This window comes from Thalassophryne amazonica, chromosome 4, assembly GCF_902500255.1.
Source record: "Thalassophryne amazonica chromosome 4, fThaAma1.1, whole genome shotgun sequence".
In the NCBI taxonomy this organism is placed as follows: Eukaryota; Metazoa; Chordata; class Actinopteri; order Batrachoidiformes; family Batrachoididae; genus Thalassophryne; species Thalassophryne amazonica.
In genome coordinates this window covers 109318991-109463169 of record NC_047106.1, presented here as the reverse complement: position 1 = coordinate 109463169, position 144179 = coordinate 109318991, and the positions used below count along the sequence as shown (strand labels likewise).

The window sequence follows — 144179 nt, the reverse complement described above, 5'->3', positions numbered from 1 at the left end:
TCATTAATAAAATCTCCTTTAACAGTGGAATGTCCGGATAAACTGCTGATACCGACCTCTTCTGAAAGTTCTCTGTTCTGTCACGACGTCCTGGGTGAACAGAGGCTTAATTTTGGAATCTTTCAGCTCGAAACAGGCAGACAGCGGCGGCTCAGGGCGCATCGCGACGTCCCGCTCCGTGGGCAGTCCTTAAAGCGACAGCAACAGTCCATAATCTCTCATCAGCCGTTAAAATTTTCACAGAAAACCAGCTGAATTTCTCGAATGGTGTCCACTTCGATGTGCCTCACAGGTTCTGAAAAAATTTTGATCAAGCAAAGCGCCAGTCTCTCAGGAAGAAGTCAGACAAAGGAATTCCGACGGGAGGGGTGGACCACTCCTCACTCAAAGCCAGCCCACAGGCGAATGACATAACCGACAGGCGTGAAAAAACTCACGCATGCGCACGAGGGTTCAAGGTTGTCTGATGTAATCGCACGTGATTCAAATCCATATAGTTTTTGAAAAAAATACAAAGGTACGTTAGTTTTATCACAGACCTCGTACTTTTCAGAAGTTTGATATTTCTGTATTATAAATTTATATTTTATTTATCTGAAGTTTACAAAGATATACCTTACTGAATTTTCACGTATGCATGCCTAGAATATATAACACTCTCCCTTTTTGAAATCACTCCCAAGAAAATGTAACTTTTACAATATTCTACTTTTTTGAGGTGTACAAACAACCTCCAAAAATGTGACTTACTGTATATGAGTTAATAAAACCACAACTACATAAATATCTAAATAAATAAATAAATAGTCTTTAATTTTCCCAGGAAGGTTTCAAGAATGAATCTGATGTTAGATATTTTAAGTGCTTTGTGAAAAAAGAAAAGTGCAGAATTTTCTGGCAAGATTTACTGTGTTGCATTCATGTACTCTGATTAAGAATAAAAAATGTAACTGGTTTGTAAGAAGGTTTGTTGATTGCCTGTTGTTGCCTTCCAAGACGTTTGAAGAATAACATTGATTTTCACAGCATATAAAAAATATTACTCAACCCAATGTGACACAGAAATGTTTTAAACGTAAGGGGGAGGTGATGGTCTAGCCGTTAAAGCGTTGGGCTTGAGACCAGAGGTTCAAATCCCAGCCTGATCGAAAACCACTAAGGCCCTTGGGCAAGGTCCTTAATCCCCTAGTTGCTCCCAGTGTGTAGTGAGCGCCTTGCATGGCAGCACCCTGACATCAGAGTGAATGTGAGGCGCTTTGAGCGTCTGATGCAGATTGAAAAGTGCTATATAAATGCAGTCCATTTAAGATGTATTGTCACACTGACATTGTAGGAAAATTGGCCTTTTAGTATGGCCTTTTACAGTGATGGGCAATCAAAAGCCCACCCCTCCAACCACTAGACCAGCTAACTGTGGATGTTGGGTTCAAACATCAAACTCGCCAATATTGTCCTTTGAAGAAAATATGGGCAATCACCATCAGTATTTTCAAAAAGGAAACTTCAAAAGACAAAAGTCTTGTGTTCTTTACAAGCTATGTAACTGTGCAGACCCTGCTGTAATTGGCAGCAAAAACTAATGTATTAATTTTCAGTAGGACCATTTGGATGCTGTAACAGCACCATAACAGGAAGCTTTTAAGCATTATTAATGCCATGATGTTTACAAATTTTCATTTGTGGTTAAACTGCAACATGATCTTTCCTCTTGAAAAGTCCATTTCTGTGTATAAAAACCTTCTCTGTGGCTGGGACTTTAGAATCTTTCAAATGAGACAGTGAAGAACCCTGATGTCATTTTTCCACATAATGCACCTAATAAAGATGAGACAAGAAAATATTCCTTTCCAATACACTGCATACATGTTTTATCATATACAGCTGTGGTCAAAAGTTTACATACCCTGGCAGAATTTTTGCTTTTTTTGGCCATTTTTAAGAGAATATGAATGACAACACAAAAACGTTTATTTTCACTCATGGTTCGTGGTTGGGTGAAGCCATTTATTGTCAAACAACCGTTTCCTCTTTTTAAATCAAAATGACAAGAGAACTACCCAAATGACCCTGATCCAAAGTTATTGTTTTTTTTTTTTTTTGCACTGTGCATAATTTCTCCAATCACAGCCACATAAGCCTTTAACTTCCTCTGGGTTGTCTGGGTGTCTTGGTGGCTTTCCTCACTCTTCTACTTCTTGCACAGTCACTCAGTTTTTGAGAACTGTCTACTCCATGCAGATTTACCATAGAGTGCCATATTGTTTGTATTTCAGACAGTATTAAGAATAGGGGTATGTAAACTTTGGATCAGGGTTCATTTGGGTAGTTCTCTTGTCATTTTGATTTAAAAAGATGAAACACAGTTGTTTGACAAAAAATGGCTTCACCCAACCACTAACCATGAGTGAAAAAAAAGTTTTTGTGTTGTCATTCATATTCTCTGAAAAAATGGCCAAAAAAGCAAACATTCTGCCAGGGTATGTAAACCTTTGAGCACAACTATAGTTCTTATTTGCTTAAAATATTCAAATATATTCCATTACTTAGGGCCCCTTCACACATAGTATGAATGTGGTCAAATTGCGCATGAATTGCGCATGAAACAGGAATCATATGCAACACGTGTAAAATCATAGCTGCCTCCAACGCCTCGTACACCTGTTGCTACAACTATTTATGCACACCAGCAGCTGAAAGACAGAGTGTGTGCTGTGAGAGCCCATGGAACCCTCTCGCAGCAGGTGTTGGCCAAATTCCAGCTGAAAAACACGAACATCAAACACCGCTCACTTGGCATTTAGAAAATGTGTGGCCATTCGCACCATTAGCACAAAAAACAGTCAGGAGATGATCTCTGTCGAGCTGGATGTGGAAATTGTCTAAGTGCACCCACGAGTGTGGCTTTGCAAACAGACACAGTGACACGTTGGTGTATGCGCTGAACTGACAGGGGGGTGTGTCCACCCACAGGAGCGGCTGTGAGATCTGTGGTTCTGGATGTGGGAACACGTACCGTGTTTGGATGGACATGAACTAACAACTGTCCACTGTGATGCACATGTGTCCTGCTTGCTGTCATCACGTGGACATACATAAAAACATATCGCTGTTGCAATGGGCTGCAGCAAGTGCGCGCATGCCGTGCACATTCACAGGCTACCCCAGGTGATCTGGACCATCAGATCATAACATGCTGCGGTGATCTGAATGTCATGTGACCCATGTGAGCTCTGTTCAATATGATGCGGTGTCTGTCCTGCAGCGCACCGTCCACAAGACATGCGTCGGGCAGGACACGCACGCCATGCTGCCAGCAAATGTGGACATGATAAGAGCGCCCTGCTTCACCATTCATGTCATTTAATGACTGCACATCTGTGACCATGGGTCATCTACAGAGGAACAGACGGCTCATACTTGTATGCCCGCTTAATGAGAGGATTTTCAATAAAATGCAGTGTTTTGTATATGGTGTGTGGTTTTATTTTTTTTCTTAAAAACATATATGTCCTTCTTGATATCAGGCATTTTCATGCACCTTTCACAGGACAGTGATGTTCACTCAGTGGGAAAGATTCTGGCTGACAATCAGAGCTTTTGCAATGTGCAGGTTTGAATCCTATAGGTGGCATGTATTTGTTTTTTTTTTATTTTCACAGTAGCTTCGCAATGTGGTTACACATGCTGCAGCTGCTTGCACTGTGTTCCAGCATGCACAAAACCGTTGCAACATGTTTTTTTTTTTTTATTCATGTTTTTTTTTTCCACAGCAGCTCGGTTAGAAACGTATACCCTATTAGGGCTATGTAGAGCATGAAGTTGAGGTAATGGATTTGACTATACCCAAGTGAGGTTTTCTTATTTTTAACCCTTGTGCGGTTTTAACATTCTGTATACTCCCCTTGTCCTATGGGTCAAAGATGACTCGCCTTCACCAAAGCCCTAAAATAAAGCAGCTTAATTAAATTTTAAATCCAATATCTATTTTGTATGTTGAAACATCCTGTTATTTATCAAATCAACTCAGTTTTTTCAATTTTCGCATATTTTTTCGAACAGCAAACAAAAAGACATTCACCAGTGAACATGATTATTATTAATTTTCTTTCTTTCTTTTTATTTTATCACAACCCAACTGTCATAATAGTTTTCTTTATACAGTAAAGGTTTAATATTACTATTATATCAATCTGAAGAAATTACTGTTGAATTAATTTTATTGAAAGGAAAAATAACACTTTATTCTTTGTTAATATTCTTTAGGAAGTGAATTATCAAATACATCTCTCTTCTCAAAGCAGCAAATTGTTGCTTGACAGAATAATCCACTAGATCAACGCTACTTAGCACAATTGCGACAGTATGTGCAAATGTGAGCAGGGCTTTGCAGATGTATTTCTCACACGTGCAGCAAACAACTTTCGTCTTGCAGTCCTTCTTCCAGGGGCAGAAATTGCATCTTTATCTCTTGCCTGACCCAGCTGCAGCTTCAGGTGGCTCAGGACAAGATTCAGCTCCCTGAGCAACTCTCACACGTGCTGCAGAGGCTTCTGTGCAGGGCAGGCTCTCCCTTCTTTCGATTGCATGGGGTGACAAGAGCCTTTCCCAACTGCTCCAGAAAAATCCTCCTCCTGTTTTTCCTCTCAGCCATATCACAAAGGCATTGTATGATGAGACATCAAGGATGTTGTGGAAGATGACCAGGGGCCAGCGTGCAGTCATCCTTCTACAGCTGTACGTTCCAATAACCTTGTCAAAGTTGTCCATGCCCCCTTTAGTGCGGTTGTAGTCCAGGATGATGGTTGGCTTCCTGTCTTCACGATCAGTGATTCAGCTGCCTTGTGCAGTGTACTCATTTCAGGACCACGTTCTTGTTCTTTTTGGGGAGGTAATAGCAACAAGAGTAGCAGTGGGGGTGAAGGCAAACTTTGTCAAGAAGACTACTCTCCCTCTTGTTGCGAGGAGTGCAGGGGGGAGTTCAGACTTGTTTTTCCGAACAGTGCCAACCATGGTCATTTTCCTTTTCGGGAACTGCTGGCCAAGTTCATAGGAGGTGAAAAAGTTGTCACAGGTGGCATTGTGCCCCCTCAGTCCAACTATCAAATCAAGTAAAACACACATCACCCTGGTTCTTCTCTGGTGGGTCCACTGGGCACCTTCCCGGTGTAGACTTGCATATTCCATGCATAGCTGGATTTTGCATCACAGGCCACCCATATTTTGATGCCATATTTTGCTGGCTTGCTTGGGATATACAGGAAGGAGAGAAACCTTTTAAAAAAGAAAGATTACAATCAGTAATAAGTGTGTCACAGAAAAAAATCAAATGAATCAACAAAGTAAAAATATAAATTTCAGTTAAGTAACACTACATATATGAAAATAAAAATTTAACCTTTGAATGGAACCAACTGCTCATCTACTGTGACTTCAGGTCCAGGGTTGTAAAGGTATGGCAGATGCTCAATCCACTTGTCCCAGACCTCTTTGATGGCTGCCAGTTTGTCCATCACATGCCTTGCTGGTCTTGACTCATGGTTATCAAATCTTAGCATTCTTTAAAAAGTGTGGAAGACTTTCAGCGGTATTGTGGCATGAAAAATTGTCCTTCCACTCTCTGCATCCCACAAGACCTATAGACACCTGCTAAGATCAAAAGCCCTATGTAACCACGCAGGTCAGTCTGATCCATATTTTTCCAGTTGTTTCCATATTTACGGGAACCCTCCACATTTGTCATTTCCAGTATGATCTTTTCAATGGCTGGTGTGATGAACAGGAGGAAAGAGGAGGAGATGTCCTTGGCATGGACAGCTGAATATCTTGTTGGCCCTGGGGTCATCCTAATGATGTTTTGTGCTTCAGCTCTTCCCGGGGTGCCATCTGTGTTTGATGAGGACCATGCTATTTTACTGTTCTTGATAAAAATGTCTCTCTGTCAGCTTGGGTCATTTCTTCTTCTTCTGAAGAGGTGTCATGGTCTGTGTTGTATTCCTCCTCATCTTCTTCTTCAGACCTCTTCTTCCACATCATAGTTTTCTTGCTCATCCTGAACCGCTGAAAAAAATCTGGTCCAGGACCTGCTGGACAGTGAACGTCCACTCATGGCTTCAGCAAGGAACCACTGGGGGTTCTTTGAGCCTAAAAATTGGTCCGCCTTTTGCGTCTGTGCATGTGTCATTTCGGACCACAGCAGTGCATTCTGAGACAGACTCTCTTCCTCAAAGCAATCAAATGGATTAATGGGATTATTCGCCATCAGATGCTAAAGGTCAAACCTCTTAAATCATTCTAAACTCAGTTTTAAGCAGAAACAAGGCCGTTTTAAGCAGAGACTCTGTGATATTCCGTGATGCTTTGAAATGACCATGCGCAGTGAACACATCAGCTAGCAGCTCATTTAGCCGTGGCATTCTGATTGCTTCTGCCGCCTTTTATGATGAAATAATGCTGAATTAGTGGAAATGATTGTTCTACAAAAGTTTCAGATATCTGTCGGTGAGCTAGATGATGACTAGAGTGCAGTTTTAAGCAGAAATGATGTTTGAATCTGTGAACTGCGGCTAATGACACATGCGCAGATGCAAAAGGCGGATCGATTTTTAGGGGAACCGTTGGTCGGATTACCCGGGTATCTTTATATCCTCTCCACTGAATTTGTTTTACATTATGTTTTTTGTTTTGTTTGTTTTGTCTAGGATCTTGTGTGATGTGAGGGATTAGCTGCAGGTCAGAGGTGCAAGTGCACGTAAAGTCATTCATGTTGTCAGATCCCGCTTTATATATATATAAACCAGCTCTCCGTCTCTGGGGTCCCGACCTTCGTTTCTCCGCGGGTATTACCCGGCAGGGCTGCACAAAGGCTGTTTAAGCTGGTGGCGAGGAGATTCATCTAGCCGCTCACCGCCTCCATCCGGACATCCAACCCGCTGACGCTGATCTCGCACCCCAGTCGATAGCCTTCCTTCTGGAACCAGATATACGAGCCAGCCACGCCCGTTAACGGCAAGCTCTCCTATTATGATCAGGGCTCTTGGAATGTTGCTAGATTTTAAATTCAGTGACTCGTACAGCGAGTCCCCAGGATGCGTTAATTTCATTTAAAAACCAGGACTAACCTTTTTAGAGCACTTTTTGATGTTATACACCCAAAAAACTTTAACTTTTACACCTTAAGAAGAATCATAAATCCAATGTCCGAGCCGTAACACTTTAACTGCATCTTGGAAATTTATTGCAGGTTTGCAAGTGCTGACAACATAATCAAAATCGGTCATATGATGATAATTTCACAACAATAATTCAAATATAATCAGAATAATAATTGGCAGAGATTTTGTTTCTGATTCAATATGCTGTCTGATCTTACATTGGCTGGACTGGATAACTTCTTAACAATTTTTCTAGGAGTGAGGGAAGGAGGTTTTTTGATGTTAAAATCCCCAGTTCGATGAACTTGATTTCCTCTTCATCAGCTATTAGTTGTTAGCTGACCATGATCCTTGTGTGATGTTGTTATCCTTCAGGAAATAAATCCACATAAGAGTTTATTCCTTCTTCAATCAACCAAAAGTTGATCTAATCCACTCTGTATGATGTGATGATCCTTGAGCGAGAAAACGTTGAAATTTCCCCACTCGACTTAAGGCCCGTGATTATTCTCCAATGCTCTGCTACTCCGTGATATTCTGGACGGCCTGAGTGGGAGTTGAAAACTCTCTCAAATACTCTCTTATGTCTCCAATCCTCTTGCTCCTCGAGTCCAATTGCAGCTCACAAGATGGTCAAGTCTTGTGCTCCTCGTAGCAGCGGAGAAGTGCACACAGCACCCTTCCCCCTGGAAGAATAACCCCGTTTCCTGTTGTTGCTCCAGTTTTTATATGAAACTCTGTTTGTTGTTGAGTTGATCTTGGTAACCATGGGGATGATGGTGACTCAAGACCTTCCCCCTTACTCCTTCCTTTTACTGGAAGCCATCTGGAGAACTCATGTCCTGGCTGCCGATAACTGATGTCCCGGCTTGCCAGTAACTAAGGTGACCCCAGTTTCCTGTTTCTCTTCTTAACACAGCCTTTCCGAGAATACATTCCTTTAAATCATGTCTTTTTTTTCTTTTTTTTAGAATCACATCAATCATATTCAATCATTTCATTACAACTCTTTTTCACATAACAATTCATATGATCATATACAAACATTTTCATTCATTATTATTCATTTCATATGCTATCATGTCTTAATTATTTTCAGTTGTTTTTATCATCAGCTCTTCTGGCCTTGTTTGCGACATCACTAACTTCTTTTTTCTCTGCCTCTACACTAAAAACAACTTCTTCCTCTTTTTTGTCTAACTGCACCCTTTATGAAAAACAACTCTTTCCTCTGACTGCAATGAAAAAAAAACAACTCATATAATCATTCTTTTCACTTATTTGTAACATATTTTTTTCTAATCAATTCTTACTTTTATTACTCAATAGTCATTAATCATACTTGTTATGTTGGAATCATTCTTAGATATTACTTTTAACACATTAATACTTCATTTGTCATACTTTGTCATTTTAAAAATCAGCTTAGACATATTCCATCGTCTCTTCACCCACTGAGTCATTCCATGGGCCTCCCCATCTGCAATAGAAAGTCCGGTATGACCTCACTTACTCCAGGAAAGTACCAAACACTGTTCAGTTTTATTCCCAACCGTGTGTTATTAATCCAATGGCATGTATATATTCCAAGATGAAAACAAGCTGAAAGCAAGCTTAAAGTCATCTTTCTTGACAATGTAAAAAAAAAAAAGTCATTCACGTCAGTTCATTACTCCTTGTTTACATCCAAGGCTATGGTTCATGTACATAAAGGAACAGGAGGAAGATAATTCGGTGTATTGTCACCCTCTTTATAACAGAAATTACATATTAACATTGCTTCCCCCCCTTTTTGTGTGTGTGCTGTGTGTTTGTACAGTGAGAACAGAATCATTACCCATAACCATGATTGTCTTACATTTAAACAGTACATTCATTGCTTCTCTAATGTTCTGTGCTCTCTTATATTTTGTCCTTAACATTTTTGTCGATTTATGTACATTTGTTCACATGGTAAGTGCTGCTGTGTGAGCGTGATGCTTTATCACCTCTCATGTGGTCACACTATGTTCATGCATGTGCACACGAGCATGGCCAAAACCATCGCCACGGGTCGTTCATACCCATCCAACTACACTCAACAAAAATATAAACGCAACACTTTTGGTTTTGCTCCATTTTGTATGAGATGAACTCAAAGAGTCTCAACTTTTTCCACATACACAATATCACCATTTCCCTCAATTTGTTCACAAACCAGTCTAAATCTGTGAGATGAGCACTCTCCTTTGCTGAGATAAGCCATCCCACCTCACAGGGTGTGCCATATCCAGATGCTGATTAGACACCATGATTAGTGCACAGGTGTGCCTTAGACTGTCCACAATAAAAGGCCACTCTGAAAGGTGCAGTTTTGTTTTATTGGGGGGGATACCAGTCAGTATCTGGTGTGACCACCATTTGCCTCATGCAGTGCAACACATCTCCTTCTCATAGAGTTGATCAGGTCGTCAATTGTGGCCTGTGGAATGTTGGTCCACTCCTCTTCAATGGCTGTGCGAAGTTGCTGGATATTGGCAGGAACTGGTACACGCTGTCGTATACGCCGATCCAGAGCATCCCAAACATGCTCAATGGGTGACATGTCCGGTGAGTATGCCGGCCATGCAAGAACTGGGACATTTTCAGCTTCCAAGAATTGTGTACAGATCCTTGCAACATGGGGCCGTGCATTATCCTGCTGCAACATGAGGTGATGTTCTTGGATGTATGGCACAACAATGGGCCTCAGGATCTTGTCACGGTATCTCTGTGCATTCAAAATGCCATCAATAAAATGCACCTGTGTTCTTCATCCATAACGGACGCCTGCCCATACCATAACCCCACCGCCACCATGGGCCAATCAATCCACAACATTGACATCAGAAAACCGCTCACCCACATGACGCCACACACGCTGTCTGCCATCTGCCCTGGACAGTGTGAACCGGGATTCATCCGTGAAGAGAACACCTCTCCAATGTGCCAAACGCCAGCGAATGTGAGCATTTGCCCACTCAAGTCGGTTACGACGATGAACTGGAGTCAGGTCGAGACCCCGATGAGGACAACAAGCATGCAGATGAGCGTCCCTGAGACGGTTTCTGACAGTTTGTGCAGAAATTCTTTGGTTATGCAAACCGATTGTTTCAGCAGCTGTCCGAGTGGCTGGTCTCAGATGATCTTGGAGGTGAACATGCTGGATGTGGAGGTCCTGGGCTGGTGTGGTTACACGTGGTCTGCGGTTGTGAGGCTGGTTGGATGTACTGCCAAATTCTCTGAAACGCCTTTGGAGACGGCTTATGGTAGAGATTTGAACATTCAATACACGAGCAACAGCTCTGGTTGACATTCCTGCTGTCAGCATGCCAATTGCACGCTCCCTCAAATCTTGCGACATCTGTGGCATTGTGCTGTGTGATAAAACTGCACCTTTCAGAGTGGCCTTTTATTGTGGGCAGTCTAAGGCACACCTGTGCACTAATCATGGTGTCTAATCAGCATCTTGATATGGCACACCTGTGAGGTGGGATGGATTATCTCAGCAAAGGAGAAGTGCTCATTATCACAGATTTAGACTGGTTTGTGAACAATATTTGAGGGAAATGGTGATATTGTGTATGTGGAAAAAGTTTGAGATCTTTGAGTTCATCTCATACAAAATGGGAGCAAAACCAAAGTGTTGCGTTTATATTTTTGTTGAGTGTATATGTGCCTTCCAACAGCAGCTGGAATTTTTCACAGTTCACCAAATAATTTTTTTTTCTTCACCCTTTTTCAGCCAGTTTCTACTTCTTTGCCCAACTTCGTGTTATGTGTGAAGGGGCCCTCAAAGATGGTCTCGTCTAGATATGAGGAAATTCTCATTTACCATTAGAGTATTAACAACACTGTAATCAGTTTTAAAAATAGATTAGATAAACACTGGAAAAATAATGATTGTCAATATATTATCGACAGCATTTGATAAATCAATAAAATACACTGTTATTCAAATTCTGAGTTGTCTTCCTTTAGATCTGGACAAAATGTGTCTTGCACCTGTATCCAGTAACTTAAGAGGTTGATTTGGTTTAATTCAGTTTTGCACCTACGGTCATGGCAAATTCATCTTTAATGTGTTGTAAAACACACTGGGAGACAGCTGTTCATCCATACACCATTTCCACCCAGACACACAAACAAATAAATAAATAACAATGGTGATGTGGCAGTGACCACTGTACATGTGATATTCTGTTCATTCACAATGAAATTCACACAAAGCACACACTTATCGAGCCTAAAATGTGTTAATTAATGATGGATGCGAACTCTTTGAGTCATACAGCATGATCCCCACAACAGGATTCTCCTTCCACAAAGGCCACACACCAAACTGAGCCATGACCTTCAAAATACCAGTGGAAAGCACTTTTATCCATCCGTTTGATATGAAAGGACTAATAAAACCTTTACTCCTCCACAAAGAAAGTTTTCCATGTCACAACAAAATGCACATCGAAAATGTATTGATCATTAAAAATTTGTTCACAGTGGAAATGATGCACTGAAACTATTTCATGTGAGGGGAACGCTTTACATGCAGTTATACTCCAATTTAGTACTGATGTGGAAGAAAGAAAAGAGGTATCTTAGCAACTGTGCATGCTCCCACTATAGCCAGCTAAAGGCTGATGTAAATATCTTAATGGATGTTTCTCCCAGAGCTCCAGTAATTATCCTGTAAGCATGGGGTGGAATCAACTCATTTATGAGATGTTGAGGTGTGTTTAGCCATTTACACACTTCTGAGTTCATATTAATTAACTATAAACAGTTGCTTTATTGTAAAAGTACAAAATGCAGAAAAACACTTTCCAAATACAGAACAGTTTGAAAACAGAAATCCATGTAAATCCCTCAAGGCTATACATTTCAGCTTTCTTTCATAGACAATCTGTAGGCTGTTAAAAAGCAAAATAACTGTATGCAAATCTTTTATATGTCATCCAGTAACACAAAATTAAATGGAAAAATAACATGAAGAGAAACTGGGCAGATATTGTGAATATAGATCGAAGGGATCAAAAAGCAGCTTAAAAAAAACGGCTGTGCCGAAAACCTTTTAAAGCTAAGTGAAAATGGCTAATTATCTAATATGTATGTCACAGAAATGAATGTGTGAAGCTCTTCAGCATCTCACCATGTCATTTATGTCCTTCAGACTTTTTTGAGCAAATGAGATGATAGATGAGATGAGATTTATTTATTGTCATTGTCATTACAGGAGTGCAACAACAACAAAATTACGTTTACACTCCAGTTACATCAGACAAGATACAACTATTTATCCACAATTATTACTTGTTTACCGTAATAATGGCACACATCAGAATTAAAGACAACACATATGCACTAAACTTGAATCATTCCATCATCTGAATTGAGGTAAAGTGGGTGAAGGCTGCAGCAGGAGGGGCCTGCACCACTCAGCTTGGGGAGTTGAAGGCTGCAGCAGTAAAAACCGTGCTGCCTTTGAGGTGGCAGGGAGGAAGCCAGGGTGAGGGGAGTGGAGAGACACAGGGGCGGGGTAATAGGGATGAAGACATGTGTCGTGTGCAGATGAGTTAAGGTTCTGTCAGTTTCTGTCCGTGTGTGTAAAGTCTGACGTTGCTAGGTAACAGCAGGCTGGGGGGGGGGGGGTAGAGAGATAAGACGGGGGAGCCAAATTCCTTCACCAAGGCCATAGATCCTTCTGGTGGAAGAGCAGGGAATTTGGCCTTCAGGAGCCGATAAGGCTGCCATGTCAATGTTAGACGGAGAGATACAGAATTCCATTTACTGCACCTCTGACCATCTAGAGTCCAAATTTATGAAGAATATTCTCCAGTCCTCAGCAGCACTTTCTTTTGCAATACAGCCATATGCTCTGAGATGGTCTCCATTTTGCATTTGAGTTCAAGAGTTCACACAGTCTGAGATTGCACAGCATTGCCCAACTCATTAATCATGACGGACTGATGAGGGGATGAAATTCTGGAAGCAGCCGTCTTGCTAATATTCCTGTGGGTCAGGGCAGTGCACAAACCAATTAGCACCAAGCCTCCCACCATAAAAGCAAATAGAAATAAATCCTCAACATCATCCACAGAGAGTGGAGCCACATGTCACACTCCATTCTCTCAGGTGTCGAGTGCATAGCCCACTGAGTAAGTTTTTGGAACTGTCAGAGTGTTCCTGATGCATATCACAAAATGGCCAATGCACGCCCAAAGTACCAAAATGGCCAACACACATCCATATGTCCTTGTATTTGGTGCCACTATCTGATCCTAACCTGGCTGCATTTTATAGCTGTCTAATTGACAAAACAAAAGAATTTGCATGTATTTGGAACAGAATGGGAACAGCATGATGGAACACACTGATTTGTTACTTGGCACGCCGGCATACAAATACACCATAAAATTTTTACATACCACGTGAAATGCAACGTGAGCAGAACACCCGCTTACCAGCCTACTTCACTTTGCAGCCAATCACATAACCACTGATTCACAACAGTCTAAGGACCACCCACATGAGGGCTGGCCTTGACTCAGGAATAAAAGTTAGCGCAGGGAGAAATCAGGGCTCTTTGTTCAAACAGTGCATGTGACATTTGTTCAAAGACCCCAGCGCTGCTTTAGATAACTCTGTTTTCAGTGTAGGCACCTTTCAATACAACATCTAAACTCTGAAGTCTGTTTCATGTCCAAATCTTTTTGAGATCACTGACCACATAACAAATCGGTGTTTCCTCCCAGTTGTGGCTTAAAGTGATATTCAGTGAAATCCATGCCCTTTTTACCACTTTGGGACAGCTGATTCTTCGTCACTGAATTTCATAGCCACATTTGAAGGTAAGCAGAAAACCTTTTCTAAGTTTCTGCTGGGCTACGGCTTGTACATTGTTGTTCAGTGTGAGATGAATCTGCAGTCGTGATTCTGGTATGATAAATTGATGGACTGATGTTGAATGAATATTGCTGATCAGAGTTTTTTCACTGAAAGGATAGTCATCATTTATATCCTGCCAGCGAGCCGGGGGTTATAAGTCCTTGGAGGTATCGGCGTATATGCTCCTAAAATTTAAAGGTTTGAGGCCTTGAGTAAGGGGAGTTTCCTTTTCAGAAAAGGGGATTCCCGCTCTCTCTAAATTCTGGGTTTAAGTCCCTGGATGGTTACCGGCATGTACCCTCTAAACGTTGGGGTTTGGCACCCCTGCAGATGGTGTTTCTGCTAAATGCCAACATGTGTTAGATTTATTGTTGTGTGTATTTTGAGTTTAATTCCCTGGGTGGTTACTGGCGCATACTCCGTAAACATTGGGGTTTGGCGCCCTTGCAGATGGTGTTTCTGCTAGATACCAACATGTGTTTGATTTATTGCTGAGTGTACTCCTTGTCTGCCCATTGAATGAGTGTGGAACCGTCAAGTGAATAGAAAAACATGGTTGCTTTGTTCGTCGAGTGAGTGAGTGGGACCACGTGGTCTATCCTTTGTTCGTCCATGTGCATGAAGGTATTTTGGTAGCTAAGCAGTGGGGGAGGGGAAAACTGAGTTAACAGAGCTCTGCTGCTCAGTTGACAAACTGTCAAACTCCTCATTTTTCTGATTATTTGTTTTGAGGGACATTCTGTGCCGGGAGTTGATACGGTGGTTTTTAGATGATAAATTCTGCTTTATTTGTCGTGGAATGTTACAGTGATTTGGTCTTTGTTCGGTTGGAATGCAACATTGATTGACAACCAGTGAAATGCGCTTTGCAAGCACGTGCCATTAGCCAAGCCACGGTAACCTTACGGTAGCTGCTAATTGGCTAACTGATCTTAAATAACTAATGCAGATTACATCCGACGGTATAAATTCACGTCGATCACACGGAAAGCCTCTAGCGGATGGAAACAACATGTCCATTTGATGATTTTCAAATTAAGAATACATTAAACAATTAGATTTGGTACAATAATGGTTGGGCTAATGCTACTTTAGCTTAACTTTTGCTAACACTTGCTTACACTGTCACTGATTATCCATTGTTTTTGTTGAGGTGTCCGCTGGGAGTGTGAGTAAGAGCGCCAGTGATTAAAGAGCATGTCTCACCAAAATCATAACAGTTTAGATTTAGGCTGTTAGTGATCTTCCACTGATCCACTGGGATTACATTGTGCACTTCCGTGACTGGTTTCAAAGTATACAGCATCGCATACAGTTATGGAGACGTCCAAAAACAAAGTACTCGTGAGTACTCAGGTGTTTCCGACAAGTGACATCCCTACTAGAAGTGCCTCAGCGTGTGCTTCAATGGAATATAGCTTCTAATGTTAAGAACTGAGGCACAGATTAATTCCAGAGTTGACATAAGTGTGATGTCGTGTTATGATGACTCGTTTTTAAGGCAATAACTGTTCATTTTGATGTAGTCATGGTAAAAGTTATGGCTCCAAGAAGGTTGATGTGCACCTGCAGCCACGAATCATAAATGCAGCCTGTCAGTAACAATCTCTACTGCAGAATCAGTTTTGTGCATGATTAATTATGAGTGTTGTTTTCAATAAAATCTAAAAAAATACATGTGCTGCCAGGGGAAGCAAGTGTCTCGTCAGTTGCACATCATGCACGCGCGCACACAGACACACACACACACACACACACACACACACACACACACACACACACACAAACAGCAAGCTGCAGCACACATACATATACATTCCAGCTCCAGCTCCAATTCACTGTCTTAAAGTTAAAAAAAAAGAAATCTAGCCACAAAACAAAAGGGGTAAAATCCTGAACATTGCAGACTCACAGGCGTGTGATGGATTGATTTCCAAATGTAAACTCCACACGATCAAAGGCATGTGCACATGCCGGCACGCAAAATCTGAATCAATTGTGGGACGTACCATCCATTAATTCCTGGAAATAATATATTCTGACTTTTTCCAATGTAATGAATCCATCTCTGTGTCCAGGCAGTCTGTTAAAAAGTGTCAGATGTCACACGTCCACATCAGCTTCAGTAAACCAGCATTCACAGAAACAGTGCGTCACCACACTATAGGATCCAAAATCGACACTCTGAAAAAGTTAAGAGTTTAAGGGTGAAGCGTGTTGTCTCCTGTCTGTAAATCCAAGCCATCACTTTCGAACAGCGGCTCAGAAGCTTTGTTGGTGGACAGAGCAGGTTCATTTCCCTGTCTGTCAGTCATTGGGATGTTTCTGTTTTGCTAATAAGTACATCACACACTTAAAAATGGTGAGGATTGCAGAGCGAGACGTTTTCCAGAAATGCACCTGCTAACACTCAGAGAGAAAGGAATAAAATACATCAGAGATCACTAATTTTAAGCACATGTGTGCGGAGATACTTAAAATCATGAGTACTTTTATGTTGTCTTGCTAACTGGGATGTTAAAAAACGTGAGACATGTCCTGTAAGCAACATTAGTCCATACGATTCGAAAACGGTTAACAGTTTTTTCATGTTTATTCTTTTTGTTAGGATGTTAGTCATCATTGGGGGCTTAGACAGGAAACTACGTAAGACATCGTTCTTGTCTTGTTAATTCTTTGAGCTTTGCGTGAGATGCTGCCATCTGTCAATGGTATATAGTACCACAGGTTGTTGCTGCCATCTGCTGCAGGTAAGTAAGGACACAAGTTATTTGATTTGAGAGAAAAAAAAAGGCAAGAGTTACACTTGTAGCATATCTTTCTTGGTTTTCTTTTACATTCTATCCTAGATTATATTCCTATAAAAATTGGGTGCTAAAAATTTGAATTGATAAATGTAATCAATTAAAATAACAATAATAATAATAATAATAATAATAATAAAAATATGGCATTGGAAAAAAAGGGGAGTGATCAGTATGAGGACCTAATTAACCGGAGGTTGAAACAATGGCGTGGGCCGCAGGAGGGGAGTACAGGGTGGATGATGATGAAAGTGGCCCACACGCTGACTGAGACAGCACAAGCAAAAGAAGTGGACCCTATCATTGAGGACATTAATATGCATATGTCGTGGACATGAATGAGCGAAGCTCGTCAGCATCTCACCATGTCATTTAGGTTCTCCAGACTTTATTTTGATTAAATGCTTCAGGGGAGCATTAGCATGGCAAAAACTTTCAGCTTCAGGGGGGCCCTGCCCCCCTGGACCCCACGCCTTTTTAAGCATTTTTCTTTATTTGCCTCTCATACGAGGTCTATTAGACAATAACCGACCCTTTAATTTTTTTTAACTATATGGATTTGCATGACGTGCGATTCCACCAATCATGCTTGAACCCTCGTGCGCATGCGTGAGTTTTTTCACGCGTGTCGGTGACGTCATTTCCCTGTGGGCAGGCCTTGAGTGAGATGTGGTCCAGCCCTCTCGGCTGAATTCCTTTGTTTCACACGCTGCTCGAGACGGCGCGCGTTGCTTTATCAAAATTTTTTCTGGACCTGTGAGGAATATCCGAGTGGATACTATTTGAGAAATTAAGCTGGGTCTGTCTACTTTTCATCTCTGACTATCCCAAAACGGTTTCGCCAACCTCTTTCTCCTTATGCTTTCCTGGACCTCTTCATTCCACCACCAAGTCTCCTTGTCTTCCTTCCACTGTCCAGATGTCATACCCAGTACTGTCCTAGCTGTCTCCCTCACCACATCTGCAAAATTGCTTCCCCTACAACCAGTGCTTTTCTCACCTGCTCGCTAAATTTCACACAACAGTCTCCTTCAGCTTCCACCATCTGATCCTTTGTTGAGCTCTCACTCTCTTCTTCTTCTTTACCTCTAAATTCATCCTACAAACAACCATCCTATGCTGTCTAACGACACTCTCTCCTGCCACCACCTTGATTCTTTTAGCTTGCATCTCCTATAAAGAATGTAGTCCACCTGTGTGCACCTTCTTACTCTTATATGTTACCCTGTGCTCTCTTTTCTTAAAGTAGGTGTTCACCACAGCCATTTCCATCCTTTTTGCAAAATCAACTACCATCTGTCCTTCCCCATTCCTATCTTGACACCATATCTACCCATTACTTCCTCGTCACCTCTGTTCCCTTCACCAACATGCCCATTGAAGTCCGCTCCTGTCACCACTCTTTCATGCTTGGGCACACTCTCCACCACCTCATCTAACACACTCCAGAAATCTTCTTTCTCCTTCATCTCACAACCTACCTGTGGGGCATATGCACTGGTGATATTCATCATCACCCTTCAATTTCCAACTTCACACTCATCATCCTGTCAGACACTCGTTTAACCTCCAACACACTTTTAACATACGAGGTCTATTAGATAATAAACCGACCCTCTTATTTTTTTTTAACTATATGGATTTGAATGACGTGCGATTACAAATCATGCTTGAACCCTCGTGCGCATGCGTGAGTTTTTTCACGCGTGTCGGTGGCGTCATTTCCCTGTGGGCAGGCCTTGAGTGAGATGTGGTCCCGCCCCTCTCGGCTGAATTCCTTTGTTTCACACGCTGCTCGAGACGGCGCGCGTTGCTTTATCAAAATTTTTTCTGGACCTGTGAGGAATATCCGAGTGGACACTATTTGAGAAATTAAGCTGGTTTTCGGTGAAAAGTTTAACAGCTGATGAGAGATTATGGGGTGTTTCTGTCGCTGAGGACTTCCCACGCAGCGGGACGTCGTGCAGCGCTTCCAGGCGCCGTCGTCGGCCTGTTCGACCTGAAAACATCCTAATTTAAGGCTTATTCCCCAGGACGTCGTGAGAGAACAGAGAAGATTCAGAAGAGGCCAGCATGAGGACTTTATGCGGACATTCCACTGTTTAAGGACATTTTGTAATGAAAGACGTGCGCGCAAATTCGCCGAGTCATTTCCGTGACGACTCGGCAATCTGTGTGCGCTGCGACAGGAAAACACCTCTGTGTTGAAAACCATTTGTAAAATTCAGGCGGCTTTTGATGGCTTTCAACAAGTGAGTAACTGAGAAATTGTTTAACAGCTTGGGCTGTTCCAACTTGCCCGTTAAGGTTTCCCCCCGCGGTCGAGTCCAGCCCGACATGCGACTCTGCCCGCACGTTCTTTCAATACAAAATGTCCGTTAACAATGGAATGTCCGAATAAACTCTCATGCCGACTTCTTCTGAAAGTTCTCTGTTCTCTGACGACTTCCTGGGTCACAGAGCCTGAAATGTGGAAGTTTTCAACTTGAAATGGCGAGACGCTGCCGCCTTGAAGCGCAGATCGCCATCAGCGCCGTGGGCCGTCCTTACGGCGACACTACCAGACCAAAATCTCTCATCAGCCGTTAAAATTTTACCGAAAACCAGCTGAATTTATCAAATGGTGTCCATCAGTTGTGCCTTACAGTTTTGAAAAAATTTGATCAAACAAAGCAGCAGTCTCTGAGCCATTCCTAAACAATGAAAAAATCGACAAGAGGGTGGGCCACTCCTCACTCAAAGACTGCCCACAGGCGAATAACATAACCGACAGGCTTGAAAAAACTCTCACATGCCCACGAAGGTTCAAGCATGTCTGATGTAATCACACGTGATTCAAATCCATATGGTTTTGAAAAAAATAATAAGGTCTGATACTTTTCTAATAGACCTCGTATCTTCCTTTAAAATGACCCCAACACCATTTCTTCCTGTCCTCACCATGGTACACTGCTGCTGCTTCTTACTTCCCTTCCACTTGGTCTCTTGCACACACAATATGTCTACCTTTCTCCTCTCCATATACAGCCAGCTCTCTCCATTTACCAGTCACACTACCAACATTCAAAGTCCGCACTCTCATTTTCCACCCTTCTAGTCCTCTCCCGCTGTTTGTGGAAACGTTCTCCTCCTCTTCTTCATCACTTTGCCCAGCAGTAGCCCAGTTTCCACTGGCATCCTGTTGGGCAACAGCACCAGTGGCGGCGTTGTTAACCCGGGCCACGACCGATCCGGTATGGAAATTTGATTTTCGTCTGCATATTTTTATTTATTTTTTTTTTTTATTTATTTTCCTTTATATGGCACCAAATCACAACAGAGTTGCCTCAAGGCGCTTCACACAGGTAAGGTCTAACCTTACAAACCCGCAGGGGTGACCGTCTACTTGGGCCATGCTACAAACATAAATTACAAATACAATTCACAGAACAATTCACAGACGAATATACAAGAATTGCTGTTGGTGTACAGGACAGGAGGGTCGCCAACACAAGTACAACTCCCATCTCTGGCTGGAGCTGCACCTTAAACAGAGAAAAAACAGAATCAGGCATCACAAAGACAAAAAATACTGTATAATTTGCCGGCATTAATCAACAAGAAAAACAGAAGAAATACTAAGGTGATCGCCGGTCGCTAGCCCTAAACTTCACTAAAAGACCCAGAATTTAGGTAAAGCTGAGGCCGTGGCCCGCTCCAATTACTAATAACATGAATTAAAAGAGTAAAAAGCATAAAACAAAACTGTACCAGTATGCTAGCCATATGAAAGGGAAAAGAAGTGTGTCTTAAGTCTGGACTTGAAAGTCTCCACAGAATCTGATTGTTTTATTGATGCAGGGAGATAATTCCACAGAACAGGGGCACGATAAGAGAAAGCTCTGTGACCCGCATAGTTGGGTTGGCTTGTTTTACGCCGGATGCCCTTCCTGATGCGACCCTCCTCATTTATCCGGGCTTGGGACCGGCACTCAGATTGTACTGGCTGCACACCCCATGTGGCTGAGTTATATAATACAACATTACTATGAATTGAAATGAACAGAGCATGAACATGAGGACAGAAAGAAAAGAAAGACTAGGACAAAACTAAGCTAGAGCAGACTCAGTAATTAACAAAACCCAACACTAAAGCACAATAGATAATATAACGAATGAGAACAAATAAACAAGTGATAAACAATGACAACATGAAGTGGCTGAACAAACAAGAACAGAACAGAACAATGGCTAAAGCAGGGGTGGCCAAGTTCAGTCCTCGAGAGCCACCTTCCTGACACTCTTAGTTGTCTCCCTGCTCCAACACACCTGAATCCAATGAAAGACTCGTTAGCAGACTTTTAATGAGACTTTAATGAGGCTCCGTCGCAGACATGCGAATTCCTCCGCATGTGTTTCATTACAAAATCTCCTGTAACAGTGGAATGTGCCATAAAAGTGCTGATGTACACCTCTTCTGCAATTTCTCTGGTAGTCAGACGACGTCCCGGATCAACACAGCCTTCACTTTGGAAATTATCTGGTCGTTTCAGCCTGTCGATGGCTGCTTGGAGCGCGGCGCGCCCTGCCCTGCTGTGGGCCATCTTTAATCCGGTTGTAATGATCCTTAATCTGTGACACCCAGAGTATCTTCACTGAAAGCCGTCTGAATCTTCCGAATGGTTTCCACCTGGCTGTCTCTCACAGTTTCTGGAAAAATTTGATTCATGGCTGCTCCAATCACTCATCCGACGAGAGGGGGTAGACCAATGCTCACTCAAAGCCTGCCCACAGGCGAATGACGCAACCGACAGGCATGAAAAAACTCACGCATTGCGCACGAAGGTTCAAGCTTGGCTGATGCAAGCGCACATGATTCAAATCCATATAGTTTTTAAAAAAATAAAAAGGTCGGATAGTTTTCTAACAGACCTCGTATAAGATATTTTTAGCTGAATAATTCCCCTTTCAACCTAACCGGTTGTTTCGAAACCTTTGCAGCAATTTTTTACGCATTTTTATTTTGAGAGCAGCGTGACTTTGTGAGCGATAATTGGGCCAGCTACAAAATGTAAGGCTCAGTAAATTATTCAGATTCACTGATCGAAACCTTTAACCTTATTTTGTGATGATTGATATCGTCGATTCCCCAGAAATCAGAGTCTATAATACCTGTTAACTAATTTCTGGCTGCAGAGAAAAAGACCGGAACTGAAGAACCCAAACTCCTCTCACGCATGCGCGGCACAAACCCGAAATCAGGAGTTGGCGTTCCATCTCTCTACTTCTATGGATTTTGTGTTGTTCATGACAGAGGTGATTAACTGTTCAGTAATTTGTGCAAATAGGGCCCCAACAAAGTCTTGAGTGCACAAATGAACATACGAGGTCTGTTAGAAAAGTATCGGGCCTTTTTATTTTTTTCAAAAACTACATGGATTTGAATCACGTGCGATTACATCAGACAAGCTTGAACCCTCGTGGGCATGCAAGAGTTTTTTCACGCCTGTCGGTTACATCATTCGCCTGTGGGCAGGCTTTGAGTGAGGAGTGGTCCACCCCTCCCGTTGGAATTCCTTTGTCTGAGAACTTCCTGAGAGACTGGTGCTTTGCTTGATCAAAATTTTTTCAAAAACTGTGAGGCAGATCGAAGTGGACACCATTCGAGAAATTCAGCTAGTTTTCTGTGAAAATTTTAACGGCTGATGAGAGATTATGGACTGTTGCTGTCGCTTTAAGGACTGCGCACGGAGCGGGACGTCGCGACGTGCCCTGAGCCGCCGCTGTCTGCCTGTTTCGAGCTGAAAGCTTCCAAATTTAAGCCTCTGTTGACCCAGGACATCGTGAAAGAACAGAGAACTTTCAGAAGAGGTTGGGATCAGCAGTTTATCTGGACATTCCACTGTTAAAGGAGATTTTGTAATGAAAAAGTGCGGATGGGTCCGCGCGTCGGCAGGCAGCCGGTGCTGCACATCGCCACAGGAAAAACACCTCCGTTGGAAGCCTTAAGGACAAGTTGGAACATGTCCAGCTGTTAAACAATTTCTCAGATACTCACTTAACTGAAAGCCATCAAAAGCCGCCTGGTTTTACAAATGGTTATCAACACGGAGGTGTTTTTCCTGTGCTGCCTCACCACGCCGGCTGCGTCCCGACGTGCGGACCCGTCCGCATGTCTTTCATTAATAAAATCTCCTTAACAGTGGAATGTCCGGATAAACTGCTGATACCGACCTCTTCTGAAAGTTCTCTGTTCTGTCACGACGTCCTGGGTGAACAGAGGCTTAATTTTGGAATCTTTCAGCTCGAAACAGGCAGACAGCGGCGGCTCAGGGCGCATCGCGACGTCCCGCTCCGTGGGCAGTCCTTAAAGCGACAGCAACAGTCCATAATCTCTCATCAGCCGTTAAAATTTTCACAGAAAACCAGCTGAATTTCTCGAATGGTGTCCACTTCGATGTGCCTCACAGGTTCTGAAAAAATTTTGATCAAGCAAAGCGCCAGTCTCTCAGGAAGAAGTCAGACAAAGGAATTCCGACGGGAGGGGTGGACCACTCCTCACTCAAAGCCAGCCCACAGGCGAATGACATAACCGACAGGCGTGAAAAAACTCACGCATGCGCACGAGGGTTCAAGGTTGTCTGATGTAATCGCACGTGATTCAAATCCATATAGTTTTTGAAAAAAATACAAAGGTACGTTAGTTTTTCACAGACCTCGTACTTTTCAGAAGTTTGATATTTCTGTATTATAAATTTATATTTTATTTATCTGAAGTTTACAAAGATATACCTTACTGAATTTTCACGTATGCATGCCTAGAATATTAACACTCTCCCTTTTTGAAATCACTCCCAAGAAATGTAACTTTTACAATATTCTACTTTTTTGAGGTGTACAAACAACCTCCAAAAATGTGACTTACTGTATATGAGTTAATAAAACCACAACTACATAAATATCTAAATAAATAAATAAATAGTCTTTAATTTTCCCAGGAAGGTTTCAAGAATGAATCTGATGTTAGATATTTTAAGTGCTTTGTGAAAAAAGAAAGTGCAGAATTTTCTGGCAAGATTTACTGTGTTGCATTCATGTACTCTGATTAAGAATAAAAAATGTAACTGGTTTGTAAGAAGGTTTGTTGATTGCCTGTTGTTGCCTTCCAAGACGTTTGAAGAATAACATTGATTTTCACAGCATATAAAAAATATTACTCAACCCAATGTGACACAGAAAATGTTTTAAACGTAAGGGGGAGGTGATGGTCTAGCCGTTAAAGCGTTGGGCTTGAGACCAGAGGTTCAAATCCCAGCCTGATCGAAAACCACTAAGGCCCTTGGGCAAGGTCCTTAATCCCCTAGTTGCTCCCAGTGTGTAGTGAGCGCCTTGCATGGCAGCACCCTGACATCAGAGTGAATGTGAGGCGCTTTGAGCGTCTGATGCAGATTGAAAAGTGCTATATAAATGCAGTCCATTTAAGATGTATTGTCACACTGACAATTGTAGGAAAATTGGCCTTTTAGTATGGCCTTTTACAGTGATGGGCAATCAAAAGCCCAACCCCTCCAACCACTAGACCAGCTAACTGTGGATGTTGGGTTCAAACATCAAACTCGCCAATATTGTCCTTTGAAGAAAATATGGGCAATCACCATCAGTATTTTCAAAAAGGAAACTTCAAAAGACAAAAGTCTTGTGTTCTTTACAAGCTATGTAACTGTGCAGACCCTGCTGTAATTGGCAGCAAAAACTAATGTATTAATTTTCAGTAGGACCATTTGGATGCTGTAACAGCACCATAACAGGAAGCTTTTAAGCATTATTAATGCCATGATGTTTACAAATTTTCATTTGTGGTTAAACTGCAACATGATCTTTCCTCTTGAAAAGTCCATTTCTGTGTATAAAAACCTTCTCTGTGGCTGGGACTTTAGAATCTTTCAAATGAGACAGTGAAGAACCCTGATGTCATTTTTCCACATAATGCACCTAATAAAGATGAGACAAGAAAAATATTCCTTTCCAATACACTGCATACATGTTTTATCATATACAGCTGTGGTCAAAAGTTTACATACCCTGGCAGAATTTTTGCTTTTTTTGGCCATTTTTAAGAGAATATGAATGACAACACAAAAACGTTTATTTTCACTCATGGTTCGTGGTTGGGTGAAGCCATTTATTGTCAAACAACCGTTTCCTCTTTTTAAATCAAAATGACAAGAGAACTACCCAAATGACCCTGATCCAAAGTTATTGTTTTTTTTTTTTTTTGCACTGTGCATAATTTCTCCAATCACAGCCACATAAGCCTTTAACTTCCTCTGGGTTGTCTGGGTGTCTTGGTGGCTTTCCTCACTCTTCTACTTCTTGCACAGTCACTCAGTTTTTGAGAACTGTCTACTCCATGCAGATTTACCATAGAGTGCCATATTGTTTGTATTTCAGACAGTATTAAGAATAGGGGTATGTAAACTTTGGATCAGGGTCATTTGGGTAGTTCTCTTGTCATTTTGATTTAAAAAGATGAAACACAGTTGTTTGACAAAAAATGGCTTCACCCAACCACTAACCATGAGTGAAAAAAAAGTTTTTGTGTTGTCATTCATATTCTCTGAAAAAATGGCCAAAAAAGCAAACATTCTGCCAGGGTATGTAAACCTTTGAGCACAACTATAGTTCTTATTTGCTTAAAATATTCAAATATATTCCATTACTTAGGGCCCCTTCACACATAGTATGAATGTGGTCAAATTGCGCATGAATTGCGCATGAAACAGGAATCATATGCAACACGTGTAAAATCATAGCTGCCTCCAACGCCTCGTACACCTGTTGCTACAACTATTTATGCACACCAGCAGCTGAAAGACAGAGTGTGTGCTGTGAGAGCCCATGGAACCCTCTCGCAGCAGGTGTTGGCCAAATTCCAGCTGAAAAACACGAACATCAAACACCGCTCACTTGGCATTTAGAAAATGTGTGGCCATTCGCACCATTAGCACAAAAACAGTCAGGAGATGATCTCTGTCGAGCTGGATGTGGAAATTGTCTAAGTGCACCCACGAGTGTGGCTTTGCAAACAGACACAGTGACACGTTGGTGTATGCGCTGAACTGACAGGGGGTGTGTCCACCCACAGGAGCGGCTGTGGAGATCTGTGGTTCTGGATGTGGGAACACGTACCGTGTTTGGATGGACATGAACTAACAACTGTCCACTGTGATGCACATGTGTCTGCTTGCTGTCATCACGTGGACATACATAAAAACATATCGCTGTTGCAATGGGCTGCAGCAAGTGCGCGCATGCCGTGCACATTCACAGGCTACCCCAGGTGATCTGGACCATCAGATCATAACATGCTGCGGTGATCTGAATGTCATGTGACCCATGTGAGCTCTGTTCAATATGATGCGGTGTCTGTCCTGCAGCGCACCGTCCACAAGACATGCGTCGGGCAGGACACGCACGCCATGCTGCCAGCAAATGTGGACATGATAAGAGCGCCCTGCTTCACCATTCATGTCATTTAATGACTGCACATCTGTGACCATGGGTCATCTACAGAGGAACAGACGGCTCATACTTGTATTGCCCGCTTAATGAGAGGATTTTCAATAAAATGCAGTGTTTGTATATGGTGTGTGGTTTTATTTTTTTCTTAAAAACATATATGTCCTTCTTGATATCAGGCATTTTCATGCACCTTTCACAGGACAGTGATGTTCACTCAGTGGGAAAGATTCTGGCTGACAATCAGAGCTTTTGCAATGTGCAGGTTTGAATCCTATAGGTGGCATGTATTTGTTTTTTTTTTATTTTCACAGTAGCTTCGCAATGTGGTTACACATGCTGCAGCTGCTTGCACTGTGTTCCAGCATGCACAAAACCGTTGCAACATGTTTTTTTTTTTTATTCATGTTTTTTTTTTCCACAGCAGCTCGGTTAGAAACGTATACCCTATTAGGGCTATGTAGAGCATGAAGTTGAGGTAATGGATTTGACTATACCCAAGTGAGGTTTTCTTATTTTTAACCCTTGTGCGGTTTTAACATTCTGTATACTCCCCTTGTCCTATGGGTCAAAGATGACTCGCCTTCACCAAAGCCCTAAAATAAAGCAGCTTAATTAAATTTTAAATCCAATATCTATTTTGTATGTTGAAACATCCTGTTATTTATCAAATCAACTCAGTTTTTTCAATTTTCGCATATTTTTTCGAACAGCAAAAAAAAGACATTCACCAGTGAACATGATTATTATTAATTTTCTTTCTTTCTTTTTTATTTTATCACAACCCAACTGTCATAATAGTTTTCTTTTATACAGTAAAGGTTTAATATTACTATTATATCAATCTGAAGAAATTACTGTTGAATTAATTTTATTGAAAGGAAAAATAACACTTTATTCTTTGTTAATATTCTTTAGGAAGTGAATTATCAAATACATCTCTCTTCTCAAAGCAGCAAAATTGTTGCTTGACAGAATAATCCACTAGATCAACGCTACTTAGCACAATTGCGACAGTATGTGCAAATGTGAGCATGGGCTTTGCAGATGTATTTCTCACACGTGCAGCAAACAACTTTCGTCTTGCAGTCCTTCTTCCAGGGGCAGAAATTGCATCTTTATCTCTTGCCTGACCCAGCTGCAGCTTCAGGTGGCTCAGGACAAGATTCAGCTCCCTGAGCAACTCTCACAAGTGCTGCAGAGGCTTCTGTGCAGGGCAGGCTCTCCCTTCTTTCGATGCATGGGGTGACAAGAGCCTTTCCCAACTGCTCCAGAAAAATCCTCCTCCTGTTTTTCCTCTCAGCCATATCACAAAGGCATTGTATGATGAGACATCAAGGATGTTGTGGAAGATGACCAGGGGCCAGCGTGCAGTCATCCTTCTACAGCTGTACGTTCCAATAACCTTGTCAAAGTTGTCCATGCCCCCTTTAGTGCGGTTGTAGTCCAGGATGATGGTTGGCTTCCTGTCTTCACGATCAGTGATTTCAGCTGCCTTGTGCAGTGTACTCATCAGGACCACGTTCTTGTTCTTTTTGGGGAGGTAAGAAACAAGAGTAGCAGTGGGGGTGAAGGCAAACTTTGTCAAGAAGACTACTCTCCCTCTTGTTGCGAGGAGTGCAGGGGGGAGTTCAGACTTGTTTTTCCGAACAGTGCCAACCATGGTCATTTTCCTTTTCGGGAACTGCTGGCCAAGTTCATAGGAGGTGAAAAAGTTGTCACAGGTGGCATTGTGCCCCCTCAGTCCAACTATCAAATCAAGTAAAACACACATCCCCTGGTTCTTCTCTGGTGGTCCACTGGGCACCTTCCCGGTGTAGACTTGCATATTCCATGCATAGCTGGATTTTGCATCACAGGCCACCCATATTTTGATGCCATATTTTGCTGGCTTGCTTGGGATATACAGGAAGGAGAGAAACCTTTTAAAAAAAAGATTTACAATCAGTAATAAGTGTGTCACAGAAAAAAATCAAATGAATCAACAAAGTAAAAATATAAATTTCAGTTAAGTAACTACATATATGAAAATAAAAATTTAACCTTTGAATGGAACCAACTGCTCATCTACTGTGACTTCAGGTCCAGGGTTGTAAAGGTATGGCAGATGCTCAATCCACTTGTCCCAGACCTCTTTGATGGCTGCCAGTTTGTCCATCACATGCCTTGCTGGTCTTGACTCATGGTTATCAAATCTTAGCATTCTTTAAAAAGTGTGGAAGACTTTCAGCGGTATTGTGGCATGAAAAATTGTCCTTCCACTCTCTGCATCCCACAAGACCTATAGACACCTGCTAAGATCAAAAGCCCTATGTAACCACGCAGGTCAGTCTGATCCATATTTTTCCAGTTGTTTCCATATTTACGGGAACCCTCCACATTTGTCATTTCCAGTATGATCTTTTCAATGGCTGGTGTGATGAACAGGAGGAAAGAGGAGGAGATGTCCTTGGCATGGACAGCTGAATATCTTGTTGGCCCTGGGGTCATCCTAATGATGTTTTGTGCTTCAGCTCTTCCCGGGGTGCCATCTGTGTTTGATGAGGACCATGCTATTTTACTGTTCTTGGATAAAAATGTCTCTCTGTCAGCTTGGGTCATTTCTTCTTCTTCTGAAGAGGTGTCATGGTCTGTGTTGTATTCCTCCTCATCTTCTTCTTCAGACCTCTTCTTCCACATCATAGTTTTCTTGCTCATCCTGAACCGCTGAAAAAAATCTGGTCCAGGACCTGCTGGACAGTGAAACGTCCACTCATGGCTTCAGCAAGGAACCAACTGGGGGTTCTTTGAGCCTAAAAATTGGTCCGCCTTTTGCGTCTGTGCATGTGTCATTTCGGACCACAGCAGTGCATCTGAGACAGACTCTCTTCACTCAAAGCAATCAAATGGATTAATGGGATTATTCGCCATCAGATGCTAAAGGTCAAACCTCTTAAATCATTCTAAACTCAGTTTTAAGCAGAAACAAGGCCGTTTTAAGCAGAGACTCTGTGATATTCCGTGATGCTTTGAAATGACCATGCGCAGTGAACACATCAGCTAGCAGCTCATTTAGCCGTGGCATTCTGATTGCTTCTGCCGCCTTTTATGATGAAATAATGCTGAATTATGTGGAAATGATTGTTCTACAAAAGTTTCAGATATCTGTCGGTGAGCTAGATGATGACTAGAGTGCAGTTTTAAGCAGAAATGATGTTTGAATCTGTGAACTGCGGCTAATGACACATGCGCAGATGCAAAAGGCGGATCGATTTTTAGGGGAACCGTTGGTCGGTTACACCGGGGTATCTTTATATCCTCTCCACTGAATTTGTTTTACATTATGTTTTTTGTTTTGTTTTGTTTTGTCTAGGATCTTGTGTGATGTGAGGGATTAGCTGCAGGTCAGAGGTGCAAGTGCACGTAAAGTCATTCATGTTGTCAGATCCCGCTTTATATATATATAAACCAGCTCTCCGTCTCTGGGGTCCGACCTTCGTTTCTCCGCGGGTATTACCCGGCAGGGCTGCACAAAGGCTGTTTAAGCTGGTGGCGAGGAGATTCATCTAGCCGCTCACCGCCTCCATCCGGACATCCACCCCGCTGACGCTGATCTCGCACCCCAGTCGAATAGCCTTCTTCTGGAACCAGGATACGAGCCAGCCACGCCCGTTAACGGCAGCTCTCCTCTTATGGATCAGGGCTCTTGGAATGTTGCTAGATTTTAAATTCAGTGACTCGTACAGCGAGTCCCCAGGATGCGTTAATTTCATTAAAAACCAGACTAACCTTTTAGAGCACTTTTTGATGTTATACACCCAAAAAAACTTTAACTTTTACACCTTAAGAAGATCAAAAATCCAATGTCCGAGGCGTAACACTTTAACTGCATGCTTGGAAATTTATTGCAGGTTTGCAAGTGCTGACAACATAATCAAAATCGGTCATATGATGATAATTTCACAACAATAATTCAAATATAATCAGAATAATAATTGGCAGAGATTTTTGTTTCTGATTCAATAATGCTGTCTGATCTTACATTGGCTGGACTGGATTAACTTCTTAACAATTTTTCTAGGAGTGAGGGAAGGAGGTTTTTTGATGTTAAAATCCCCAGTTCGATGAACTTGATTTCCTCTTCATCAGCTATTAGTTGTTAGCTGACCATGATCCTTGTGTGATGTTGTTATCCTTCAGGAAATAAATCCACATAAGAGTTTATTCCTTCTTCAATCAACCAAAAGTTGATCTAATCCACTCTGGTATGATGTGATGATCCTTGAGAGAGAAAACGTTGAAATTTCCCCACTCAGACTTAAGGCCCGTGATTATTCTCCAATGCTCTGCTACTCCGTGACTGGACGGCCTGAGTGGGAGTTGAAAACTCTCTCAAATAATCTCTTATGTCTCCAATCCTCTTGCTCCTCGATTCCAATTGCAGCTCACAAGATGGTCAAGTCTTGTGATCTCCTCGTAGCAGCGGAGAAGTGCCAACAGCACCTCTCCCTGGAAGAATAACCCCGTTTCCTGTTTGTGTCCAGTTTTATATGAAACTCTTGTTGTTGTTGAAGTTGATCTTGGAACCAGGGATGATGGTGACTCAAGACCTCATCCCCTTACTCCTCCTTTTACTGGAAGCCATCTGGAGAACTCATGTCCTGGCTGCCGATAACTGATTGTCCCGGCTTGCCAGAACTAAGGTGACCCAGTTCCTGTTTTCTTCTTAACACAGCCTTTCCGAGAATACATTCCTTTTAAATCATGTCTTTTTTTTCTTTTTTTTAGAATCACATCAATCATATTCAATCATTTCATTACAACTCTTTTTCACATAACAATTCATATGATCATATACAAACATTTTCATTCATTATTATTCATTTCATATGCTATCATGTCTTAATTATTTTCAGTTGTTTTTATCATCAGCTCTTCTGGCCTTGTTTGCGACATCACTAACTTCTTTTTTTCTCTGCCTCTACACTAAAAACAACTTCTTCCTCTTTTTTTTTGTCTAACTGCACCCTTTATGAAAAACAACTCTTTCCTCTGACTGCAATGAAAAAAAACAACTCATATATCATTCTTTTCACTTATTTGTAACATATTTTTTCTAATCAATTCTTACTTTTATTACATCAATAGTTCATTTAATCATACTTGTTATGTTGGAATCATTCTTAGATATTACTTTTAACACATTAATACTTCATTTGATCATACTTTGTCATTTTAAAATCATCTTAGACATATTCCATCGTCTTCACCACTGAGTTCATTCCATGGGCCTCCCCATCTGCAATAGAAAAGTCCGGTATGACCTCACTTACTCCAGGAAAGTACCAAACACTGTTCAGTTTATTCCAACAACGTGTGTATTAATCCAATGGCATGTATTATATTCCAAGATGAAAACAAGCTGAAAAGCAAGCTTAAAGTCATCTTTCTTGACAATGTAAAAAAAAAAAAGTCATTCACGTCAGTTCATTACTTCCTTGTTTACATCCACGGCTATGGTTCATGTACATAAAGGAACAGGAGGAAGATAATTCGTGTATTGTCACCTCTTTATAACAGAAATTACATATTAAACATTGCTTCCCCCCCTTTTTGTGTGTGTGTGTGTGTTTTTACAGTGAGAACAGAATCATTACCAATAACATGATTGTCTTACATTTAAACAGTACATTCATTGATCTTCTAATGTTCTGTGCTCTCTTATTATTTTGTCCTTACACATTTTTGTCGATTTATGTACATTTGTTCAACATGTAATTGCTGCTGTGTGAGCGTGATGCGTTATCACCGTCTCATGTGGTCCACCTATGTTCATGCATGTGCACACGAGCATGCACAAAACCATCGCCACGGGTTCGTTCATACCCATCCAACTACACTCAACAAAAATATAAACGCAACACTTTTGGTTTTGCTCCCATTTGTATGAGATGAACTCAAAGATCTCAAAACGTTTTTCCACATACACAATATCACCATTTCCCTCAAATATTGTTCACAAACCAGTCTAAATCTTGATAAGTGAGCACTTCTCCTTTGCTGAGATAATCCATCCCACCTCACAGGTGTGCCATATCAAGATGCTGTTAGACACCATGATTAGTGCACAGGTGTGCATTAACTGTCCACAATAAAAGGCCACTCTGAAAGGTGCAGTTTTGTTTTAGTGGGGGGGATACAGTCAGTATCTGTGTTGACCACCATTTGCCTCATGCAGTGCAACACATCTCCTTCTCATAGAGTTGATCAGGTTGTCAATTGTGGCCTGTGGAATGTTGGTCCACTCCTCTTCAATGGCTGTGCGAAAGTTGCTGGATATTGGCAGGAACTGGTACAACGCTGTCGTAATACGCCGATCCAGAGCATCCCAAACATGCTCAATGGGTGACATGTCCGGTGAGTATGCCGGCCATGCAGAACTGGGACATTTTCAGCTTCCAAGAATTGTGTACAGATCCTTGCAACATGGGGCCGTGCATTATCCTGCTGCAACATGAGGTGATGTTCTTGGATGTATGGCACAACAATGGCCTCAGGATCTTGTCACGGTATCTCTGTGCAGTCAAAATGCCATCAATAAAATGCACCTGTGTTCTTCATCCATAACGGACGCCTGCCCATACCATAACCCCACCACGCCACCGATGGGCCAATCAATCCACACATTGACATCAGAAAACCGCTCACCCACATGACGCCACACACGCTGTCTGCCATCTGCCCTGGACAGTGGTGAACCGGGATTCATCCGTGAAGAGAACACTCTCCAATGTGCCAAACGCCAGCGAATGTGAGCATTTGCCCACTCAAGTCGGTTACGACGATGAAGCTGGAGTCAGGTCGAGACCCCGATGAGGACAACAAGCATGCAGATGAGCGTCCCTGAGACGGTTTCTGACAGTTTGTGCAGAAATTCTTTGGTTATGCAAACCGATTGTTTCAGCAGCTGTCCGAGTGGCTGGTCTCAGATGATCTTGGAGGTGAACATGCTGGATGTGGGAGGTCCTGGGCTGGTGTGGTTTACACGTGGTCTGCGGTTGTGAGGCTGGTTGGATGTACTGCCAAATTCTCTGAAACGCCTTTGGAGACGGCTTATGGTAGAGATTTGAACATTACAATACACGAGCAACAGCTCTGGTTGACATTCCATGCTGTCAGCATGCCAATTGCACCGCTCCCTCAAATCTTGCGACATCTGTGGCATTGTGCTGTGTGATAAACTGCACCTTGCAGAGTGGCCTTTTATTGTGGGCAGTCTAAGGCACACCTGTGCACTAATCATGGTGTCTAATCAGCATCTTGATATGCACACCTGTGAGGTGGGATGGATTATCTCAGCAAAGGAGAAGTGCTCATTATCACAGATTTAGACTGGTTTGTGAACAATATTTGAGGGAAATGGTGATATTGTGTATGTGAAAAAGTTTGAGATCTTTGAGTTCATCTCATACAAAATGGGAGCAAAACCAAAGTGTTGCGTTTATATTTTTGTTGAGTGTATATGTGCCTTCCAACAGCAGCTGGAATTTTTCACAGTTCACCAAATAATTTTTTTTTTCTTCACCCTTTTTCGAGCCAGTTCTACTTCTTGCCCAACTTCGTGTTATGTGTGAAGGGGCCCTCAAAGATGGTCCTCGTCTAGATATATGAGGAAATTCTCATTTTACCATTAGAGTATTAACAACACTGTAATCAGTTTTAAAAATAGATTAGATAAACACTGGAAAAATAATGATTGTCAATATATTATCGACAGCATTTGATAAAATCAATAAAATACACTGTTATTCAAATTCTGAGTTGTCTTCCTTAGATCTGGACAAAATGTGTCTGGCACCTGTATCCAGTAACTTAAGAGGTTGATTTGGTTTAATTCAGGTTTGCACCTACGGTCATGGCAAATTCATCTTTAATGTGTTGTAAAACACACTGGGAGACAGCTGTTCATCCATACACCATTTCCACCCAAGACACACAAACAAATAAATAAATACAATGGTGATGTGGCAGTGACCACTGTACATGTGATATTCTGTTCATTCACAATGAAATTCCACAAAGCACACACTTAGCGAGCCTAAAATGTGTTAATTAATGATGGATGCGAACTCCTTTGAGTCATACAGCATGATCCCCACAACAGGATTCTCCTCCACAAAGGCACCACACCAAACTGAGCCATGACCTTCAAAATACCAGTGGAAAGCACTTTATCCATCCGTTTGATATGAAAGGACTAATAAAACCTTTACTCCTCCACAAAGAAAGTTTTCCATGTCACAACAAAATGCACATCGAAAATGTATTGATCATTAAAAATTTGTTCACAGTGGAAATGATGCACTGAAACTATTTCATGTGAGGGGAACGCTTTACATGCAGTTATACTCCAATTTAGTACTGATGTGGAAGAAAGAAAAGAGGTATCTTAGCAACTGTGCATGCTCCCACTATAGCCAGCTAAAGGCTGATGTAAATATCTTAATGGATGTTTCTCCCAGAGCTCCAGTAATTATCCTGTAAGCATGGGGTGGAATCAACTCATTTATGAGATGTTGAGGTGTGTTTAGCCATTTACACACTTCTGAGTTCATATTAATTAACTATAAACAGTTGCTTTATTGTAAAAGTACAAAATGCAGAAAAACATTTTCCAAATACAGAACAGTTTGAAAACAGAAATCCATGTAAATCCCTCAAGGCTATACATTTCAGCTTTCTTTCATAGACAATCTGTAGGCTGTTAAAAAGCAAAATAACTGTATGCAAATCTTTTATATGTCATCCAGTACACAAAATTAAATGGAAAAATAACATGAAGAGAAACTGGGCAGATATTGTGAATATAGATCGAAGGGATCAAAAGCAGCTTAAAAAAAAACGGCTGTGCCGAAAACCTTTTAAAGCTAAGTGAAAATGGCTAATTATCTAATATGTATGTCACAGAAATGAATGTGTGAAGCTCTTCAGCATCTCACCATGTCATTTATGTCCTTCAGACTTTTTTGAGCAAATGAGATGATAGATGAGATGAGATTTATTTATTGTCATTGTCATTACAGGAGTGCAACAACAACAAAATTACGTTTACACTCCAGTTACATCAGACAAGATACAACTATTTATCCACAATTATTACTTGTTTACCGTAATAATGGCACACATCAGAATTAAAGACAACACATATGCACTAAACTTGAATCATTCCATCATCTGAATTGAGGTAAAGTGGGTGAAGGCTGCAGCAGGAGGGGCCTGCACCACTCAGCTTGGGGAGTTGAAGGCTGCAGCAGTAAAAACCGTGCTGCCTTTGAGGTGGCAGGGAGGAAGCCAGGGTGAGGGGAGTGGAGAGACACAGGGGCGGGTAATAGGGATGAAGACATGTGTCGTGTGCAGATGAGTTAAGGTTCTGTCAGTTTCTGTCCGTGTGTGTAAAGTCTGATGTTGCTAGGTAACAGCAGGCTGGGGGGGGGGGGTAGAGAGATAAGACGGGGGAGCCAAATTCCTTCACCAAGGCCATAGATCCTTCTGGTGGAAGAGCAGGGAATTTGGCCTTCAGGAGCCGATAAGGCTGCCATGTCAATGTTAGACGGAGAGATACAGAATTCCATTACTGCACCTCTGACCATCTAGAGTCCAAATTTATGAAGAATATTCTCCAGTCCTCAGCAGCACTTTCTTTTGCAATACAGCCATATGCTCTGAGATGGTCTCCATTTTGCATTTGAGTTCAAGAGTTCACACAGTCTGAGATTGCACAGCATTGCCCAACTCATTAATCATGACGGACTGATGAGGGGATGAAATTCTGGAAGCAGCCGTCTTGCTAATATTCCTGTGGGTCAGGGCAGTGCACAAACCAATTAGCACCAAGCCTCCCACCATAAAAGCAAATAGAAATAAATCCTCAACATCATCCACAGAGAGTGGAGCCACATGTCACACTCCATTCTCTCAGGTGTCGAGTGCATAGCCCACTGAGTAAGTTTTTGGAACTGTCAGAGTGTTCCTGATGCATATCACAAAATGGCCAATGCACGCCCAAAGTACCAAAATGGCCAACACACATCCATATGTCCTTGTATTTGGTGCCACTATCTGATCCTAACCTGGCTGCATTTTATAGCTGTCTAATTGACAAAACAAAGAATTTGCATGTATTTGGAACAGAATGGGAACAGCATGATGGAACACACTGATTTGTTACTTGGCACGCCGGCATACAAATACACCATAAAATTTTTACATACCACGTGAAATGCAACGTGAGCAGAACACCCGCTTATACCAGCCTACTTCACTTTGCAGCCAATCACATAACCACTGATTCACAACAGTCTAAGGACCACCCACATGAGGGCTGGCCTTGACTCAGGAATAAAAGTTAGCGCAGGGAGAAATCAGGGCTCTTTGTTCAAACAGTGCATGTGACATTTGTTCAAAGACCCCAGCGCTGCTTTAGATAACTCTGTTTTCAGTGTAGGCACCTTTCAATACAACATCTAAACTCTGAAGTCTGTTTCATGTCCAAATCTTTTGAGATCACTGACCACATAACAAATCGGTGTTTCCTCCCAGTTGTGGCTTAAAGTGATATTCAGTGAAATCCATGCCCTTTTTTACCACTTTGGGACAGCTGATTCTTCGTCACTGAATTTCATAGCCACATTTGAAGGTAAGCAGAAAACCTTTTCTAAGTTTCTGCTGGGCTACGGCTTGTACATTGTTGTTCAGTGTGAGATGATCTGCAGTCGTGATTCTGGTATGATAAATTGATGGACTGATGTTGAATGAATATTGCTGATCAGAGTTTTTTCACTGAAAGGATAGTCATCATTTATATCCTGCCAGCGAGCCGGGGGTTATAAGTCTTGGAGGTATCGGCGTATATGCTCCTAAAATTTAAAGGTTTGAGGCCTTGAGTAAGGGGAGTTTCCTTTTCAGAAAAGGGGATTCCCGCTCTCTCTAAATTCTGGGTTTAAGTCCCTGGATGGTTACCGGCATGTACCCTCTAAACGTTGGGGTTTGGCACCCCTGCAGATGGTGTTTCTGCTAAATGCCAACATGTGTTAGATTTATTGTTGTGTGTATTTTGAGTTTAATTCCCTGGGTGGTTACTGGCGCATACTCCGTAAACATTGGGGTTTGGCGCCCTTGCAGATGGTGTTTCTGCTAGATACCAACATGTGTTTGATTTATTGCTGAGTGTACTCCTTGTCTGCCCATTGAATGAGTGTGGAACCGTCAAGTGAATAGAAAAACATGGTGCTGCTTTGTTCGTCGAGTGAGTGAGTGGGACCACGTGGTCTATCCTTTGTTCGTCCATGTGCATGAAGGTATTTTGGTAGCTAAGCAGTGGGGGAGGGGAAAACTGAGTTAACAGAGCTCTGCTGCTCAGTTGACAAACTGTCAAACTCCTCATTTTTCTGATTATTTGTTTTGAGGGACATTCTGTGCCGGGAGTTGATACGGTGGTTTTTAGATGATAAATTCTGCTTTATTTGTCGTGGAATGTTACAGTGATTTGGTCTTTGTTCGGTTGGAATGCAACATTGATTGACAACCAGTGAAATGCGCTTTGCAAGCACGTGCCATTAGCCAAGCCACGGTAACCTTACGGTAGCTGCTAATTGGCTAACTGATCTTAAATAACTAATGCAGATTACATCCGACGGTATAAATTCACGTCGATCACACGGAAAGCCTCTAGCGGATGGAAACAACATGTCCATTTGATGATTTTCAAATTAAGAATACATTAAACAATTAGATTTGGTACAATAATGGTTGGGCTAATGCTACTTTAGCTTAACTTTTGCTAACACTTGCTTACACTGTCACTGATTATCCATTGTTTTTGTTGAGGTGTCCGCTGGGAGTGTGAGTAAGAGCGCCAGTGATTAAAGAGCATGTCTCACCAAAATCATAACAGTTTAGATTTAGGCTGTTAGTGATCTTCCACTGATCCACTGGGATTACATTGTGCACTTCCGTGACTGGTTTCAAAGTATACAGCATTCGCAGCATACAGTTATGGAGACGTCCAAAAACAAAGTACTCGTGAGTACTCAGGTGTTTCCGACAAGTGACATCCCTACTAGAAGTGCCTCAGCGTGTGCTTCAATGGAATATAGCTTCTAATGTTAAGAACTGAGGCACAGATTAATTCCAGAGTTGACATAAGTGTGATGTCGTGTTATGATGACTCGTTTTTAAGGCAATAACTGTTCATTTTGATGTAGTCATGGTAAAAGTTATGGCTCCAAGAAGGTTGATGTGCACCTGCAGCCACGAATCATAAATGCAGCCTGTCAGTAACAATCTCTACTGCAGAATCAGTTTTGTGCATGATTAATTATGAGTGTTGTTTTCAATAAAATCTAAAAAAATACATGTGCTGCCAGGGGAAGCAAGTGTCTCGTCAGTTGCACATCATGCACGCGCGCACACAGACACACACACACACACACACACACACACACACACACACACACACACACACACACACAAACAGCAAGCTTCGCAGCACACATACATATACACATTCCAGCTCCAAATTCACTGTCTTAAAGTTAAAAAAAAAAGAAATCTAGCCACAAAACACAAAAGGGGTAAAATCCTGAACATTGCAGACTCACAGGCGTGTGATGGATTGATTTCCAAATGTAAACTCCACACGATCAAAGGCATGTGCACATGCCGGCACGCAAAATCTGAATCAATTGTGGGACGTACCATCCATTAATTCCTGGAAATAATATATTCTGACTTTTTCCAATGTAATGAATCCATCTCTGTGTCCAGGCAGTCTGTTAAAAAGTGTCAGATGTCACACGTCCACATCAGCTTCAGTAAACCAGCATTCACAGAAACAGTGCGTCACCACACTATAGGATCCAAAATCCGACACTCTGAAAAAGTTAAGAGTTTAAGGGTGAAGCGTGTTGTCTCCTGTCTGTAAATCCAAGCCATCACTTTCGAACAGCGGCTCAGAAGCTTTGTTGGTGGACAGAGCAGGTTCATTTCCCTGTCTGTCAGTCATTGGGATGTTTCTGTTTTGCTAATAAGTACATCACACACTTAAAAATGGTGAGGATTGCAGAGCGAGACGTTTTCCAGAAATGCACCTGCTAACACTCAGAGAGAAAGGAATAAAATACATCAGAGATCACTAATTTTAAGCACATGTGTGCGGAGATACTTAAAATCATGAGTACTTTTATGTTGTCTTGCTAACTGGGATGTTAAAAAACGTGAGACATGTCCTGTAAGCAACATTAGTCCATACGATTCGAAAACGGTTAACAGTTTTTTCATGTTTATTCTTTTTGTTAGGATGTTAGTCATCATTGGGGGCTTAGACAGGAAACTACGTAAGACATCGTTCTTGTCTTGTTAATTCTTTGAGCTTTGCGTGAGATGCTGCCATCTGTCAATGGTATATAGTACCACAGGTTGTTGCTGCCATCTGCTGCAGGTAAGTAAGGACACAAGTTATTTGATTTGAGAGAAAAAAAAGGCAAGAGTTACACTTGTAGCATATCTTTCTTGGTTTTCTTTTACATTCTATCCTAGATTATATTCCTATAAAAATTGGGTGCTAAAAATTTGAATTGATAAATGTAATCAATTAAAATAACAATAATAATAATAATAATAATAATAATAATAAAAATATGGCATTGGAAAAAAAGGGGAGTGATCAGTATGAGGACCTAATTAACCGGAGGTTGAAACAATGGCGTGGGCCGCAGGAGGGGAGTACAGGGTGGATGATGATGAAAGTGGCCCACACGCTGACTGAGACAGCACAAGCAAAAGAAGTGGACCCTATCATTGAGGACATTAATATGCATATGTCGTGGACATGAATGAGCGAAGCTCGTCAGCATCTCACCATGTCATTTAGGTTCTCCAGACTTTATTTTGATTAAATGCTTCAGGGGAGCATTAGCATGGCAAAAACTTTTCAGCTTCAGGGGGGCCCTGCCCCCCTGGACCCCACGCCTTTTTAAGCATTTTTCTTTATTTGCCTCTCACATACGAGGTCTATTAGACAATAAACCGACCCTTTAATTTTTTTTTAACTATATGGATTTGCATGACGTGCGATTCCACCAATCATGCTTGAACCCTCGTGCGCATGCGTGAGTTTTTTCACGCGTGTCGGTGACGTCATTTCCCTGTGGGCAGGCCTTGAGTGAGATGTGGTCCAGCCCTCTCGGCTGAATTCCTTTGTTTCACACGCTGCTCGAGACGGCGCGCGTTGCTTTATCAAAATTTTTTCTGGACCTGTGAGGAATATCCGAGTGGATACTATTTGAGAAATTAAGCTGGGTTTCGGTGAAACGTTTAACAGCTGATGAGAGATTATGGGGTGTTTCTGTCGCTGTAAGGACTTCCCACAGAGCGGGACGTCCTGCAGCGCTTCCAGGCGCCGTTGTCGGCCTGTTTCGAGCTGAAAACATCCTAATTTAAGGCTTAATTCACCCAGGACATGGTGAGAGAACAGAGAAGATTCAGAAGAGGCCGGCATGAGGACTTTATGCGGACATTCCACTGTTTAAGGACATTTTTTAATGAAAGACGTGCGCGCAAATTCGCTGAGTCGTCACGGAAACGACTCGGCGAATCTGTGTGTGCCGCGACAGGAAAAACACCTCCGTGTTGAAAACCATTTGTAAAATTCAGGCGGCTTTTGATGGCTTTCAACAAGTGAGTAACTGAGAAATTGTTTAACAACTTGGGCATGTTCCAACTTGCCCGTTAAGGTTTCCAACGGAGGTGTTTTTCCTGTCGTGACCCCCCGCGACTCTGCCCGCACGTTCTTTCATTACAAAATGTCCGTTAACAATGGAATGTCCGAATAAACTCCTCATGCCGACTTCTTCTGAAAGTTCTCTGTTCTCCGACGCCTTCCTGGGTCAACAGAGCCTGAAATGTGGAAGTTTTCAACTTGAAACGGCGAGACACTGCCGCCTCGAAGCGCAGATCGCCATCAGGCGCTGTGGGCCGTCCTTACGGCGACACTACTAGACCAAAATCTCTCATCAGCCGTTAAAATTTTTACCGAAAACCAGCTGAATTTATCGAATGGTGTCCACTCAGTTGTGCCTTACAGCTTTGAAAAAATTTTTATCAAACAAAGCAGCAGTCTCTGAGCCATTCCTAAACAATGAAAAAAATCGACGAGAGGGTGGGCGACTCCTCACTCAAAGACTGCCCACAGGCGAATGACGTAACCGACAGGCATGAAAAAACTCTCGCATGCCCATGAGGGTTCAAGCATGTCTGATGTAATCACACGTGATTCAAATCCATATGGTTTTTGAAAAAAATAATAAGGTCGGATACTTTTCTAATAGACCTCTATTTGGAAAAGCTCCTCGCCATCTAACCATGTCCTTTAGGTCCTTCAGACTTTTTTCTGTAAAATGGTTCTTGGGAGCATGAGCATAACTAAATCCTTTTAGACCCCCCACCTTTTTAAGCATTTTCCTTATTTTGCCTTTCAGCTTCTGGAGGGGCTCTGCCCCCATACTCTCCACCTTTTTAAGCAATTTTCTTTTTTTGCTTTTCAGCTGACCCCCTCATTACAGCCATCCGAACATTTCCTGTTTTACTGTGGATTTGAATATTGGCACTTCCTGTTGAGGACGCCCTGTACCATGAGTGAGATTTGTGCTGCTGCGTAATATAATGTGGTTAAATCAACTGCAAGCAGATAGTCTTTTTGGAAACTAGGATGAGCCATTTCCTCTGAAAGCAAGGTTGATTGAATATCACAAACTCAGCAAAAAATGATGAATGCAGCTGCATTACAGCCAAATCGATTTATTAAATACAAACATCGCAAAGATATGACAAAAAAAGACGAGCACCATAAATGGACGGGGCAAGTGATAAGAACCTGGAACCATATTGTAACTCAGACCTGTTTAATGCCTGCAGGAAAAAAATCTGAAAATAAATCAGACAAAAAAACAAGATCTGGCCCCAACGTTACACCAGGGACTGAATCCCAGTCCTGAGGAAACACATTCGCCACCATATGCTTCTGAGCCACATAACACTCCACCCACATCACACACTCCAGACTGCTATGATGATTTGGCTCATTCTGGGGAGAAAAAGAGACAGATGGTATAAGGAAGTCAGAACCAGATGACCCTGATGAGAATGACTGGTGTGATGGACATGGAGGTCCCCGATGGTGACAGTGAAGGATTGGTGGAGCTAAGAAAAGAGTGGGATGATATGAAGGTGGGATTTGAGAGAGCCAAAAAGGCTTTAGAACTGGCAAAAGAAGAAAGAGTAGAGTAGTAGTAGTTATCTTTGAAAGAACAAGAAACTACAACCCCAATTCCAATGAAGTTGGGACGTTGTGTGAAATGTAAATTAAAAACAGAATACAATGATTTGTAAATCCTCTTCAACCTATATTCAATTGAATACACCACAAAAACAAAGATAAAGATAAAGATAAACTTTATTGATCTCACTGAGAAGAAATTCACACGTTACGTCAGCTCTTAAAAAACACACAAGATGGGTGCAAGTAGAGGAAAATGTTCATCATACAGCATGTGCAAGGATAAGCATCAATAATAATAGTACCTGTAACAGTACGAGACATAAGAAATGAGGTAGAAATAGAATATGTATGTATATATATACACACCCACATACATACTTTATATATATATATATATATATATATATATATGAGGGCTGTCAATAAAGTAACGGTCCTTTTTATTTTTTTCAAAAACTATATGGATTTCATTCATATGTTTTTACGTCAGACATGCTTGAACCCTCGTGCGCATGCGTGAGTTTTTCCACGCCTGTCAGTGATGTCATTCGCCTGTGAGCACTCCTTGTGGGAGGAGTCGTCCAGCCCCTCGTCGGAATTCCTTTGTCTGAGAAGTTGCTGAGAGACTGGCGCGTTGTTTGATCAAAATTTTTTCTAAACCTGTGAGACACATCGAAGTGGACACGGTTCGAAAAATTAAGCTGGTTTTCAGTGAAAATTTTAACGGCTGATGAGAGATTTTGAGGTGATACTGTCGCTTTAAGGACTTTTCACGGTGCGAGACGTCGCGCAGCGCTCTCAGGCGGCGTCATCAGCCTGTTCAAGCTGAAAACCTCCACATTTCAGGCTCTATTGATCCAGGACGTCGTGAGAGAACAGAGAAGTTTCAGAAGAAGTCGGTTTCAGCATTTTATCCGGATATTCCACTGTTAAAGGAGATTTTTTTAATGAAAGACGTGCGGACGGATCCGCGCGTCGGGACGCAGCCGACGCGGTGAGGCGGCACAGGAAAAACACCTCTGTGTTGATAACCATTTGTAAAATCCAGGCGGCTTTTGATGGCTTTCAGTGGAGTGAGTATATGAGAAATTGTTTAACAGGCAGGACATGTTCAAACTTGTCCTTAAGGCTTTCAACAGAGGTGTTTTTCCTGTGGCGGAGCGTCGCGGCGGCTGCGTCCCGACGCGCGGACCCGTCCGCACGTCTTTCATTAAAAAAATCTCCTTTAACAGTGGAATATCCGGATAAAATGCTGAAACCGACTTCTTCTGAAACTTCTCTGTTCTCTCACGACGTCCTGGATCACTAGAGCCTGAAATGTGGAGGTTTTCAGCTTGAACAGGCTGATGACGCCGCCTGAGAGCGCTGAGCGACGTCTCGCACCGTGAAAAGTCCTTAAAGCGACAGAATCACCTCAAAATCTCTCATCAGACGTTAAAATTTTCACTGAAAACCAGCTTAATTTTTCGAACCATGTCCACTTCGATGTGTCTCACAGGTTTAGAAAAAATTTTGATCAAACAACGCGCCAGTCTCTCAGCAACTTCTCAGACAAAGGAATTCCGACGAGGGGCTGGACGACTCCTCCCACAAGGAGTGCTCACAGGCGAATGACGTCACCGACAGGCGTGGAAAAACTCACGCATGCGCACGAGGGTTCAAGCATGTCTGACATAAAAACATATGAATGAAATCCATATAGTTTTTGAAAAAAATAAAAAGGACCGTTACTTTATTGACAGCCCTCGTATATATATATATATATATATATATATATATATATATATACACACACACACACACATACACATATACATATGCATATATATATAAACGTGATTGGGATTGAAAAGAAGATAGGAGCATCTTCATTACAATATGTGAAATGGAGTTTAGTTGTGGTAAGGTGACATTAGTGCAGGGGTTTGTAAACGAGTTGTTATTGCACATGATTTGTGGACATATTATTGCATGTGGTTATTTCACAGTGTTATTGTACAGCCTGACAGCAGCAGGGAGGAACGACCTGTGGTATCGTTCCTTCTTGCACTGAGGGTGCCTCAGTCTGTCACTGAACGAGCTGGTCAGCTCCACTACAGTCCGGTGCAGAGGGTGAGAGGAGTTGTTCATGATGGATTTGAACTTGATTAACACCCTCCTCTCAGCCACCTCCTCAAGAGAGTCCAGAGGACAGCCCAGGACAGAGCTGGACTTCCTGACCATCTTATTCAGTCTCTTTCGCTCCCGCTCTGTGCTGCCCGGGGCCCAACAGATGACAGCATAGAGGAGAGCAGAGGCTACAACAGAGTCATAGAAGGTCTTAATAAGCAGGATCTCAATCTCCTCAGGAGGTGGAGGTGACTCTGGCCTTTTTTGTACAGGGCATCAGTGTTGTGAGTCCAGTCCAGTTTGCTGTTGAGGTTTACACCCAGGTATCTGAAACTGTCCACAGTCTCTATGAGGGATGGGTATTGATAAGATTTTATCGATATCGATGCCATTATCGATTCTGCTTATCGATCCAATTCCTTATCGATTCCCTTATCGATACCTCGTGAATTTTGTACTAAAAGTAGGCTTTACAGGTTTTCTATGTATTTTATTGAGTCTTAAAGTAAATAAATATGAAATTGGTCACTGTATCCTTGACCTCTGGACATAAATAAAAATAAACAAAACAGTGTTTTGCTTTGAAGTTATTAATTCTGACTGGACTCTATCGTTCTAACTTGACTCGGCAGAGAGCCGCGCAACGTTTGGAGCTGTGTGAACAGAACGGAGGACGATTCTCGTTTCTTTCTCGCAACAAGACAGGAGTCCCAGTTAGTAACTTTAATCCGCACAAAAGTGACTCACGATTGACATATTCGGGGATAAAAGTGGTGAAAAACAAAAAAAGCTGAAACCCAAAATTACCCCCCAACACCACCTGCACGAAAATGTTTCAATTCTAGAAGCTCTGAAATGCAGTCTGGGACTATACCAGACGATAAACTGGAGTGAGTGCAGCATCCATTTAGGTGAGAAAAAAAAAACAATTTTCCTTATTCAAATTCATTCCAGTAGTATTCTGCTCTTACAAGGATGCAGCAGTTTTCTAGTTTGGCAGATAGTTCTGGAGGAAATCACTGAAGAAATTAACACACTGAAAATATGGTTCGACCAAAACAAACTGTCATTAAACTTAAATAAGACAGGGATGAAATGGAGGTGTAAGAATCACTAGATGTTCACAGGAAACTCTTATTTATTTCTGTATGTTTGTATGTATTTATGTATGTTCATTGTTAGTTGCTTTTATATTTTCTGTTGTGTTTCTATTCAGGTTCTTTTTGTCTCTTTCTCTAAAATTGTATATAATAAGTATATATTGTATATAATAATCATTAGATTATTAATATACGAGGTCTGTTAGAAAAGTATCCGACCTTTTAATTTTTTTCAAAAACCATATGGATTTGAATCACGTGTGATTGCATCAGCCAAGCTTGAACCTTCGTGCGCATGCGTGAGTTTTTTCATGCCTGTCGGTTGCGTCATTCGCCTGTGAGCAGGCTTTGTGTGAGCAGTGGTCCACCCCTCTCGTCGGATTTTTATTGCGAATAAATGTCTGAACGATTTGGAGCTTTGCTGCATCAATTTTTTCCAGAAACTGTGAGAGACCTCCAGGTGGACACCATTCGGAAAATTCAGATGTCTTTCAGGGACGATTTTATGGGGATTACACAGATTAAGGAGTGCTCCAGCCGGTTTAAAGACCGCCCACAGCTGCTGAGAGTGTGGCGCACGCCGAGCGCCGATCGACAGGCTGAATCAACCAGATCATTTCCAACGTGAAGGCTTTGTTGATCCGGGACGTCGTCTGACTTACACAAAAATGGCAGGAGACGTGGACATCAGCACTTTTTCAGTACATTCCACTGTTACAGGAGTTTTTTTCATGGAAAGAGAAGCGGAGGGATGCGCCATGGAGCCGTTCATGGCGCGGCACAAAACCACCTCCGTGTTGGTCTCACAGGACGGCTTTGAGATGGCTTTCACACGGCTTTCGGCCGTTTTTCAGTCGTGTGACTATCCAAGAAATTGTGGATGAACCTGGACATGCCAGAACATGTCCTGTGAGGCTTCATCACGGCGTTGCTTTGCGCCATGCGGCACCACTGCAACGCGCGGAATTCCGCCACTCCTCTTTCCATGACAAAAACTCCTGTAACAGTGAAATGTGCCATTCATTTCCAAACTGGACGCTGTGTTTTATCCGGGACGTCTTCTGACTAGCACAGGAATTGCGGAAGACAGCACTTTTTCGGCACATTGTGACAGACGTGCGGAGGAATTCCGCGCATCGCGGCAGTGCCGCATGGCGCAAAGCAATGTCGTGATGAAGCCTCACAGGACATGTTCTGGCATGTCCAGGCTCATCCACAATTTCTCGGATAGTCACATGACTGAAAAACCACTGAAAGCCGTCTGAAAGCCATCTCAAAGCCGTCCTGTGAGACCAACACGGAGGTGGTTTTGTGCCGCGCCATGAACGGCTCCGTGGCCCATCCCTCCACTTCTCTTTCCATGAAGAAAACTCCTGTAACAGTGGAATGTGCCGAAAAAGTACTGATGTCCACGTCTCCTGCCATTTTTGTGTAAGTCAGACGACGTCCCGGATCAACAAAGCCTTCACGTTGGAAATGATCTGGTTGATTCAGCCTGTCGATCGGTGCTTAGAGTGCGCCGTGCTCTCAGCCGCTGTGGGCGGTCTTTAAACTGGCTGGAGCACTCCTTAATCTGTGTAATCCCCATAAAATCGTCCCTGAAAGCCATCTGAATTTTCCGAATGGTGTCCACCTGGAGGTCTCTCACAGTTTCTGGAAAAAAATTGATGCAGCAAAGCTCCAAATCGTTCAGACATTTATTCGCAATAAAAATCCAATGAGAGGGGTGGACCACTGCTCACACAAAGCCTGCTCACAGGCGAATGACGCAACCGACAGGCGTGAAAAAACTCACGCATGCGCACGAAGGTTCAAGCTTGGCTGATGCAATCACAAGTGATTCAAATCCATATGGTTTTTGAAAAAAATAAAAAGGTCCGATACTTTTCTAACAGACCTCGTATAAACAAAAATAAATTTAAGAAATATTACAATTTGAAAACAAATGCACCCAAACGTGATGACAGCTGCAACTGCTTAATGCTAACTTTTAACATTGAAAATGCCATAGACATGCTAATGCGTTAGCATCGCTCCCGTTTTTAAGTTATAAAATACATCTATCAACTGTTTCAGAAGACCATAACAGGTCGGTTTAACATAGAAAAGGTAATTAATACTCACAGATGTATGCTCTTTAGGGTTTTAGCGGGGGAAAATTAAGCGAATGAAAGAAAGAATAAACAAAGCAATAGATCGAAGCATTGCTTCAATCTGCGAACCACTGCTTCGATTGGTTCCATGTTCAGAGCAAAGCCGCGCTGCAGAAAAGTTGATTACGGACCCGCTGCAGGGTCTGTAATCAATGTAGAGAAATGATCATTTTCCTGACAAACACCCCCCAAAACAATGGCCACTCTGAAGGACTGATAACAGAATCGTTAAGCACAAAGCTTACTGATGTCGGTGGATCGAATCATTTCTTAACGATACCCGAAAGGAACCGGTTCTCGATACCCATCCCTAGTCTCTATGTCCTCCCCCTGGATGTTCACCGGTGGGTGAGGTGGTGGTTTCCTCTTGATGTCGATCACCACCTCCTTCATCTTACTGGTGTTGAGACACAAGTGGTTGCTCTCACACCAGTCCACGAAGTCTGTGATGACCGACTGGTACTCCAGCTCGTTCCCCTCAGACATGTAACCCACAATGGCGGAGTCATCAGAGAACTTCTGGAGGTGGCAGCTGTCCGTGTTGTAGGTGAAGTCTGAGGTGTAGAGGGTAAAGAAGAAAGGCGAGAGGACGGTGCCCTGGGGGGCCCTGGTTCTGCACCTTACCACCTCAGACTGACAGCCGTGCAGCCACACGTACTGCAGGCGGTCAGTGAGGTAGTTAGTTGATGGTCCAGGCGGCGAGGTGTCGATCCACACCTGAGTCTCCCAGCTTCCCCCGCAGCAGTGCCAGTCTGATGGTGTTGAAAGCACTGGAGAAATCAAAGAACATGACTCTTGCAGCGCTCCCACCGGTCTCCAGGTGGGTGGGCACTCGCTGCAGTAGGTATATGACAGCGTCATCTACCCCGATGTTGGGCCTGTAGGTGAACTGCAGTGGGTCCAGGGTGTCACTCACCATGGTGCAGAGGTGAGACAGGAGGAGCCGTTCCATGGTCTTCATGAGGTGGGAGGTCAGGGCAACTAGTGTGTAGTGGGCCGGTTCCTTGGCGTGTGGTGTTTTTGGAACCGGGACCACACAGGAGGTCTTCCACAGTGTGGGGACCACCCCCAGGCTGAGGCTCATGTTGAAGATGTGGCTGAAGATCTCACAGAGCTCATCTGCACAGGTCCTCAGCAGCTTCGGGGCATCCCATCAGGTCCTGCTGCTTTCGTCTGCGTCAGCCGCAGGAGCTGGCCTCTCACAAGACAAGATATTTAATGTTCAAACTGATAAACTTTCCTTCTAACAACACTCAATAAGTGTTTGGGAATTGAGGACACTAACTGTGAGTGTCATGACTGGGTGTAAAAGGAGCATCCCCAAAAGGGTCAGCCATTCACAATCAAAGATGGGGCGAGGATCACCACTTTGTGAACAACTGCGTGAAAAAATAGTGCAACAGTTTAAGAACAATGTTTCTCAATGTTCAATTGCAAGGAATTTAGGGATTCTATCATCTACAGTCCATAATATAATCAGAAGATTCAGAGAATCTGGAGAAGTTTCTACACATAAACAACAAGGCCGAAAACCAACATTGAAGGCCCGTGACCTTTGATCCCTCTGGCGACACTGCATTAAAAACTGACATCATTGTGTAAAGGATCTTACCGCGTGGGCTCAGGAACACTTCAGAAAACCATTGTCAGTTAACACAGTTCGTCACTACATCTACAAGTGGAAGTTAAAACTCTACCATGCAAAGCGAAAGCCATACATCAACAACATCCAGAAACACCGCCACCTTCTCTGGGCCCGAGCTCATTTGAAATGGACAGACGCAAAGTGGAAAAGCGTGCTGTGGTCTGATGAGTCCACATTTCAAATTGTTTTTGGAAATCATGGACATCGTGTCCTCCGGACAAAAGAGTAAAAAGACCATCCAGATTGTTACCAGCGCAAAATTCAAAAGCCAGCCTCTGTGATGGTATGGGGGTGTGTTAGTGTCCATGGCATGGGCAGCTTACACATCTGTGATCGCACCATCAATGCTGATAGGTACATCCAGGTTTTGGAGCAACACATGCTGCCATCCAAGCAATGTCTTTTTCAGGGACATCCCTGCTTATTTTAGCAAGACAATGCCAAGCCACATTCTGCACGTGTTACAACAGCGTGGCTTCGTAGTAAAAGAGCGTGAGTACTAGACTGGCCTGGCTGCAGTCCAGACCTGTCAGCCACTGAAAATGTGTGGCACATTATGAAGTGCAAAATACGACAACGGAGATCCCGGACTGTTGAACAACTGAAGTCGTACATCAAGCAAGAATGGAAAAGAATTCCACATACAAAGCTTCAACAATTAGTGTCCTCAGTTCCCAAACGCTTATTGAGTGTTATTAGAAGGAAAGGTGATGTAACACAGTGGTAAACATACCACTGTGTGGGAGGTGATGGTCTAGTGGTTAAGGCGTTGGGCTTGAGACCAGAAGAGCCTCGGTTCACATCCCAGCCTCACTGGAAAATCACTAAGGGCCCTTGGGCAAGGTCTTTAATCCCCTATTGCTCCCGGTGTGTAGTGGGCACCTTGTATGGCAGCACCCTCACATCGGGGTGAATGTGAGGCATTATTTGTAAAGCACTTTGAGCATCTGATGCAGATGGAAAAGTGCTATATAAATGCAGTCCATTTACCATTTCCATTTACTGTCCCAGGTTTTGTGAAACGTGTTGCAGGCATCCATTTCAAAATGAGCAAATATTTGCACAAAACAATAATCTGTCGGTTTGAACATTAAATATCTCATCTTTGTGGTGTATTAAATTGAATATAGGTTGAAGAGGATTTGCAAATCGTATTCTGTTTTTATTTACATTTTACACAATGTCCCCAACTTCATTGGAATTAGGGTTGTACGAGGTCTATTAAATAAGTATCCAACCTTATTATTTTTTTCAAAAACCATATGGATGTGAATCACGTGTGATTGCGTCAGACAAGCTTGAACCCTCGTGTGCATGCGTGAGTTTTTCCACACCTGTCGATTGCGTCTTTCGCCTGTGAGCAAGCTTTGAGTCAGGAGTGGTCCAGCCCCCTCGTCGGATTTTCATTGCCAGGAAATGGCGGAATGATTTGGGCTTTTTTTCCATCAGAATTTTTTCAGAAACTGTTAGAGACTGGCAGCTGGAAACCATTAGAAAAATTTATCTGGCTTTTGGTGAAAATGTTACGGGCTTGGTAGAGAATAAGGAGTGTTACTGTCGCTTTAAGGACGGCCCCCAGCGGCTGTGGGGCGCGCCGTGCTCCAAAGCCGCCATCGACAGGCTGAACGACCATTTCATTTCTAAACGGATGGCTGTCTGGATCCGTGACTATCGTGTGCCATTTCTCTGGTTATCACAAGAGCTGGACATCAACCATTTTCCGGCAGATTTCACTTTTAACAAGAAATTTTGTCATGGAAAGCCGAGCGGAGGCTTCGCGCGTCACGATGGATTCGCTACTGGAGCGAGACAAAACCACCTCCGTTTTGGTCTCACAGGACGGCTTTGAGATGGCGTTCAGACAGCTGTCGGTGGTTTTTCCATCAAGTGATTATCTGAGAAATTGTGGATGTGCCTGGACATGCCAGAACATGTCCCATGAGGCTTCATCACAGCGTTGCTTTGTGCCATGTGGCACCACCGCGACGCGCGGAATTCCTCCGCACGTCTGTCTCAATGTGCCGAAAAAGTGCTGACGTCTACGTCTTTTCACAATTCCTTTGCTAGTCAGACGACGTCCCAGATAAAACACAGCGTCCAGTTTGGAAATGAACGGCACATTCCACTGTTACAGGAGTTTTTGTCATGGAAAGAGGAGAGGAGGCTTCGCGCGTCGCGGCTGTGCCGCATGGCGCACAGCAACGCCGTGATGAAGCCTCACGGGACATGTTCTGGCATGTCCAGGCACATCCACAATTTCTCAGATAATCACTCGATGGAAAAACCACCGACAGCTGTCTGAACGCCATCTCAAAGCCGTCCTGTGAGACCAAAACGGAGGTGGTTTTGTCTCGCCCCAGTAGCGAATCCATCGTGACGCGCGAAGCCTCCGCTCGGCTTTCCATGACAAAAGCTCTTGTTAAAAGTGAAATCTGCCGGAAAATGGTTGATGTCCAGCTCTTGTGATAACCAGAGAAATGGCACACGATAGTCACGGATCAAGACAGCCATCCGTTTAGAAATTAAATGGTCATTCAGCCTGTTTATGGCGGCTTCGGAGCGTGGCGCACCCCACAGCCACTGGGGGCCATCCTTAAAGCGACAGTAACACTCCTTATTCTCTACCAAGCCTGTAACATTTTCACCGAAAGCCAGATAAATTTTTCTAATGGTTTCCAGCTGCCAGTCTCTAACAGTTTCTGAAAAAATTCTGATGGAAAAAAAGCCCAAATCATTCCGCCATTTCCTGGCAATGAAAATCCGACGAGGGGGCTGGACCACTCCTCACTCAAAGCCTGCTCACAGGCGAATGACGCAACCGACAGGCGTGGAGAAACTTACGCATGCGCATGAGGGTTCAAGCTTGTCTGACGCAATCACACGATTCAAATCCATATGGTTTTTGAAAAAAATAATAAGGTCGGATACTTTTCTAATAGACCTCGTATGTCAGATTACTTGAAATCGCTTAATGTGGCTGTCAAGTTTCTTTCCCTGTCCATACAGGAGACACTGTTGCAGGATCCAACAGATGTGCGACCACATCAGTTGGTCAAAACATTTTGAGCTGCTCTGTTCACACACAGACTGATGGTCCGACAGACACACAACACTGAAAACAACAAGATGGGTTAAAACAGTTGCTTTACTTATTAACTTTGAAAATAAAATAACAGTCTCACTCAAGTTTTTATTGTTGTGTATCGTGACATTTTTAACTAGAGAAATGTACATAATGTTGTTTTTTACTGTAATGGCAAATTTAATTACTACATAGGTGAATATTTTGACCATTATGACAGATTCACTGAATGGATTATAGGGTTGTTTGCTTGTTTCTTTCTTTCTTCAACAAATAAATGGCAGGATGCTGATTGGGGGTTTTGTGCAGAGAACATTTGTTACTGCTGTGAGAGAGAGAGAGAGAGGGAGAGCGAGAGAGAGAGAGATTGTGGTGATACAACGAAGATGAAAGCATGTGATTTTCCATCTGACTGCTGCTGGTTTGTGCATAAATCACATCTACAGAGCAACAGGACGACGGTAAAGTTTATTTTCATTCTTTTCCTTGTGATTATTTTAAGCGAACATGTCTGATTTCATATGACTAAGTTAATTACATTGCTTTTCTAACAGAAATAGGCAATAATTCTTTTCATTGCTGATGTTTGACTTTCTATTCATGAACTGTGAAAATTAATTAATTTATCAACCCATCAAAGGTAATGTTTGTGAATTGCAAATATGACATTGGTCGAGAATGTATTTTCATGGACACATTTAATAAAAGTACTTCTACATTATTGACTGACATATAAATACATTTATGTCTATGAATCAATACCATTGAGAGAATCTGATTTTTAATTAAAGGGGCCATATTCCAAATATATTGTTGTCTAGCTTTGACAGTTAAATGGTGTTTTTTTTTTTTTTTTTTTTTGGGCTTCAAGTTAAACATCCTCAAAGTCTTGCATTTTTGTGATACAGCTTGTAGATGTTCTCATGCTGCAAAAAAAAAAAAAAAAAAAAGTCTTAACCAGCTTGTTTTAGATAGTGGTTACATATGTCACAGAAGCCCTTATTTGAACTCCTGTTTGTTCATGTCTTATACACCCACAAAACAGGTCTGTGCTCTGTCAGACAATCCCATCCATACTGTGGGAGAGAAAAGTATTGTTTAGCCATTACATTACTCATCTCCCCACTTTGTTTAGAGGCGGGCGTGGCCATCAGTGGCTGCTTTCAACCTCACGCAACAGGCATAGAAACAAGTTGATTTTAGTGTTTTATTTTTTAAGTTCATTTCTTAATAAAACAGGAGAGGAGCCCTTGTGCAAGGTCTTTCATCCCCAAAGTGCAAAGTGCTTTGAGCATCTGCAGCAGATAAAACATAGAGCAATGGATGTCTTCCTTTTGATATACGTATACTGTATGTTCAATACCACACCCATCCTGAATTTTTGTCTGACCCATAATATTTTTTAGTATCAAAACATGGGAAAAGAGCCCAAAAAAAAACCCCCACATTCCTATGCTTAATATTAGCAAAGTTATGGACCTTTTTCTATCTTTCAATGTTCCTATGGTGGCCATATTGGATTTTCTGTCAAAAAGGAGGCCATTTTGAATTTTTGTGTGCCATAAGATTCCTTGGTATCAAAAACATGTCCCGATGTGTATTATTAGCAAAGTTATGACCATTTTTTCTGTTTATCAATGTTTGCATGGTGAGCATTTTGGATTTTTGGCCATAAAACCCATCTGCCACAAATGCCAGCTTGACCCGGGAAAACCCAGGGAAAAGTTGTTCATTATCATCCATGAAATCCATATACCAAGTGTGGCACTTTTAAATATCAGGCCACTTTGTGACCCTAACCCACCTAACTACAAGTAAATTCAACAATGCTGTCCTGTATTTTTGATGGTCTCTGTGTTTGTTGGTTGTGGTGACAGATTGGTCACACCCATCATCCTTTGGTTTGGTCCCAGAAGTCAAGTACATTGTTTTCTGGACTACATGTGACCCTTAAGTATTAATCACATCTTTCCAAAAATGTGTCATGAAGAGGGAAATAAAGAGTTCAGATCATCTTTTATGGCAGTTGGTATCCAGCTTAATGGTGCAATACTGCCAACTTCTGCGCTGGAGTGTGGATCATAATAAATGGACTGTATTTATGGAAAATGGACTTTATTTATATTGCACTTTTCCATCTGAATCAGAAGCTCAAAGTGCTTTACAATGATGCCTAGTATTCACCCATTCACACAGTCACACACCTATGTCAGGGTGCTGCCATGCAATACGCTCAGTAACTTATAATTTATTCCGTTTATACAAAACCAAATCACAACAAAAGCTACCTCAAGGTGCTTCATACAAGTAAGGTCTAACTTCACCAACCCCTAGAGCAACCACACAAGTGACAGTGGTAATACCTCCGTTACACTAGAGCATGAATTGCACAACTGCTATAGGAATCGTCATTTGAACATTTGTGTAATTCATGCTGCATTTGAGCTGCAATCCAACGCCTCGTACAGCATTCCTACAGCAGTCAGCACATTTGTATGTTGTTCGTGCTGGGAAATGTACTGCATTCATACTGCCGTAGGAATGGACATTCCAAAGTCACTCATGCAAGTCGACTTGCAGTCGAACTGCATTCGACTTGCAGCACGAATGCCGTACCAATTGACATTCGAATGAAACTTGTGCAATTCGTGCTCCATTCGAGCTGTATTTGAATTCATCAAACAGCATTCCTGTGGCACTTAGGGAAATACACCAAATTGTTAGGCCAGCACGAATGGAGAGAACAGGCACACTACAATCATGCTACATTTGAACTGGGGAATATTGGTACTGCAGTCATACTGCTGTGTCCCAGACAGCAAATGGATCCGGGCCGGATGTAGTCCAACATCTGGTACCATTCCTGAAAACGGATCAGGTCCAGACAATTTTTGCACCCTGGCCCAGATCCGGCACAGCTTCACTTTACAGTTCTGGAACAAATCTGGATCAGATCTGAACCGGATCCGCAACGGAGCAACAATTTACAGCCCGTATCTGGGACAGATGTGGTCCGCATCATGGCAACGTGGCAGGAACATGAGGTTAGCATAACGATAAGCAGTTTTATCTGCACTCAGCAGAAACTATCCATTAGCGGTGATAAACTCAGGGCTGTGAAAACTCAGTGAATCCGTGGGATGCGTGGATTTCATCATGGGGGGGTCTTAGTGTGTACTCTGTAATCGTGATCGCCCTGAGTTTATCACCGCTAATGGATAGTTTCTGCCGAGTGGAGATAAAACTGCTTACCGTTATGCTAACCCCATGTTCTTGCTACGGTGCCATGATGCAGACCACATCTGTCCCAGATCCGTGCCAGATATGGGCTGTAAACGGTTGGTCTTTTGCAGATCCAGTTTAGATCTGGTCTAGATCTGTTCCAGAACTGTAAAGTGGAGCTGTGCTGGATTTGGGCCAGGGTCCAAAAATTGTCTGGACTGGATCTGTTTTCAGGATTGGTACCAGATGGTGGACTACATTGGGCCCGGATCCATTCGCTGTCTGGGGTGATTCAAAATGGCAGCCCACCAGCTTTGGGAGGAGTCTAATCACGTAGACACATCTTGATTGTGCCCCCAATGAGCTAACCCCCCACACATCCTGTCAGTGCACAAAGGAAATATTGTAATGTGCAAAGTCTGTGGCACACAATCATCATGTGCACTAGACATGAACATTGCGCAATCAAACGGAATACACCATGTGGCACAGCAAGCCAGCGCGTCCCCGTGATGCATTGACGTGCATTGTGGACATCTGGATGGGTTCTAACAGCCATGTTAACATAATACAGATGAATCCTCTGACACGAGGTGGACTGATGATGGATGTGTGATTACATGCTCAATCTGGGTGAATCATTTGTACTGGCTTCAGATCACATTCTGGGTATTTGTATGCGGCTGTACGAATGTCTGTCCCATCTGTATGAACGCAGCTCGAATTCTAATTGTTTTTCCAATTCGTGTGATTCATACAGCATTTGTGGTCTAGTGTGACGGGGCCCTAAGGAAAAACTCCCTCTGATGATACTGAGGAAGAAACCTCAAGCAGACCAGACTCAAAGGAGTGACCCACTGCTTTGGCCATTCTAACAATTACAAGGGTTTGCAAAGTTTTACAAAGCTGAAGAAACAGAAAACAGGAAATCAAACAACATAATAATATAAAAAAGATGAGAAGTCCATGCAAGCGTCAGCACCACAGGCAGGAGTCACCCAGCATTCCTCATGCCATTAATGGGCCTGCCCCCATGACAGGGTCACCCCTGAACACAGACTGCAGCATGCAGCACCTGTGTCACATCTTGTATCTCACGATCAGTCCGGCCCCTCCCTTTTGGTTTGCATCCGTCAATCCTGTAATCCCATGCGACATCATTTGTACCTTGGACAGAGAGACAAAGAGAAGAATCTCTTCTAGACTGGACTACTGCAATGTTCTATTTTCTGGTTTACCGCAGTCCAGCATTAGGTCTCTCCAATTGGTTCAAAATGCTGCTGCCAGACTTTTGACAGGAAGCAGAAAGATTGACCACATTCCACCCATTTTGGCATCTCTTCACTGGCTTCCTGTCCCTGTGAGATCAGATTTTAAGGTTCTGCTACTAACCTCTAAAATTGTTCACAGACTGGCACCTCCCTACTTAGCTGACCTAATTAAACCCTACGTACCGGCCCGGGCTCTGCGTTTTTAGGGTGCAGGACTACTTTGTGTCCCTAGGGTGAATAAAAAGGATGTGGGTCACAGAGCTTTCTCTTATCGTGCTCCTGTTCTGTGGAATGATCTCCCTGCATCAATAAATCAGTCAGATTCTGTAGAGACTCTCAAGTCCAGACTTAAGAAGCACTTAATTTCCCTTTTGTATGGCTAGCATACTGGCATAGTATGTAACTATCCATTTTACCGTTTTAAATTAATTCTATTTGGAGAAAGGAGTGGGCCAACGTTATCTAAAGTCTGGGTTTTTTAGTAAAGCTTACGGCTAGTGGCGGGCAATCAGCTTAGTATTTCTTCTGTTTTTCTTGTTGCTTAATGCTGATAAATTATACTGTATTTGTTGTCTTTCTGATGCCTGATTCTATTGTTTCTCTCTGTTTGAGGTGCGGCTCCATCCAGAGATGGCAGTGGTGTCTACTTCTGCAACCCTCCTGTCCTGTGCACCGGCAACATTTCCTGTATATTTGTTTTGTAAATTGTGTCGGTAACATGGCCCAAGCAGAGGGCCGCCTCTTTGAGTTTGGTCTGCTTGAGGTTTCTTCCTCAAATCATCAGAGGGAGTTTTTCCTTACCACTGTCGGCTGTGTGCTTGCTCTGGGGATTGGTAAGGTTAGACCTACTTGTGTGAAGCGCATTGAGACAATTTTTTGTGTGATTTGGCGCTATATAAATGAAAATAAATTGAAATTGAAATAGAGACTGTAAACTTAATAAGTGAGTGATTGGAGACCACCGATGCAAGAGGCATGATGTCAATATTTGTGACAGTGATACCACGCATGAGGACCAAATCCAGGGCATTTCTACTAATGTGTGTCGAACCCTGAATGCATTGCTGGGATGCTACTACATCCATAACTGGGTCCAGACTGGGTCAGAAGGCTTATTTATATGAATGTTGAAGTCAACAACAGTCAGAATGTTATGTGCATGGGTTGCCAAGTTAGAGAGAAACTCACCAAATTCATCTAAGAATCAGTGGTGGGCACAGTTCCGCTTATCCGCTAACTGCTAATTAGCGAAGCTAACTTTTGTGTTAGCAGATTAGCTTTTCAGCTAATTTTAAAAACCATTGGTGGACTACTTCTGCTAAAGTTAGTTCCGCTAACTTTCAGTCTGCTAACATTTTTTGCTGGCATAGTGAATAAAATGGTTAAAATCATACATGTTAGTCCCTACCTGTTGCGTGTTTTGCAAGTCAGACAACTATGAGTTCAGTCGTCCCCCAGCTGAAGAGAGCACAACAGGCCGGCTGCAGTAATTTGTGTGTTGTTTTTTTTACAAATAAATAAAGCAACCAACCAGTGAAGGAGACTCATTTTTCCTATAATGCCTTTTGGCATGTCTGTCTGTTAAGGCTCAAACCTTCAGAATTAGCGCAGTACTTTTAAAGACGTGCAAAATTTTCAATTTGTAAAAATGACAGCATTACCGTTACTGTCGATAAATTGTCCAAAATTAGTTGTTTATAAGTGTGAAACCATGAGTGAAAAGTGTCTTGCATTTCATGTCCCCTGCCCACGGTCTGTGCTGTAGTATGTAAAAGGTAAATGACATGGGCAGAGTGCATAAAGACAGATGCTCTGTCTCATTTATTTGGGATTTGTATTTGCTTTTGATTTTACTCAGAAACTGCAGCAGTGCTTAAACTCTGAACTGGCTTATCAGTAGCTAACAGTGTACTGAGTCAGTACTTAAGGTTTGCAGTTAGCTGTAACTTCTGCTCCAAATTTGTTCTAGGTTATTGGTTTAGCGTTATAAAAGTTCAATTTTCAGTTAGCAGATTAGCTGCTATTGAAGCTAACTTTTTGGTCTACTCTGCCCACCACTGCTAAGAATTCAGAATATGGGCCTGGGGGACTATATACGGTGACAAAATAGCATGGTTGATTTTTTTATTCTTATTCTTCTGACCTTGTCTGTATGTAGTATCCTGGGAAGAGTGGAGAGTCAGATGTTCAAACAAATTATATTTTAGACCCCCAACAGCAAGTAAACTAACCCCAGATTTTTAAATTAGAGCAACCACCCCACCTTGCTTTATATCACAAGGGACATGACTAAATGTGTACACTGGTGGGCAGGCTTCATTTAAGGGGAGGACTGTAGTAAGTTTAAGCAAGGTTTCACATAAACTAATCATATATAAGTGGTGTTCCATAATTAGATCGTTAATGTTAATGAGACCCAAACTAGTAGCCTCAGTGGGGTTGACAGTTGGACTATTTGTATTTGGGGTGGTTCCAGACTAGCATATATAAGATGCATAATATTAGGTTTGGTTTAAGAAGTTCCATGTGGGTTGTAGGTAGCAGACAAAATATGTAATGTTGCAGGAACAGCCAGTAGGGCATCCTTAATTTTAATGTCATCCAATGTAGTAATGGATATTAGGTTTGCAAAACATCTCCATCTATGCTCTTTATGGACATGTCTGTGGAAACAGGCCACAGTCTCAACCTGACGAAATTCCCTCCTTGCAACATAAACTGCACTATCACCATAATGGATTTTCTCCACTATTTTCCCTACTTTGGTTATGGATTAAATTTCCACATTAGTGGTAAGCCCTACAGGGTCTCTAATCACCTGCTCCATGGCCTGCTGTAATGTCCTAATGTTACCCTCCTATCTATGTTCGCAGATAAGGTGGCAGTGCCTTCCACGGTGTGGTGAAGGCCGTGCAGCATCAGCAAGCCACGGTGACTCCAAAAAAAAAGGCCAGTTATCAATAAAACTAAAGCCTTGCTGCTTACAAAATTGCACCAGCCACCTATTCAATGATGTGAGTCTGCTAAATACCTCATCATTATCCCAGGAGGGGAGGGGACCAGCATATCTTTCTGGCAAGGTCACAAATCCTTCTATGTCCATTTTTTGTGACCTCTTAGTGTCTCATCTTAATGTCATTGGCACCAACGTGAATAACAATGTGGTTATATCTAGTGTCATGTTCCTTTGGCTTTGTGCCTTTATGCACCATCAACACCCTAAGGTGAGCGGCCCCACAAATACATTTAATGTCAGCTGGCATGTGTAAGGTGATAGAATCCCCTATCACTAACGCCCAGCATTTTGGCTTGCAGATAGTGGTAGAAGTCACCAGTGGACATGGAAAGTTAACAAAAGGCATGTCTAAGGCTAAAAATGGTTCAGTGTAGTGGCAACTGTGATCTGGGTGCTTCAACAGGACACCAAGCCCTACGTGACTTCTGACAACAGTCCAAAAGCCATCATGTTTAGCCGGCATTGCTAAGCTAATGCTAATGGACGTGCTAGCCGACCTGACTCTAACCTTATCTGCGGTGCTCATAATATCTAACTCAACTGAACTAAGAAGCTACTTAGCTAAAATTCACAGCAGTTGCACTTAAAAAACAAACAAAAAAAAAGTGTTTGGCAGAAATGGGAGAAACAATTCCAACGATTCCAACCTTATAGAAGAGTGTCATTCAAGCCAGCAGTCCGTCCGGGAGGAAGTTGCCAGATCATTGTTCAGGAATTCCAAAAATTAGGAAAAATACACACATCAGGAGCAGTTTGGGGATAAAGGGCCTTGCGTAAGGCCCTTTGTGATTTTCTGGCAAAACAGGGATTTGAACCTGGCTTGATTTGAACCGAGTACCTCATTCACATCAGTATACAGGAGCAGCTTGTCATGAGTGTAAATGGTAGCTATAGATGATGATGAAGTTTTCATCATGCAAATGTTGCTTCAAAGTCACAGGATCAGCAAAACTAGTAAAATAACTGCATCTTACAGTCCAGAATGCATTTAGTAGACACTTACAGGACATGTTGCACATTTTTTAATGTCCCAGTTAGCAACACAACATCAAAGTATTCATGATTGCTAATAATTGGTGGTAATACTTGGTGGTCTCTGATGTTTTTTATTGCTCTCCCTGAGTGAGTTAACGGATGCTTTCTGGAAAACGTCTTACTAGGCAATTCTCATCATTTCTCAGTGTGTGACGTATATTAGGAAAGCAGAAACATCCAGATGGCCAACAGACAGTTATGTCTAATAACAAAGCTTCAGAGCTTTTATTTGAACGTGATGGCTCAGATTTACAGAGGAGATGGCGTACTTCACCTGAAACTCTTAACTTTTTTAGAATCTGTCAGATTTTGGAACCTAAAGTGTGGTGATGCGCTGTTAGTGTCACAGGTTCTGGGTTACTGCTGCTGTGACACACTGTTTTTACAGACTGCCTGGACACACGGATGTATTTTTTACAGTACAAAAAGTCTGAATACATTATTTTCAGGAGATAATGTGCCACAATTGTGACAGAACTTGAGCTGAAGGCAGCACTGCTATTGGATATTATTCTCTGACGTGCGCCATGAGCGGCTCCATCCCGATGCACGAATTCCTCCGCATGTCTTTCATTACAAAATCTCCTGTAACAACAAAAAGCACGTCCGTGTTGGAAGTCTCACAGGACAAGTTGTGACATGCCCAGCTGTTACACAATTTCTCGGATACTCACTCGACTGAAAAGCCACCGAAAGCTGTCTGAATCTTCCGAATGGTTTCCAACATGGACGTGCTTTTTGTTGTGCGTCATGAGCGGCTCTGTCCCGACGCGCGAATTCCTCTGCATGTCTTTCATTACAAAATCTCCTGTAACAGTGGAATGTGCCGCAAAAGTGCTGATGTCCAACTCTTCCACAATTTCTCTGGTAGTCAGATGATGTCCCGGATCAACACAGCCTTCACTTTGGAAATGATCTGGTCGTTTCAGCCTGTCAATGGCCGCTCGGAGCGCGGCGCGCCCTGCGGCGCTGTGGGCCGTCTTTAATCCGGTTGTAATGATCCTTAATCTGTGTGACGCCCAGAGTATCTTCACCAAAAGCCGTCTGAATCTTCTGAATGGTTTCAACCTGGCTGTCTCTCACAGTTTCTGGAAAAATTTGATTCAGCGCTGCTCCAATCGCTCAGCCATTTTCCTGACAAAGAAAATCCGACGCGGGGGGTGGACCAGTGCTCACTCAAAGCCTGCCCACAGGTGAATGATGCAACCGACAGGCGTGAAAAAACTCACGCATGCGCACGAAGGTTCAAGCTTGGCTGATGCAAGCGCACATGATTCAAATCCATATAGTTTTTTAAAAAAATAAAAAGGTCGGATAGTTTTCTAACAGACCTCGTATGTATGTATGTATGAGTATAATATGACCCCTTTCACTTTTATGCAGTTTGACCATTTAAAGTGGTTTAAAAATATTGTGACATGTATGCAGTGGTGGGCACACTTCCGATAATCCGATAACAGCTAATTATCAAAGATAACGTTTTCATTCTCGGATTATCTTTTTAGATAAATTTAAAAACCATCATCAGACTAATTATCTTCTAATGAATTACTGTCCGATAACTTTTAGACCAATAACGTACTAAACGAAGCTGAACAGTGAAAAACATTTTTAAAACTGTTAAAGCTGTAGAGACCTACCTGTTAATAGTTTCCTAATAGGCATGTTGTTCTACCCTCTGCAATCAGAAACCACGTTTTAAAGTTTAAAACGTGGTTACTTTAAAACGTTTCGTTTTAAAGTAAACGAAACATTTACATGCTGTGCCAGGCAGCAATGCATTATGGGTAGCATAAGGTAATCTCAGACGTTCACGACACGACAATTGCATTTCAGACACTCTATTCAGGGTCCACAGATAACAGCATTAAACTCTAGTGCCTAAAACTCTCGTGAATATATTCTCTGGGTTTATAGACGTTAGTGTATTTGCGTTTGTTAAATTCCATGCATCTTAAATGTAGCAGACACAGATTATCTGGAATTTTGTTTGACATTTTTTCAAGGCCGCTACTGCCATCTACTGGCCAGGAGTGTTCATGGCAGTATTAAACGTCTGGGTACATGGCTGCTCTCACAGTGTTGGTATTGTCCATTGTCCAGGCGCTTTTTGTGTGCATATATGTTAACTTTGTATTCTAGAACTATGGTTAGAAGTAATTCCGACTCCTTATCGGTCCACACGAACGAGGTTGGCGCCATGTTTTTAGTTTTTGTGGAAGTGACGACAAGAGAATAAGGCTTCTGACTGGATAGAATTTTAATCAGTACCGCCACCCAAAGGTTTGGCAGACTAATTACAACACATTTATACGGTTCGATGTGGATGGATTTTTTTTTAAACGACGTAGTGTGGATGAAGTTTTTCCCCAAACTGAAAGGGTAAGATATTCGGTTTTACAAATACCCGACAACGTGTGTACATGGCCTTATGCCTGTGAAAGGCACTATATAAATAAATTTACTTACTTACTAATATTGAGTGCACATTTTACAATATCATAAAAGTTTTAAAACATGCAATTGCGATGACACTTCCAGGGCTCCGTAAAAATGCCTGTTTTTACAAATAAAAATGGAATATTTTACAAAAGCACATTTATCTTTAAACCAACACGACACACGTCACATTAACGTGTTGGTTTACATAATGGATTACTGAACCAATCACTGTTTAGCACTTTTACCAAGAATGCTTTGCGGTCTGTGTTTGTTACAAAACCTCAGAATTAGTGCCTTATTCAACATTAAAAAAGATATGTTATATTTTAACTTTGTACAAATGACAGAATTGACATTAATGGGGTTATTCTATCAGTATTTTCAAAAAACCATAAGTTAGTATGACTTTATTTTTCAAGACCTCCGCCTGACCGGAGTGTTGAAATTTATAGAGACCAGGTTTTATGGCTGCTCTTGGTGTGTCTCTGTGGTGGGAGCGCTGTTGTAAACAAGAGCTTCCAACAGGAGCAGAATGTTGAAAGAAAAATGAGTATGATTAGTAAAGAGTTAATTTCGTGGGTGCTCTCAGGATTTGTCTGTGCTGCTTCCTGCAGGGGGCAGCATGGTCAAACATTCTTGCGTATTCTTTAGGTGTTTTACAGCTTTTGATGCTTTCAAAAGCAATTGTTAAAAATCAATTTCAGCTCTTTAGTAACTGCAAATGTCCCATAGACAACACCGGGATTTATTGGTTATCGATTATCTGTAACTTCCGATACATTTTTGGGTGGTTTATCGGTGTATCTTTATCAAAGATAACTTTTCAGTTATCTTATTATCTGTTATCGAAGTTAATTTTTTGGTTATCTGTGCCCACCACTGCATGTATGGTTTACTGTCCTCATTGTGTCCACAACCTCATGATCACAGTGACAGATGATGTCAACTGTCTTGTCTGTTTAGTCTGCGATGCTGTAGCCAAAATGTCACAGCTGTACTACAGGAAAACAGACAACTCTTCCTATAGAGACCGCATCCCTCTACGGATTGTCCGGGCTGAGTCTGAGCTCTCTGCCCTGGAGAAGGCCTACCTGGGGGCTGTAGAGAAGGGCGACTATGCCGGTGTGAAAGAAGCTCTGGAGGAAGCTGAAATCTACTTCAGGATCAACATCAACTGTATTGACCCCCTGGGACGTACCGCTCTGCTTATTGCCATCGAAAATGAGAACCTGGAGATTATCGAGCTACTCCTCAGCTATGAAGTGCATGTCGGGGATGCTCTGCTGCACGCCATCCGCAAAGAGGTGGTGGGAGCTGTGGAACTTTTGCTCAACCATAAGAAGCCACGTGGAGAGAATCAGGTACTGTGGACCCTCTACAGGAACAATTAGGATCTGTTTAGTACATTGAGGGTGATTTCACACCTACCTCATTTGGTCCAGAACTTTGGACTTTTCAGTTTGGGGCGAATCACAATAGTAGATGTGAAAACTGCTTCAAACCATGGTCTGGACCAAAGGTCAAAAAATTTGGTCTGATCAAAAGATGTAGCCAGGGCCCAGATTAAACTGAACCATGGCCTTGTTTGTTTGCAGGGTGAAAACACTTTTTGGATCATTTGGACAAATTACTGAAAGTTGAGACAAATTTTGACACCCATTGAACAGTAGAAGAAGTAGACAAATCGGGCAATATTTGAATTATATATTTTGCACACACACACACACACACACACACACACACACACACACACACACACACACACACACACACACACACACACACACACACACACACACACACACTCATCTTCAACCACTTAGCCTAATAAAGGTGTCACATTGTTATATTAAAACTGTCTCTGACAGTTGCATAACATTTCAAAATTTGTGAGGTTATACCTTCATTCCTCTCTCTATACCTTCAATATCACACATTATTCACATTTACTTGATTAAAATGGGGTGATTTCTACATTGAAACAGTCTGTCTCTTGCTGTCCATCTTTTCTCCCTGTTAAAAGTAAAAGAACATGCATTTTATCCTCATCACTGTGGCAGGCAGTAAAAGTTGGATTTTTTTTTCGGTTGATCGCAAGTGCCATCACACACTGTTATGATTAAAAATACCATAAAACCATAGTGTAGTTGCAACAAAATAAATTTGTTCAGTTCATATTTCTGCATTCAATTGAAACTATCCTCCAAACTGACAACAAGCCAACATAAGATGCATGCACATGTACTAACCAATCATTGTCAAGTATACAGTAGGGAAACCCAGCCTACACAGATGATGATGTCATAAAAAGTTCTTTAGTGTGAATGCAATGTGAAATCAAACTAACCAAATGTATATAGAATGTTACAAAACTTTCAGATGTGAAAACAGCTGGGTGAAAGGCTAGGAGCTTTTCAAATTTGTGTCAGTTTGATTTACATATCTATGTTCAGCCTGGCAATTGTGAAACCTTTCCAGTCCACTTATCTGACATATATTTTTGGTCAGTGGTATGTCTTAAATGATTTTTACCTGTTTTCCTTTCCTTTCTGGGATTTCTGTCCTATTACTCAAAACATGGTTGTTATTTGGGATGGAGTGTCATGTTGCATCGTGTCTCAGCATGAGAGTGAAAGAACAAAGCATTTGAACCCGTGAACACTCACAAAGGACACATTGCCAGAATGTTACATAATTTTCAGAAAGCATGGTGTGACTGACAACACTGGCCAACCATTTCACCTGCGATGAGGAGACCCCTCAAAAAATAGATAAAAGTGGCTGTGGCTAATTGGAGAGACCACATGGGCCATAACCTTCACTTTCATCTTAACAAAATTCTAACCTCAACTATTAGGAGTTAATGAAACTGGAGTGGAATGGGCAATCAATTTGTTTGGCCCACACAAAATTAGTGGAATTGATAGGATATTCCCGCTCTTCTACAGAAGGGCTTGGATGTGCTAATCAATACTATAACTAAGATGTATCAGGCGTGTCTGGCTAATGGCTATGTTCTGAAATTGAGGAGACTAGCCAGGGTGATTTTTCTACCCAAGCCAAGCAATCCTTCCTACAAAGAAGCCAAAGCATTTAGACCTATCAGTCTCACATTATTCCTTTCGAAGGTTTTGGAGAGATTGATAGATATGTCAGAGATGTTGTCCTTAAATGGTCACCACTCAATGTAAGGCAACATGCATATCAAGCAGGGCTCTCCACAAAGACTGACCTGCAGGATCTTGTTATGAGACTTGAGAGAGCCCTATCTCATCGACAGTACGGATTAGGTTGTTTTCTCAATATTCTGGGAGCATTTGATTACGTATTGGTTGATTCTATCAAAGTAGCTCTGCAATCCAAACATGTGAACAGGACTGTCTGTCACCAGATGGATTGCTGCCATGCTTCAATGTAGAAGAGCAACAACTTTACTTGGTGACTGTACAGTGACGATGGCCGTGAAGTGCTGGTGTCCTCAAGGAAGGGTTATCCCTCCTCTTTGCTGGTTACTTGTTGTGGACAGCCCTCTCACTATGTTAAATAATCTCAGACTGTACACCCAAGGGTATGCAGAAGATTTAGCTATGTTTTTTGAGGGATTCTGTTTGAGGACTGTTTTCGGAACCCATGCAGAATGCTTTCATGGTAGTAGAGAAGTGGTTTGTGTCCAAAAGTTTGTCTGAGAATCCAAACAAAACAGTTATGGTTCTCTTCACAAATAAGTCCAAATTCGGTCTATTTCTACCAAAATTGGGCGGCATCTAGCTAAAACTATCTGAGTCGGTTAACTTCTTTTGTGTCTGTTTAGATAACAAACTTAACTGGAAGAGATGCATAACTGAGAAATGTCAAAGCAATTCTCAGACAACAGTGCTGTCATACTGTCGGACGAAGATGGGGTTAGTCCCAGTGTGAAGAGATGGATCTACAGTTCGGTGGTAAGACCCATACTAAGTTATGCTGCGAGGGTTATGCTGACTCAGGTTCAAAGAGTGGCATGCCTTTGCATCACAAGTGCCCTCAGGATAACACCGACTGCAGTTTTAGAAGTACTTCTGGGGAAGGGTTCACGAGTCCGAAGGTTCACTAGTCTGAAGGTTCAGTAGTCTGTGTGTGTATTTACTTAAATTAAGCCAAAAAATGGCAGTTCACATAGTCACCCATGAAGGATGGATAATTGCCATTTGAATTAAATGCCAAAGTCTTAAATATGGAATATTGTGTATGACATTTACATTGTACGGTGCATCTTTATAACCAGCAAAGTTAAAAACAAAGTGACGTGTTTTTTTTTAACATTCACTCATTCACTCTTGCATCATGGATGAAAGAAACATCTTTTTTTTTTTTTTATAAAACAAAAAGCACATGTAAGTATACAGCTAATAGTGCAGCTTGTTGAAACCTGGCATCAAAATATTAAAGGATTATTAACCTCGTTTGCTCTGTCTGCACGGGGAAATATCAGACTTCGTGTTAGAACAACCAAGTCGGACATGAATGTACACTGCAAAAAACACAGAGGTCTGATATCCCTGTACAGACCGAGCAAACCAGGTTAATAATTTGTTTATTATATGGCTGTTATACATATAAACACACAAACTTGCAGTAGCGCCTGAATATGCTGCTGACAGTGTTGGCCTCGTTCGCTTTCCTCAGCTCCATGAAGAACTTGCTAACAGATAGTCCAGTCGTTAGCTGGTATTCTTTCAATCTGTGTGTTTTTCCAATGCTGTTTAGATATTTATGGAGTACATTCATGTCTCACTTGGTTTTTCTAATCTAAAATATGCCTTGCCGACCGACTGTCATGGTGACCAGTCAGGATATGGGAAAATATCTGACCAGTAATCAGCCAAATCAGAGTGTGCATTGCACCGCAGCCAAATTAATTTATTGACCTGAACCTTCAGACTAACTAATTTAATTTATTTAATTTATATAGTGCCAAATCACAACAAAGTTGCCTCAAGGCGCTTCACACAAGTAAGGTCTTAGCCAGGGGTGGGCAATTAATTTTTACAAGGGGCCACATAGGGAACCTGAATTATGTCCGAGGGCCACACCATCGATAACTCGGCTGTCTCCATTACAAATTTTACAAATAATTACCTATTTAATAGCTTTTATGGGTAATTTTTATTCTTGTAATAATATGTAAATATTTAAATATACCTAAATAAGCCTCTCTAATGATTTGCAACACACAAGCTTGACATTTTTAATATATGTAATAATAATGACAGACCTCATGAGGGCCGGACAGAGACATGCAAAGGGCCGCATGTGGCCCCCGGGCCGCAGTTTGCCCAGGTCTGGTCTAAGCTTAACAACTCCTATAGCAAGCACACATGCGACAGTGGTAAGGAAAAACACCCTCTGATGACTTGAGGAAGAAACCTCAAGCAGACCAGACTCAAAGGGGTGATCCTCTGCTTGGACCATGCTACCAACACAATTGACAAATCAATTCACAACACGAATATACAGTATATTTTGCCGGTAAATAAGTGCATCTTAAGTCTGGATTTGAAAATCTCTACAGAATCTGACTGTTTTATTGATGCAGGGAGATCATTCCACAGAACAGGGGCATGACAAGACAAAGCTCTGTGACCCACAGACTTTTTATTCACCCTAGGGACACAAAGTAGTCCTGCACCCTGAGAACGCAGAGCTCGGGCCAGTACGTAGGGTTTAATTAGGTCAGCTAAGTAGGGTGGTGCCACTCTGTGAAAAATTATACTCACCTTCCGTACTTCTGATCTTAGCCCTTCTGGAGCTCTATATTGTTGGTGAGACAATCTCTACATCAGTAAGGTTGCACCAGTTGGGCAAAGTGGCGAAGACTAGCAGATGCCACTCATACCTTAAGCAGGGAAAGAATATCAGCAGATCTTCCGCTTATTACTTTCCCATGTGATAGGGTAGGAAAAAGATATTGTGAATAAATTTAGGACAGCGATAACAGGGAGAGAGACATGATGGCCTGATACAGGAAAAGAGCTTTGCACTGGGCAGATACACCACCATCTTTCAGGGTGAGGTGTTTGCTGTCATTCAGTGAGTGGAGCTCCTGATTAACCTCAATTTTAGGGGTAAAAGAGTTATTTACTCAGATAGTCAGGTGTGTATGACAGCCATTAAAGGGCCACAGCATCAGCTTTGGTGTGGGAGTGTGCCCAGGCACTTAACACACCGGAAGACATTAATGATGTAGTTGTTGTGTGGGTACCTGGCTGTACAGGCATTCCAGGCATTGGTGGGCACAGTTCCGCTAACCCACTAACTGCTAATTATCGATGCTAATGTTTTCATTATCGGGTTAGCTTTTCAGATAACTTTGAAAACCATCACCGGATCAATTATATTCCGATAAGTTTTAGACCGCTAACATATTTTTGCAGGCGTGGTAAACAAAGCTTAACAGTTACAAACATCTATTAAGTCTAAAATCAGGGGTGTACCTACCTGTTAAATGTTTTGAAGTACTGCAATAGTACTAGTAGTATCTTGTGCAAACACAGAAGAGCTGGTTCCCGAAGAAACCAGTCCATCCTCTGCAAGCAAAGAAGAACTGGTCACAGAAAAGAAAAAAGCTAATTTCTGGCAATATCACCCAAGTCATCCAGAGGCATACAGGTTGAACTTATGGTTAAAATTTTAACCAAACTAATTTCGGACAAGTTATTTAAATTAATGTCACGTTTGAAGTTTTATAAAGTGAAAATATCAGATATGTGTTTTAGTTTTAAAGTAATGCACTAATTTTGAAGGTTTTAGTGTGGACATGCTGTGTCCAGGTGCATTATGGGTACTCTCAGTACATTCACAACAGAAGAAATGCATTTGAGATGCTCTAATCAGGCTCCACATGGACAACAACATTAAAATCTTTGTATATTGTGCCTAAAACTCTTGTGAATATATTCTCTGGGTTTATAGACATTGTTATTGTGTTTGTTTTATATAAAAATACCAGAAGAAGCCCAGGGTGCGTCTCCATTATTTTCAATTGGAATCATTGCAGTCGATTCCTGTTTGGTATTTAGAGTCCTGCTTATTTCAAACACTGTCTGTCGTCTTTGTTCCAGAGTAATATACACTGAGGAAAATAAGTATTTGAACACCCTGCGATTTTGCAAGTTCTCCCACTTAGAAATCATGGAGGGGTCTGAAATTTTCATCTTAGGTGCATGTCCACTGTGAGAGACATAATCTAAAAAAAAAAAAAAAAAAAAAAAAAATCTGGAAATCACAATGTATGATTTTTTTTTAATAATTTATTTGTATGTTACTGCTGCAAATAAATATTTGAACAACTGTGAAAATCAGTGTTAATATTTGGTACAGTAACCTTTGTTTGCAAATACAGAGGTCAATCATTTCCTGTAGTTTTTCACCAAGTTTGCACACACTACAGCAAGGATTTTGGTCCATTCCTCCATACAGATCTTCTCTAGATCTTTCAGGTTTGGGGTTTCAGCTCCCTCCAAAGATTTTCTATTGAGTTCAGGCCTGGAGACTGGCCAGGCAACTCCAGGACCTTGAAATGCTTCTTACAGAGCCCCTCCTTAGTTGCCCTGGCTGTGTGTTTGGGGTCACTGTCATGCTGGAAGACCCAGCCATGACCCATCTTCAATGCTCTTACAGGGAAGGAGGTTGCTTGCCAAAATCTTGCAATACATGACCCCATCCATCCTCCCTTCAATACGGTGCAGTCGTCCTGTCCCCTTTGCAGAAGAGCACCCCGAGAGTATGATGTTTCCACCCCCATGCTTCACAGTTGGGATGGTTTTCTTGGAGTTGTTCTCATCCTCTAAACATGGTAAGTGGAGTTGATTCTAAAAAGCTCTATTCTGGTCTCATCTGACCACATGACCTTCTCCCATGCCTCCTCTGGATCATCCAGCTGGTCACTAGTGAACTTCAAACGGGTCTGGACATGTACTGGCTTGAGCAGGGGGACCTTGCTGCCCTGCAGGATTTTAAACCATGACAGCATCATGTGTTACTAATGTAATCTTTGTGACTGTGGTCCCAGCTCTCTTCAGGTCATTGACCAGGTCCTCCTGTGTAGTTCTGAGCTTTCTCAGAATCATCCTTACCCCACAAAGTGAGATCTTGCATGGAATCCCAGACCAAGGGAGATTGACAGTCATCTTGTGTTTCTTCCACTTTCTAATAAATAATCATAACAGTTGGTGTCTTCTACCAAGCTGCTTGCCTGTTGTCCTGTTGTCCATCCCAGCCTTGTGCAGGTCTACAGTTTTGTCCCTGGTGTCCCTAGACAGCTCTTTGGTCTTGGCTATGGTGGACAGGTTGGCGTGTGATTGATTGAGTGTGTGAACAGGTGTCTTTTATACAGGTAACAAGTTCAAACAGGTGCAATTAATACAGGTAAAGAGTGCAGAATAAGAGGGCTTCTTAAAGAAAAATTAACAGGTCTGTGTGAGCCAGAATTCTTGCTGGTAGGTAGGTGTTCAAATACTTATTTGCAGCCGTAACATACAAATAAATTATTAAAAAAAAAATCATACATTGTGATTTATGGATTTTTTTTCAATTATGTCTCTCACATGCACCTGGACATGCACCTAAGATGAAAATTTCACACCCCTCCATGATTTCTAAGTGGGAGAACTTGCAAAACCACAGGGTGTTCAAATACTTATTTTCATCACTGTATATGTAAGATGTCTGAAATTCAGTTTGCATTTATTAAATTCCACGCATCTTAAACGTAGCAGACACAGATTATCGGGAATTTTGTTTTGGCAAGTTTTCACAGTCTCTACTGCCATCTATTGGCCAGTAGTGTTCATGGCAGTATGAGTGCCTGGACACCAGTAGATGGCAGTGTTCTATTTATTTTGACCCCGTTATATCAGGCGGTTGTCAAATCAGTTCGCAACTTGACTTTTTGGCTTTTTTTTAACAATAAAAAAGGCATATTTTACAAAAACACATTTATATGTAAACACCAACACACACACACCTCACGTTAATGTGTTGGTTTTTACATAAAATGAATGAGTCAACCAATCAGTGTTAGCGGAGGCTCCTTTACCTATAATCCCTTTGACATCTGTCTGTGTTTGTTACAGAACTTCAGAATTAGTGCATTATTTAAAATTAAAAGATATGTGTTTTATTTTAACTTTGTACAAATGACAGAATTGACATTAATAGAGTTATTCTATCCAGAATAATTTGATGAATTTAAATAAAAAACATAACTCAAAACTGCTTTATTTTCCAAGACCTCTGCCTCACTGTGGCACAGCTGTATTTGGTTAAGGAATAATGGCTTGTTTTGTGTGTGTAGAGTTGAGCTTAGCTCCTCTAAACTGTTTCACTGCTGTAAAATATGTAGTAACCTGGTGCATCCACTAGAGGTGAGCGATACCGTGAATTTTGTTATGATACCGTGAATTTTGTTATTGATCCGATACCAAGTAAATACAGGCCCAGTATCGCCAATATTGATACCGATACTTTTTCATATTTAAGGTTCATAGTAGAAGTGGGCAATACCGGGAATTTTGGTATTGATCCGATACCAAGTAAATACAGGCCCAGTATCACCGATATCAATACCGATACCAATACTTCTTCATATTTAAGGTACATCGATCCAAAGGATCCAAAAGACCTAGGATAGAATTTTGCCAAACATTGTACGTGACAACAAAAAACTTTATTATCACAATTAACATTTTTGTTTAAAAAATATCACTCAACACAACTTTAAACAAAATCTCCTGAGGTAGAGGGCTGACAAACCACAATACAAGGGTGCGCTGCTCTGTGTTGTGTGACACAGCGCAGCGCTGCTCTTACAGACAGAGAGTAAACTTTGATGAACCTGCGTGCGCAGCAGTCAGTGCGTGCGGGAGAGGAAAAAAGCTTGAGTATCGATCTTTTTACATGAGGATCATTCAATATCAATACCAGCGTTGGTATCGATAGGATCGATCTGCCCACCTCTACTTCATAGATCCAAAGGATCCAAAATACCTAGGATGGAATTTCACCAAACACTGTACGTGACAACAAAATACTTTATTATCACAATCAACATTTTTGTTTAAAAAATATCACTCAACACAACTTAAAACAAAATCTCCTGAGGTAGAGGGCTGACAAACCACAATACAACAAAATTAACACACCATAACAAATACTGTAAACAGTTTCAAACTTATTCTGTTTTTCAAGTCGAACCATACAATAAAATAATACAAAAAATAAGTAATTTCTTCCCTTCAGTGCACTTCTCTACGTTGATTCTTAAATACAGAGTGTAAAAATACAACTTAAAGCAAATTAAAACTTCTAAGGTTAGAGAGCTGAAAAAATACAATAGAGAAAAACTAACACACCACAACAAATAACAGTTTCAAACTTGTTCTTTTTTTTTTCAAGTCGAACAATACAAGAAAATAATACAAAGAATAAGGAATTTCCTCCCTTCAGTGCACTTCTGGCTTTAAACAAAATAAAAACAATAAGTGAAAATTAAATAAAGTATAAATAAAGAAAGAATATGTTAAGGGCCCACAGCTACACTGTGGGCTCTGTCCCCCTGTTGAGAACAAAGGATTAGAGGTATTTATTTAAGAACAGTATCATGTTCACAGTGTCACATGTTGACTCGAGGAGAGCGCTGAGTGGGCAGGCCAGACTGAGGCTGCCTGCATGGCTGTTGGCTGGCGCCGCTGAGCCACGTGACGTCGCAACAACAAAAGACCAGAGGGGGGAGGGTGCACTGCTCCGTGTTGCGCAGCGCTGCTCTTACAGACAGAGAGTAGACTTTGATGAATCTGCGTGCGCAGCAGTCAGTGTGTGAGGGACAGAAAAAAACTTGAGTATCGATCTTTTTATACGAGGATCATTCAGCATCAGTACCAGCGTTTGTATCGATATTAGGATCGATCTGCCCACCTCTAGCATCCAGCAGTGGGCAGGGCGCACAAAGACAGAATTGCTGACTCATTGTTTGGGTCTGTGGTCATCTTTGATGCTACCAGAAGTGATCATGATGTTAAAACTCAAAATCAGCTTGTTAGTAGTTGCATGTGTATTGGAGGTAATATTAAAAGTTATCGGTTAGCTGTAGCTTCCAATCAATTTTTGGGTGGTTTATCGGTTTAGCTTTATAAAAGATAACTTTTCAGTTAACTGATTAGCTGTTATCAAAGCTAACGTTTTGGTTAGCTGTGCCCACCACTGATTCCAGGTAATGAGGGAGCGGACCTGCTCGCAAAGTCAAGGAGCTCAACTAAATTTGTGGGTCCAGAGCCTGTTGCAGGGGTATCACCTGCTGTGCAGAAGACTGCCCTCTAGAACTGAATCAAGAAGCAGCACTACAAACGATGGCAGCGCTTGAGTGACTGCAGGCAAGCAAGTCAGCTCGTGGAAGGACCAAACCAAAGGTTTTTCAGGGAGCTACTTGGCCTTCCTAGAAGGATAATAAGTACAGTGGTTGGGACTCTCACAGGTCACAACCTACTGAACAGACATAGAATTGTCTCTTCTTCTTCTTGTTCATCTGTCGAGGTTGAAGATGACCACGGCGCCACTGAAAAAAAAAAGATTTTGATGGATAAACATTAGCGGTGTGTCCGAAGGTGGCTGATGAGGCCGATCCGGGCTTGAAAGGCTCGCCCACATATGGGACACACATGGGTGGGTACTGCAGCGGAGGTGGAGATTGCTCGGGCCTTGCATGCGGATCACTTTGTTTGAGCGTCTGCGATCTGTCTGGTCTCTGCTGCGCAGGTGCCACTTGTGATCTTGCTGCACCATTGTGGACAGTCGAGGGCAAGCGACTCCCAGGAAGTGAGCTCAAAACCTAGGTTTTTGAGGGATGTTTTGAGACAGTCTTTAAAGCGTTTCTTCTGTCCCCGATGGAATGCTTGCCCTGGCACAGTTCTCCATAGAGCAGCTGTTTTGGCAGTCAACTATCTGGCATTCTGATGAAATGGCCAGTCCATCTGATTTGTGTCTTCTGCAGGAGGGTGTAAATGCTGGGGAGGACAGCTCGCTCAAGGACCTCCGTGTCTGGGAATCTGTCCTTCCACCTGATGTGGAGGAGGTGACAGAGGCAGCTCATGTGGAAATGGTTGAGCTGTTTGGCATGTCTGCTGTAGACAGTCCAGGTCTCACTGGCGTCGAGAAGGGTAGTTAGAACCACTGCACAGTAGACCTTCAGCTTGGTGGTAAGGCTGAGACCTCTCCGTTCCCAGACATTCTCACGGAGCCTCCCGAAGGTGGCGCTGGCCTTGGCAACCCTGTTGTTGATTTCGGCGTCGATGTTGACTGCACGAGAGAGGCTGCTGCCCAGGTAGGTGAAACTGTCGACTGCGTGCAGGTTCTGTCCCTTCACCGTGATGTGGGGTTCTTGGTACAGCTTTCCAGGCGCTGGTTGGTACATGACTTCGGACTTGTTGGTGCTGATGGTGAGACCGAAGTTGTCACACACTCTCGAGAAGCAGTCCATTACATACTGCATCTTTGTTCTGTAACTGCATTGAGCGCACCAAATCAGCATCAGCAAACAGTAGGTCTCTGATGACGGTCTCTGTCGCCTTGGTAACAGCCCGGAAGCACCTGAGGTTGAACAGCCCGTCATCAGTCCTATATCTAAGGCTAATGCCGTCCTGGCAGTCCTGGAAAGCGTCAGTCAGCATGGCGGAGAAAACCATGCTGAACAGTGTAGGGGCAAGAACACAGCCCTGTTTTAGGCCAATGGTGACTGGGAAGGCTGCTGACTCGTCTCCATCATCCAGAACTTTGACCATCATGCCGTCATGAAACTGTCACACAATTGTGATGAACTTGCTGGGGCAGTCAAACTTCTCCATGATTTTCCACAAGCCTTCTCTGCTGACCGTATCGAAGGCCTTCGTCAGTTCGACGAAGGTCACAAAGAGGTCGCTGTGTTGCTCCTGTCACTTTTCCTGAAGTTGGCACGCAGTGAGTATCATGTCCACAGTACCACATTCGACACGGAATCCACACTGACTTTCTGGGAGGATTCCCAGAAAGTCCAACAGGTCAGTACATGTACAGCTTGTGGGGAGGAACCTGAGACGTCACTCCACTTTTTCAGCTGGTGTCCAGCATGGGGTAGACTGAGGCAGAGGTTTTTGGGTTCCTTTATTTTAGAATCTGACCAGATTAGGAAAATAAAGCTAAGAAACCTGGTATCCTTTATCAAGGGTACCAAAAGGTTTAAGAAAGAAGGTTCATTTTAGAGGAGCAATGGGCCCATTTTAGCCTACGCTCTGCTGGCCTGATAGTCTCCCCACCTCCTTTCCTAACATTAACTATAATCAAACCCAAATCTGAATGCAAATTTCTTCTTGTGTCTATGTTGTAAACCTAAGTTACATATTACAAAAAACTGTGTGTGTGTCTTTGTGTGTGTTTATAATGAGCTTGCAAAGAGTGAATTGTGTGTTCTCATTGAGAGAACCATATTATAAAATCATATTCCAACAAGAATGAAACCCATGATGTCTGATTCAAAGTAAAAAAAACAAAAAACAACACACAGCACAAAACACACACACACACAGATACGTGGTCATTTCACATTTTATAGAAAGATGTCACATTCTGGCAAGGTGTCCTTTTTGAGTCTCGTGTCAAGCCAAGCCGACAACCTTGGCTTTCAAATCATGTCGTGGAGCTACGGTCAAGTCCAAAAGTATTTGGACAGTGACACTTTTGGGAATTTTGCCTTTGCGCACAAAAACATTCATCCATTTTCTATTTTCACTCCAATTAAGGTTCGCAGGAGGCCGGAGCCTATTCCAGCAGTCATAGGGTGTGAGTCGGGTTTCACCCTCGACAGGACGCCGGGCTGTCGCAGGGCTACGCCAAAACAACAGAGCTAAAATGAAACAATGAGGATGCGCCTGCATTTCATTTGTAACATTCTTTAAAAGAATCTGATATTTTAATTTCAGCTATTAGGAAAAGGTCAAGAATCATCTCAGTATTTAACATTAACAAAAAGGAGAGATGTAATTATGTTCCAGTTTGAGGCATAATTTTATTCTGTGAACCTTAATTTTATCCCAGGAGTGTGAGAAACTCCTTTTAGTTTGCCCCTTTTTTGACCAAAAACTAATTCCATTTGTGCCTGTGTTCTTCCTGCAGTGGTGTATGTGTAGCTTTCTGTGAGGATAAAGAATAAAGTGTGCAGCTGCTTCTAACTACAAAGATATCATGAGCTGAGGCACAAGCCATTAAGCTGTTCATGCTGTTACATATGCTGGTCCAGAAACCGCAAACAGAAGAAATGTGCCCCACAGTTTTCTACGAATGCATGATTATTAGTCCTATGAGGGAGGCAGTCTTGTGTTATGGTATTAAAGGTCTGATGGCGCCATGTACATTTGTTCAAGTTCATGTGTGCTATGTGTGTCCACCTTCTTTGAAAAGGTCCCACCAATGCTGCTGGACAAACAGTTCTCAGACTTCACCCCAGACATCACTCCGATTATCCTGGCAGCCCACACCAACAACTACGAGATCATAAAACTGTTGGTGCAGCGAGGCGTTTCCATACCTCAGCCTCATGCCGTGCACTGCAGCTGCGTTGAGTGTGGGTCCAGTTCAGACGTGGACGGGCTGCGTTACTCACGCTCTCGCCTAAACATTTACAAGGCCCTCTCCAGTCCATCTCTCATCGCCATATCCAGCGAGGATCCTTTTCTCACGGCTTTTCAGCTCAGCTGGGAGCTGCAGGAGCTCAGTACTGTAGAGAACGAGTTCAAGTCCGAGTACGAGGAGCTGTCTCATACGTGCAAACAGTTTGCAAAAGATCTCTTGGACCAAACCAGAAGCTCTAAAGAGTTGGAAATAATCCTGAACTACCGGGACAACATCAACCCTCTGTTGGATGAGAACACCAATGATCTGGCCCGACTAAAACTGGCCATCAAATATTGTCAAAAGGAGGTAAGCTTTTTGTTGGCTCCTTTCAAAAGTAAAGAATAATAAATAAAAACCTCCCACAACCCTTTTCCTCTGTGCTGATCAAGCACTGAGGCAGGCATTAGTAATTTATAGAAAAACAGGAACAGAAAGGGAACGTGTCAATTTGTTTGAATAAATATTATTATAACAACTCAAATAAATATCAAAATCATTATTAACAACATTATTAACTCATTGAGTGCCAGCCATTTTCAAAGTTCAGAACATCCCGATGCCAGGATTTCTTCAGCATTTGAATGTTTTCTCAAGACCCATAGAAAATTGAGTTCTATGTCCATGTCAACAACAAACATACCACAAGAAAAGAAAAGAGAAGAAAAGAAATTGGCTCGACGCGTCTTTGGCGCGGGGCGTTACTATCGGAAAAGACGCGTTTTAGAGTCAATGGCATCAAGTGAGTTAACTACGACTACTACTACTACTACGAGGTATGAGTACCAATGAGCTTGAAGACAGTAATGGGTGTGGCAATTTCACTTTTGAACTCAATGACTTTGACCTTCAACATACTAATTGACCCCTGGCTGACCTTGCCAGCACATTTCTGGAATCCACCAGTGTTTGTGCCACATTTCGTCCAAATCACGATAAAAGTCATTTCCATGATAATGTTTTTTTTTTTTTTTTTTACAGAAATTTTGGAGCCAACTTTCACTGACATAACCACTTTGGTAGAAATCAGCAAAAGGACCTTTGTCTCCAGTGATTGACATTTGGCAAATTTGACCTTGCTGGACAATTCAACTCCATATGTCTGCCACATTTGATACAAATCTGAGCTAAGAACTTACATTTTGTCATTTAAACCCAGTGACCTCCAAGACTTGACCTTTGGCAAATTTGTTCAGGTGATTAAATCAGTGGGCTTGTGACCAGAGGATGCTTGTTTTTAAACCCCAGTCAGAATAACAAATCACTCAGGGCCTTTGGGCAAGGTCCTTAATCCCAAAGTTGCTCCTTTTGACATTAGTGTGTGAATATGAGCCATCACTGTAAAACACTTTGTCCATGAGCGTGCTATATAAATGGAGTCCATTTCAAGAACACACCTATATTTGTGTGCCAGATTCGATGCAAAATGGAGTGGAAAACATCAATATTGACTTTTCCAAAACAAATGCTTTAAGTGTTACTGTCAACCAGATATCAAGTTTGGTTGAAATAGGTCAAAGGACCTGAAACGTGTAGTGGAACAAACAAGCCAAAATTTTGACCTTTGCCAAAACAAACCCCTTAAGGGCAAATCTGGGGATAACCTAGTTTAACTTCACATGCAGGTATAAAATCAATAAAGTCAGAGCTGCAAGCTTAGAAATTCCAACCAGTAACAAAAAATTACAAACAAAACAATGGATGACAACTGATTGTAAGTGTATAAAAACTAAAGTATATGACTCACTGACTGGCCATCAGAATAATGAAGCCAGCCACATGCAGAAACTCAACTACAATCCATTCAATCATTCACAGAACTAAAATAATAATACATTTACACTTCATTAGCGCTTCTTCAAACATTAACTACTGCAATGAAGCGTGAGGTCGGTGTGTGTAGGTCAATGTGTGTGTGTGTGTGTGTATATATATATATATATATATATATATATATATATATATATATATATATATATATATATATATATATATATGAGTACAGTATTTATTTAACTGTCAAACATACAGGATTGTGAGTGGCAGCCTACTTTCAGAGCATGTTTTCAGCTTGGTGTAACAAAAGTCACAGTGCCCAGCCGTGACGTCCAGAACCAGAGATCTCAGCAGCTGCTGCTGTCAGTGGCCATGCCCCCTGTCCGTTCAGTGCACACACAAATGTGTCACTCTCTGTTTCTGTGTTATGTGATCATATTTTAGTTATTTGTTATGTAATCGGGTATGTAGTTATTGTAGTTCTTATTTATATACCTGTCCTGGCGGTGGTCTCTGTGTTTTTAATGTAACATGTCGTGTGCACTGAGCCGTCATTTACAGCTCTCAGTAAGTCTCTGGCTGGTGATCAGCTGGGAGGCGACTCGCTGTGTTGTGTGCACTCAGACGTGGCTGGCCAGTCCCCATCTGTACATACATATCAGCACACCCCCCCCGGCATGCCACTGCATGTGCGATACACATGCAGGGCACGTGCTGAGGGGGAAGCCGACACTCTGGTACGCCACGTGTGTTGCTTTGCAACGTCAGTCGTGGGGGCACTTAGACAAATTTCACATCCAGCTCAAAAGTGGTCGTTTGCTCACTATTTTGGTGCTGACAGCACGAATGGCCACACATTTCCTAAGTGCTCTGCGACTGGCATTGGATGTTCGTGTGTGTCACCTGGAATTTGGCCGACACCTGCCACGAGAGGGATCGAATGGGCTCTCACGGGGCACTCTGTCTTTCAGACACTGGTGTGCGCGAATAGTTGTAGTGACAGCTGTACGAGGCCTTAGAGGCAGCTCCAGTTTTTCTCCTTTATGTGCTGGCCGGTTTCAGTCATGTTATGTGTGCCTGCTTGGCGAGAAAAACAGCAGCAGTTTGAGCTGTGAATAGCCTATAAGATGGGTGGAGACCTGTGGGACATTAGTGCAACATGTAATTGGCAGGATGGCTTTCAGCAATGCATTACAGTCGTCCTCTCAGACAGTCCCATGACAATTGGGTAATTGAGGATAATGATGGAATAAGTGATGGGCCATTTCCCTGAAATACAAAGTCATCATATTTTAATTAGGGAGGAACCTTTTACTGTCTTTTAACATCTCCATTGTGGTAGTTATTCTCTGAACATGTTGAGAATGTTCTGTCTTATTGTAAAAATGCAATTAGTGAATATTTCCAAACTGTAATTAAACAAAGGTTCTCATTTAGTGATTTGAATATTACTGATAAATTTATAGTGAGATACTTTTGTGTGTGTAAACGTGTTGACAGAATTTTACATTACATCAGGTCACAAAAGTGAAGGCCAAGCAAGACACAAAAAATTCTAGGTTTCTCCTCAGGTCGATATTTGAAAAAAAAAAAATTGTCTTTGCACAGGTACATCTCAGAAAATTAGGATATCATGAAAACCTCTCCATTTTTATTGGGTATTTTAGAAAGTGAATATTATATATGAACTAAAAACAAAGTTTCAAGCATTTTTTAAAATTACATCTTGATAACTACAGCCTACACCTTCAATAATATAAAATTTATATCTCAAAATATTAGAATATTCTATTTCAAGTCATTGTTAATGCAGTATAAATCCAGTGTATCTCTCGGCCTGTTTCAGTACACATAGCCACAATCATGGCTGACTTGACAGTTGTCAAGAAAACACCCACTGACACCCTCCACTGAGAAAAGCTCTGAATCTAATTCACTAATGCTCAGCATTCAGTATACATCTTGAGAGCATTCTTAAAGACATTAGAGATATGACCAATATGTTAGGAGGCAGCATCAGACACAAGGATGCAAGGAGACTGAACATATTACTTAGGAGAGCTGGCTAAGTGATTAGAGCCAGGTTGGACACACTGGGGGAGGTGAAGATATGCACACTGGAGATGTTAGAGGCTATTCTAAACTTATATTATCCACTTTATAACACCATAACACACCAAAACAACAGCAGTGGTGAACGACTTCTCTCTCTTCAATGCAGGACAGAAAGATACAGACGATACCTGCTGCAATCATGCAAATACAACCCCAATTCCAATGAAGTTGGGAAGTTGTGTAAAATGAAAATAAAAAACAATACAATGATTTGCAAATCCTCTTCAACCTAAATCCAATTGAATACACCACAAAGACAAGATATTTAATGTTCAAACTGATAAACGTTATTGTTTTTCTGCAAATATTTGCTCATTTTAAAATGGATGCCTGCAACACCTTTAAAAAAAGCTGTGACAGTTGTATGTTTACCACTGTGTTACATCACCTTTCCTTCTAACAACACTCAGTAAGCGTTTGGGAACTGAGGACACTAATTGTTGAAGCTTTGTAGGTGGAATTCCTTCTCATTCTTGCTTGTTGTAGGACTTCAATTGTTCAACAGTCCGGGGTCTCCACTGTCGTATTTTGAGCTTCATAATACGCCACATTTTCAATGGGCGACAGGTCTGGACTGCAGGCAGGCCAGTCTAGTACCCGCAGTCTTTTACTATGAAGCCACGCTGTTGTAACATGTGCAGAATGTGGCTTGGCATTGTCTTGCTGAAATAAACAGGGACGTCCCTGAAAAAGACGTTGTTTGGATGGCAGCTTGTGTTGCTACAAAACCTGGATGTACCGTTCAGCATTGATGGTGCCATCACAGATGTGTAAGCTGCCCATGCCATGGGCACTAACACACCCCCATACCATCACAGATGCTGGCTTTTGAACTTAACACTGGTAACAATCTGGATGGTCTTTTTCCTCTTTCCAAAAACAATTTGAAATGTGGACTCATCAGATCACAGCACACTTTTCCACTTTGCGTCTGTCCATTTCAAATGAGCTCGGGCTCAGAGAAGGTGGCGGCATCTCTGGATGTTGTTGATGTTTGGCTTTTGCTTTGCATGGTAGAGTTTTAACTTACATTTGTAGATGTAGCGATGAACTGTGTTAACTGACAATGGTTTTCTGAAGTGTTCCTGAGCCCACGCAGTAAGATCCTTTACACAATGATGTAAGTTTTTAATGCAGTGACGCCAGATGGATCGAAGGTCACGGGCATTCAATGGTGGTTTTTGGCCTTGCTGCTTACATGTAGAAAGTTCTCCAGATTCTCTGAATTTTCTGATTATATGGTGGACTGTAGATGATGGAATCCCTAAATTCCTTGCAATTGAACGTTGAGAAACATTGTTCTTAAACTGTTGGACTGTTTTTTCATGCACTTGTTCACAAAGTGGTGATCCTCGCCCCATCTTTGCTTGTGAATGGCTGAGACTTTTGGGGATGCTCCTTTTATACCCAATCATGACACTCACAATTAGTGTCCTCAGTTCCAAAACACTTATTGAGTGTTGTTAGAAGGAAAGGTGATGTAACACTGTGGTAAACATACCACTGTCCCAGCTTTTTTGAAACATGCTGCAGGCATTCATTTCAAAATAAGCAAATATTTGCGCAAAAACAATAAAGTTTATCAGTTTGAACATTAAATATCTTGTCTTTGTGGTGTATTCAATTGAATATAGGTTGAAGAGGATTTGCAAATCATTATATTCTGTTTTTATTTACATTTTATACAATGTCCCAACTTCATTGGAATTGGGGTTATAGTAGATGAGTTCACAGACAAATAAATTTCCATTAGGGGATTAACAAAGTCATACTTATTCTTGTGTTCATTTATTGTATGCAACACAATACTTTTTAACAGTTAATGAATGAACAATAATACGAGCGAAGCAACAAGCAAGCGGTACGAGCTCGCTCATTGCACAGGGAGCCCCAAAAAGGAAGTCCCAAATTTTGAGTCCACAGTAAAACCGGAAATGTCACATGTTGAACACTTCCTGGATTGACAATATAGGAGATCTTGTGGGATCTCACGGGTTGAGTAGCAAGTTGACACTGAAACAGGAAGTGCCAAATTTTGAGTCCACAGTGAAACAGGAAATGTCAAATGTTGCACAATTCCTGGAGCTATAGCAGAGAATATTAACCTGTTTATCATTATGTTGTTTGTGCATTGGTATGTTTATCCTCTGTAAGGTTTTTGTGTAAGTTCTTGTTTGTCTCAATTTAAAAAAGTACAGCTGGGCAATGATTAAAAATTTTAATCATGATTAATCGCATGATTTCCATGATTAATTGAGATTAATCGCATTGTTATACACAAAATCCAAAAATGAATTAAAAAGTAGTGTATAGCACAAATTTATTTTAAATGTTCTGCCATATGAATGAAAGCATGGGCAGCACCATGGATGGTGCCGTGGGGGCGCTAGCGCTCCCCCCGGATTTGTCATAGCACCCCCACAGCACCCCTAATAAAATATTTCCTCATTTGTTATTTTAATTTAATTTTATCCCATGTTTTTAAGGCCTTGTCTACACTGAAACTGAACTTCTCCTGTACAGTCATTTTCTTTGTCATTTTCAAAAAGTGTTCCATTCAAGAGATGTCTCCATTTTCACAGATCCAGTGAAACCGTGTGAAAATGCTGTAGTACATATGCCAGGCCTGTATGTAGCGCTGTAATTTTACACTGTAAAATTACCCAGTAATGTCCAGTAGTCCCCATTGAGAGCAACAGCAGGTGCACGTTGTGGCTTCTGGCCTCCACCAGGGCTGCCCTTTGTCACCGGTTCTCTTCATTATTTTTATGGACAGAATTTCTAGGCGCAGCCAGGGTGTAGAGGGGGTCTGGTTTGGGAACGATGTGGTTCTGTTGGCTTCGTCAAATCAGGACCTTCAGCGTGCACTGGGGCGGTTTGCAGCCGAGTGTGAAGCGTCCAGGATGAAAATCAGCACCTCCAAATATGAGGCCATGGTTCTTGACCGGAAAAAGGTGCTTTGCCCTCTTCAGGTCGGTGGAGTGTCCTTGCCTCAAGTGGAGGAGTTTAAGTATCTCGGGGTCTTGTTCACGAGTGAGGGACAGATGGAGCGTGAGATCGATAGACGGATCGGTGCAGCATCTGCAGTGATGCGGTCATGGTATCGGACCGTCGTGGTGAAGAGAGAGCTGAGTAGGGGGGCAAAGCTCTCGATTTACCGATTGATCTACGTTCCGATCCTGACCTATGGTCATGAGATTTGGCTCATGACCGAAAGAACGAGATCGCGAGTACAAGCAGCCGAGATGAGTTTCCTCCGCAGGGTGGCTGGGCGCTCCCTTAGAGATAGGGTGAGGAGCTCGGTCACTCGGGAGGAGCTCGGAGTCGAGCCGCTGCTCCTCCACGTCGAAAGGAGTCAGTTGAGGTGGCTCGGGCATCTTTTCCGGATGCCCCCTGGATGCCTCGCTGGAGAGGTGTTCCGGGCACGTCCCAATGGGAGGAGGCCAAGGGGAAGACCCAGGACATGCTGGCGGGACTACATCTCTCGGCTGGCTTGGGAACGCCTTGGGGTTCCCCCAGAGGTGCTGGGGGAGGTGTGTGTGGATCGGGAGATCTGGGCGGCTTTGCTTGAGCTGCTGCCCCCGCGACCTGACTCCGGATAAAGTGGAAGAAAATGGATGGATGGATGGATGGATGGATGATTTTCACAGGTGTTCAAATACTTATTTGCAGCAGTAACATACAAATTTTTTTTCTTTTTTTTAGATTATGTCTCTCACAGTGGACATGCACCTAAGATGAAAATTTCAGACCCCTCCATGATTTCTAAGTGGCAGAACTTGCAAAATCGCAGGGTGTTCAAATACTTATTTTCCTCACTGTATATCAAATGAAGCCTGGAGTGCCTCTTCTTTTGGTATTTGTTCCACCTCACCATACTTGTCATATGGACCTCTCTGACAGAATGCTGCTTGATTTTTTTTTTTCAAAAGTTCCTTCCTGGTATCCGTCCATCTGTGGGAGACGATGGTGTAGTGCACAGTTTTTTGGGGGGTTTTTTGTTTGTTTTTATACACTTTTTCTATTCATTTTCAATTTATTTAATTTATATAGCCCCAAATCACACCAAAGCTGCCTCAAGGCGCTTCACACAAGTAAGGTCTAACCTTAATAACCCCTAGAGCAAGCACTCAGGTGACAGTGGTAAGGATAACATCCTGTGATGATTTGAGGAAGAAACCTCAAGCAGACCAGACTCAAAGGGGTGACCCTCTGCTTGGCCCATGCTGCTGACACAATGGACAATACAAATATACAGGAAATGTTTGTCTTTTGTTTCTACAACCCCTGGCAATAATTATGGAATCACCGGCCTCGGAGGATGTTCATTCAGTTGTTTAATTTTGTAGAAAAAAAGCAGATCACAGACATGACACAAAACTAAAGTCATTTCAAATGGCAACTTTCTGGCTTTAAGAAACACTATAAGAAATCAGGAAAAATAATTGTGGCAGTCAGTAACACTTACTTTTTTAGACCAAGCAGAGGGAAAATAATATGGACTCACTCAATTCTGAGGAATAAATTATAGAATCACCCTGTAAATTTTCATCCCCAAAACTAGCACCTGCATCAAATCAGATCTGCTCGTTAGTCTGCATCTAAAAAGGCGTGATCACACCTTGGAGAGCTGTTGCACCAAGTGGACTGACATGAATCATGGCTCCATCACGAGAGATGTCAATTGAAACAAAGGAGAGGATTATCAAACTCTTAAAAGAGGGTAAATCATCACGCAGTGTTGCAAAAGATGTTGGTTGTTCACAGTCAGCTGTGTCTAAACTCTGGACCAAATACAAACAACATGGGAAGGTTGTTAAAGGCAAACATACTGGTAGACCAAGGAAGACATCAAAGCGTCAAGACAGAAAACTTAAAGCAATATGTCTCAAAAATCGAAAATGCACAACAAAACAAATGAGTAACGAATGGGAGGAAACTGGAGTCAACGTCTGTGACCGAACTGTAAGAAACCGCCCAAAGGAAATGGGATTTACATACAGAAAAGCTAAACGAAAGCCATCATTAACACCTAAACAGAAAAAAACAAGGTTACAATGGGCTAAGGAAAAGCAATCGTGGACTGTGGATGACTGGATGAAAGTCATATTCAGTGATGAATCTCGAATCTGCATTGGACAAGGTGATGATGCTGGAACTTTTGTTTGGTGCCATTCCAATGAGATTTATAAAGATGACTGCCTGAAGAGAACATGTAAATTTCCACAGTCATTGATGATATGGGGCTGCATGTCAGGTAAAGGCACTGGGGAGATGGCTGTCATTACATCATCAATAAATGCACAAGTTTACGTTGATATTTTGGACACTTTTCTTATCCCATCAATTGAAAGGATGTTTGGGGATGATGACATCATTTTTCAAGATGATAATGCATCTTGCCATAGAGCAAAAACTGTGAAAACATTCCTTGCAAAAAGACACATAGAGTCAATGTCATGGCCTGCAAATAGTCCGGATCTTAATCCAATTGAAAATCTTTGGTGGAAGTTGAAAATGGTCCATGACAAGGCTCCAACCTGCAAAGCTGATCTGGCAACAGCAATCAGAGAAAGTTGGAGCCAGATTGATGAAGAGTACTGTTTGTCACTCATTAAGTCCATGCCTCAGAGACTGCAAGCTGTTATAAAAGCCAGAGGTGGTGCAACAAAATACTAGTGATGTGTTGGAGCGTTCTTTTGTTTTTCATGATTCCATATTTTTTTCCTCAGAATTGAGTGATTCCATATTTTTTTTCCCTCTGCTTGGTCTAAAAAAGTAACCGTTACTGACTGCCACAATTTTTTTTCCTGATTTCTTATAGTGTTTCTTAAAGCCAGAAAGTTGCCATTTGAAATGACTTTAGTTTTGTGTTATGTCTGTGATATAATGTTATGATATAATGTTATGTCTGCTTTTTTTCTACAAAATTAAACAACTGAATGAACATCCTCCGAGGCCGGTGATTCCATAATTTTTGCCAGGGGTTGTATCTGCAGCTGTGTGAATGACTTATCAGTCCAATGCGTGAGTGACAATCTCTGCTGCATTTGCTGCACGTGTACTGTGATGCCTGCTGAGGCTGCCGCCGTTGCTCCTTCCTCCTAGCTCCTTGTTCAGCAAGGTTTTGGTTCCTCTCCTGCTCAGCCCTCTGTGCACCTGTTCTGACAGTAAGACGCCAGGCTGCACGGTCCTCTGCGCACTGCTTCCACGTGTTGACATTGATGCTGCACATTTTTATGTCCTTCTTGCAGACATCCTTGAAGCACAGGCGTGGTCGACCAGCCAAACAAGTGCCCTCTGCCAGCTCACCGTACAGATCTTTAGGAATGTAGCCTGGATCCATTCTCCTGATGTGGCCAAGCCAACGAAGGCGCCTTTCGCAAAGAATGGTGAACATGCTACTCATGTTGCCGCTTTCAAGACCTCTGTGTTGGGCACCTTGTCCTACCATGTGATGTGCAAAATTTATCTAAGGCACCTCAGATGGAAGCTGTTAAGCTTTTTCTCATGTCTGGAATAGGCGGTCCATGCCTCGCTGCCATAGAGGAGTGTGCTGAGCACGCACGTCTGGCAGACACACAGTTTTGTCTCCTCAGTGAGGCTGGAGTTGTTCCAGACTCTGCGGCTGTCTTGCCATAACTGCTGCTGCATTCACAGTCCTGCTGTTCATCTCTACATCAATGGAGAGTGAGTTAGAGATGGTTGACTCAAGGTATGTGGAGTGCCCCACGACTTTCAGGCTGTACCCATCAACGTCAATGTTAGGGGGGGGCAACTGTGCCCTGAGCCATGACGTTTGTCTTCTTCAGACTGATGGTCTAGAAAGTTACCACGGTTATTACTTGAGTTACTCTCATCATCACCTTGGACAGCTAGTCCCTGCTTTGCTAGATACACCATGAGATCTATTTACCTGGTCAGTATCTCTCTGTTTCTGTGCCTCTCTTGCTATCTGGCTTCCACTTTACATCTGACATATCAAATGAAGTATGGAGTGCCATCTTTCGATAACTGGTCCACCCTACCATGCTTGTCATATGGACATCTCTGACAAAATGCTGCTTGATTTTTTTTCAAAAGTAATATTTCACTTTCTGATCCCATTTCTCCACTCCTTTCTGCTTCTATATCTATCTTCAGGTAGAAAAAGCCGACAACTGAAACGATGCATTGAATCGGAACTGGGGGAATACTCCAGCCACACATTTCCATAAAACCAGTGCTTTTGGAATGACGGCCCCTCAGCATTTTGGAGGGAAAAAACTAAACATATCTGGTTGACAGGGCCCTACACTGCAGCACACAGCAATGTAGCTCTCATTACACCTGATGTGAAATGCTTCAAGTGATGGATCATAGGATATGGCATGGTGGCCATTTTTGTAGTTACATCCTGACACTGAGAGCTGCTGCCTTGAGCTGCTTGCTGTAGTTCCTTTTCTTTCTGCTTTTGAAACTTCTCTTTTCTTGGTTTTATGCTGCAAATTTTGTAAATAAGATGTGACTTACTGAATCTCCATAAAGGGGAGAACACAGTATAAATCAATTTAATGTTTTCTGACACAGTCGAAGCATTACACTAATAATATAACTTTAGTAGTATAAATTTACCTCACCAGACTGTCATGTACCTGAATGTAAGACCTACCTTTGATTTCAAATCAGGAACCCACTTTGCGTAGTTAATGTTAACAGTGGGTCTATTATGCCAATAAAGTCGAATAGAGAGCTAAGTAGCATTTCCCTATTTATTCATTCATTTTTACCTAAGGCCATCTAATCAAAAGGCCATCAAGGAGTTTAACTCCTTCATACTTTGCTCCATGTATATTCCACCGAGCGCGGACGTGCACGAGGCCGAGCGCGCGCTCGTGGATCAGATTATGAGCGTGGAGAGAGACTTTCCGGACTCCCTTGTTATAATTCTCAGCAATTTTAACAAAGGGAATCTCAGTCAGGAATTACCAAAATACAAATAGTTTGTTAAATGCCTGACCAGAGAAGGGAGCATGTTAGATCATTGTTACACGACAGTGAGTGGCGCCTACCACGCGGTGGCCCGTGCAGCTTTGGGACTCTCAGACCACGTGATGGTCCACTTGATCCCCACGTACAGACAGAGACTAAAACTCTCTAAACCTGTTGTGAGGACATCTAAAGTGTGGAGCAATGAAGCTGTAGAGGAGCTACGCGTGTGCTTGGGTGCTACGGATTGGGATATGTTTGAGGCTTCAACAGACAGTCTAGATGTCTACACGGACACTGTGATGTCATATATTCATTTCTGTGAAGACAGCATCATCCCACAGTGCACCAGGGTGAGATATAACAATGACAAGCCCTGGTTCACACCTAAACTCCGGCAGCTCCGTCAGCAGAAAGAGGTGGCTTTCAGAGAAGGAGACAGAGACAGCTATAGAGGTGCAAAGTACAGATTTAGCAAGGAGGTGGCAAAGGCTAAATCCATGTACAGTTCACGTCTGCAGCAAAGGTTCTCTGCCAACGACTCGGCCTCTGTGTGGAGGGGGTTGAAAGAGATCACCAACTACAAACCCAAAGCACCTCATTATATTGACGACCTCAAGCTGGCCAACGACCTGAACATCTTCTATTCACGTTTTGAAGACATGAACTCACACCTCCCCACCCCACACACAACTGGATTCAAACACTCTGGACCTCCCCCCTCTCACCGCTGCCCTCCCCCCTCCCCCGCTGCCCTCTTGGTCCAAGAGGAGGACGTGAGAAGACATTTCAAAAGGCTGAATCCATGTAAGGCCCCGGGCCCAGACTGTGTCTCTCCTGCCACCCTGAGACACTGCGCTGATGAGCTGGCCCCAGTCTTCACGGGGATCGTCAACACCTCCCTGGAGTCATGTCATGTTCCAGTCTGTTTCAAGTCCTCCATCATACTTCCAGTCCCCAAGAAACCACGCGTCACTGGACTTAATGACTACAGGCCTGTGGCTCTCATGTCTGTAGTCATGAAGACCTTCGAACGCCTGGTTTTATCCCACCTGAAGTCCATCACTGACCCGACTCCTGGACCCCCTGCAGTTTGCCTACAGAGCCAACAGGTCTGTAGATGACGCCATAAACCTGGCCCTGCACTCCATCCTGCAGCACCTGGACTCCCCAGGAACCTATGCTAGGATCCTGTTTGTGGACTTCAGCTCTGCATTCAACACCATCCTTCCGGCTTTGCTCCAGGACAAGCTTTCTCTGCTCCACGTGCCCGACTCCACCTGCAGGTGGATCACAGACTTCCTTACGGACCGGAGTCAGCGTGTGAGGCTGGGAAAGAATGTCTCGAACACTCGGGCTCTCAGCACAGGATCTCCACAGGGCTGTGTCCTTTCCCCTCTGCTCTTCTCCCTGTACACTAACTGCTGCACCTCCAGCCACGACTCTGTAAAGCTCATCAAGTTTGTGGATGACACCACCCTCATCGGACTCATTTCGGATGGGGATGCGTCTGCCTACAGGAGGGAGGTGGACCGGCTGGTGACCTGGTGCAGCAGCAACAACTTGGAGCTCAACGCCCAGAAAACAGTGGAGATGATCATGGACTTCAGGAAAGCCACAGCCCCCCCACCCTCCCTCGCCCTCACCAACAGCCCCATCACCACTGTGGACTGTCACCGCTTCCTCTGCACCACCATCACCCAGGACCTCAAGTGGGAGTCAACCATCAGCTCCCTCATCAAGAAGGCCCAACAGAGGATGTACTTCCTGCGGCAGCTGAAGAAGGCCAAGCTGCCTGTCCAGCTGATGGTGCAGTTCTAAACGGCCATCATCGAGTCCATCCTCTGCTCCTCCATCACGGTGTGGTACACCAGGGCCACAGCCAGGGACAGACACAGACTGCAGCGCATTGTGGCCTCTGCTGAGAAGGTGATTGGCTGTAGCCTTCCATCTCTCCACGACCTGCACATCTCCAGGACTCTGGGCCGAGCAGGTCTGATCACAGCTGACCCTTCTCACCCTGCACACGGTCTATTCGAACCACTCCCCTCGGGCAGGAGGCTACGGTCCATCCGGACCAGAACCTCCCGCCATAAGAACAGTTTCTTCCTCTCTGCCGTTAGACTCATGAACACCTCATAACTGAGTCACCTTAAGCTTAACTGTCACTAAGCTGTCACTTTATCATTTTATCACGGGTCACTTTAGACAAATGTACTTTGGTTTTTAATTGCACTCCTCCCACTGCACTGTTTTCTGTTTTTCTGTTGCACACAGCCTTTCATATTTCATATTTTATCTTATATTTTATCTTATTTTAGTACATATTTTATATTTTATCTTAGCATTTTATATTGCTTTCTGCTTAATGTTGCACCATTATATCAAAGCAAATTCCTAGTCTCTGAATCCTGTTCATTGGCAATGGCAATAAACTTCTTCTGATTCTGATTCTGATTCTGAAATATGACCACCGGGTTTTGTGAAAACTTTGCGTCCGTTCGTCCGTCCATCTGACTGTGCTCAACATAACTCCAGTCCTACTACTATGAGAGCGTTCAAATTCACTGGGAACAGTCTTAGGACTCAGACCTTGGACAAGTTCCAAGATGGCTAACCTTGACCCATTTTAATAGGTTAGAAAGTCACTTTCTGTTCCTATTTTTATCGTATGATCTCACAGATGTTAGCATGGTGACGTCATTTCCTGGTATCGCTAGCTGCTAACTTTGCTTCCTTTTTGGCTAAATATAACACCTTTCTCGTATATTATGTAAATGCTAGTGAGAAATAAACGCTTCTAAAACTGAAAACACTGTTTTTGGAACCTGATAACACCTCTGGAGTAATTCACATGACATTTTGCGGATGTCAGCATGCATGCGAACGTCCGCTAACTCAGAACTAACTTCCACTCTTGTTAAAAGCTCATGTACACATACACACATACACACACGCCCTCTTGCAGATGGCGTGATGATTGATAGAGGGACATTATTGTTGTCCTTTCAGCTGCTCCCATTTGAACGGAGTCGCCACAGCGGATACAGCCAGATCCGCATTGGTATTTGGCACGTTTCACACCGGATGCCCTTCCTGTAGCAACTCCAGTTTTACCTGGAGAAACACACACACACACAGCCCCTGGTGTTCCGAAGAGGTCTCTCATCCAAGTACTAACCAGGCCTCACACTGCTTAGCTTCTGACATCTGACGGGATCAGGTTGACACAGAGCAGACCGACTGCATAGAGGGGCTTTACTGAACACGTACAAATTGTACGTAAGGCAATAGCATCTTAATAATTAATTAAGCAAATGAAAATTATAGGGAAGACAATGCATTGTGTTATAGTTAAATATTGCTGAATGAAAAAAAAAAAATGGGCTCCAGAAAGGGCACTTTTCTCAAACAGGGCAAAAGGGCAAATGCTTGAGCACCACTAGGGGTCAATCTGTGCATGTGCCTGGTTTTCAGTGTCCCACAGCTGACTTGGAATGTTATTAACCAGTTCAGGCGCAATTTTTTTTTTTTGGTTCTATCAGGTTCGATCAGTTTTGGGGAGGGACCCAAAACCAGAAACGCTAAAATAATGTTTCTATTCAGAACCAACCAGCTGGGAAAAAAATTCTGGTTCAAAGCCCTGCTCAGGAACTAAATAGACTACATTGAGGTGTTGAGCATGTTCATGTAATTCACACACCAATAGCACTTCTTGGTAAACCCACATTAGCTGTAAAATGTTCCTTTAATTGAATGTTACTCAAACCTTTTCTTTAATGCCCTACTTTAGCCATCCAAAAATAATCATCCCCAGTTCCCCCACACACACCTGTAAAAGAATAATGTGTTTTATATATAATAATGTTTTTTAGTAATATTCCAGAAAATATGATTAATGTAAATTCATTTATTTGAAAGTAACCTTATGAAACTAAGCTTTCAGTCGTTTAGAAAATAACTAACAGCAAATGGAGACGATATGTCAGTGCAGAGGCAGGTACTCAGCGGTCTGACCTGCAGCATAATTCTTTTATCTTCAAATATACTTTATCATAGGTTTTCACATGAGAAAAGCTATATTTAGTTGGAAGTATAATAGTAGAATAATCCTAACTACACTTGATATAGCTTCATGTCTAATAAATGTCTGGTAACATCTGTCAGCCCAGTCTCACGCTTTTTTTTCCATGATATGTCATGAAATGCTTCACATTTTTGTGACATGGTCAAGTTTCAGTCATTATTTTTAACCCTCACAGTAACCCTAACCATAACCCCAATGCTTCCCCTGCCTGACATTTTGTGACGGTATGACAAACTAAATAAAGTAAATCACTTTTTGTGATACCATCATGAACTTCCTATGAGATCAGGTTGCTTCTGTCAGTAAAGTAACATCCCACTACTACAAAATATTGATTTATTATTATTATTATTATTATTATTGATTGAATAAAATACATATGTTTACTGGGCAGGGAATTGCAATACAGAAATAATACCTAACCACTGTGAAATAAAAATCAGATCACTATGCAACTCCAAAGGGACATTTCATACTTTCCATCCATCCATTTTGGTTGGAGCCCATCCAAGGTGTCACTGTGCAAGCGGCAGGGTACACAGTAGGATAGGCCTCCAGTCTATCCCAGGGCCGACACAGACAAACTCATTCACACCTACGGTCAATTCGCCTAACCTACATGTCTTCTGAAGTGAGAGGAAGACTGAGCGTCCAGAGGGAACCCACACAGACACGGAGAGATCATGCAAACTCCATACAGAAAGGACCAGGTTGGAAGTGAACCTCCTAGCTGTGAGGCTAGCATCATAGTTTGTCACATTTATTTTAAAATTTCTTAAAACAGAGACATGTTTCAAAACAAATAATGCTATGTCGGTGAAAACTGGGATTTTGAGTTGCTGTCTCAAAAGGTATTTTGATCCCTTAAAAAAGTGTCTCACCATCTGCGTAACATCTTCCTTGGCTGGTCATGATGAGAGAATTTGGTAGATAATGTTACATTTCTCTGTGATGCCTCCAGCTCTTTCATTAATTCCTGTGTTTTGATTCTGGGGTACTGTATGTTTTGGACAAAAGTTTATTAATTCATGTATGTTATCTGCTTCCTTATTGATGTAAAAAGGGTATGGTCCCAAGCTTTGTGTATTGTTGATTAACAGACTATACAGTTACTTCTGGTTCCATGAATACTTTAATTCTGTATGTCCTCTGTTCTGAAACAGCAGTGTGTAAAGCCCAATCAGATAATCATTTCATGCCAAAATATCAAACTTGCAAAATGCAGATGCAATCAGCACCCACTAGATTTCCGTTTAGACCTTGATAAATCATGTTGTGTGTGCAAACTGCAAATATTTTGCATATTTCCTCCCACAATTTTGTTCCCTCGGGTGGACCCAGAGCAAAATTGTATATTCATGAAGCATTTGACAGACACAATTTTCAATGTGCGCTGATAGTAAATCAGCATGTAGGTGTATTTGTGAGTGAAATGGTGTTTGCAGATGTTTTTACAGTTGCGAAACTTCAGTAAATCAGACCTATGATGACCCATGAACTGTGTTATCGCATTTTATTTCAGTTGCTAGTGTTAGTGACAGGAACTGACATTATTGTCTTGCTGTAGTCTATGCAAAATAGATTTGGGCCACTTGTTATTTAACTTTGGAATCAGGGAGGCATCATTCAAATGAACTTGTTAAATGTAATTGTGTTGGTACTGTATTGCATCACTATGTGTGTGCTTTCGCACATAATGAATGCTTTGTGAAGTGCAGAATGTGATGTGGAGGTGGCGTGTGGGGGCAGGTGGGGGGTGAGGGGGGAGCAGCTTCACCTTTCAAAAATATCATCTGATGATCTCAGAACAAACCCGGTCCATCCAGATGTTAATGTTTGCCTGTTGTCATGCTGCGGTCAGCATCAGTGTCTCTGAAGGATGGAGAGGAAACATTAAAAGTGTCGGATTTGTCGGATGATAAATGACCTCATCGCCCACAGTTCAGCGCTTTATAGTTCTTTAATGGGATCCATTTGGCGTAACTTGGTTAAACTCAAACATGCGTCAATCACTAGCTGCAGATGTCCAGCAGATGTTTGTGTGAAATCTCAGCAGGCAGAGAACATATACACGTTTCATCATCTCTAAACAGACAAAAATGCAGCACTGATTGGCTTCAAACTTCTGTTTTGTTTTCACACAAAATTGGCGTCCTATAAAAAATTTGTAGCACATGAGTCACGTGGTGTTTTTGTAATGGTTAGAGAATGAGTTTTATGTTGAACAACTCCCACAGTCAATCCTTCTGCTTATTTATTTATTATGTTACCAATTTATTAGCAAGGCTGCAGCTACACTGGTCAACAAAAAAAAACAAAAAACTTTTTGTCTGCTACCTGAAGAGAAACAACTGATTTTTGACTAATTTGAGTATGCTGATTTCAAATATGCAAACAGAATTTCTCTAGCACGTCAAGATTTTGAGTTATATGACTATACCAATAAACGCCAGTCGCCAAATTGTTCTCAATGATTTTATTAGAAATGAACACACAACTGGTAAAAAAAAAATTACACAGATACCAAAATATCAATCATTATGAGGAAACTCAAATTAATACACTCCACAATTAGTCTTAACAGTTCAAAAGTGAGCCAAACACTTGCTCTTGTGCTTGTGGGTCACAGACGTTTCACGCTGTAGAAACCAGCAGTAGTCACCCATCATGTTTGCATTATAACGCCCCTGGTACCTGGTCTCCATTTCAGAGATATCTTGCCGGAATCTTTCACCATGCTCATCACTCACATCACCCAAATTGGGTGGAAAGAACTCAAGATGAGAGTGCAGGAAGTGAATCTTAAGTGACATTCTGCAGCCCATGTGTTTGTATGATTTGAGCAAACTGTCAACTAGTTCTTCATACTTTGTGGCTGCCCAAGAAATTCTGTACCACTTGCACAAATGATTCCCATGCTCTTAGTTCAAGGGGTCTTGAGCTTAGATGGAAAGTCTTTGTCTGTAATAAGCTCACGTATTTGAGGTCCATCAAAAATCCCAGCTTTAAGCTTGGCATCACTTTGGACTACCCCAGATTTTTTGCTTCAGGTATTTAAAGCCATCTGAGCTATGATCCATTGCCTTCACAAAGTTCTTGATGAGGAGAAGTTTTATATGTGGGGGAGGAAGGTATACTTTCTGTGGATCAATCAATGCCTGGTGTTTTATATTGTGTTTTCCAACTGTGTGTTGGACTCGTTCCGGCCACGTCTTGATTTTGATTTTGATAGATTGTTCCTTTCTCATAAACATTTGCAGTGTGCTAGATTTGATGCATTTGCCAAATATCTCTAGGTCTCTTTTTTCATATTTTGCATTTCTGATTTTAGAACATTGAACAAACTATTTTTGAGGCTAGATTAATCATATATATATATATATATATGTGTGTGTGTGTGTGTGTGTGTGTGTGTGTGTGTGTGTGTGTGTGTGTGTGTGTGTGTGTGTGTGTGTGTGTGTGTGTGTGTGTGTGTGTTCAGTGCTCCAGCAGTATTCCATCACTTGATGTACATGCACCACAAAAACTTGGTTTTCATCTGTAGACTGATCAAAGCAATCATTATAAAAAAATTTACAAATTTCTGGCAATGTTGGCCCTCAATATTGGCAATTTATTGATTGAATTGTTTTACCATATTTGGATTCAGCAACCCAGAATCACCCAAATTAGTGCTAAATTCTGTTTTATTCTAAAATTAGAAAATTTTAACACAATCTACATTTGCATGAGAAGCGCCGTAATAGCAATAGATTAGCTAAATATTGGCATGTGCATAACTCAAGGACCTGATGTGCTAGACAAATTCTGATTACAGATTTGGAATCAGCATACCTGAAATACCTTATATCAGCTAATATTCACCAGGTAGCAAAACCATTGTTGACCAGTGCTATCAATCAGGTTTATTTTTTGAATTAATAGATTAAGGTCCCTATCTTGAAGTTCTATAGTCAATTTGGAATGTGTCCACTTTGATTTGTTATCTATTGATGAGATAATCTGATTCCAAAACAGGGTGTAAAGGGATTATATTTATTTCTTAAATTAATCATTGACATATTTTGGGTATAACATTAAATAAATAGAGCAGTGTGTCAGCTGTCCTCCCCTGAGTGCACCAAGTTGACTCCTCTTGAGAAAGTAGACTCAAGAGAGTCTTTCAAGAGAGCATATGTACTTGCATGCCAGCATACTGCGGTCACAAAAGTTCCCTGGGGTGAAGCAGTGAAGAAATATTGCGAGGTTTTGTATTTTTCCAAACATTTACTTTTATTTCATTTAATGATTGTTTTTATATTCAGTTTTGTAGTGCATACAAACACTGTGTACGTGTGCGGTATCTGAATATTGTACCCTCTGCAAGAACTGCACTGGTCTTCAGACCAGGTTTTGTTGGTCTATAGTGCAGTTGCTTTCAGATTACTCACAATATCACTCGACTGCCCCTGGCCACGTCTATTTGAGACCAACACACAATGGATGTACAAGTAAGTACAGTTGTGCTTGTATCAATGTACATTTAGGGAATAACCCTGTTGTGTCTGATGATTTGCGGACGTTCATGCTGGTTATACAGTCGCAAATAGAGCTTTACTGGCGACACATAAGTGGAGCTGGTAAAACAGCTATTTGCAGCCGTATAACAGCATGACTGTCCACAAATCATCAGACACAAGGGGGTTATTCCCATTCTAATTCAATTCCATCGTTTGCACGGTTTTATTTTTCTGTAGGTAATTCAGTCGGCGAGGCTTACCATCAAGCCGAGGCAGCGTTGCTTCAACAGCAGTCAGGGCACGGAGTAATCCATCAAATGTGAAAATCCATCAAATGTGAAATGGTAATTCTGTATCAGAATCCACATCAGTACTTTCGTATGGTAGCTTAAATTTACCCATTTCGTCGGCAGCATTGGTACGCGACTTTCTCTCGCTCTCACCTAACAGTGCTAACAACTAGCAGTGCATGCAGCCGGTGTTCTGTTGAATTGTGTGTTTTGTCGCATAAATCGACAGTTCTGCGTCCTGACTATATTGCACGAGTGCGCATGAGCAGTTGCGCGGAGGACAGGAATGACATTCGACAGGAATGACATCTCATCAGAACACTGGTCAAGGCGTGGACTAATACATCCAAATCTGAAACGGTCAAATATTTTGCCACCATTAATCCGATATTATACGGTCTGAAACCCCTCACACTTAACCAATCAGATTTGCGTAAAAAAATGTAATTGGATTAGAATCTGGAGTATATGTCGGACTTTTGTGCACTGTTGTAGTTTAATTTTTATTGGAGTTTATTTTGTTTCATGCTTTCATTCATGGGAAAGCTTTGTATAAATAGTTGTCATTATTAGTAGTAGTAGTAGTAGTAATGATGAACACATGATGTTTTTCTGTTTACAAGTCAGACCGGAGTATGAGTTGCAGGACCTCCCAAACTAGTTTAAAACAAACAAAAAACAAAAGTAAAACTTCTACACAGGAAAATACAATAATTACGTACCAGAATATCTCATAAATATTTTGACAGTCATTGACTACTCAACTTATTTTTTATTTCCAGAGTGCAGGCTTGCTTTTTAGCATTGCTATCAGGTAATTTTGCAGTTTTGTGCAGTAAAGAAGGGCTGAAACGATTGATTAGCACAAATAATTTATAAATTAAGCAAAATGTTACCTATTTTGCACTTTCTAAATCAAATGTGGAGTCAGTGTCATTTTGTGATACACCCTTGTCTTGTACCTTTTTCTCCAATCTGTCACTTTTCCTTAAAGGACATGTCGCATGTATTTTAACATCCCAGTTAGCAACACAACATCAAAATACTCATGACTGTCAGTCTCCCTGCACACATGCGCTCATAATTAGCGGTTCTTGATGTATTTTTATTCCTCTTCTGAAGCGAGGAAACAGGTGCATTTCCAGAAAAGTCTCACTCTGCAATTCTTGGCATTTCTCTACATGTGACGTAGTTAAGAGCATAACAGAAACCTCCCAGACAGAGACAGATAGAAGGAAACGAATGTGGTTATGTCTGATAACGAAGTTTCAGAACTTTTCTTTGAAAGCAGCAGCTCAGATTTACAGAGGAGACGACACACTTCACCCCAAAACGCTTAACTTTTTCAGAGTCTGTGGGATTTTGGAACTTAAAGTGTGGTGACACTGCTGTTTGTCACAGCTGCTGTGATCATGGAAATGCCTGGACACGCAGATGTATGTTGCATATTGGAAAAACTCAGAAGATGCTATTTTCAGGATATAATGAACTCTCTAATGTGCCACAAGGTAGAGCTGCGATTGGACATTATGTGTGGGCGTGCGCATAATGTCCAATCACAACCTGACAGCAAGTGGATCTGGACATTATTCTCTCATTGAGTGGAATTTGAAAATGGCTCTCTGGCTATGGAACCAAGTGAGGACGAGTGGACTGTTCCGTGTTTGGTGATCACAATTCCGATCACGCGCAAGCGTAAAGGCTTGTTTTTGTTGTGGACTTATTTGGAAACCTTTACATTGGGGTGAGTGGAATGTTATTTTTTTCATCTTTTACTTTGTGTTCTTTCAATGAAAGTACTTTTTTGTTACTTTGTGTGTGTGTGTGGGTGTGTGTCAGCTGTTTTAACCCCCAATTTACACAGACGTCTGGCTGAATTTGAACAATATATAATCAGTATTAAGCCACCGAGGGGTGGTGGCCAAGTGGTTAATGCGCTTGGTTTCAGTTCAGAAGGCTCCGGGTAATGTGGAGTTGCGTCAGGAAGGGCATCCGGTGTAAAACCTGTGCCAATTCAATATGCAGATCCAAATTGGATTTGCTGTAGCGACCCCGAGTGCAAACAAGGCAGCAGCCGAAGAGACTTACTGTTAAACTTGTAGACTCTCTCAAATGTCATAAAACTGTCAGTCTCTATAAGGGACTTTTAAAAGAGAAGTAATGTTGAATAATCCCTTAAAAACAGCTGACATGCGGGTTAAAACGGCTGTTACACTGTTTTAACCTGCATGTCAGCTGTTTATTGCCGCTTAATGGACATGGAATGTCTCCGTGACATTTGTACAGGCATAATGATGAAACAGATATATATATTTATTAGATTTTTCACAGTTATATACAACACTTAACTGCTTTTAACAGGTTGCATAAATGACTAATTACTGCAGCTGCCAAAAAAACTTGTCACAGCTACTCCTTTTACCATGACTGCATCAAAATAAACAGTTATCACTTAAAAATGGGTCATCATAACACAACATCACACTTGCGTAAACTTTGAAATTAATCTGTGCCTCCGTTCTTAACGTTAGCAGATACATTTCATTCAAGTGCACGCTGGGACACTTCTAGTAACTACATACGTCACGTGTCGAAAACACACGAGTACTCACGAGTACTTTGTTTTTGGACATCTCCATAGCTGTTTGTTGCGATTGCCATATACTTTGAAACCGGTCACAGAAGTGCAGGAAGTAGTCCCAGTGGATCACAGGATTGCCACTAACAGCCTAAATCTAAATTGTTGTGATTTCAGGGCGACATGTCCTTTAAAGTCTTCCATTACTCTATGCATCCACTTTTACTTTGACCTTTCCATGTTACTCTTCCACATACTTCTATTCTTCTCACTTTCTTGATGATATGTGTTGTTTTCCTGCACTTTCTTAGATATTTGTAATACTTTCATTGTACCTCTGACTCCTTATTGTTTACAGGTAAAAGAATTAAATGTTTTAAAAAACTACACACATATACTCTATTGTAATGTACAATAGCTTGTTTTATATGCTTGTTTTCTATTGTAATTGATGAAATACTAGATAAAGGGCAGTTAATATTGAATTATCCTCTCACTCTCTCTGTTTCTTCCAGTTTGTTGCTCAGCCCAATTGTCAGCAGCTGCTGGCATCACGGTGGTATGACGAGTTCCCAGGCTGGAGGAAGCGTCACTGGGCAGTGAAGCTCCTCACATGCATATTGATAGGCCTCTTCTTTCCACTCCTGTCCATCTTCTACCTGATATCTCCAAAGAGCCACTATGGCATGTTCATCCGTAAACCCTTCATCAAGTTCATCTGTCACACAGCTTCCTACCTGACGTTCCTCTTCCTGTTGTTCTTGGCCTCGCAGCATATTGCAGACTCAAATCCCAATCGTCAGGGCCCAGTGCCAACCACTGTGGAGTGGATGATCCTGCCATGGGTCCTTGGTGACAACACACATGCACTCTGAGATGTATTATTACAGTGAGCTGTATGCTGTTGTGGACGGTCATTGTGAGATTTATTTCTTTTTCTTCTAGGTTTTATATGGACAGAGATCAAACAGATGTGGGATGGTGGTTTTGAGGACTACATGGACGACTGGTGGAACTTAATGGACTTTATAATGAACTCACTGTATCTTGCAACCATTTCACTGAAGATTGTTGCCTATGTAAAGGTATAGTCAACTGCAATAAATATGACAGCAACAAACAAATATTTTAGAGAAACGCTGTTAAGGGCCCCTTCACACATAGCACGAATAAGTAAGAATCAGGGCGAATCACAATGAAACAGCCTGAATGAGCGAACCATGAAAACATCGAGCTGACGTCAGGAGGGACACACGGTTGGGCAGGCATGAATGATCCCGCTGCAACGGTTTCAGCATGGCATGACCGTCGCAGCAGGAACACAGCGCGAGCAGCTGGAGCGTGTCAAACTGCAATGCACAGCTGCTGTGGAAAAAAATAAAAATAAAAAATACATGCCATCCACGGGATTTGAACCTACAATTTACAAAAGCTCTGGTTAACAGAAACTTTACTACTGCACTACCATCACTGTCCTATAACAGGAGCGTAAACTGCCTTAATTCAACAGAGATAAACGTATTTTAAAAAATTAGATGGTGTAAAAAAGTGCTGTAATTGCCCTTGCTCTGGAGAAAAAAAACAAACAGCTGGGACATATTGCACCACATCGTGCCTCTGTTGTGGAGAAAACAACATAAAACCACACACTACAAAAACACACCACATTTTATTGAATCCCTCTTAGCGAGTGAACAATACAAGTAGAAACTGTCTGTTCCTCTGTAGATGACCCATTGTCACAGATGTACATTCATGGCATGACATAAATGAAGCAGTGTGCTCTTATCATGTCTACATCTGCTGGCCCAGGGTGTCCAGCCAGTATTCTGACGAGATGTCATTCCTGTCAAGAGGCCAGCTCTCCATGCAACTGCGCATGCGCAGTTCTCTCTACAACCCCTGGCAAAAATTATGGAATCACCGGCCTCAGAGGATGTTCATTCAGTTGTTTAATTTTGTAGAAAAAAAGCAGATCACAGACATGACACAAAACTAAAGTCATTTCAAATGGCAACTTTCTGGCTTTAAGAAACACTATAAGAAATGAAGAAAAAAAGATTGTGGCAGTCAGTAACGGTTACTTTTTTTACACCAAGCAGAGGAAAAAAATATGGAATCACTCAATTCTGAGGAAAAATTATGGAATCACCCTGTAAATTTTCATCCCCCAAATGAACACCTGCATCAAATCAGATCTGCTCATTGACATTGACCCTATGCCATGACATTGACCCTATGTGTCTTTTTGCAAGGAATGTTTTTGCAGTTTTTGCTCTATGGCAAGATTATCATCTTGAAAAATGATTTCATCATCCCCAAACATCCTTTCAATTGTCCAAAATATCAACATAAACTTGTGCATTTATTGATGATGTAATGACAGCCATCTCCCCAGTGCCTTTACCTGACATGCAGCCCCATATCATCAATGACTGTGGAAATTTACATGTTCTCTTCAGGCAGTCATCTTTATAAATGTCATTGGAAAGGCACCAAACAAAAGTTCCAGCATCATCACCTTGCCCAATGCAGATTCGAGATTCATCACTGAATATGACTTTCATCCAGTCATCCACAGTCCACAATTGCTTTTCCTTAGCCCATTGTAACCTTGTTTTTTTCTGTTTAGGTGTTAATGATGCCTTTCGTTTAGCTTTTCTGTATGTAAATCCCATTTCCTTTAGGTGGTTTCTTACAGTTTGGTCACAGACGTTGACTCCAGTTTCCTCCCATTCGTTCCTCATTTGTTTTGTTGTACATTTTTCGATTTTTGAGACATATTGCTTTAAGTTTTCTGTCTTGACGCTTTGATGTCTTCCTTGGTCTACCAGTATGTTTGCCTTTAACAACCTTCCCATGTTGTTTGTATTTGGTCCAGAGTTTAGACACAGCTGACTGTGAACAACCAACATCTTTTGCAACATTGCGTGATGATTTACTCTCTTTTAAGAGTTTGATAATCCTCTCCTTTGTTTCAATTGACATCTCTTGTGTTGGAGCCATGATTCATGTCAGTCCACTTGGTGCAACAGCTCTCCAAGGTGTGTTCACTCCTTTTTAGATGCAGACTAATGAGCAGGTGTTAGTTTTGGGGATGAAAATTTACAGGGTGATTCCATAATTTTTTTCCTCAGAATTGAGTGATTCCATATTTTTTTCCTCTGCTTGGTCTAAAAAAGTAACCGTTACTGACTGCCACAATCTTTTTTTCTTGATTTCTTATAGTGTTTCTTAAAGCCAGAAAGTTGCCATTTGAAATGGCTTTAGTGTTGTGTCATGTCTGTGATCTGCTTTTTTTCTACAAAATTAAACAACGGAATGAACATCCTCCGATTCCATAATTTTTGCCAGGGGTTGTACCCAGACTTTCACAACTCTCCCCGTTGGGTTGACGTGCCTCTCTTTAACGCGTTGAAGTCTCCCACCGAGCAACCGAGGAATGTAAATACAACAGCAATAAGTGTCTTTTCAATTTTAAAAAGTTAAAATTTGCATGTGCATGCTGTATTTACAGCACAATATTGTCGGGACGTGGAACTGTCAATTTATGCGACAAGACACACAATTCAACCAGACCACACATCTTGAGAGAACAGCAGCCTCGTGCGCATGTCTGGCCCCACCCACGTGTCCACAGGATAGACACTGTGGATTGTGGAACAGAACTCACGTGGGTGATGTGACATTCAGATCGCCCGCTGAATGTTATGATCTGACTGATCATTTCACCTGGGGCAGCCTGTCAATGTGCGCATCGTGCACTTGCTCGCTGCAGCCGGACGCAACAGCGATATATGTTTTATGTACAAGGGCTGTCCATAAAGTATAGGTCCTTTTTATTTTTTTCAAAAACTATATGGATAAAATGCTGAAACCGACTTCTTCTGAAACTTCTCTGTTCTCTCACGACGTCCTGGATCAATAGAGCCTGAAATGTGGAGGTTTTCAGCTTGAAACAGGCTGATGACGGCGCCTGGGAGTGCTGCACGACGTCTCGCTCCGTGGGAAGTCCTTAAAGCGACAGTATCACCTCAAAGTCTCATCAGCCGTTAAAATTTTCACCGAAAACCAGCTTAATTTTTCGAACCGTGTCCACTTCGATGTGTCTCACAGGTTAAAAAAAATTTTTGATCAAACAAAGCACCAGTCTCTCAGCAACTTCTCAGACAAAGGAATTCCGACAAGGGGCTGGACGACTCTTACCACAAGGAGTGCTCACAGGCGAATGACGTCACCGACAGGCGTGGAAAAACTCACGCATGCGCACGAGGGTTCAAGCATGTCTGACATAAAAACATATGAATGAAATGCATATAGTTTTTGAAAAAAATAAAAAGGACCTATACTTTATGGACAGCCCTCGTATGTCCACGTGAGGACAGCAAGCAGACACACGCACATCACAGTGGACAGTTGTAAGGTCATGTTCGTCCAAACACGGTACGTGTTCCCCACCCAACCGGAAACTGAACATTCTTTGAATGTTCATTGAACATTTGCATGAGAACGTTTGCAAACATGGCATGAACATCATATGAACAAAGAATGAGGACAGCTAATGTTAGCATTTGAACATTCTACAAATGTTCATTTAATGTTCACAAACATGTGAACTGTTGAACCAGAACATTAAATGAACATTTGTAGAATGTTCGAATGCTGACATTACCTGTCCTCATTCTTTGTTCATATGATGTTCGTGCAATGTTCCTGCTCAATATATCTACAATTTTTTTGTGATTTTTCCAATTGAGAACTAAAAATGACGTAAAACAAACTTTATAAATGTTTTAAAATTCAACAGGTTTTATTCAAATAGTAACTTGCAATGTATTCATGGAATTCACATATAAAATCAATAATGCAGAAACTTTTGAAATCACTTACAGATTTAATGATGGAATTCATCTTTACAGAATTAAACATGCTCAGAAATAAAAAAAAAAGCACATAAAATGAAAAATTTTCAACTTTACAAAAGATTTCTTACATGGCATACCACCGACACTACTCCAAAAGATGTTCAGACAAAATAAGAATAAATCTTCGAGAAATAATAATGAAACCTAAAAAATTTCATCTATTGATCTACAACCAACTACACATTTTAGGAGCAAAAATAAATTCAGCTTACATCGACATACAGTTAATAATACTTTACGATATTTAAGAGCAAAACTGTGGACAGTTTTAAAACAAACATTACTCTCAAATTCCCTGAGAAAATTCCTCTGAAAAATATTAATATAAAGTTTTTAATCACAGATTTGAAGACTCAGTATGACATTAGTCAGATACGACAATGCAACTTGCCGAACACATTTTTAAGAGCGAAACTGAACAGTTTAACACAAACATTACAATCAATAAATTTCCTGAGGAAATTCACATGACAAAACACTAAGTTTTTATCACATAGAAGTATGACAGATACAATATAATTGAACACAATTTTTAAAGCAAAATTGAACAGTTTTAACACAAACACATTACAATAAAATTTCCTGAGGAAATTCATGATAAAAAAAAAAAAACAAAAATAATAAAAAAAATTAATTTAAATTAATGTTTGATCACCAGAGAAAAAGTTTCTCCGGAAGTAAAATAAAATTTTTATCAAAAATATTCCATGTACAAGGAAAATTAAATGCTGCTGCTAATCTGCTCATAAGCTTTGATACGAGGTCTGTCAATAAAGTATCGTACCTTTTTATTTTTTTCAAAAACTATATGGATTTCATTCATATGTTTTTACGTCAGACATGCTTGAACCCTCGTGCGCATGCATGAGTTTTTCCACGCCTGTTGGTGACGTCATTCACCTGTGAGCACACCTTGAGAAGGAGTGGTCCCGCCCCCTCGTCAGATTTTCATTGTCTGGAAATGGCGGAATGAAAAGGACTTTTTTTCCATCAGAATTTTTTCAGAAGCTGTTAGAGACTGGCACCTGGAAACCATTCGAAAAATTTATCTGGCTTTCGGTGAAAATTTTACGGGCTTCACAGAGAATAAGGACTTTTACTACAGCTTTTAGGACTGCTTTAAGGACGGTCGGTGCGCCGCGCTCCGACGACGCGGCACAAACCACTGGATCATTTCTAAACGGATGGCTCTGTGGATACGAGACCGTCGTGTGCTCTTTCTCTGGTTATCACAACAGCTGGACATCAGCCATTTTCTGGCAGATTTCACTTTTAAAAGAGATTCTGTCATGGAAAGCCACGTGGAGACTTCGCGCATCACGACCGATTCGCTGATGAAGCGAGACAAACACCGCCATTTCAGAGTGTTAGAGGACATGTTTTGACATGTCTATCTCGGCTTTCAGTGCTTACCAGTCGAGTGAGTATAAGAGAAATTGTGGAGAGCTGGACATGTCCCAACTTGTCCATCAGGTTCCGTTACCTTCTTTTGATATTCACAGCGTCGATATCACGGCACAAAGGCCCAGCCATTTGAAGCTAGCTGCTACCTCATGGGTAGCTATGTGGTGGTTCTTTGTGAGGAATCCCAGTCGACGAGCGTCCAGCGTTAGTCTCCTCTTCTGCTCTCAGTGGTCTCTTAATCATAGTATAGAGACTGAACAGGCAAATTAATTTGTGGAACACAAACTTCTATTTGCTAAAACAGAACGGAGTTAAGTGCTGTAACTCAGCTAAGTCTTCTTCTTCTGCTCTGTTAAACAGTGGGTTTTAACCCAACTCGGTGCACTACTGCCACCAACTGGTGAGTGAGTAGCACTGCAAGCAACTGTGAAGCAGCAAGCATATTGTTAACAAAATAATTTAATAGTAAATAGATCTATGTACACAAACTACTTTAAATAAAATGAATTCATTTGAATTGTATCCTCTGATAATGTTGGTCAAACATGTTTTAAAATAAAGCACTATAGTGTTTCAGACGTTCTGACCCAATTATTACAGTGGAACGTCTGGATAAAACGCCATTGCAATCTGTTTCCATAAAAAACATATTTTGGTAGCTGACAGTCACAGTCTGTAGTGATGTAAATTATTTTGCAAAAATTAATATTTCAATTAACAGAGTGCATGTTTCGGCGTTAGCTCTGTCATTTTATTACAGTAATCTTGAAATTATACAGTATATTCAGTAGGCCTGAATAAATCATAAATCGACAAATTCTTCGTTACCATGGTAGAGTGCTTAAATTATTTCCTATTGTTCATTTTACCTATGTTTGCACACATAATTTAAATGGAGTCCAACATTAACTTTCTGTATGTCGTAAATGATATTTAATGTTTTCCTATAATGTTAAATTTTATATATATATATATATATATATATATATATATATATATATATATATATATATACATACACACACACACACACACACACACATACACACTTTTATTTAGAGGCAAGCTTTACACATACAACATGAACATTATGTGAATGTTGAACATTAAGCATACATTCTATGAACATTTGATTGATTTTTGCTAATGTTTCCTTACGTTTGTCTGTTTGCTTCCATGCAAACATTAGATAAACATCGCAAACATTATATGAATGTTCGCAAACTTGCTGAACAGTAAATGAACATTCTATGAACGTTTAGTTGATGTTCACAAATGTTCGCCTCCATTCAAACAGACAAACATCACAAACATTACATGAACATTCACAAACTTGCTGAACAGTAAACAAACATTCTATGAACATTTGTTTGATGTTTGCAAATGTTCGCTTCCGGGTGGGCAGCCGTGACGTCCAGAACCAGAGATTTCAACAGCTGCTGCTGTCGGAGGCCACACCCCCAGTCAGTTCAGTACCACACCAATGTTTCACTCTCTTCTTTTTCTTTCTTTGCTTTTTTAGTTATTTATGTAACTGTATATGCGGTGGTGGGCACACTTCCGATAATCCGATAACAGATCATTATCGAAGATAATGTTTTTGTTATCGGATTATCATTTTAGATAACTTAAAGATAACTTTAAAAACCATTATCGGACTAATTATCTTCCGATGAATTGTCCCCTGATAACGTTTAGACTGATAACGCAGTAAACCCAGCTAAACAACAGCAAATATTTTTAAATATCAGGTGAGACCTACCTGTCAAAAGTTTCCTAACAGATGTATATAGTTCTATCCTCTGCAAACAGTAGCGAAATACTTCCAGGAAAAACCACTCTACCTCTGCAGGCAAAGGAGAACTAGTCACACACACACACAAAAAAAACTCATTTCCTTTAACACCATACTGATGTGCTGGCAATATCACCCAAGTCATCCAGAGGCATACATTTTTAACTTATGGTTCCAATTTTAACAAAACTAATTTTGGACAAGTTATTTAAAATTACTGTCATGTCTGAAGTTTTATAAAGTGAAAATATCAGATATATGTTTTAGTTTTAAAATAATGTGCTAATTTTTAAGGTTTTGTGAGTACATGCTGAGCCCAGCAGTGAATTATGGGTAGGACAGGGTGTTCACGACAGGACAAATGCATTTCAGACACACTGTTCAGGCTCCACGGACAGCAGCATTAAACTCTAGTGCCTGAAACTCTCGTGAATATATTCTCTGGGTTTATAGACGTTATTGTATTTGCGTTTGTTAAATTCCACGCATCTTAAATGTAGCAGACAGATTATCTCGGATTTTGTTTTGGAAAGATTTCAAGGACTCTACTGCCATCTACTGGCCACTGGTGTTCATGGCCGTATTTTTATTTTTTATTTATTTATTTTTTTTACAAATTAAGTTTAAAAACAAAACAACAACAACAAAAACATTACAAGACAGCTCTGTGGTGTTTGCACAGGCACAGTGTGAGTGGTTGGACGCTTGTAGCCCCTTAGCCGCAGGATACCCTCACGACGGCCGACCATAATAATATCAAACAGGTTTGATTTTCATTCGACCATACGATCGGCGATCAGGAGGTGGTCGTCTGATGTTAAATGCAGCTTGTTACTCCATGTACACTACACGATGCAGGACGTGTGATTAACCTGAAACTCGGTCCAAAAAATTCTCTCGCACAGTGTAAAGCCAACATTTATGTGTCAATATTGAGTGCACGTTTTACAACATCATAAATCGTGCGCACATTCTCTCCACATGTAAAACATTTTGCGATGATACTTCCAGGGCTCCGTAAAAATGCCTGTTTTTACAAATAAAAAATGGAATATTTTACAAGCACATTTATCTCAATTATCTGTAAACACCAACACACGACACACGTCACATTAACGTGTTGGTTTACATAATGAATGATTGAACCAATCAGTGTTTAGCAGAGGCACATTTTACCCAGAATCCTTTGCGATCTGTCTGTGTGTGTTACAAAACCTCAGAATTAGTGCATTATTCAACATTAAAAGATATATGTTATATTTTAACTTTGTACAAATAACAGAATTGACATTAATGGAGTTATTCTATCAGTATTCACACAAAAAAAAAGAGTTGTAGTCTTACACACCTCTCTGCAGCTTCTCTCCCCCTGCCATCCCCTCATTACCCCATCCCCGTAGAGACGGTGCCTGCTCCCAGACTACCAATAACCAGCAAAAATCTATTTAAGCATAAAAATTCAAAAAGAAAAAATAATATAGCACCTTCTACTGCACCACAGACTAAAACAGTTAAATGTGGTCTATTAAACATTAGGTCTCTCTCTTCTAAGTCCCTGTTGGTAAATGATATAATAATTGATCAACATATTGATTTATTCTGCCTAACAGAAACCTGGTTACAGCAGGATGAATATGTTAGTTTAAATGAGTCAACACCCCCGAGTCACACTAACTGTCAGAATGCTCGTAGCACGGGCCGGGGCGGTGGATTAGCAGCAATCTTCCATTCCAGCTTATTAATTAATCAAAAACCCAGACAGAGCTTTAATTCATTTGAAAGCTTGTCTCTTAGTCTTGTCCATCCAAATTGGAAGTCCCAAAAACCAGTTTTATTTATTATCTATCGTCCACCTGGTCGTTACTGTGAGTTTCTCTGTGAATTTTCAGACCTTTTGTCTGACTTAGTGCTTAGCTCAGATAAGATAATTATAGTGGGCGATTTTAACATCCACACAGATGCTGAGAATGACAGCCTCAACACTGCATTTAATCTATTATTAGACTCTATTGGCTTTGCTCAAAAAGTAAATGAGTCCACCCACCACTTTAATCATATCTTAGATCTTGTTCTGACTTATGGTATGGAAATAGAAGACTTAACAGTATTCCCTGAAAACTCCCTTCTGTCTGATCATTTTTTAATAACATTTACATTTACTCTGATGGACTACCCAGCAGTAGGGAATAAGTTTCATTACACTAGAAGTCTTTCAGAAAGCGCTGTAACTAGGTTTAAGGATATGATTCCTTCTTTATGTTCTCTAATGCCATATACCAACACAGAGCAGAGTAGCTACCTAAACTCTGTAAGGGAGATAGAGTATCTCGTCAATAGTTTTACATCCTCATTGAAGACAACTTTGGATGCTGTAGCTCCTCTGAAAAAGAGAGCTTTAAATCAGAAGTGTCTGACTCCATGGTATAACTCTCAAACTCGTAGCTTAAAGCAGATAACCCGTAAGTTGGAGAGGAAATGGCGTCTCACTAATTTAGAAGATCTTCACTTAGCCTGGAAAAAGAGTCTGTTGCTCTATAAAAAAGCCCTCCGTAAAGCTAGGACATCTTTCTACTCATCACTAATTGAAGAAAATAAGAACAACCCCAGGTTTCTTTTCAGCACTGTAGCCAGGCTGACAAAGAGTCAGAGCTCTATTGAGCTGAGTATTCCATTATCTTTAACTAGTAATGAGTTCATGACTTTCTTTGCTAACAAAATTTTAACTATTAGAGAAAAAATTACTCATAACCATCCCAAAGACGTATCGTTATCTTTGGCTGCTTTCAGTGATGCCGGTATTTGGTTAGACTCTTTCTCTCCGATTGTTCTGTCTGAGTTATTTTCATTAGTTACTTCATCCAAACCATCAACATGTTTATTAGACCCCATTCCTACCAGGCTGCTCAAGGAAGCCCTACCATTATTTAATGCTTCGATCTTAAATATGATCAATCTATCTTTGTTAGTTGGCTATGTACCACAGGCTTTTAAGGTGGCAGTAATTAAACCATTACTTAAAAAGCCATCACTTGACCCAGCTATCTTAGCTAATTATAGGCCAATCTCCAACCTTCCTTTTCTCTCAAAAATTCTTGAAAGGGTAGTTGTAAAACAGCTAACTGATCATCTGCAGAGGAATGGTCTATTTGAAGAGTTTCAGTCAGGTTTTAGAATTCATCATAGTACAGAAACAGCATTAGTGAAGGTTACAAATGATCTTCTTATGGCCTCGGACAGTGGACTCATCTCTGTGCTTGTTCTGTTAGACCTCAGTGCTGCTTTTGATACTGTTGACCATAAAATTTTATTACAGAGATTAGAGCATGCCATAGGTATTAAAGGCACTGCGCTGCGGTGGTTTGAATCATATTTGTCTAATAGATTACAATTTGTTCATGTAAATGGGGAATCTTCTTCACAGACTAAAGTTAATTATGGAGTTCCACAAGGTTCTGTGCTAGGACCAATTTTATTCACTTTATATATGCTTCCCTTAGGCAGTATTATTAGACGGTATTGCTTAAATTTTCATTGTTACGCAGATGATACCCAGCTTTATCTATCCATGAAGCCAGAGGACACACACCAATTAGCTAAACTGCAGGATTGTCTTACAGACATAAAGACATGGATGACCTCTAATTTCCTGCTTTTAAACTCAGATAAAACTGAAGTTATTGTTCTTGGCCCCACAAATCTTAGAAACATGGTGTCTAACCAGATCCTTACTCTGGATGGCATTACCCTGACCTCTAGTAATACTGTGAGAAATCTTGGAGTCATTTTTGATCAGGATATGTCATTCAAAGTGCATATTAAACAAATATGTAGGACTGCTTTTTTGCATTTACGCAATATCTCTAAAATCAGAAAGGTCTTGTCTCGGAGTGATGCTGAAAAACTAATTCATGCATTTATTTCCTCTAGGCTGGACTATTGTAATTCATTATTATCAGGTTGTCCTAAAAGTTCCCTAAAAAGCCTTCAGTTAATTCAAAATGCTGCAGCTAGAGTGCTGACGGGGACTAGAAGGAGAGAGCATATCTCACCCATATTGGCCTCTCTTCATTGGCTTCCTGTTAATTCTAGAATAGAATTTAAAATTCTTCTTCTTACTTATAAGGTTTTGAATAATCAGGTCCCATCTTATCTTAGGGACCTCGTAGTACCATATCACCCCAATAGAGCGCTTCGCTCTCAGACTGCAGGCTTACTTGTAGTTCCTAGGGTTTGTAAGAGTAGAATGGGAGGCAGAGCCTTCAGCTTTCAGGCTCCTCTCCTGTGGAACCAGCTCCCAATTCAGATCAGGGAGACAGACACCCTCTCTACTTTTAAGATTAGGCTTAAAACTTTCCTTTTTGCTAAAGCTTATAGTTAGGGCTGGATCAGGTGACCCTGAACCATCCCTTAGTTATGCTGCTATAGACGTAGACTGCTGGGGGGTTCCCATGATGCACTGTTTCTTTCTCTTTTTGCTCTGTATGCACCACTCTGCATTTAATCATTAGTGATCGATCTCTGCTCCCCTCCACAGCATGTCTTTTTCCTGGTTCTCTCCCTCAGCCCCAACCAGTCCCAGCAGAAGACTGCCCCTCCCTGAGCCTGGTTCTGCTGGAGGTTTCTTCCTGTTAAAAGGGAGTTTTTCCTTCCCACTGTAGCCAAGTGCTTGCTCACAGGGGGTCGTTTTGACCGTTGGGGTTTTACATCATTATTGTATGGCCTTGCCTTACAATATAAAGCGCCTTGGGGCAACTGTTTGTTGTGATTTGGCGCTATATAAAAAAAAAAATTGAAAAAAATTGAAAATTGAAAATTGAAAACCATAAGTCAGGATGCCTTTATTTTTCAAGACCTCCGCCTGACCGGAGCATTTCGATTGGTAGAGAGCTGGCTTTGTGATTGCTCTCAGGGTGCTTCAGTGCTTCACCCGTGTAGCTTCTAGCAGGGGGTAGCATGTTCAAACATAGAAATGCTGACTCATTGTTTGAGTCTTATATCGCTTCCAAATGTGATCGTGGTGTTAAAACTCAAATTCAGCTTGTTAGTAGTTGCAAATGTACCAGAGACAACACTGGAATTTATCGGTTATCTGTAACTTCCGATACATTTTTGGGTAGTTCATTGGTTTATCTTTATCAAAGATAAATTTTCAGTTATCTGATTATCTGTTATCGAAGTTAATTTTTTGGTTATCTGTGCCCACCACTGTGTATATGTAGGTAGTGTAGTACTTATTAATATACCTATCCTGGCTGTGGTCTCTGTGTTTTAAATGTGACACGTCGTGTGCACTGAGCTGTCATTTGTAGCTGTCAGTGAGTCTCTGGTCAGCAGCTGGGGGGCAGCTTGCTGTGCTGATTGCGCTCAGACTTGACTATCCGGCCCCCATGTGATCATGTCAGGGCATACATAAGCATTTTATGCAAGTGTAGGGGAGGTGATGGTCGAGTGGCTAAGCATTGGGCTTGAGACCAGAGGATCCTCGATTCAAATCCCAGCCTGACCAGAAAATCAGAAAATCACTAAGGGCCCTTGGATAAGGTCCTTAATCCCCAATTTGCTCCTGGTGTGTAGTGAGTACCTTGTATGGCAGCACCCTGACATCAGGATGAATGTGAGGCATTGGTATGTAAAGCACTTTAACAGTAGAACTACCAGAGTGGTGCCAAATGGCACTGCTGGGGTAATTTAGAACTCATTAGGCCACCTTTTCTTATGTAAGTGCAGCCATTAGATAGGAATGTAGCATTAACAGAGTGACCGGCAGTTTGAGCCTGTGAGAATGTTCAGTTTTTTAAAAAGTGGTGCAGAAGCTTCTGTTGAATTAGAAAAAGTTGCCAGTCTTAAAAAAACATTTCAGCAGTGTAAATTTTAAGGAGGTTGGACGGGTATGTGTTTGCCCAAATTATGTTACCGTAAATCAAATATGGATAAATCAAAGAATAATACAGGGTCAATGGACAAGCCTTATATACAAAATGTCTGAGTTTGCTGATGATTCCAAATGATCTTACTGTTTTTTGTGGATAAAATTAATGTGTTTCTGGTTCAAATTCTCATCCACGACAATGCCTAAAAATTTGACATGGGATACATGGGATAAATTTCATTTCCTTCAGTTGAAACTCTAGTATAGAGTTTGAGCAGCGCAAGCTGACATGGGCTTATGTTCATCTACCCATCTGTAAAAGCTGTCTTCTTTTTTACTGTAAAGCACTTTGGTATTTCTGTCCTTCTCCCTAATCAACAGAAGCTTCTGCACCACTTTTTAAAAAAACTGAACATTCTCACAGTATACAATATAAATATTTATCAGATGTGTGTGTTTATTTACGAAAACATGTTCTCACCTTTATGTTTACCATTATTTGTACAGTAGTGTTCAGAATAATAATAGTGCTATGTGACTAAAAAGATTAATCCAGGTTTTGAGTATATTTCTTATTGTTACATGGGAAACAAGGTACCAGCAGATGCAGTATTTTCTCACAAATCCAACAAGACCAGATACATGATATGCACACTCTTAAGGCTATGAAATTGGGCTATTATTAAAAAAAAGTAGAAAAGGGAGTGTTCACAATCATAGTAGTGTGGCATTCAGTCAATGAGTTCATCAATTTTGTGGAACAAAGAGGTGTGAATCAGGTGTCCCCTATTTAAGGATGAAGCCAGCACCTGTTGAACATGCTTATTTCTTTGAAAGCCTGAGGAAAATGGGACATTCAAGACATTGTTCAGAAGAACAGCATAGTTTGATTTAAAAGTTGATTGGGGAGGGGAAAACTTATACGCAGGTTCAAAAAAATTATAGGATGTTCATCTACAATGATTTCCGATGCTTTAAAATGGACAAAAAACCAGAGACGCATGGAAGAAAATGGAAAACAACCATCAAAATGGATAGAAGAATAACCAGAATGGCAAAGGCTCACCCTCTGTTAAATAAAAGACGTGTAGAAGAGGTTACAATTTGCCAAAGAACACATCAACTGGCCTAAAGAGAAATGGAGGAATATTTTGTGGACTGATGAGAGTAAAATTGTTCTTTATGGGTCCAAGGGCCGCAGACAGTTTGTGAGAAGACCCCCAAACTCTGAATTCAAGCCACAGTTTACAGTGAAGACAGTGAAGCTTGGTGGTGCAAGCATCATGATATGGGCATGTTTCTCCTACTATGGTGTTGGGCCTATATATCGCATACCAGGTATCATGGATCAGTTTGGATATGTCAAAATACTTGAAGACGTCATGTTGCCTTATGCTGAAGAGGACATGCCCTTGAAATGGGTGTTTCAACAAGACAATGACCCCAAGCACACTAGTAACCAAGCAAAATCTTGGTTCCAAACCAACAAAATTAACTTGCAGATGTGAAGAAATCATGAAAAACTGTGGTTATACAACTAAATAGTAGTTATTGATTCACGGGTTTGCTAAAAAAGCAGTTTGAACATAATAGTTTTGAGTTTGTAGCATCAACAGCAGATGCTACTATTATTGTGAACACCCCCTTTTCTACTTTTTACTAATAGCCCAATTTCATAGTCTTAAGAGTGTGCATATCATGAATGCTTGGTCTTGCTGGATTTGTGAGAATCTACTGAATCTACTGGTACCTTGTTTCCCATGTAACAATAAGAAATATACTCAAAACATGGATTAATCTTTTTAGTCACATAGCACTACTATTATTCTGAACACTACTGTATGCATGCATAACAGGGACTTTTCTGACTTTCTCAAAGTCAGAATGCAAGCTTGAGCAGAAAGCTCAAACTGCTGGTCACTCTGGTACTGGCACATTCCGATTTAATGGCTGCACTTACATATGGAACATAAGAACAGGTACGTAAGAAAAGGTGGCCTAATGAGTTTTAAATTACCCCAGCAGTGCCATTTGGCACCCTCCGGTCAGAATAGGAGGTGGGAGAAAAGGCTGGATTTTTGAGTGTTAAGCATCTGATGCAGATGGAAAAGCGCTATATAAATGCAGTCCATTTACCATTTAAGTGTGCTCCCCCAGCACGCCACATGTGTTCGGGAAAGCGCGGGGGAGACACACGTATGCCACATGTGTTTTGGTGGGAGCAGGGAGGTGCGACAGGCGTACACGTGCGATACACATGCAAGCCATGTGTGTGGCTTTTTGCAATGCCACACTTGTGGGGGCACTTAGACAAATTTCACATCTAGCTCGAAACTGATTGTCTGCTCACTGTTGCCATGCCAATAGTGAGAATGGCCACACATTTTCTAAGTGCCAAGCGAGCGGTGTTGAATGTTCGTGTGTGTCACCTGGAATTTGGCCAACACCTGCCGTGAAAGGGATCGAATGGGCTCTCACAGGGCACTCTGTCTTTCAGCCGCTGGTGTGTGCGAAAAGATGTAGCAACAGGTGTACGAGGCAACACCGATTTTTCACGAATGGCATGCAATTCCTGCTTCGTGCGCTAGTCGGCTTCAATAGTGTTATGTGTGAAGGGGCCCTAAAGTTAGTTGAATTAAATGATTAGCAGCTTGCAAATAACTGTAAAGACTACTGCATATTCAGCTTTGAAATTTTGGGTGCTGGCAGATACAGGTAAGGACCAGTAAACCTTCTTTGCTGGATCACGTTGGCATCTTTTAATATGCACAGTGACCACAACACTAATAAAGACAGATAGGCCATTTAAGCTGCTTGTGAAGACTTGTTGATAGTCGCAGAGTCCTGGTGGCCATTTACGCCATTGTTGCTTCAGTTACAGTTCACCTTTAGTATCTTTGGTTATGCTGTTTAAAGATTCCAAATAATGAATGGGAGGGTTTTCTAATCTCCTAAGACTAGTATGTCACTGGGCCGCGACAAGTTGTGACTAGCATTCATGAAGGATATCGCCTCACTTTTGTGGGGGTTAGTCATCCCTCACGTGAGTCACAGGGCATTGTTCATGTGTCACTTTACTTTTGAAGAGTTTGAAAATTAGCGTAACAAAGTTCCTCGCCAAATTGTCATACGACCATCACAAATGCTTCTGAATGTAGTCTCAATGACTCAGAGCGTCCACAGCATGTGAGACAACTTGTGACACACTTTTCCTTTTACATGTTCGAAGAACACTCTGTCACTTCTGGAAGTGACAGAGTGAGTTCTCTGCCAGCCTGGCCATGCATGCTGAAGGAGTCTTGTCTTGCAGTGGAGGAGCTGTGTCATTCATTGGAAGTATGTTTTATGCATTGGCCCGGTAATGCATTCATGCAGGCTGGACAAATCCTGTCCGGTGCCACTGGAGCCATGCCATTCAGTAGATTTAAGTTTCATGCTATATTGTGTTATCCTCTGCAATTCGTGGTGAGGTGGCCGTTCCAACACATTGAGGAGGCTTCCAGAGGATCTGGGAGCCGTGCGTGCGTCGAGGAGGCTGGCCAACAGAGGACTGTAAACTAGTCATTACTGGGAAGAGAGGACAGTAGAGCCAGCAGGGACAAAAATATTGACGAGACGCATCTCCTAGACATCATTCTGCAAGTTGATGAGTGCACTGTCCACACTTTTGTTCCTGAGTTTATTTATTTATGTATTTTATTTTATTATTTACAGTGCTTTGTCTTCTGTGCCTACAGACACACGTAATAACAATACGAGGTCTATTAGAAAAGTATCCGACCTTACTATTTTTTTCAAAAACCATATGGATTTGAATCACGTGTGATTACATCAGACATGCTTGAACCCTCGTGGGCATGCAAGAGTTTTTTCACGCCTGTCGGTTACGTCATTCGCCTGTGGGCAGTCTTTGAGTGAGGAGTCGTCCACCCTCTCGTTGATTTTTTCATTGTTTAGGAATGGCTCAGAGACTTTTTCAGAGAAAAAGGCTCAGAGAAAAAATGGGTCAGAGAAAATTTTTCCTGGACCTGTGAGGAATATCCGAGTGGACACTATTCGAGAAATTCAGCTGGTTTTCGGTGAAAAGTTTAACGGCTGATGAGAGATTATGGGGTGTTTCTGTCGGTGTAAGGACTTCCCATGGAGCGGGACATCCTGCAGCGCTTCCAGGCGCCGTCGTTGGCCTGTTTCGACCTGAAAACATCCTAATTTAAGGCTTAATTCACCCAGGACGTCGTGAGAGAACAGAGAAGATTCAGAAGAGGACGGCATGAGGACTTTATGCGGACATTCCACTGTTTAAGGACATTTTTTAATGAAAGACGTGCGTGCAAATTCGCCGAGTCGTTTCTGTGACGACTCGGCAAATCTGTGTGCGCCAAGACAGGAAAAACACCTCCGTGTTGAAAACCATTTGTAAAATTCAGGCGGCTTTTGATGGCTTTCAACAAGTGAGTAACTGAGAAATTGTTTAACAGCTTGGGCCCGCAGTTGGGTCCGGCCCGACATGCGACTCTGCCCGCATGTTCTTTCATTACAAAATGTCTGTTAACAATGGAATGTCCGCATAAACTCCTCATGCCGACTTCTGAAAGTTCTCTGCTCTCTCACGACTTTCTGGATCAACAGAGCCTGAAATGTGGAAGTTTTCAACTTGAAACGGTGAGACGCTGCCGCCTCGTAGCGCAGATTGCCGCCAGGCGCCATGGGCCGTCCTTACGGCGACTCTACCAGACCAAAAGTTTTACCGAAAACCAGCTGAATTTCTCGAATGGTGTCCACTCAGTTGTGCCTTACAGTTTTGAAAACATTTTGATAAAGCAACATGCGCCGTCTCGGGCAGCATGTGAAACAAAGGAAGTCAGCCGAGAGGGCGGGACCACATCTCACTCAAGGCCTGCCCACAGGGAAATGACGTCACCGACACTCGTGAAAAAACTCACGCATGCGCACGAGGGTTCAAGCATGATTGGTGTAATCGCACGTCATTCAAATCCATATAGTTAAAAAAAAATAAAAGGGTCGTTTATTATCTAATAGACCATGTATATCAGCACTCCACAGCCATCCTGAGCACTTTATGTGCAAATTGTGCTGTCATTTCAGCTGCGTGGCATTCATGAGCAAATCCTTGCACCTGCAATGGCCATGCTAATAGTGCTCTACATTCTCAAAAGTGCTATGCAGCATTTGGCACTATGTATGTGGACTACTCACGATTTTTGGCTCTATTTTTGGCGCCAGTCTGTGTGACATTTGGGCGACATGTGTCATGAGTATCAATTGAGTGAGATTCCAACTGTAAAAGTGTTGCTAATTCACCTGTTTTGTCAAGATTTTGTATCTGCAACTACTTGCCAACAGTCACAGTCCAGTGAGATACAACCCTAAGTAGCCTACATGGCAAATCAGTTAAGCTTTTTAACTGATTTGCCTTAGTTAACCATCACAACAATTTGATATCCTCCTTTAAACAGCTTTCAAAGAAGTCTGGGGGCATCCATGAGTCTCCCAAGATTGTGAATTCCCAGTTTTACCAAAACAGTGCTGAGCAGACAGGAAACAACCATTCTGGAGCTTCAGTTACCGGTAAATAAAGAATAGATTGGAGTACTAGAAGCCAGTATTGAGTGCAAACACATTGAATAGAGGGCTACAACTGTGTGGATAAATGTGATTTGAGGTTGGAAATCAGCCAAAATACTGTATGAATGGATAGATGGCTTTTGTTATTGAATGACTGATCAAATAACCAATAATACAGATAATGGTATAAAACACACATAAACCCACCAGTGAAGATGCAAATCTTTCACTTCCTGAATGTTCTCCTTCTCTCAAACAGTACAAAGGCACCAAACCCAGAGAGAGCTGGGAAATGTGGCACCCAACTTTGGTGGCAGAGGCTTTGTTCGCTATAGCCAACATCTTCAGTTCTTTGCGCCTCATCAGCCTTTTCACTGCCAACTCACACCTTGGACCCTTACAGATATCACTGGGACGCATGCTGCTGGACATCCTCAAGTTCCTCTTCATCTACTGTCTGGTGCTGTTAGCCTTTGCTAATGGACTCAACCAGCTCTACTTTTACTATGAGACAGATCAGGTTGGTAAATGCAAGGGTATCCGCTGTGTCCAGCAGAATAACGCCTTCTCAACGTAAGTAGAAGTTTTAAAATTATCCCCAATAAATAACTATGCACCATTAATAAGAAATTTGTTGTTTAGTGGGACATAAATTTAATGAATTTCATCACTTTGTTTTTTAGGCTGTTTGAGACACTGCAGTCATTGTTTTGGGCCATATTTGGCCTTGTAGCCCTCCATGTGACTAACGTAAATGAGACACATGAGTTCACAGAGTTTGTGGGAAGTACCATGTTTGGCACATATAATATCATCTCTCTAGTCGTTCTTCTGAACATGTTAATTGCAATGATGAACAACTCCTACCAGCACATCGCTGTGAGTGGTGTCACTGCTTCATTTACAACCCCAATATTACAAAACTTGATCAAATAGACAAGTTTAAAAAAAAAAAAAAAAAAGCAAAACAGAGTGCTTCGCATTCACACTCTAGTATATTCATTTTATTGGCTTTGTGAATATAGATAAATGGCTGCTTTCAAGCAGTGCCAATGGTCCAGTTAGTAGAGCAGATAGCAGAATAATTATGCACAAATTCATAAAAGCATGAAATTTTCCACATTATATTTTGGGGCCCAAAATAACATTTTCAGATGTTGAACCACCTTGAGAGACATCTATGTTGGTTGCCATCTTGGATTTTAAAAAAGGCTGCCCGCAAAACTGATTTTTCTCAATTTTGTAATGATCTTGGTGTCTAAACCGACATTTTAAGGAGGAAGGAATCCAATGAAATCTACCCCAATGAGCCAGACATGACCACAAAGCTGTTAAATTGTTTCCTTTTATTTGGCATTTTACTGATGATCTGTCTTGGCTTGTTTAGCCAAATAGATGGCGGCAGACTTAATGCAGTATCTGAGTATACAACCCCAATTCCAATGAAGTTGGGATGTTGTGTAAAATGTAAATTAAAACAGAATGCAATAATTTGCAAATTCTTTTCAACCTATATTCAATTAAATACACCACAAACACAAGATATTTAATGTTCAAGCTGACAAACGTTATTGTTTTTGTGCAAATATTTGCTCATTTTGAAATGGATGCCTGCAACACATTTCAAAAAAGCTGAAACAGTGCAGTTTACCACTGTGTTACATCACCTTTCCTTCTAACAACACTCAATAAGCATTTGGGAACTGAGGACACCAATTGTTGAAGCTTTCTAGGTGGAATTCTTTCCCATTCTTGCTTGATGTACGATTTCAGTTGTTCAGTAGTCCGGGGTCTCCGTTGTCGTATTTTGCGCTTCATAATGTGCCACACATTTTCAATGGGTGACAGGTCTGGACTGCAGGCAGGCCCGTCTAGTACCCACACTCTTTTACTACGAAGCCATGCTGTTGTAACGTGCAGAATGTGGCTTGGCATTGTCTTGCTGAAAAAAGCAGGGACATCCCTGAAAAAGACGGCAGCTTGGATGGCAGCATGTGTTGCTCCAAAACCCAGATGTACCTTTCAGCATTGATGGTGCCATCACAGATGTGTAAGTTGCCCATGGGCACCAACACATCCCCATACCATCACAGATGCTGGCTTTGAACTTTGCACTGGTAACAATCTGGATGGTCTTTTCCCCCTTTTGTCCGTAGAACAGGATGTGTGATTTCCAAAAACAATTTCAAATGTGGACTCATCAGACCACAGCACACTTTTCCACTTTGCATCTGTCCATTTCAAATGAGCTCAGGCCCAGAGAAGGCGGTGGTGTTTCTGGATGTTGTTGATGTATGGCTTTCGCTTTGCATGGTAGAGTTTTAACTTGCACTTGTAGATGTAGCGACGAACTGTGTTAACTGACAGTGGTTTTCTGAAGGGTTCCTGAGCCCACACGGTAAGATCCTTTACACAATGATGCCGGTGTTCTGTCGAGATGAGGTGCGTCGTCAAGATGAGGTGCATGGCACCTCCACTTGACAGATAAGTCTGTCTAGATGAGGTGCGTCGTCGAGATGAGGTTCCTCGCGTAACTGCATATGTGTACACTGAAAAAAATTACTTGATGAAGTTCGCTTATTTAGATGCGCAAGTAAATGTATAAATTGTTCATCCAAACGTAGTAATGTATAAAATCTACTCACTATAAAACAATAAGTATTTTTAACCTGGAGTTAGCTTATTTCGACAGGCAAAATATACATATACATACATTTATGCTCCTAACGTAAAATACAGAAAACGTTTTACTTACTAGGCTATAAATACACTGAATACTACAATTAATAAAAAACTTTGATGGAAAAACAAACAAAAAAATGCACATGCGCAGTTGCACTTCGAGTAAGTTACATCATCTCCACATGTGCAGTTGCGCGAGTCACCTCATCTCGACGGGTGATGTCTTCAAGTCCGGGGTAGAGCGATGTGCGCATGCATGCGCAGTAGCGCGACGCACCTCATCTCGACATTGACCTCATCTCGACAGGACGCCAGTTTTTAATGCAGTGCCACCTGCATTAGCCACTGACTCCAGCAGATGGTTTTACTGATGAATTCATCCCATCTGCTCAAAGTGATGTTAATCAGTGAAATCACCTGCTGGACTCAGTGGCTACAAAGAAAACCTGCACCCTCTTGGCCCTTTCTGGAATACTTTGGATACCACTGGGCTAAGCAGTGGGTCACCCCTCTCAGTCTGGTCTGCTTGAGATTTCTTCCTCAGTATCATCAGAGGGAGTTTTTCCTTACTACTGTCACCTGTGTGCTTATTCTAGGGGTTGGTAAGGTTAGACCTTGCTTGTGTGACGTGCCTTGAGTGACCTTTGTTGTGATTTGGTGCCATATAAAATTAAATTGAAAATTTAATTGAATTGAAATATAAATTTGTAATGATTAGACCATTTTTCCAGTGGCTGATGTTGAGACATTGCTCAATGTTTTGTGTCCTCTAGACTTGATTTTTGGAATGCATTATTACAAGATGCCTCTAGATGGTAGCATCTGCTTATCTTGCTGAACTAGTGACGCTTTATGTACTATCACATTCACTATGGTCTTTGGGTGCACATTTACTCTATGTTCCGAAGATAACAAATTGGGAGGATGCAGAGCCTTAGCTTACCATGCTCCTACATTGTGGAATGGGCTACCTGCTTATATTAGAGAGTCTGATTCAACTGAATCTTGTAAATCAAAAAAAGAAAATGAACCTCCCCTTTGTTGTCATATGATTAATTATAACTGGTTTTATTTCAGTTTTTTGTCATTTTTGTGCAGAAGCTGAAACTGTTATTAATGTGAATGTTAAATAGACTGCATTAATATAGCGCTTTTCCATCTGCATTGGACGCTCAAAGCGCTTTACAATTATGCCTCACATTCACACAAACACACTCGCACACTGTTGTCAGGGTGCTGCCATGCAAGGCCCTCACTATACACTGGGAGCAACTTGGGGATTAAGGACCTTGCCCAAGGGCCCTTAGTGATTTTCCGGTCAGGCTGGGGTTTGAACAGAGGATCCTCTGGTCTCAAGCCCAATGTTTTACCATGGGGTATTCAACTCCAGTCCTCGAGGGCCGGTGTCCTGCACCTTTTAGATGTGTCCCTGGTCCAACACACCTGTATCAAATGGCTAAATTACCTCTTCAGTATGCAGCCAAGTTCTCCAGAGTGCTGCTAATGACCTCATTAACTAACTCAGGTATATTGAAGCAGTGACACATAAAAAGTTGCAGGACACCAGCCCTTGAGGACTGGAGTTGAAGAACCCTGGGAGACCAGCACCTCCTCATTAATTAATTATTAATGTGAAGTTAAATTTTTAGTTGTTTTCTACCATATAAGTCAGACCTGGGCAAACTGCGGCCCGGGGGCCACATGCAGCCCTTTGCATGTCTCTGTCCGACCCTCATGAGGTCTGTGATTATTATTACATATATTAACAATGTCAAGCTTGGGTGTTGCAAATCATTAGAGAGGTTTATTTAGGTATATTTAAATATTTACATATTATTACCAAGGTTGGGTAAGATTACTTTGAAAGAATACAAGCTCGTACATATGGATTACATGTATGTATGTATGTACATACATACATTTGGATTACTTGTAATCTGATTACTTTTGGATTACATTTCAAAGTAATCCTACCCAACCCTGATTATTACAATAATAAAAATTACCTATAAAAGCTATTAAATAGGAATATTTTTGTAAAATTTGTAATGGGAGACAGCTGAGTTATCGATGGTGTGGCCCTCGGACATAATTCAGGTTCCCTATGTGGCCCCTTGTAAAAATTAATTGCCCACCCCTGGTATAAGTCGTGTTTTTTTTTTACTAGTCTGAGAGGTCCCAGTGTGACTTATACATGGGGAAAAAAAAATTATGATTTACAATCAAAACAATTCTTTACGCTTGAAATGAGTAACACACCATTAAACTGCCTTTTCGTTAAAAAAAATGAGGTGGAAACTTTCTAACAGGGCTTGATTACTTTCAGCATGCATTTACAACCCCTGGCAAAAATTATGGAATCACCGGCCTCAGAGGATGTTCATTCAGTTGTTTAATTTTGTAGAAAAAAAGCAGATCACAGACATGACACAAAACTAAAGTCATTTCAAATGGCAACTTTCTGGCTTTAAGAAACACTATAAGAAATCAAGAAAAAAAGATTGTGGCAGTCAGTAACGGTTACTTTTTTAGACCAAGCAGAGGAAAAAAATATGGAATCACTCAGTTCTGAGGAAAAAATGATGGAATCACCCTGTAAATTTTCATCCCCAAAACTAACACCTGCATCAAATCAGATCTGCTCATTGACATTGACCCTATGCCATGACATTGACCCTATGTGTCTTTTTGCAAGGAATGTTTTTGCAGTTTTTGCTCTATGGCAAGATGCATTATCATCTTGAAAAATGATTTCATCATCCCCAAACATCCTTTCAATTGTCCAAAATATCAACATAAACTTGTGCATTTATTGATGATGTAATGACAGCCATCTCCCCAGTGCCTTTACCTGACATGCAGCCCCATATCATCAATGACTGTGGAAATGTACATGTTCTCTTCAGGCAGTCATCTTTATAAATCTCATTGGAACGGCACCAAACAAAAGTTCCAGCATCATCACCTTGCCCAATGCAGATTCGAGATTCATCACTGAATATGACTTTCATCCAGTCATCCACAGTCCACAATTGCTTTTCCTTAGCCCATTGCAACCTTGTTTTTTTCTGTTTAGGTGTTAATGATGCCTTTCGTTTAGCTTTTCTGTATGTAAATCCCATTTCCTTTAGGCGGTTTCTTACAGTTCGGTCACAGACGTTGACTCCAGTTTCCTCCCATTCGTTCCTCATTTGTTTTGTTGTACATTTTTTGATTTTTGAGACATATTGTTTAAGTTTTCTGTCTTAACACTTTGATGTCTTCCTTGGTCTACCAGTATGTTTGCCTTTAACAACCTTCCCATGTTGTTTGTATTTGGTCCAGAGTTTAGACACAGCTGACTGTGAACAACCAACATCTTTTGCAACATTGCATGATGATTTACTCTCTTTTAAGAGTTTGATAATCCTCTCCTTTGTTTCAATTGACATCTCTCGTGTTGGAGCCATGATTCATGTCAGTCCACTTGGTGCAACAGCTCTCCAAGGTGTGTTCACTCCTTTTTAGATGCAGACTAACGAGCAGATCTGATATGATGCAGGTGTTAGTTTTTGGGATGAAAATTTACAGGGTGATTCCATAATTTTTTCCTCAGAATTGAGTGATTCCATATTTTTTTCCTCTGTTTGGTCTAAAAAAGTAACCGTTACTGACTGCCACAATCTTTTTTTCTTGATTTCTTATAGTGTTTCTTAAAGCCAGAAAGTTGCCATTTGAAATGACTTTAGTTTTGTGTCATGTCTGTGATCTGCTTTTTTTCTGCAAAATTAAACAACTGAATGAACATCCTCTGAGGCCGGTGATTCCATAATTTTTGCCAGGGGTTGTAAAACTGAGTCGTCATACTTAAAGCATTCTTTAAACAAGCGATCATGATGTTACTATTTTGAGCTTTTCTTCATTGTGGGTTCCGGATAAAATACAATGAACAGTCATGCTCACTTCCAGCAAATAAATGTGAATAAGATTGAGAGGAACAATTGTTCCACTCGTCTTCCCCAACATGTCTTGGTCAACCAAGGAAAAGACATTTTGCCTGGAGGCCTATTTCACCAACAAATCATACTATTTGGAGCATAATTTTGAAAGAACATGACTTTAATGCAAACCAACCAAGATACCTGATCGTACACAAACTTTGTAGGATTTATTACAATTTTTATGGGTTCTATTTTTTGGGACACCCTGTACTTCGATCAAATGCTTTGCACTATTGGGGTTGTAATTTTACTATGCAGATTTGTCTTGTGTTCTTTTGCCAAATATTCTGATGACCTGTTACTCTTTTCAGGATCATGCAGATATAGAATGGAAATTTGCAAGAACAAAATTATGGATGAGCTATTTTGAAGAAGGTGGAACATTGCCATCTCCATTCAATATTATACCCAGTCCAAAGTCAGTTTATTATCTCACTGAGTGGATAAAGAAGCATTTGTTGAAGAACCCAAGTGTAAAAAAGCTTGAAACCTTTGAAACTTTGGGGGTAAGTGTTTCTTTGTGATAACTCTAATGGTCCATATCTCTCATATTGCCTCAAACTGCCTGTTCTCCCAAGAAATTGTTTAGACATGAAGATAAAATAACTCAAAGCCTCCTTCTAGCAAAGTCCACTTAAAAAACAAACAATACACCACCTATTACAAGTAACCTATTAATTTACATTTTTTAATAGCAGATGCGTGCAGCTGAAAATGTGAGATTAAACCGCGAATATCAGGTGCTGGATTTATTCCATAACATATATTATTATGTATGGTTGCCTTCATTTATTTTTAATGGTATGCCATTTTGCCTTAAATGTTCTCTGTATCATCAGGAGGTACTGAAGAACCTAGTAAAGAGGTATGTGGCTGCAATGATCAGAGACGGTAAAACAGGGGAAGGGTTGACAGAGGAGAATTTCAAGGTAATACATATTGATAGTTTGAATAACTGTCATTCATTTCCATTTTCTGGTGTTAAATTTATACCTGGTTCTCTCCATCTGACAGGAGCTTAAGCAGGACATCTCCAGCTTCCGTTATGAAGTCCTAGGAATGATGAAGAGTAAAGCTCAAGGTTCCCTAGCAGGAAAAATTGCTACCTCCCCCTTGGCTTATCCTGGGAACTCCTTCATATATTCTCCAAAATACAACGCTGGTGAGCTGCATCAAACGTTGAACCACTTAGAAGCAGCCAGTTCTGTCCTGCAGAGCAGCACCACTGACTCCACCAGCTCTGAGAGTTCCAACAGACGAACCAACAGTTGCGTAATCCCATCCCAGACAGGAAACATTAAGCGCACGCTCTCTACAGACAACTCGGGTGGCGGGCTCCGACAGAGAGCCAGTAGATACTCACTGAAATGTGATGAGATAAAGCCATTACCAGAAGAGGTGTCTGGGGGGCAAATCCAAGAACAAATTAAGCATGAGGAGGTGATCATGGTGATCATTCAGGGGGTGGAGAAAGACAACCAAGAGACTGAACAGTCATGCAAAGATCATACTGATGAGGTCACCAATGGGCCAAAAAATCTCCACAAAAACAAAAACAACCAAAAACATGAAAGTGTAAATGTGTCTGCACACCAGAGATGTCATTCACATTAGAATGGAGCTTGAAATGTATACTAATATCAATCTAGCTGTTCATTTTAGTGGAGGACCCACCCACTTAGTCCATGCCCAAGATTTTAGCCGGGGAAAATTTTATTTTATTTTTGTAAGTGTGGGCGAACTCCACCAGGGGGTGATAAACACAATGGCGGCCAAAATAAATATTAAAAGGATTATTAACCATGTGCGAGGTCTGTACGGGAAAATATCCAGCAGAAGTGTTGACAGTATGGGCCGCGCATTATCGAGGTCCATGCGAAAAACACCTCGAAGAACTTTAAAAAAAAATTAACCCAAATAAGAAACTTGATATTGTAAAACTGTGGCTACTATTTTGTTCAGATGTGTTGTAAAGAAATTGATATTTTGATGATCGACTTACTGTAGTTACTGTATGATACACTCAACATGTCCTCACTATGTAAGAATATCAGCCTCACAGTTTCATATATGCCTGATATTGGCATTCCTGTAAAATTAAGTTTCAATGCATTATTTTCATTGTGAAATGTGACTTTTCTTGTCATTTAAATGGACTGGAAATACTGTTACGTATTCAACATATATATTACCATGAAAAGTCCATAGTCTAACACATTCAACAGCGACCTTTAGGTAACAAATATGTCAATTTTATGGTCATATTTGAATTCCTTGACCCCGAAAACATAGATTTAGACACCATAATTAATGTTCTAGGTCACATAGAAGTGAAAATATGCCATAATATTGATTTTGGCTGCCATTCTGTTTATTGTCCGCAAATGGCGTTAGCTCACATTTTTCAAAAAAATTACCTCAGCTAAAATCTCATTTTTTGGACCAATGTCCAAGAATCTGTATTCAAAACTCACTCCTGGAAAATTGGTCACAGACTCAATGGGTGGGTCCTCTAAACCATTTCCTATCAGTAACCAGTAAATATTGCATATTCTGCCTCAACTACCAAGCATTCCATCTCTAATCATATAATCGTGCTAGTGAGCTTACATCTCTGTGCATACATTCATATGAAAAATAGTGGTCAGTGAGGAATAACCAAATTACTGACTTAAATCTCAGGGAATCATGGAAAGAGTCATTTAAGTTAATTCTGTGGATGTTCAATTACACCATCTCAATTCACATTTTTAAGACGTGTTGTCTCATATTTATGGCATTCTGAGTCACAATATGAGATAATAAATCATAATTATGATCTATCATAACTATGAGAAATAGCTACTTAATCATGTGCTACTCTTAATATGTACACCTCTGCCAAGGTTCGACAGTTGGGCCTCAGCTAGGAACATTGTTTCACCAAACTACAAATAACAGACATCAATTGGTTATATTGTAAAAAATATTAATGAAAACCTGAACGTGCATCGGCCACTAAATCAAATCAACTCTTCGTTTAGCTAGTCACAGTCTCTCAAACACTGATGCTTCGTCGCCATACATAGGGTCTATAAAGGGATAGGTGAAGTTTCTCTCTCTGTAGGTCTAGTGATGCACTTTGTAGCACAGGTGCAAACATTTTGAACAGGTTGGGGTCAGCTGTCAAAGGAAACTGTGTTAAGGATGAGTGATGTTTGGATGTGGTGAGGGTAAATTCATAGCGGGAGGGCTAGTAATACAAGCATTCTTTGTTAATGTGCGATCAACTTGCCAAAGATTTGCAATGTGTTGACAGAGATGAGACTGAGGTCTTAACAGAACTGAGATCGTGTCCAGATGACTTAATAACTTTGTATCTCTCCACTCTCATTGAAATGGCAGCTCTTTTGACCATCACTTTTGAACTGTCAGATTCAGGATCTATTGAGCGACAGTGGGACATTCACTCACTTCTGCTAATGGGGCTTTGATGCTGAATTTATATTTCTCTATAACACCACAATGGAGTAGAATTTGTATAAGCTGCTGTAATCTTGCTTAAGTGCCCTTTTGTGATGTGTTTCGACTTGTGAATAAATGACTGAATTAAAGGGGATGCAGATTTTAAAAAGCAATATTTCTTTTAACATTCATCAATATGCATGATTTTGAAAATTTATTTCCATTAAACTTGTAACTGTAAAAATGGAGAAAGAAACGTTCTCTTACTGAGGTGGTAGAGCACACTGTCCATAAGCCAAAGGGCTGCTGGTTTGTTACCTTGTGCCCTCTGTATTTTGGAGTGTCCTTGAGTAACATGCTGAAAGCCAAACGTTTCCTACAGTCAGATCCATAGGTAGTTGGATGGTGACAATTTTTGTAAATTAATGTACATCCCATCCGGAAAATATTCAAAGCGCTTAATTTTTTTTCCACAACACCCCATAATGACAACATGAAAATGTTTACTGAATTTTTTTGAAAATTTATAAAAAATAAAAAAAAAAACTAAAAATCATAAGCATATACGTAGGTATTCCCAGCCTTTGCTCAATACTTTGTTGATGCACCTTTGGCAGCAATTATAGCCTTAAATCACCTTGAATATGATGCCACAAGCATGGCACAGCTAAATTTGAGCATTTTTGCCCATTCGTCTTTGCAGCACCATTTAAGCTCCATCAGGTTGGATGGGGAGCGTCAGTGCACAGCCATTTTCAGATCTCTCCAGACATGTTCAATGGTATTCAGGTCTGGTATTCAGGTCTATTCAGGTATTCAGGCCACACAAGGATATTCACAGAGTTGTCCGGAAGCCACTCCTTTGATATCTTCTCTGTGTGCTTAGGGTCATTGTCCTGCTGAAAGATGAACCATCACCCCAGTCTGAGGTCAAGAGCGCTCTGGGGGAGGTTTTCATCCAGGATGTCTCTGTACATTGCTGCATTCATCTTTCCCTCAATCCTGACTAGTCTCCCAGTTGCTGCCGCTGAAAAACCTCTTCACAGCATGATATTGCCACCATTATTCACTGTAGGGATGGTGCCTGGTTTCCTCCAAAATGATGTCTGCCATTCACACCAAGGAGTTCAATCTTTGTCTCATCAGACCAGAGGATTTTGTTTTTCATGGTATGAGACCCCTCCAGGTGCCTTTTGGCAAACTCTAGGCAGGCTGCCATGTGCCTCTTACTAAGGAGTGGCTTCCATCTGGCTACTTTACCATACAGGCCTGATTGGTGGATTGCTGCAGAGATGGTTGTCCTTCTGGAAGGTTCTCCTGTCTCCAAAGAGGAATGCTGGAGCTCTGACAGAGTGACCATCTGGTTCTTTGTCACCTCCCTGACTAAGGCCCTTCTCCCCAAATCGCTCAGTTTAGATGAGAGAACTGGTGGATCCAAACTTCTTTTATTTACAGATGATGGAGGCCACTGTGCTCATTGGGACCTTCAAAGTAGCAGAAATATTTCTGTACCCTTCCCCAGATTTCTGCCTTGAGACAATCCTGTCTTGGAGGTCTATAGACAATTCCTTTAAGTTCATGCTTGGTTTGTGCTCTGACATGCACTGTCAACTGTGGGACCTTATATGTAGACAGGTGTGTGTCTTTCCAAATCATGTCTAATTAACGAATTTACCGTCAAAAATCAGGACCTTCAGCGTGCACTGGGGCGGTTTGCAGCCGAGTGTGAAGCGTCCGGGATGAAAATCAGCACCTCCAAATCCGAGGCCATGGTTCTCGACCGGAAAAAGGTGCTTTGCCCTCTTCAGGTCGGTGGAGTGTCCTTGCCTCAAGTGGAGGAGTTTAAGTATCTCGGGGTCTTGTTCACGAGTGAGGGACGGATGGAGCGTGAGATCGATAGACAGATCGGTGCAGCATCTGCAGTGATGCGGTCGCTGTATCGGACCGTCGTGGTGAAGAGAGAGCTGAGTAGGGGGGCAAAGCTTTCGATTTACCGATCGATCTACGTTCCGATCCTCACCTATGGTCATGAGATTTGGCTCATGACCGAAATAACGAGATCGCGAGTACAAGCGGCCGAGATGAGGTTTCTCCGCAGGGTGGCTGGGTGCTCCCTTAGAAATAGGGTGAGGAGCTCAGTCACTCGGGAGGAGCTCGGAGTCGAGCCGCTGCTCCTCCATGTTGAAAGGAGTCAGTTGAGGTGGGTCGGGCATCTTTTCCGGATGCCCCCTGGACGCCTCGCTGGAGAGGTGTTCCGGGCACGTCCCATTGGGAGGAGGCCCCAGGGAAGACCCAGGACACGCTGGAGGGACTACATCTCTCAGCTGGCTTGGGAACGCCTTGGGGTTCCCCGGAGGAGCCGGGGGAGGTGTGTGTGGATCGGGAGGTCTGGGTGGCTTTGCTTGAGCTGCTGCCCCCGCGAACCGACTAAGGATAAAGCAGAAGAAAATGGATGGATGGATGGATGGACTCCAATTAAGACAATTTTTAGACAAGCCAAAGTTAAACCCTACACGGGCCAAAGATATCACAGCAAAGATTTACTCTATATGCAACATCACAAATTCCTCTCATTAAACATGACATTATCATTCTCATAAACTGCAAAAGAGAAACCATTCCACCTCCCTGTGCAGCCCTCCAGCATCATCTTGTCCAGCTAGCAGACACAATTGCCACCTCCTCATTTTCTCGTCCATGTCCTCCTTTTGTCACTAACCTAAAACTGCCCATGTTCCCGCCTTCTCTTCATTAGTTGCCATCAGGACCTACACACTCCTGGCAGAAACATCTTTTTCCAAATCAACTCTCAACAATCAAACTCCAAATCAACCAAATCATCCAATCACCTGAATTTACCTCAGGTGGACTCCAATTAAACTGTAGAAACAGCTCAAGTATGATCAGTGGAAACAGGATGCACCTGAGTTCAATCTTGAGCTTCATGGCAAAGGCTGTGGATACTTATGTACATCTGATTTCTTAGTTTTTTAATAGATTTGCAAAAATCTAAAAAACAAACAAACAAACATTTTTCACATTGTCATTATGGGGTATAGTGTGTAGAATACTGACAAAAAAAAAATGAATTTCATCCATTTTGCAATAAGGCTGCAACATAAAATGTGGAAAAATGAAGTGTTGTAAATACTTTCTACTTGGACTGTACACCACAATGAAAGTGAAACAAAACACAATGTGATGGTGGTGTGAATTTTCATCTTCCAGTCAAATCCAACAAAAGTACATAGACCCATCAGGCCATAATAGCTGTAATTTCAAAATAGTGGTATTTAGGTCAAAGTCTTTGAATTGAACCTCAATGTCTATGCTGCAATCTTGATTGTTTAATTGCAACTGCATTGTCATGGTGGTGCACAGAATCAAAATTTTACACACACACACACACACACACACAATGTAAAACCTTTTCCTGTTAACTACTGGCAGGATTATTGAAAGGATTATGCTGTTGTTCTCCAATGTGCTCACTATAACATACAACAGCTTATTACTGTAAAACATTAAAATACTGTCCCACTGTTAAATTACAGTAAGCACAGTACAGCAGCTGATGTTGCCAGAATAATTCTGTAAAATATATAAAGGAAAACAGCTCAATAAAATTTCATTGGCCTTCTTCCATTTTGCTCAAGGTCACCACAGGAATCATCGATATTATGATTTGGATTTTCAAACACAACTCCAGCTCTGAAAGGAGACTGGGACATGCCAACCAGGGACATTCTGTTTGGGAGGCAAGTGCACAAATTGTGTGCACTAGGAAGCGAACGTAATGAATTGCATGTCATATTCAAATGTCAATACAGTAATATTTTGATCATCTTAACAAATTTGTTGTCGCTACAAGATGTAGCCCACTCAATTTTAAACAGATGATATCAAAGCTGTTACTTTTATTGTATATGAACAAAGTATGTTAATATGAAGTGTTTTGAAATCATACCTGTTTAGAATTGAGCAGTTAATATTAGCAGGCTACAACATAAGTTTAGCTGACCTATAGACATTAGTGCATTGCACAGTGCAGTAATGGCTTGCACAATTAGTGCCCTGCCTCCCAAGCACAATATCCCGTCAACATTCACTCCACATGTAGATCCAAACTGAACATCCTGTGGTGGCAATGCCAATGTCACAACAGGAAAATGGAACAAGCCCAATGAAATCTCATTACATTGTTTTGTTTTTACAGAATTGGTTTAGCAACCACAGCTGCTTACTGAAATTTAACAGTGGGTGAGTACTGTAATCTTTTTTTTTACAGTAATTAACAATATGTAATGAAATGTAGATTAGCAGTATGAAGCTGACAACTATCGTGTTCAATATACCAGTGTTCATTATAAATTGACAGAGATCATTTTTTATAGTGTGACTGCTGTGTGTGGGTTAGCACCTTTGGTAATCGCTGGGCATTATTGTAAATCACTTTAACCATCTTCTTTCATATGGAAAAATTCTGTTGAAATGCAATCCATTTACTGTACATCAAGGGCGTAGGTTTGGTACAATACCACACACCACACCCCCCCCGCCCCCCTGCTCACCACCATCACCCCCTAACCCACTCATACCATTAGACGCACAAGTACAGCATAATACATAACATATGACGACATAATGCTGAATAATTTAACACTTTATTTACAATATTAAGTGTGTAGGCAAACAAACAAATAGCTTAAATAACAAAATTGCACCCAAAATCACAAATCTATTCTATAGGCCTACACCTGAGAGAACAAGACAACAAAAAAAAAAAATACTTGTGGAGCTAACAAAAAAAAAAAAAAAAAGTTTTTGCAAACAAGATGTATAATCTATTCTCTTCATCAATAATGCAGTTGTAGGTATCTGGCAACCTAATTTGCCAAAAAAAAAAAAAAAGGGATTTCCAATGATATATATGGTGTATTACAGTAAACGTAAGCCGGTGATGTCATAACGCAGAGGAAAAACACGGACGTTTCACACTAGTGCGCCGCTGATTCTCATTACCGTAAGTTCTCATGTAAGCCCTCACTCTGAAAAATTTCAACACTGACAGCAAGCCAAGGACCCGTGCTTTCCAACAGTGTGCTACATGTTGCATATATTACAGTAAAGTGCGTTCAGTGACTTTTGAAACGAGGGAAAAGTATGAAAAAGAGCGCAAAAGTGACAGAAAAGTACATAGACAGACAGCAAACATAAATGTAGTATTTTTTGAGGAAAAGGCAGGGTATTAGTGTCATTTGTGAAGGTGTGTGCAGTTTATTTTAAGTGTGGCGCACAGCATTGTTCGCAACCCCTCCCCCCCGCCCTTCTTGTTTTTCTGCACCGGAGCAGTGTTGCCAGATATGAAATATGAAACTATCGTACCAAAACCTCAAAATTATCGTATTTTGGGAGAAATTATCGTACACAAACAAAACGCATACAACGTAGCTATTTTAGCGTTTTTTTTTTAATTTACAAAGAATTTTATGTCACATTTTTAAACAGTAATTATAGTAATGGGGAAACTATGGCACAAAAAGAACGCAAATGCACAAGCAAGACTGTGAAGTAACACAAACATGTGTTAATTACCAGACTAGAAAGAGTCGAATTTAACCTCGAGGTCGCTGTCGTCATCCGATGCCATGGCCACTTGTGCAGATTTTGTTGAACACAGAAAAAATGTTGACACCTCCATAAGGAACTTGAACTTTTTTTTTATTTTTCTTGTATATCTCTTTGCTCTTGTGTTTTGTTTGTTTGTTATTGCATTTGTTGAAATACAGTTTCGAAGAAAAAAAAAAAGATGTTGGTTGGGGAATCTTCCTGTCCTGTCCTGCAGAGATTGGATGGGAGCTCATTACTTTGTATGGAGAGGGGGCGGGCTTTCAAATGACTGTCCCGGCAGCCCAAAGCCAGCAGCAGCCCTGTGTGTGGTGTGTCTTTGATGCCGCCTGAGTGCAACGCCTGCAAAATGATTCTTGGGTGTCAGAGAGAGATGCGTGTTTGGGCAACCAACTGAAATTATCGTACATATTGGGTTTTTTCCCATTATAGATCGTACATCGTACAGATGGCAAAACTATCGTACAAATACGATAATTATCGTACATCTGGCAACACTGCACCGGAGCCACCCATCCTCTGCGCTCTGGGACCTCCCACTTTACAAATTAAGCACTGCCTGCCACGAGATGCGCTTTGTTTACGTCCATGTGAGAAGAACGTGAGCCAATGAAATTGCAACATGGGTAACCCTGTCATTCTGGCACGTCGAAAACACAAAACGTGACGACTAAAATTATAGTATCGAGTTCGCAAAAAAATAGTGAATGATTTTGTTATATAAACAAAAATGCTAAATATTGGTAGGGACTATTTTGCCATCCCAAAATATTGGTTGTGACTTGTCCCTATGGTCCATATGCAAACCTACGCCCCTGCTGTACATTACATCTTATCTTGTCTCCATAAGATTCCAGGCAACAGTTAATTGCATTTACTCTGTGTGAATACAATGGCCCCACTAATTTACCCCATAATATTGTGCACAAGATGACTAATTTACATTTATAATATTTTCCTGAGTGCTTTCCGATGGGTGCAAAGCATTAGCTAAGTATTTTGAAATTGCACTTCTACCACAAACCATTTTATCTTACACTTGGTGAATTGGATTCAATAACAAAAACAAAGCTGTTTGCAGTTTTGACAGAACCAACATCCACTGCTGGTACTGCAGCAAAAACTTCCACGAATGATATTAATGCTTGTTTAATGGAATTATTCTAGCAATGATTCTGTAATTCAAATGACCAGCCTTTATGACTCAAGGAATGCTAACAATCTTTGGGGTCTGACGAAAGGTAATTTCTTTGGGCACCATCATCAAAAACCTGTTGAACAATGTCTTCTTGAGAATCTACAAGTTTACTCCATTTTACTCCAAGTAAAAGCATATGATTATGGTGTCAACAATATGAAAGGGCTAGTACTAAGAAAATAAGTGGACTCAGCGACGTATCCCCCATGCTCCAAACTCTATATCCATGAAGAATTGCAACAGAAAGGGAATCTAGTGAACAACTTGTGCCACATCAACATGGACATCCATGTAGGATCCTGTATTGTGATCCCAAGAAAAAAAAAAATAGGAGCAGCGAAAAGAAGGTTTTTTCTTGGTATGTGGAATGGCTGTGTATTATTATTTATTTATTTATTTATTTATTTATTTATTTTTTGTCAAATTCAGCATTTGGTTAAAGGTATAGGGCCTTTCAAATTTTAAAAATTTAACTCATAAAAAGAATTTTCTTTGGCACTACGATCATTTTATATATTGACCTATATGGGATTCATAATATGGCATTGCCGATAGATAGTGTCCCTGAAGGAGAAAATTTCAAAAGAACAGACACCTTGAACTACTCACGGTAGCAACCCATACAGTCTATGATAGTGACATCATAGATCATGTTGGGGCTTTCCCCGATTTGCAAGAAGGATGCTGAGAAGCGCACAGTGACAGCCAATCAGAGCACGCAAAGGCACAGCAATGTCACCTGGTAGTTCACTTGAACAGAAAATCCAAGATGGCAAACAATGCTCTGAAACAGCTTATTTCTGTATAACACTAACATGTTTGACTTATACAGAAATAAGCTGTTTCAGAGCATTGTTTGCCGTCTTGGATTTTCTGTTCAAGTGAACAACTAGGTGACATGGTTGTTCACTTGAACAGAAAATCCAAGATGAATCTAACATGTTTGCTCCCCCTCTAGCTGCCACCTTATCGTGGTGGGGGAGTTTGCGTACCCGGATGATCCTAGGAGCTATGTTGTCGGGGGCTTTGTGTCCCTTGTAGGGTCTCCCAAGGCAAACAGGTCCTAGGTGATGGGTCAGACTAAGGGCAGTTCAGAAGCTCCCATGACCAGTAAAAAATCAAGGACCGAGACGTCGCCCAGTGTGGCGGAGCCGGGGCCCCACCCTGGAGCCAGACCTGGGGTTGGGGCTTGCGCGTGAGCGCCTGGTGGTTGGGCCTTGGCCCATGGGGCCCGGCCGGGCTCAGCCCAAAAGAGCGAAGTGGGCCTGCCCTCCTGTGGGTTCACCACCTGCAGAGGGGGCCATGGGGGTCAGGTGCAGAGAGGATTGGGTGGCGGTCGAGGGTGGGTGGCCCGGCGGCCTGGTCCGCGCTTACAGCCCCTGGCTGTTGGGACGTGGAATGACACCTTGCTTGGGGGGAGGAGCCTCAGCTTGTGTGGGAGGTTGAGAGATACCGACTAGAGATCGTCGGGCTCACCTCCACGCACAGCTTGGGCTCCGGTACCCAACTCCTGGAGAGGGGCTGGACGCTCCACTTTTCTGGTGTTGCCCATGAGGAGAGGCAGAGAGCTGGGGTTGCATTGTTTATTGCTCCCCAGCTCAGTTGCCATGTGTTGGAGTTCACTCCGGTGAATGAGAGGGTCGCCTCCCTACGCCTTCGGGTCGGGGACAGGTCTCTCACTGTTGTCTCGGCCTACGGGCCGAGCGGCAGTGCAGAGTACCCGACCTTCTTGGAAGATAGCGCTCCGACTGGGGACTCCATTGTTCTCCTGGGGGATTTCAATGCCCGCGTGGGTGGGGACAGTGAGACCTGGAGGGGGATGATCGGGAAGCACTGCCTTCCCGATCTGAACCCGAGTGTTGTTCAGTTGTTGGACTTCTGTGCTAGTCAGTTTGTCTATCACGAACACCATGTTCGAGCACAAGGGTGTCCATAAGTGCACGTGGTACCGGGACACCCTGAGCCGGAGGTCGACGATTGACTTTGTAGTCGTATCATCTGACCTTTGGCCACGTGTCTCGGACACTCGAGTGAAGAGAGGGGCTGAGCTGTCAACCTATCACCACCTGGTGGTGAGTTGGTCAGACCTGACAGGCCCAAACGTATCATGAGGGTCTGCTGGGAACGACTGGCGGAACCCTCTGTCAGCGAGGTCTTCAACTCCCACCTCCGGGAGAGCTTTTCCCAGATCCTGGGGGAGGTTAGAGACATGGAGTCCGAGTGGACCATGTTCTCCACCTCCATTGTCGATGCGGCCGCTCGTAGCTGTGGTCACAAGGTCTCTGGTGCTTGTCACAGCTGCAATCCCTGAACCTGGTGGTGGATGCCGGAAGTAAGGGATGCCGTCAAGCTGAAGAAGGAGTCCTACTTGTCTTTGTTGCTAGGTGGGACCCTGTAGGCAGCTGACAGGTACCGGCAGGCCAAGCGTGCCGCAGCCTGTGCAGTCGCAGAGGCAAAAACTCGGGTCTGGGAGGAGTTCGGGGAGGCCGCGGAGGAGGACTATTGGTCGGCCTCGAAGAAATTCTGGCAAACCGTCCGACACCTCAGGAGGTGGAAGCAGCTCTCCACCAGCACTGTCTACAGTGAGGGTGGGAAGCTGTTGACCCTGACTGGGGATGTTGTCGGGCAGTGGAAGGAATACTTCGAGGATCTCCTTAATCCCATCGTCACATATTCGCAAGAGGAAGCAGAGACTGGGGACTCAGAGGCAGACTCATCCATTACCCAGGCCGAAGTCACCGAGCTGGTTAGAAAGCTCCTCAGTGGCAAGGCTCCTGGGGTGGATGAAATCCATCCTGAGTACCTTAAGTCTTTGTATGTTGTGGGACTGTCTTGGCTGACATGCCTCTGCAACATCACGTGACGTTCTGGGACAGTGCCTCTGGACTGGCAGACCGGGGTGGTGGTCCCTCTGTTTAAGAAGGGGGACCGGAGGGTGTGTTCCAACTACAGTGGGATCACACTCGTCAGCCTCCCCGGTAAGGTCTATTCCAGAGTACTGGAGAGGAGAATTCAACCGATAGTCGAACCTTGGATTCAGGAGAAGCAGAGTGGTTTTCGTCCTGGTCGCGGCACACTGGACCAGCTCTACACGCTCCATCGGGTGCTCGAGGGTTCATGGGAGTTTACCCAACCAGTCCTCATGTGTTTTGTGGATCTGGAGAAGGTGTTCGACCGTGTCCCTCGGGGCACCCTGTGGGGGGTGCTCCGGGAGTACGGGGTCTGGGGTCCTTTGCTAAGGGCTATCCGGTCCCTGTACAACCGCAGCAGAAGCTTCGTTCGCATTTCCGATAGTAAGTCAAACCTGTTTCCAGTGCACGTTGGCCTCCACAAGGGCTGCCCTTTGTCACCGGATCTGTTCATTATCTTTATGGACAGAATTTCTAGGCGCAGCCAGGGTGTAGAGGGGGTCTGGTTTGGGAACCACAGAATCTCATCTCTGCTGTTTGCGGATGATGTGGTTCTGTTGGCTTCGTCAAATCAGGACCTTCAGCGTGCACTGGGGTGGTTTGCAGCCGTGTGTGAAGCGTCTGGGATGAAAATCAGCACCTCCAAATCCGAGGCCATGGTTCTCTACCGGAAAAAAGGTGCTTTGCCCTCTTCAGGTCGATGGAGTGTCCTTGCCTCAAGTGGAGGAGTTTAAGTATCTCGGGGTCTTGTTCACGAGTGAGGGACGGATGGAGCGTGATATCGACAGACGGATCGGTGCAGCATCTGCAGTGATGCGGTCGCTGTATCGGACCGTCGTGGTGAAGAGAGAGCTGAGTAGGGTGGCAAAGCTCTCGATTTACCGATTGATCTATGTTCCGATCCTCACCTAAGGTCATGAGATTTGGCTCATGACCGAAAGAACGAGATTGCGAGTACAAGCGGCCGAGATGAGTTTCCTCCGCAGGGTGGCTGGGCACTCCCTTAGAGATAGGGTGAGGAGCTCGGTCACTCGGGAGGAGCTCGAAGTCGAGCCGCTGCTCCTCCATGTTGAAAGGAGCCAGTTGAGGTGGCTCGGGCATCTTTTCCGGATGCCCCCTGGACGCCTCACTGGAGAGGTGTTCCGGTCATGTCCCATCGGGAGGAGGCCCCGGGGAAGACCCAGGACACGCTGGAGGGACTACGTTTCTCAGCTGGCTTGGGATTGTCTTGGGGTTCTCCCGGAGGAGCTGGGGGAGGGGTGTGTGGATCGGGAGGTCTGGGCGGCTTTGCTTGAGCTGCTGCCCCTGCGACCCGACTCCGGATAAAGCGGAAGAAAATGGATGGATCTAACATGTTTGTAATATACTGTATTATGTAAAAGTTAGTGAGAAGTAAACACAATTACAGCAGGTAAAATATAATAAGCATTGAACATGTCACTATTTTTCTCAGCACATATATTTCTGAAATGGTGCTATTGACAAAGAAATGTTCACCAGATGTCAGTAACAATCCAAGTAATACACACATACAAATAAATCACACCAGAGATGTCCATAAATTAGTTTGTGTTGTCATGAGAAATGACACAGGAAAAAAGTATTGAACACCTGCAAAAAGACGTGGAAAGCCAAGACACCAGCTGAAATCCATCAGTAATTTGAAAGCAATCCTGCTTCTTGTCAGTGCAACTTAATATCAGCTGGTTCAGCCCCAATTGATGGCCTATGAAAAAGGAGTCTCATTGCCAAGGTGTCATAGAAATATCTAATGATGAGTAAAAGCAAAGAGGTCTCTCAAGATTTTCACAACCTTATTGTTGCAAAACATACTGATGGTAATGGTTACAAAAGAATTTCTGTACTTCTGAATGTTCCACCAGAAGTGGAAAGAACATCATTTCACCATAAACCGGCCATGACCAGGTACTCCTCACAATATTACTGACAGACAAGAGTAAAAAGAATTTTCAGAGTTGTCCAAGAGCCAAGGACTACTGTTGGAGAGCAACTGAATAACAGTTTCAAAGAAAATAGGTAATGCACTCAACCACCATGGCCTGTATTTGTCATTACGCAACACTCCACTGCTGAAGAAAAAGCATGTTGAAGATTGTGTACCCTGTGAAATACAGGAAAAATATAATCTGATCAGATGAGACCAAAATTTAAGTCTTTGGATGCCGTACTGTAATACACACCATATTTGGAGGTGAAATGGCACTGCACATAATCCCAAAACACTCCTTGACAACAGTGAAGTTTGGAGGTGGGAACATCATGCTGTGGGGCTGTTTTTCAGCATCCACCACTGGCAAACTTCATATAATTGAAAGAAGAATGAATGCAAAAAATGTACAAAGACATTCTTGATAAAAATCTACCAAGATGATGAAAATGAAACGAACGTGGACATTTCAGCAAGACAGCGATCCCAAACACACAGTCAAAAAAACTCTCGGTTTCAGAGAATGAACATAAAGCTGCTAGAAGAGTCCAGCCAATCACCTGACTTGAATCCAACAGAAAATCCGTGGAATTAACTAAAGATCAGAGTTCATTGAAGAGGTCGACGGAGCCTTCAAGATTTGAAGACTGATTGTGTGGAAGAATGGACCAAAATCACACGTGAGCAATACATGTGACTAGTTTCTCCATACAGAAGGCATCTTGAAGCTGTTATTACTAACAAAGGCTTTAGTAAGAAATACTTTAAAATTTTCAGTCCCTGTGTCATTCCATTTTATTCCACATAATTTAATTTCTGTACTTATTTGTTTTGGTTTGTTTGCATGGATGGAGTACTTGGGTTGCAGTGACATGCAGTCGAGTCCTCACCCGTCATCATGGAAAGAAAAAAAAAATGTAAAATGAAAAAATTAAATGGTCATATTTATTCAGTGATTTGTACTATAAAGTTATTTTCCTTTTAACCACAGGTTAAAAATCCAGTTTAGAAAATTGTTTAAGTTTGGATATGTCATCCTCCATGCTGAAACTAATGGTCAGGTGAGAGGAAAAAATAAA

At 41.8% G+C, this 144179-nt stretch overlaps 1 protein-coding gene and 2 pseudogenes across 3 annotated transcripts; 1 reads left to right on the top strand and 2 right to left on the bottom strand.

Annotated features, from left to right (window-relative positions):
* Positions 1-4461: 4461 nt before the first annotated feature.
* On the bottom strand, positions 4462-19940 carry LOC117509012 (annotated as a pseudogene).
* Positions 19941-27474: 7534 nt separating this feature from the next.
* LOC117509011 lies at positions 27475-29053 on the bottom strand (annotated as a pseudogene).
* A 24065-nt stretch (positions 29054-53118) lies between these two features.
* On the top strand, positions 53119-131579 carry trpc4b (transient receptor potential cation channel, subfamily C, member 4b). 3 transcript variants are annotated; one of them, XM_034168408.1, is made up of 11 exons: positions 53119-53221; positions 64710-65107; positions 78210-78728; positions 102248-102584; positions 102678-102817; positions 121571-121884; positions 121995-122190; positions 128285-128479; positions 128672-128713; positions 128813-128902; positions 128988-131579. In XM_034168408.1, the coding sequence occupies exons 2-11, from the start codon at positions 64730-64732 to the stop codon at positions 129585-129587; spliced, it is 2811 nt and encodes a 936-aa protein (XP_034024299.1). In that variant the 5' UTR covers positions 53119-53221; positions 64710-64729; the 3' UTR covers positions 129588-131579. The 3 variants fall into 3 exon arrangements, with proteins under 3 accessions (XP_034024299.1, XP_034024298.1, XP_034024300.1); XM_034168407.1 differs by having other exon boundaries at positions 128669-128713; XM_034168409.1 differs by lacking the exon at positions 128672-128713.
* Positions 131580-144179: the final 12600 nt, after the last annotated feature.

Coding starts and splice junctions, on each gene's coding strand:
- trpc4b (XM_034168407.1), top strand. CDS start 64,730: ATGTCACAGCTGTACTACAGGAAAACAGACAACTCTTCCTATAGAGAC. Junction 78,729..102,247: donor TCAAATATTGTCAAAAGGAG/GTAAGCTTTTTG, acceptor TGTTTCTTCCAG/TTTGTTGCTCAGCCCAATTG. Junction 128,903..128,987: donor TGACAGAGGAGAATTTCAAG/GTAATACATATT, acceptor TCCATCTGACAG/GAGCTTAAGCAGGACATCTC.